The sequence below is a fragment of the Asterias rubens genome, chromosome 5 (assembly GCF_902459465.1).
Source record: "Asterias rubens chromosome 5, eAstRub1.3, whole genome shotgun sequence".
Lineage (NCBI taxonomy): Eukaryota > Metazoa > Echinodermata > Asteroidea > Forcipulatida > Asteriidae > Asterias > Asterias rubens.
In genome coordinates this window covers 13013332-13147347 of record NC_047066.1, presented here as the reverse complement: position 1 = coordinate 13147347, position 134016 = coordinate 13013332, and the positions used below count along the sequence as shown (strand labels likewise).

General features: G+C 38.8%; 6 protein-coding genes across 6 annotated transcripts; 4 read left to right on the top strand and 2 right to left on the bottom strand.

Moving 5' to 3' along the window:
- Positions 1-64999: 64999 nt before the first annotated feature.
- LOC117290994 (bolA-like protein 2) lies at positions 65000-69928 on the top strand. Its single transcript, XM_033772592.1, has 3 exons — positions 65000-65185; positions 67702-67796; positions 68980-69928. The coding sequence occupies exons 1-3, from the start codon at positions 65120-65122 to the stop codon at positions 69077-69079; spliced, it is 261 nt and encodes an 86-aa protein (XP_033628483.1). The 5' UTR covers positions 65000-65119; the 3' UTR covers positions 69080-69928.
- Positions 69929-77782: 7854 nt separating this feature from the next.
- On the bottom strand, positions 77783-87651 carry LOC117290409 (septin-2B-like). Its single transcript, XM_033771797.1, has 13 exons — positions 87464-87651; positions 86583-86691; positions 86030-86116; positions 85162-85285; positions 84245-84379; positions 83600-83717; positions 83274-83375; positions 82957-83053; positions 82138-82186; positions 81716-81856; positions 80943-80994; positions 80229-80341; positions 77783-79361 (listed from the first exon to the last, which is right to left on the bottom strand). The coding sequence occupies exons 1-12, from the start codon at positions 87488-87490 to the stop codon at positions 80261-80263; spliced, it is 1122 nt and encodes a 373-aa protein (XP_033627688.1). The 5' UTR covers positions 87491-87651; the 3' UTR covers positions 77783-79361; positions 80229-80260.
- Positions 87652-88869: 1218 nt separating this feature from the next.
- On the top strand, positions 88870-108613 carry LOC117290616 (coiled-coil domain-containing protein 157-like). Its single transcript, XM_033772079.1, has 13 exons — positions 88870-88946; positions 91225-91362; positions 96756-96865; positions 97622-97802; positions 98288-99086; positions 100122-100312; positions 100799-100975; positions 101764-101941; positions 102320-102465; positions 103673-103803; positions 104589-104767; positions 106541-106693; positions 108332-108613. The coding sequence occupies exons 2-13, from the start codon at positions 91228-91230 to the stop codon at positions 108523-108525; spliced, it is 2574 nt and encodes an 857-aa protein (XP_033627970.1). The 5' UTR covers positions 88870-88946; positions 91225-91227; the 3' UTR covers positions 108526-108613.
- A 5922-nt stretch (positions 108614-114535) lies between these two features.
- Positions 114536-121238, top strand: LOC117289993 (thioredoxin-related transmembrane protein 2-like). The gene is made up of 7 exons (XM_033771197.1): positions 114536-114762; positions 115895-116069; positions 117053-117129; positions 117961-118067; positions 118479-118544; positions 119308-119437; positions 120753-121238. The coding sequence occupies exons 1-7, from the start codon at positions 114598-114600 to the stop codon at positions 120861-120863; spliced, it is 831 nt and encodes a 276-aa protein (XP_033627088.1). The 5' UTR covers positions 114536-114597; the 3' UTR covers positions 120864-121238.
- Positions 121239-122537: 1299 nt separating this feature from the next.
- Positions 122538-130782, bottom strand: LOC117290190. The gene is made up of 2 exons (XM_033771447.1): positions 130654-130782; positions 122538-123038 (listed from the first exon to the last, which is right to left on the bottom strand). The coding sequence occupies exons 1-2, from the start codon at positions 130780-130782 to the stop codon at positions 122538-122540; spliced, it is 630 nt and encodes a 209-aa protein (XP_033627338.1).
- On the top strand, positions 130369-133815 carry LOC117289992. Its single transcript, XM_033771196.1, has 4 exons — positions 130369-130496; positions 131223-131315; positions 132012-132160; positions 133005-133815. The coding sequence occupies exons 2-4, from the start codon at positions 131276-131278 to the stop codon at positions 133212-133214; spliced, it is 399 nt and encodes a 132-aa protein (XP_033627087.1). The 5' UTR covers positions 130369-130496; positions 131223-131275; the 3' UTR covers positions 133215-133815.
- The last annotated feature ends 201 nt before the right edge of the window (positions 133816-134016 follow it).

The window sequence follows — 134016 nt, the reverse complement described above, 5'->3', positions numbered from 1 at the left end:
GTCCTCATTATCTTAATAATGTACATTATATGTGTCTTTTAATCGACAATCTTGTGTAAAGAATTGCTCTTTAAGCTGGAAACCAAGGTATATTTCCCTTTTTTAACTGTTGATGGTGTAATTATTATCATGTATTTTACTAATGCCAGTACTGGTCCATGGAAAGCAGTGTGCGGCGCTGATGATCGGAGTTTACCCTCATTTAAAGATGACGTAAATAAATAAATACTTTGAGATGTTTATTATTCATATTAAAGTAGGTCATGCTAAACCACCAGGGAGCAGCTACTAATAAGTGTTTGGCACCTAGACGCCAACGTAAGAAAGGGTAATTCAATACCCAATTGCACTGTGCCATTGAATAAAAAAACTCCCCACGGGGTTTTAACACCAGACTGGTTCTCAAGTCTTCAAACTGTTGCATTAAACTAAAAAGCCCGTAGATTTTTGTCAGTGATTGCCAATAACCATGACGACTGTATTTAATGTTGGAGTGCAAATAATAAGCAGTGGTATGTTCAGTTGGAATACAACTTGAGTGTACTTTTCACGAACCAATAAAGGACGAAATCACCTTTGGGTTTGCAAGTGTTTTAGGGTGACCGTACTGTCAAGCTTTGGTTTTTAAAACAAGAGCAGAAGGTTGGAATTGTATTCTGTGAGCCGATTGTTTTTTCGCCAGTGCTTTCAGATTGTGAATTTGAGGTAAAAAAAAAACAAGAAACAAAAACCAACTATATGCTTAAAAGGTTAAAGGGACAAAACAATGAAATCACACTCACGGCTTGTAGTCTGATTTAAATTACAAATAGTTATATACATTTTAAAAATTACATCATTAATTATCTCTCCACGATAGCCTGTTCGATAAAAAGTTAAGAAAAAGTACAACTGATTCAGTAAAATTAATTTGCCTCTGCCTTTTAATTAAAATCAAAGCCTTATGACAAGAAGGTGCATGAAAACACCAGTTGAAAAATAAACTACAACCCCCCCACCCCCCCCCCCCCAAGAAAAAAAAATGGGCCCAAAACCCCCATTATCCCCTTAAGCCAAGTTAAAAAATAAATTCGAAAACAAAATGGTGATTAAAGGGTATGTACTTTGTGTAAGACAAAAAACACGATGTCCACAGATTTACACTAAACATACACAGTTTGAAGATAAAGATAGTAGAAACCTTCCCTGAAAATATAACTTGCTGAGGTGTTGGTGTTTTTGAGAAATGAGTAAAACAATGTCATGAAAGAAGTGTCGTATCAGTGATCATGAGACGAAAATTATTTTGGCATGTAAAAACGTATTTTCATGACATTGTTTTGCTCCTTTCACAAAAACTACAGCACCTTAGTAACTAACATTTTAAGGCACGCTTTCTTCAAACTGTGTAGGTTCAATGTCAATCTGTGGACATTGTGTTTTGTGTTACAAAAAGTTTCCAAATCCTTTAAACATTCAACATGTGGATATGAAACAGTAAAATGCAGGGACGGGATAAATGTGAGCAAGATTCGATATGCTGTTTAAATAAGTAAAATATCATATTAGTTTTCGATGAACTCTCGAACTCTCGAAGCTGACCAAAGCTGACACCACTTATAGAGACAGGCGCCGCGATGCAATCTGTCCGTGGAGTTTGTAACGATTGGCTTTGCAAACCTGTACGTATTATACGTTATGAATGGAAGAGATGGGCAGCGTTAAGTGTCGTTTTCATGCCATGTGTCACCCCCCCCCCCCCCCACCCAACACAGCTTGCTAAAAAGTTCATATGTGGATATTTAAAGGCAATATATGAACGTGTTTCGCCCCTTTTGTACACACACAGGGTTGACGTGCAAGAGTGCATGTAAGTTATGTGTAAACCTAACCTAACCTAAACCGATTTTTCACATGTTGTGCAAGCTCTTTAATTGGTCTTCATAATGTAAACTGAAACCAACCTTCCGTGCCCTGAAATGTCAAAATTCAGAATATGATAAGGAAAGTTAGGTTTGCCGCAAACCTTTCCATATAGGACGCAACACAGACATAAACAGACAGATAGGTTGTTGAACAGAAAGAAATGAAGAAAGATAATTCAAACTCTTAAACCTGGATATGCGTCATTGTCTTTGATTTATGGATGATTCTCCTTCAACAGTTAACTTTTTGTATTGTGAGTAATTTCTATATTCATATTGTAGTACCAACATTCCCGCAAAAATCTCACAGTCGAGTTAAAATCCATCACAGGATCAGGGGGGGGGGGTACCGTATGTCAGCGTGGTAACCTAATCCCGGTAACCACTTAACACGATTATGGGCAGAGCCATTTACTCTCTTCAACTTAATTCTAATTTCCAAGATGGTGATTGATGAAGCACATGAAATGTGACGTATGAATACTTAAAAAGATAGGATTGAGAAGGGCAAACTGTTTTACTTTTTTCCCCCAATTGGCTAGCACTTCAGTAGTTGGTGCTGCTAGCACACAGGTTAAGTTATGTAAAGTGGGATTTCACAGCTTTTCATGTGTAAATGGCTGTATGCTACCACATTGAATCCCACGTTATTTCACACTGAGCAACCTGTTTTACTTTTTTCCTAAGTTGGCTGGCACTTCATAGTTGGCTAGCAAAGGAAGTTATGTGAGAGCAATTTAACAATTTGTCATGGTCTTGACAAGTGACATCATTAAGGCCCGGGCAACACTTAGGACCGGGCAACACTTGGGACCGGGCTGCACTTAGGCCCGGGCTTCACGTGTACGCTCAGGCTACATTTAATACAGGTATACACGGGGTCCGATATACAATTTACGCCCGGGCTACGTTTAGGCCTGGACTAAGTACATAGTCTGTCTGTATTTAGGCCCGGGCTACATCTAAGTACCACACAAACTGCCGTTATGTTCTACGTTTAACAGTACAGCGAAGAGCGGCGACAATTAAGTTAACATTGAAAGGACTTGTATCCCCGTCCCACGCATTAAACACATACACGTCCCCTATGGCTCAAGTTTCAATCAGTTTCCGGAATACGTGGAACCCCTCCAATTAATTCATCAATCACAATGTTATTAGATAAACAAAATAAATGGCACACCTAGCAACCGAGTGACGTTATGATGACGTCAGCCTTTAAAGGGAAGGTATACAATCGGTGATTACTCTTAAATTTCATGGCAATTGAAACTTACTTGGTTAAAAGTACGCAGCATTATAGGTAGTATCAAGCGTTTTGAGAAACATTTCACTTTGAAGTAAAATGGTAATTTCAGAAGTTAAAAGTATATATAGGTTTTCTCGGTCAAATTCGGCAAACTAGCAGTCAATTTCATTGTCATGCGTTCGAATTTAAGCTGTTGTGCCTCTCCAGTTGTTACTGCGTTTCAAATTCAGAATTCGGCCATTCAATTTTGTTTTGAGTCGAGACAAATTCCTTTAGCACTCAGTTCAATTTAGCGTATCGACATTCTTTTTCGTGACACACACGCATCAAGAAGCGTCTGCGAATTTGAATGCTGCTTTGATGAATTGCTAAATTGAATGATTATTTTGTTAAATCGAATGACGCAACATTATATTTGACTAATCGTAAAACGAAATCGAATTACCCTTTCAGTAGCATTCGATTTCGCGCGAAATAGAATAGGTTGATGGTTAAATTGGCTGCTCATTTTCCGAAATTGGCCGAGAAAACCTATACTAAGCGCATTGAGTACCTTGTTGGTAGATACGTGCGTTATATAATACCTCGATATTATTATTATTATTAACAAAAAAGTGGACATAGCACAGCACAGTTACCATATTTGGAATTGCATTAAATTCAAATTACACCTAAGCACTGGATGGAATAGCACCAACATATGTATCCTTTTCTTAAACGCGCCCACCTTTTGAAGTTAAATTTCCACAGGTTTGTTTTATGGCATGTATCTATATTTAAATAGGATTACAATGTAAACAAAAAAATTCATGTTTTTGAAAAACACGCTTCCATAAACCAAAAGTATACTTTCCCTGACACTCTGCTGACAATTCAACGCTACATAAACGAATAACGAGAGGACACAAGGAAATGTATAGTTTGGCTAAGAGTACCAAACATTATTGATTCTAAAAATTATTTATTTTTTGTGAAATTCAGAGTTAGGGCCACTAATTGACTTCGTAGCTGCAGTTGAAGTGGTGGCTTCCGAATAAACAAACATCTTCCATTGAATTGTGTCCGGTCTACTCGAAAGCTCCTTTTTTTTCGATTGCTTAGGCTATGCCATTAAACAAAGGTCAGCTTGTGAAAACATTTTTTCCAATGATTTTATTATTTTAATCATGTTGAATTATTATAGTTTTTTTAATTATTGATTTATAAAATCAGTAGGATTGAGTGTAACAGCCGGTGGTATTACAGGTTAGGTTAGTGCTCTGTGATTATAAGAGTACACACACCCCAGCATATGGCAGTTACGGGTTACTTCCATTGTTGTTCTATTGTTCGCTTTTCTGAAGACATTCTCTGTGGGGTACCACTAAAACAAAGAAAAGCTTGTGGGGTAGCATTGTTGCATTGCGTTGTTAAAAGTATATCCTTGAAGTTGGCGTCACGCAGTCACACACACAAATCTGTGTTACAGTCACTGTGTGGAAATTCCTTTGTTCTATACCTTTAAGAAAAAATCCTGCACTTCAGCTCTGTAAAAACACTCTGTGGACAAGTCCAGAAAGTTTTTCAAATTATGCGGACCTCTTTTTGTTTAACACTTTGTGTAGCGTTAAAGGATTTGGGTACTTTTTAAAAATGTCCATAGATTTACATTAAACTTACAGGATTTGAAGATAATGATAGTGGAAAGCTTCCCTTCAAATATTACTTACTGAGGTGCTGTAGTTTTTGAGAAATGAGTAAAAAAATGTCATGAAAATACGTTTGTAAATGATTAAAATAATTTTCGTCTCATGAGACGAAAATTATTTTCATGACATTGTTTACTCATTTCCCAAACACTACAGCACCTCAGCACGTAATATTTTCAGGGAAGCTTTCTACTATCATTATCTTTCAAACGGTGTGAGTTTAGTGTAAATCTGTGGACATTGTGTTTTTTGTCCTACAAAAGTTGCATAGACCCTTTAAGACACCCACACACGATGATTGGATAAACCACATGTTTCCTCCAATTGGTTCCCGTTACTTTCTTCCGCATCGCCCGGCCGATTCGTGAAAATATACAAACAATATTTAATTGAAGTGATGAAATGCTGGCAACAAAAAATGAACAGCCTAAAGAAAGGCCCTTAGACATAGAGTGAACATTTCTAAAAAATATTGAACGAACAAATAGTCATTTAAATCTGATGTTTTTCGTTGAATGCATATTGATATGAACGCATATGTACTAACAGTGCCAATAACCGGTCTTCATTGCGTAGTAATGACCTTGGTTGGGGGCTGGCCGCTGTTAATGGACCTAGCCTTCGGTCATTAACACAGTGGAGACTGAGTCCTCACACTGTTCGTGCCCAATTAAATTACAAAGTCTGGCCCATCAAAAACAAAACCATGCTAACCTAGTTTACTTGTGAATACAATATTTATAGCAGTTTGAATCAATGTGCTACGATTATGGTGAATTTTGGCATGCAAACGGAAGCACGCACGTATAGTGGTGAAACATCTTGCTTTTAGGCCTAGCCATAGAGTAAAAAATATTACAGTATAACCCGCCCCCGCGCCCCTCCCACCAATCTACAGCAAGGAATGCAAATTTAGGAGAAGATTTTAGAAATTGAGCTGAATGCACGTATTTGGTTTGAATTTAAATTTTGTTTAATTTCTGAACTGAATCTTTTGTAAATAATTTATAGTTTAATAATTTCTTTTTACTAAATACTTTTAAGCAGTTAAGTAACGAAATGTACTAAAATGTATAATACAAAGAAACTTATTGGCATAATATCCATGGTGGACTCTTTTGTGACGCGACTATAATACCAAAAATGCATCCATTAAATTATTGGTCACAGTTGAAACCAACTGCCATTTTAGATGTCAGATTTACACATATTTTTGGGAATAGGGATACAGGCTCTAGGAACAGAATAAAAATGTTAAAGATATGTGTACATGTCAGGCACTATACCAGGAGCTTAGAATTTGATGCCCATTTATAGAGAGCGTCGGTTGTATTTAAGATATAAATTGAAAATGGTAATCAGCAAGATCTTTGTACTTAATAATAAGACAGATTTTGGACAGGTTATACTAGAACGTGATGCTTATTTATTAGAGATGTCGGTTATCCTTCAGATATAAATTAAAATGACAATCAGCAGGATCTTTATACTAATAAGAATACTTTTAGACAAAATGCACCCGGAATAAAAACGAGCCTGCAGCGCATGTGAAAGTACACGTTGCCCATAGATTAGGGCGCACCTTTGGTTATCAAACGTGCTTCTTATAAACGGAATAATGGTTGGAAAAAAGGTTTTGAAGCTGAAATATATAAGGATCCAAACAAATTAACTTCGATAGATGTGTGGTTTTCCTTTACGTCGTAAATTAATATGGTCCTGTTTGTATAAAGAACCAAAGTTGTGACTTCACAAAATTGCGGTCCGGTTCTGACCGTTTCTGTCTGTTTCGCACACCCTGCAAATCTTCAAACACCACAAAACTCCGCCTGGTATCAACAACACAAACTGCATCTTTTGAATCAGAAAGGTAAGCACAATACCAATTACTGAATAAAATGATTTGTGTCAAGAAATTTTCAAAGTAGTGGAAATTACCACTGATTTGGAACTCATACTTCGCTCTCATTTTGCATATAATTTCCGAATCCACCCGGGAAGTTTCAATGTATCTTGCCTACCGACACGGTCCTTTGGTCCATGAGGCAGACACACAAATTGTTTAAACCTCGGGGTTACCACGGGGTTATTTAATACAACCCCTCTTCGTGATATGAGTAGATCTGATGAACCACGTGGAGACAAAAATAACAGAAATCGGGGGAGTAGCTTTCGCGATCTCTGTGGGCAGTGAGCAGAGGTTTGGGAGTAATGATAAACATGAGAATAACTTAGTTCATGATAATTATGAAGGGGCAATATACGCCATGATATTTAGCTTCGTCTGAGGTTCGTTCCCTAGGGAGTGGTACTGCACTTAGATGAGCTTAGAAAATAAAATGCTTTGGTGAAAACAAAAAGTACAGGTAATAAATTACCGGGGGAAAATTAAGCTTTTTTTTCTTCTTCTTCTTGTTCAATTTGAGAGCGATTCCACCTATCCTTGTCGTTGTACTTATTGCTTTTAAATGTTACCATTGGGACCAACTATAGCCGCAACATCTTGCTTTTTTTATTTTTTATTTTTTTATTTTATTTGTATGTATCCCTACAAAGATTCGTCGGTAAACTCGAGTTATTGATTATCGGTCGCTGGTAATAGATTTCAATCAAGGTGAACAATTCTTTTTTTTTATATATATATAGTTTTATTTGAATGTGAAAGAATTTCTTTGAGATATGGATGAGCCCTACCATTCATAGCTTTCCAGGCATGCAAAATGATTTTGAGTTTAATTTTTTGACAGACTTATAGAGTCAGTTGTTTCGATACAGGTGTGATGTTTAATATCACCCCTCAACGTGATATAAATGTAAATGCTTATTGTACCGTGGTGCTTAATACCCTTTTTGTCAATAAGGCTCTTGATTCCTATTTTACTTAATTTTTACTCGTGCACCCTTTCCTACACATTTTCTTTGTAATTTTTTTATGGTATTGTTACCGTTATGCGCCCTCGATATAATATTATTATTACTATTTTGTTAACAATTATTTTGTAAATCGATCTGTCGCTGCTCGGTGATTACGAGGTTGCAAACAGTGTCTTACCCACATCTCTTCTGACACCGTCTGTACAAACAAGTAACACTAAAACACCCCGGCAGCATGTTACTTGATTGCATTCTCACGCGCAACATGCTCGCAGGTAGTTAAGAGCCGATACCTTAACTAACAACCACGAAGTGTCAAGAAAGTGAAATGGCTCCCGGAAAAAAAAAATTCAACACAATATTGGCGAAATTGAGATTGCGGTCAGTTGGGCAAGATTAATTGAAAACGGGCATTGCGCTGGTCAGAAAAATCGCCAATGGCCACCGCACGGTTAAACTAGATGTTACCTTTTTAGGCCTGTACAAGCTTTCATCATCTAAACACACCATAACCGAGTCAATAGTTTACTTTAAAGGAAATGGGCACGTTTGGTAATGTCAAAGTCCAGCAATCTCACTTGGTGTTTCCTAACATATATGCATAAAATACCAAACCTGTGAAAATTTGGGCTCATTTGGTCATCGAACTTGCAAGAGAATAATGAAGGAAAAAAAAACACCCTTGTGGCATTACTTTGTGTGCTTTCAGATGCATTAATAAAATGCTTCAGCTGAAGTATTTTCATATTTGAGTGAGTAATTACCTCTTTCTCGTTCCAGTGCCTTTAAGAAATATCCTATAATTTCAGTTCTCCAAAGACTTGGGGCTAATAAGGAAATGTCATTTTCTGGCCTGCAATAATTATTTTTCATTTTTACTTTTCCCATGGTAACGGGGTGTCACGGGCAGCCAGTGGGTGATAGAACCCGCAATGTATATAATTAATGATCTAAAAAACACACTAAAACCGAGTCAACATTTTACTCTGAGACATATCCTATAATTTCAGTTCGCCAAAGACTTGGGGGGTAACAAGGAAAGGTCATATTCTAGCTTGGCAATCTAGCAACTTTTTATAATTATATTTCTCCTTTCTACCCTTCACATGGTAACGGGGGTGTCACGGCAGCCAGTGGGTGTTTTACAACCCGCAATGTCTATAATTAATGACAACTACTAAGTGCAAACAGTACTCGGTTTAGGTCAAAACCATTTTTGGAATAGGGGGACACACTTCGTGGAAATTGAGATTGGTTACCCTTCCCCAAAAGTTCGCCTGTATTTTTTTAGGCGTTTTACGGTTGATTGATGAGCTATTTATACACGCGTTCCAGTTAAAGACAGTGGACACTATTGGTTATTACTAAAAAATAATTGTTAGCATAAAACCTTACTTGGTAACAAGTAATGGGGAGCTGTTGGTAGTGTAAAACATTGTGAGAAACGGCTCCCTCTGAAGTGGAGTAGTTTTCGAGAAAGAAGTCATTTTCCTCGAATTTGATTTCGAGACCTTAGACTTTGAGGTCTTGAAATCAAGCTTCTGAAAGCACACAACTTCGTGTGAATGGGTGTTATTTTCTTTCATTGTTATCCCGCAACTTCGATGACCGATTGAGCTCAAATTTTCACAGGTTTGTTATTGTAGGCATATGTTGAGATACACCAAGTGAAAAGACTAGTCTTTGACATTATTACCAATAGTGTCCAGTGTCTTTAACGTACCGGTTTATATGCATACTCCAAAAGGAGGTAAACGGTTTCAGAAATGCAATGAATTTGTAATCATAGTCTGAAATCACGTTCAAATTACTTACGCAAAAGCCTCTATGAGCACATAAAGATAACAATTGAATATACATCTGCGGTGAATTGTACATTTACCAGTTACGTAATAAAGCACTAGGGCGTGACCGCTGGCGGGGCAGCCTCGTGTAGCCCTGTAGTTGGCGGTAGTCCGAATCCAGCCATCAGCAAGTCAACATCATGTGTGCCGCTTTGTACTGATTCAGCTCCGGGACTGGACTACAGGTAAACATATACACCGTAATGGTATCACACAACATTGGCGACGAAGATAAATCGTTGCGTGAGATTTTATTTATAGTATTCAAAGTTATCTTGTTCAGTTTTTAGACCCTGTGAGGAATTCACGGGACAATAGAAAAGATTACAAATGAATAGCTTTAAACAAATGAGTTTTTAAGAGACTTAAAACAGTGTTGAGATCTAGCCGGGCGAATATTCACACGAAGACTATCCGAAAAGAAATGATCTTGGATCATAACAAAACAAGGAAGAAGCTCTTGTATAGTTATGGTAATCACCACAGAGTGAACGTTTCACTTAGCAAAAAAATAACCGGCACAAACTAAGTCTTGATTCGTGAAAATGACACACAAAACGCATGTAGGTTTTAACTCAGCTTCTGCCTTTCCTTGAACTTTTTATGGGTCATTTTGACACTGATTATTGAGCCACACTAACCCCCAAAGGAGTCATGCCCTTTGGACCCGGAACTGGAAATTTAAAAAATCATCAAAATATTTACAGAAAACAAAACAACACAAAGCAATATTTACAAATATTAAATATTAATAATAATATTTGTGGCTTCTTATTGAGTGACGCTCAAGTTTTTTTTAAAACAAATTTACCGGAAAGATATTTGGGACTATACCTGTGAATTATGAGACCTACTCGTTTTACATAGCACCATGTAATGGTGTATAGGCCTACACGGTGCTGTGGCGCAAAATGCAGCCAATCATAACGATTTACGGTTTACTTTCATTTCACATGACAACTTTAACAAACATACAATATTATTTTGTCTTTCCTTTTTTAAAGTGCAAGCCCTTTTTTTTTTTTTATTTCATACATAATATGCACTCACAACATACCACAAACATACAAACCAAAATTAGAGGACACAACATAAAAAACCATATCAAGAAACAATACATAATTAATTAAACCGTAAACCTCCACTTTGTGTTAAACTTATACATTGTGTATCAATTCAATTATTTGCAGTATCCATCTCTCTGACTACTCACAACCCACCACAACCTCTGATATTAATCAAAAACATCGACCCCGCAAGAACGTGAAATATTATGCAAATATGGAATGTAATCCAAGAGCTTGCAGGAGCCGCCTCCTTTAGTCGTTATTTCCGCTTCCTCGTTCCCATTAAATAAAAACAAATCCCTGGAAAACCCTTCAGGAATCGAGGAGGAAATAAGAGTCTACCTGGAATCATCTGAATCATTGAGCATTTCTGATTTCATATTAATTTGTTTTAAAGAGACCCTTCATTCGCTATACGACATTAAATGGTTCTGGGTACTTTTTGTAGGTCACAAAACACACACGGTCCACAGATTTAAATTAAACTTTAAAGACTTAAAGATAATGATGGTAGGAAGCTTTAATAGGAGACTTTCCAACACTAGGTGGCAGCAGACATACCGGGTAAATTTCCATTGTTTACGTAGTTCTGAACATGCGCATAATTCTGAGAACAATGGATTTACCCGGTAAGTCTGCTGCCCTCTATCGTCCCAGAAAGTCCCCATTGCTGAGGTGCTATAGCTTTTGAGAAATTAGTAAAACAATCACGACAATATAATGTACCCAAAGAATCTTCATTTGCTACGGTTTGCGACATTAAAGTGATAATACGGAAGTGATTTTTTGGAAGAGTAAATTCACTGCCATCATGCCGCGTTTTTCAATCCGATTGTTGACAATATCAACAAATTGAGAGTCACTGTATTCAGTGAAACCACCCAAAAAATTGTAACGGTTAAAGTTTAAAGTGGGCTTTTAAATGAACAAAAACACTGTTGGTTTAAACGATTTTGTTTATAGCTGTCATAGGGCGTATAGGGTAAAGTTATTTTGTGTTATTACTGTAATAGATATTGTCATTAGGGCTTATGGTATAGTCATTTGGTGTAATTTCCGTGCAAGATGGCATCAAACGTAGAAAATTAAATTAATTTTGTCCTTTTTGAAACTTTAGGAGGAAACTCAATAATTTGTTTCAAATGGTGGCATTTGGTAATTTCCCTTGGTCACAGTAAACCCATTTGTGGTCATCCTTTATATCCAATAATAGTCTGTCCCCTTGATGAATATCTGTGTTCATTAGTACTACTGGTATACAGGGATCAATACTAAAGATGACTGCATGCACATGTACATGACTCTTTAAATTGAGCTAATAGTATCTCTTTCAAGCCCTTCATTTACCAACCAACGAAGTCTTTCCACCACCTTCTTGCCTCTATACTCTCTCATCCCAACACCGGGTAAAAACCACAAGAGATACGGGCTGAGCTTTTGCCTCCTCCCTCCCTTCCCCAATGCGGCTCGCTCGGTACATCTCCCCCATTATCACAGAATCAGCAATTAAGATACCGGCTGAGTGGTACATGACTCTTTAAGTTGAGCTGATAGTCTCGCTTCCAAGCCCTTCAGCTACCAATGAGCGAAGTCTTTCCACCACCTCCTAGCCTCAAATCTTCTCGACACCGGGTAAAAACCACAGAGATACCGGCTGAGTGTTACATGCCTCTTTAAGTTGGGTTGATAGTCTCTCTTTCAAGCCCTTCAGCTATCAATGTGCGAAGTCTTTCCACCACCTCCTAGCCTCAAATCTTCTCGACACCGGGTAAAAACCACAGAGATACCGGCTGAGTGTTACATGCCTCTTTAAGTTGGGTTGATAGTCTCTCTTTCAAGCCCTTCAGCTATCAATGTGCGAAGTCTTTCCACCACCTTTTTGCCTCTCCTCATACTCTCTCATCTCAACACCGGGTAAAAACCACAAGAGATACCGGCTGAGCTTTTGCCTCCTTCTCCCTTTCCCGAATGCGGCTCGCTCGGTACATCTCCCCCATTATCACAGAAGCAGCAAAAGAACCGGGATAACTCAATTATGGCCCAATATTATGTATGGATGCGCGGTGCGAACGCCTTGTCTTCCCCCCAGGGCGACTTTGATGGGCTTAGATGACAAATTGGTTTCTCTGGCGCATACCATGTGTACATGCTGGGCAGTGTTGTGTTGTCTCAATCGATCTATGGTATACCGGGAACCCGGATTCCTTTAAAGGGGTAGTAAATTTGTGTGGATGGGATGGGGTCTTTTTGATTGTTTGTTTGTTTGTCTATTTGTCTCTCTGTTTTTTTTCTGTGTTTTTTGTGTGTTTTTTTTTTTTTTTTTTTTTTTTTGGGGGGGGGGGTGTTTGTTCGGGGTTATGTGTTTAACGCTTCATACGAAGTCTGGACCTAAGAACACAAGAAGACCACGTAATACATGGTCTATAAATGTAAATAACACACTGTTATTTACAGTGTTAAAGAATAGGGTTGTTCTTGGTACGTAACAAAGAAATGTCAACATAATGTAGTGACTGCAACCACATAGTTATGAGTGTCTGTTTGTTTGTTTGTTGGAGTATTGGTATTTTAACGCTACATACGAAGTGTGGACCTAAGAACAAAAGAAGTCCACATTATGCAGGGACTTGCTGTATACACGTACATACAGTATTGTTGAAGAAAAGGGTTTTCCTTGATACAGAACAAAGGGTGACTGCAGCACGAAGTATGTGTGCTTTGTTTGTTGAAGGGGACCAAATTCAATCCATACCACCTTGTATTCATGACACATTATCAACCAACTATCATGTGAAGGTTTCATTTAGAAGAAAAAAAACTCAACTTGTTTAATGGAAAAAGGTGCACAAAATGCCTGTAGTTTTTGTTGAGTTTTTGTTTGTTTGTTTGTTAATGCGCATCCATGCAATATGTATTTTAATTTGGATATAACATTATTTCATACTCAATGTCCAAAAGAATTTGATTATGATTATTGGTACCAATATTTATTTGTCATCACACACGTGCAATACACACACGTGCAATACAATGCATAACCAAACCAACTGGTCAAGAAAAAGACAGAAAAACAGGGAACCAAATTATGTTTGCCCTCTGGCGTTTAGCTCTGGATAACATCAAGGTAATGAAATTTGATTAGATTTGGACTGAAATCATGACAAACTCGAGGTAAAATACATAATAAAGGATTTAGAGCAAATTTTCAATGCAAATTTGTACAAAAAGCACGCAAACGGTAGATACAAACATAATAACGTTCAGTATATTTATGATTGTGTGTTATATTTAATTGTGTGTTGCATGTGATGCACAGACATTTTCCTCCATTGTAGGACCCATAAACTGAATTGAAGTAAATTGAACTGATGGAACATACAAATTAAAAACAATTCATATACAGCTCTAGAAATACGGGGAAAAAAGTCTTTTTAAAATATAAGAAAAAAGTATGTCTCAGGGTATCAATTCATTTAAAATTGTTTCAACCAATAAGAAAATTGAGTTCAAAAAATATTAAACAGATTTTAGTTGAGTAAAACAAAATATCGTTTTCTCCGGTGCTTTGAGAAAGATTCGCGAAAAGCCATTTTACTTCATCACTTACGTTACGTCAATGTGGGAGTTCTGTTTTGTATAGACGCTTTGTTGCAGCATGGATGAATAAAAACCAAGCAACATCTTATTTCTTATACAAATTACCTAAAAGTATTGTCAATTTTGAGCATGCCGTTTACGGCAGAAAGGTAGGTCGTTGTTCAAAATGTTTGATCCTAATTTTTGGATCAAATACCAAGTGTACAAATATCAAAATTACGTTTAAATTAGTAAACAAACACTGCGTAATGAGTTTAAAGGCATTGGACACTATTGGTAATTATACTAAAAATAATGGTTGGCATAAAACTTACTTGAAAAGGCCATGGAGAGCTGTTGATAGTATAAAACATTGTTAGAAAGGGCTCCCTCTGAAGTTACGTAGTTTTTGAGAAAAAAGGGTAATTTCCCACTCTAGTATTAAAAGACTTCCGGCCTGAAGCCTTTTAGGTATCTGAAAGCACACATATTCTTATGTGCAAACAAGGGTGTTTTTCTTTCTTTCATTATATTCTCAGCAACTTCGATGACCAAGAGTCCAAATTTTCACCGATTTGTTGTTTTATGCACATGTTGAGATACACCAAGAGATAATACTGGTCTTTGATAATTACCAAAGGTGTCCAGTGCCTTTAAATAGTATTCCCGTTATTTTTTTTCCCCGGCCCAAGTAGCTGTTTAAGACGTTGCAGCCGGATCGAGCCCCAAAACGATCCTGCTGTTATGTAGGTCTGTGCGTATTGACTTAACTCCGTTACTGTGTGCACGGTTTGTGTAGAGACAGGAACTGTGTACACAACACACATATAGCTTTATGCGACCAACTCGATAACGATCCGGAAAATAAAAACCCACAGGGAAAAAAAAAAAGTTTTCAGAGGCAAATGTGATGAATGTCACTTAAGTTGATTTCAGATCTGGAATGTCAGGGAAAAGTTTGTGTAAACTTGTAGGAAATGGTGTAATTTATACAAGAACAATGCTTGTAAAAACACGGTGTATGTAAATGCTGCGTTTTTGGCATAAAATCTCACAGGTCAAAGTGAATTGAAATTTTTGCTGGACATAAGTGAGGTAAAGTTGTATTGCAATACTTCAGAAATGAGTTTATAATGTGAAAGCTTTGCGATCCTTGGTTTACCGTAATAATGTTGCGTTGTCAGGGTGTGGGTTCGGTTCCTGGTCGTCTCATTTGTCCTTGGGCAAGGCAATTAACCAGTTGCTTGTTCTTTGGTTTGTGCTGTCAGAGTGTGGGTTCGGTTCCTGATCGTCTCATTTGTCCTTGGGCAAGGCAATTAACCAGTTGCTTGGCCTTTGGGCTGTGTTGTCAGAGTCTGGGTTCGGTTCCTGGTCGTCTCATTTGTCCTTGGGTAAGGCATTTAACCAGTTGCTTGTCCTTTGGGCTGTGTTGTCAGAGTGTGGGTTCGATTCCTGATGGGCTGTGTTGTCAGAGTGTGGGTTCGATTCCTGGTCGTCTCATTTGTCCTTGGGCAAGGCAATTAACCAGTTGCTTGTCCTTTGGGTTGTGTTGTCAGAGTGTGGGTTCGGTTCCTGGTCGTCTCATTTGTCCTTGGGCAAGGTAATTAATCAATTGGGCCATGTTGTCAGAGTGTGTGGGTTCGATTCCTGGTCGTCTCATTTGTCCTTGGGCAAGGCAATTAACCAGTTGCTTGTCCTTTGGGCTGTATAGTGTGGGTTCAATTCCTTGTCGTGTCATTTGCCCTCGGGCAAGGCACTTAACCATTTGCTTGTACAGCTGTGTGTTGTGTACTGAACGTAACAGAACCCTGTACTCGTCGTTTAGGAGCAAGCCCTGGTGTGCTTTTATGCATGGTTGACTGCAGATTGCACTGCATCATCGTCTTCAAGGTGATGTATAAGTGGCTCTCATAATTCGCTCCCCCCCCCCTCTCTCTCTCTCTCTCTCTCGCTCTGTAGTCGACCAAGGTCAGAATCATGATGAGATTTGCCCATTCTTGTCTACCCCTATCTGTCTTGAGTTTCTATTCATGGTTTACCTTCTTGTTCCCTTTCCTATCTCGTTAGAGGCTTGACACCTTTGATAATTGTTAAATACTATTATTCTCATTTGGTGTATTTGATGTACTTGATGTATGACCCCAACGTATGCATACAGTAAAAGATCTATGAAAGTTGTGACTAAAAATTGGTCATCGAAGTTACAAGGAAAAATGATGAAAAACACTCTTGTTGCACAAATAATGCGCGTGCTTTAATCTGCAAAGCAAGGCTTCATGCCTGATATTTTTATTTTATTTGAGTGAAACATTACTCCTTTTTCAAGAACTACGTTCAGAGGAAGCCGTTTCCCACAATGTTTTATACTATCAACTGCTCTCTGATGCTCGATACCAAGTCAGTTTGTATGCCAACAATTATTTTGAGTAGTTACCAATAGTGTCCCGTGCATTTAAACACTGTGACTGCATAGCATTGAGCTAATAACCTGTGTTTTTTATCAGCAGCCAGAATGAATCTCTGGTCCTCCGTTGTTTACACAAGAAACAAAAAAAATACATTGTAAGAAAACGGAGATTATTTCAAGAGGGCGCCTGTGAATGAAGCACTTTTTATTTATCTTCTCTCCCCTCCCCCCCCCCCCCCCCTAAGGCTTAAACATTTGTTCGTTTAGCTCTCGGATCGAGAGTTGAAGGCATCAGATTCACTCAGTTATTCAAATCGCTAGAATTGATGGCTTCACGGTGAAACATGAGTCACATTAACTATGTATGAATTCAACCACGTTATCGAACCAGTTGTTTGTTCATGTCGCAGCCCCGCCTCTAGTTATAACATACTGGAATTATAATAGTGCGGGAGCAGTCTCCAAAATCAACCTCGTACCCATGAACGATTAAACGTCTTTGGTGCGTCTATAAAAAGGTCCCAACCACGGGGATGAGGGTGTTTTTAGGGTGTGGACTCTTTTCAGACAGTCCCCAGAGGATGGGAGCCTGGTTATGTGGGGACAATGAGCAACGCGGGGCAGTCTTAACACTTGTTCGACCCCTCATGCCATGAAGTCTGGTAGGGATGCTCAACAGGGGTTCGAGAATGAACTCGTGCAGACTTTGACTTTATCAGGTTCAAAAAGTAGCTAAGCAAATTAATGATGCTTACTAGAACAAGGCTACCAGCCACAATGACTGGTATCCCGCCTCTTTTTGCTTAGCAGTAAATTGTTAAAACAATATTTTGAAATTGAGCCGTGACCTCTTAGTGGAACCGAACCAGTTCTCTGAAGCCATGGCAGTCTGCCATCGAAACAAATTGTTTACAATATTATGACATATGCATGTGTTTGAACGCATCACAAAACAAATTATTTACAATTATGACATATGCATGTGTTTGAATACATCACGGCAAATTAAAAGTGATTGTTCGTTCAGGGTTAATGATGCTAGAGGTATGTTTACACAGTCGCGTATCACAATCGCATTACCTTAATTGGTTGTAAGTCTAGTTGTATAAACTTAATTGCAACAAAACGGCTCCCTTTCTTTTCTTAGATGGGACAAAAACTACAACACAAGAGAGTGGACATTACCTATGAAAAAAAAATGTATACTTCATGAAAAAATGTGTTCGTAATGTATCGAGCCGTACATTGCCTTGATTCAAATAAAGTAAGCATACTGACAAAACAAACATATTTTTTGGGGAAGCTCGGAATGTAACTTATCTTGGTTCAAAAAAAGTTAAATAACCATACCCATTGATACCCATTGATACCCATTAACCATACTGCCAGAAGAACCGGATTTTTCCTGGAACTAACTAAGATTGTACCTTGTCTTGATTCAAAGAAAGTAAACACAGGCCTACCAGTATATGAACAGTTCTACAAAAACAATGCTCTATCCCCAATATTGACGCATATAGAGCGCAAGCATATTTGCTAGAAGAAGTAGATTTTTCTTCGGAACTAACTAAGAATGTACTTTTGCCTTGATTAACAAAAAGTAGGCATATGCATTGTATACCAGTATGACAAATTATACTAAACATATTGTTAATGATGTGACCTAGCTTGATACAAAGAGAGTATAAAGCACGATTCTTGCCAGAAGAAGCAGATTTTTCCTTCAGAAATAACTACGATTGTGCCTTATCTTGATTCAAAGAAAACCACTCCAGTACGACATTTCTGCAAACAATTGCTAATACTGTGTTTTATCTTGATTCGAAGACAAGATAAGCTAATGAAACCAGTAGTTCTGTTATATAGAGTAATACAAAATACTGCATTTTATCTTGAAGATAAAATATTCGTTTTATTGGCTTTGGGGAAAATAGTAGTGATACACTGTGCACTTTTTAGAGATGTATGCGAAGCAGTGGAGCCGACAATTTCACAGATTTTAGAGAGATAAATTGATCTACTTTAAATGTATGAACTAATAAAAAAGGTCTTAGGCAAAGGGTATGCAAGTTCTTAGGCAAAGGGTATGTTTTTGAACCAGATATATAGGGCGAGTGTTAACAGAGTGATGGACGTTTCAATTTTCCAATGGTTGTACGTGGTGTTAAATTAACACCCATGGTGTTCATTATGTAGGTCGCGACGCCCGCGGAGAGAGTCAGTGTGTCACCTGCTTGCACTTACTGTGAACTTTGGGGTATCCTATTTTTGTTTAGTCCGGGGGTTCGAGGTGGGTTTCTCGTATAGTTTGAACAGGTAGTGTTACTCATGGCATTACGTGTTAGCAAACTATGTCAGATTTGCCAGTTGAAAAGACATGCACGTCTCGATTTCAAAAAGCAATAAAAGCCATCTCAACTGATACCTGGTCCTCGCGTAAAAACACGTTACGATGTTCTGTCGATGCTCCAAAATTATGGAACACTCTCTCTCCCAAAATAAAAAATGCTTCTTTTTTTACAAACAATTGAAACTATGTTGAAGACTCACTTGTTCTGCATTCTGCAGCTTGTTAGTTTCTGTTAATTTGGCTACCTTTCTCATGTTTATTTCTGTTTATGTGATTGCATTATTTTCGTAGATCTGTTTTTTGGTACTGTTGCCCTGGTTTTACTAATCATTCTTTAACGACACCAGCACCATAGCGCTTAGAAACGTTTATTAAGCGCGGTAAAAATATATTTTATTATTATCTTAACAATAAGTTGTCAGTATTGCCACAGTTATTTGTAGTGTGACGTCAAACTTTGCTTAGCAATTAGGATTGATAGACAGTTAAGATCAAAAGGACCGATTTGTAAAAGAGTTGTAACTGAATGTCAATTGAGTCTGTTTACTGAAAATTTGTAAAATTCATACTCAAAGTAGACCTACTAGTAAGACCCTATTTCTTATAAAAAAAAAATAATAAAAAACTGCTTAGCGAAAATATGCAGGACATCAGTCGCAGACGGTACATGTGACATGGTATTAATTTGGCTGTTACCTTTAATATTCTGGTAAGCACATTTGCTTTGTGTGATTCTGTGAATAGGGAACCTGATCGGTATAACTGTCTAAAAAGAACAAGTACCTGGTAAGCGAAAATATGCAGGAAACCAGTCGCAGACAGGACTTGTGACATTTTGGCTCGTCACCTTTAACAATATTATGGTGCTAGCAAAACTGCTTTGTGATAAGCTGTATTGTGGAACTCAGTGAATAGGGGACCCCGATCGGTATCACATTCTGAAAAGAGTGGAAGTACGCTACCCTGGCTAAACAGCACAAGGATATTTAAACACGAAAGGTGTCATTTTAATGTCAAAGGTTAAATTGTTTCTTCTATAGTAGTAATATTTATTTTCAATCCATGAGCGCCTTTACGAATGATATCCTAATAATCAGAAACACAGACACTAACGTGACCAAGTGGCTAATTTAGAGACCAACTGCGATTATGGTATGAAACGCTTCACTAGAGTTTATATTATTGCATTGGATGCCTGTGGCGATTGATATTTATATTTTTTAAAGCTAACGTGGTCACCAGATAGAAGTGGGGATTTCCGATGCGAGAGATTTGATATTTTTTTTGGTGGGTGGATAGAAGAGTCAGTGAGTTGTAATGTTGTTGGGGACTGAGCGTGAACTATTATGGAGTGGAGAGATATGGGGGGGTCAATGGTCGAGTTGTATAGTGAGCTATCTGAGCCGACTCTTATGATCTGAGGACTGAGTTCTGATGGAGTTTTAGTGAGTTTATTTTAGTGAGAAGTGAAAAAGCTAAGTGGGCCATCTGATTCAAATTGAGTACTTTAGGACTGAGTTTTGATGAGTTATTTTGAGTCACCTGTATCGTTTACGAGTCAAGAGTGAACCTGAGATGTTAATCGTGTTATGACCAAAATGTGTGTGTATATTTAAAACTTAATCTTACATCCTTAAACAAAACAACTCATACCTTATGTCAGAGGTCACAATGTACTTCTTATGACCAGATTAGACTGGCCAGAGTCTTAAAATTGAATTCAGTTTAGAAATTTCTTCCAATATTTGAAACAACAAACAAATGTATGAAATGTAATTCAAGCATTACATACAGACTACAGCAACAATTGAGACATCGTTATTTCATTATTACGAATGTGTAGGAAAAGTGTGAAGCATAGTGCTTCTTAACATTTTCCCTGTGACAGACAGATTTGGACTGGATAAAGGACAAACTGACAGATGAGACCAGCAAGATAAACAAATAGTTATAGAATCTTTCATTCTCGACTCTTTTTTAAAAGAGCTAAATAATGTTTAAATTGTTTAGACAACTCGTGAAGTTATCGAGCACAAATCGATGACGACGTCTCACTACAAACCCTTTTTTAACAGGATAAGTTCATTTCTCTGTTAATTAGCAAAATTCCTCTCGACACATCAACATAACACAAATGAAATTCAACCCACCATCTGGCGATCTAACATGTAACAGAAGACATCCCAAGCCGAGCTGGCTCAGATAAATTGTGTTTTTTTCATTAATTCACTTATGACATTTAAGAGCTTTTTTATAATTTGCGTTGTTGACACTACCCCCCCCCACCCCCTACCCCCACGGGACAATAATCCACAAACACCCCACGGGTTACAACCCCCTCCATCCTCGGGGGTTCCCCACTACGGGTTACCAAAAAGAAACACCGTCATCGCAGTATCAAGTTCAAAGAAACAGACATGGGGAGTTTCTGAATAACTGTAACTAAACAGACACTCTTCTCTAACCCTATGTGTGCATAGAGTAACAAGAGACGTACAGCTCTGAGCATCAAATAAAAAAATTTAAAAAAAAAATAGAGGGGAAAAAAAAGGACAATATTTTTGAAGATCGGCTGATGCTTAAAGGATGAAAAATTCAAATGTTCTCCAGGGCTAGGCTTTATTAGATTTTGTCACGGCTCAGGTGGCAAACCTGAAGCATTTTTTGTTTGCGTTTGTATTTATTTTAGGATTTGATTCACCGGTGTGGAGTGTCAGTTACTGCCTCGTCTGATGCATTTAAAAGGAAATATGATTTGGCCACTTGTAGTCTCTGACGCGCCTGAGAAACAGTTCTAGATATAGAGAGATTCATAAAGTATCGAAATGTCATATTCGAAGAATATGGGTGGTTCAATACAATCATATCCAATCCAATCTATCTCAAATCTGACAGGACTAAAAGATCGCTTCGTATCTCATAGTATGTGAATTAAGGTGGTTCAATTCTTTCCAATCCCGTCCAGTCTATCTCAAATCTAGTACACGTTCGCTTTTGATAAATTATCATGGAAGTCTGCGAGTTTTGTGTTGTTAAAGCCATGGTATTTCCGGCTGTTGATCTACCTTTATTCCTCTTAATCCTTTTACAAATCTGTGGTTTGAGGTGATTTAATTCAATCCATGTCCAATCCAGTCCAATTTTTCTCAAATCTAGTACAACTTCACTTTGTATCTCATGGAAGTCTGTGAGTTTTTGTGTTAAAGCCCTCGTATTTCCGGCTGTTGATCTATCTCATTCCCTTGGTAATGTGTTTTGTGATGAGTTCAAGCGTTAATTGGAGCATAGAGAAAGTATCAAAGAAATTTGAGCTTCTCAGAGCGAGGCGTTGAAGGCATTGACCTAAACTTACCTTTTCATGCTTAGCGATAACCAGTAGTGTTCTGAACCCATTTCGTTCAAGATGATGATCATATTATACCATTCGCTTTACCTATCATGGAGGACGTAGAGCAACCTCTAGCCCGTTCCGATCTGTGTCAAATTTTATGGTTTTGCTTACCGTAAGCAAAGAAAATGCGCTTCAGGGAGTTTTTGCTTGTGCTCGCGCGATATTCCTCGCTTACACAGCTAGCGCAGAAATTAGGCGCTTGCACAGTTAACTATGGTGTTATATCGCAAACCAAATAAATATTTTTCACCATCCCACATAAAAACACAAAACAAGAAACATATACATTAACAACAGACACAAAATTGATGATAGGAATGCACTCAGGCATTAAGCTTTCGATAAAGTACAAGGTAATAAAGTTCATCAAAAGAATATCAATACAATTCTGACCCGCTGTGTAGCTCAACATGTGATGTCATATCGGTTACACAGTATCAGTTTGTGATCCGGGCGAGGCACAATTCCCCACTAAACCACGAATATGCGTTCCATCAAAGTTAACACAAAAACAACTGTCTTCTTGGTTTAATAAATAAAAGAAATAAAAAAATAAAGAAACAAAAATTGCTATGACTTCCTTCTATTTTATGGTGTTTTAAAGGCACCTGGAAATAGGATTTTTGTTCTTTTAAACATAAGAGTATATGTTTATTAACAATAAAGTAATTTTTTGAGTAATTGTTTGTCACGATTTATATGTAAAAAAAAATTATTAAGTGCTTGGGGGGTTGACTCCGCCTACCCCTTTTGTACCGCAATGCCGACCAGGTGTATTGCTGCTGGATGCAGCAAAGCAACTAAAGATGGGGTCAGTCTTAGCTACGGCTAGCTTCAGCTTTGGCTATGGCTGTAGCTTTGGCTATGGCTGTAGCTTAGACTACGGCTAGCTTCGGCTGTGGCTAGCTTCAGCTACGGCTAGCATTGGCTAAGGCTATGGCTAGCTTTGGCTACGGCTAGCTTTGGCTACGGCTAGCTTCGGCTACGGCTAGCTTCGGCTACGGCTAGCTTTGGCTACGGCTAGCTTTGGCTACGGCTAGCTTTGGCTACGGCTAGCTTTGGCTATGGCTAGCTTTGGCTACGGCTTGCTTTGGCTACGGCTAGCTTTGGCTACGGCTAGCTTTGGCTACGGCTAGCTTTGGCTACGGCTAGCTTTGGCTACGGCTAGCTTTGGCTACGGCTGGCTTTGGCTACTCTGGCTTTGGCTACGGCTGGCTTTGGCTACGGCTGGCTTTGGCTACGGCTGGCTTTGGCTACGGCTGGCTTTGGCTACGGCTGGCTTTGGCTACGGCTGGCTTTGGCTACGGCTGGCTTTGGCTACGGCTGGCTTTGGCTACGGCTGGCTTTGGCTACGGCTGGCATTGGCTACGGCTGGCATTGGCTACGGCTACCTTTGGCTAAGGCTAGCTTTGGCTACGGCTAGTTTTGGCTACGGCTAGCTTTGGCTACGGCTAACTTTGGCTATGGCTAGCTTTGGCTATGGCTGGCTTTGACTATGGCTAGCTTTGGCTACAGCTAGCTTTGGCTATGGCTAGCTCTCGGATAACTTTGAGGGTATGTTTTTAGCTTTTGCCAAGTGACACGATTTTGTATTGATACCGCATGCGACTCACCGTGCGTGCAGGTCCTATGTGACCGTCCACACATTATACAGCAGCCATAGTGCGTGCGTGCAGTCTGCTCTGTGGCCGTATTTCTATAATAATACGTAAATTTAACATGTTAAAGTTCCAATGTACGTATGTGTGTAAAATCGTGTCTAAATTAGTTTTGATGTGCCATGTTCCCAGACGTAATGTACGGGGGCCTGACTACAAAGTTTCTCTTCAAATATCGCGCCTTGAATTACGTCACGAACAGTGCCCTCTCGGGTCGGGGCCTACTCGTAAATTTGTAAACACAATCAAAACTAATATTTTTAAACCTTAGTTAATTTTTTATTCACATTCCTCTCATAAAAACACATATTTTAGTACAAAAGCTTTATTAAAAAAAAAAAAAACACTTCCAGGTGACTTTAAGGGTGTGGTTTTTGCAAAGTTTTGGATTTGCATTGTTTTATTGTTCACTGTTGTGTGATTTTATTAGCGTTTGGGTGCAATCTCCTTTTTATAATTAAATAATTATATTTTAACGTTGGCAGGGTGTTCAACTTGTAATTAATGTGTATTATGTCTACAGTTTTAAAATACATAAAATAAAGTAAAAAATAAGTGTATTATACATTGAATGGTAGTTAAAGGGGAGGAATGTACGGTTGGTAATCACTCTAAATTAATATATACGGCAGTTTCGATCGTAAACATGTTTTTAAGAAATATTTCACTTCAATGAAATGTGGTTGTGTAAAAAAAACAATTGTTAGCCTTAGAGCCATAGAATTTGAATCCCAGAAACGTTTATTTCAGATAACGTTTCTCAGATGATACTCCTGGTACAGATTAAGCCTCCTTCGTGAACATTTCGCTCCGGTTTTCGGCCATACCTCAAAAACGCAAACACCTACTGAATTGAAATGAACTTTTTCACGTGTTAGATTATTGCATCTATATTTAAATAGGAATAAAACAATCCAACGGCTTAACAAATTACACTATTTGCCTTCAAACCAGCTGGTAGCACCCAATGAGAGCGCAACCATTAGGGTATAATGCTCTGCATGAACGCCAAGTCAGGTTCGACTTGATAGCGATCATGGTCACCACTTATTGCAAAATCCCTTAGTGAATTCTAGAGCCTAGGACAAACATATAATTCCCGGCTGAAAGGACTTCCGTCTCTGTCCACAACTCCATAATAAAACCTAACCAGATGTGAAATCAGCCTGTCACACGAAAACATCGAGCCCCTCAGCACATCTTCAACTCACTCTTTGCTCTAAACATCACTAAATAACTCGCTCTATACATACCCAGAGGCTTTCTTTCTCTATCATTTCAATGGATTTTCTTATAGAAGAGGCATGCTTTTTTTTGCAGCAGCTTGCGCCGTGTGCTCATGTTTACCCCCTTCTTCGGTAATTATGTTCGGGAGAGATATAGATGCCGTGAACAGTGCAATTAAGTGAAATTTATCATCCCTAGTTCCCGGTGTAGATGCATTCAGGGGGTGGTCGACTGTTCTTCGAGTTCAATGAACCCGTCTACCGTTGAGTTATTAGTACATCATCTTGTGGCGTGCATGGTCTAGCAATTAACCAGCAGAGTGTGGGTTCGAGTCCAAGTCGTGACACCTGTGTGCTTAAGCAAGACACATAACCATGATGCTGCGTCCTTCGGATGGGACGTAAGCTGGTTGGTCCCGTGTGTTGTGTAACGCACGTAAAAGAACCCTGGTTTTATTGGCTTCGTAATGTGTCTCAACAAAAAAGACAGACAAAATTGTCTATATGTTATCACCTGCCGGCTAAAACTTGCTCTTGTAGCTAAAGCTTTATGATGACACCAACGTCCGCATAACCAACAGTATATCAATCACAGCGGTAACCGTTATTTTGTATTTTTTTTAGAATCCGTAAACGGACGAGTTAAACAGATACCGTCATAAACGAAGGGACTGCGGATTGCAACGGCCTTAATAAACCCGGCTCTCGCCACGGCAACAGGCATTATAACATTTCTGACATTATTTCATTTCGCCCACGTCTCTCCCAGTGCGCTTAATTAGTACCCATTGAAAGCAGCAGAGTACAGTATTTTCAAAAGTCAGTAACAATGTGTCCCCCTTAAAAACACTCTAACCACGCCGGGGAATAAAAACATAAAAATACAGTCGAGACAACTTTCAACAACAGCTCATTTGCCCTGCCGGTGATTGACAGTAATTTCATAGTTTCCTATCACACCTTGTCGCTGTCCTTGATTAACAACCGTCACCTCTCTTCTTTACATCCATCGTCCCATATGGTATCCAAGCAACTCAGCAATATTCAGTAATTGTTGTGTTGTGATATTGCCGTGTTGTGGGTGACTCGTTGGTGACACAGTCAATCACTTAGACTGTTTGCAGAAACTACATTGGACGCTAATTTGTTTTTCTGTATATCAAATTTTGCCACTGTCGTAGTGTTTTCCAATGGGGAATTGTGTAATTGTGTTCTTCTAAAAAAAATCAAAAAAGGGAATCCTTGAAAAAAAAATCAGGGCATTTTTTCGAGCACGGTTATTCTATATTTAACATCTTTAATTTTATACTACGGACAGCTAAATGCATCGGGGACAAAATCAGAACTGACTCTGAATCCATACTTTAAAGGTACTATTACATGAGTAAAAAAACACACACATTAAAGACAATGGGCATTACTGGTAATTACTCACAATTATTATTAGCATAAAAACTTACTTGGTAACGAGTAATGGGGGAATGGTTGATAGTATAAAACATTGTGAGAAACGGCTCCCTGTGTAGTAACGTAGTTTTTGAGAAAGAAGTAATTTACCACGAATTTGATTTCGAGACCTCAGGTTTAGAATTTGAGGTTTCGAAATCAAGCATCTGAAAGCACACAACTTCGCGTGACAAGGGTGTTTTTTCTTTCATCTCGCAAACTTCGACGACCAATTGAGCTCAAATTTTCACAGGTTTGTTATTTTGTGCATATGTTGAGATACACCAAGAGAGAAGACAGGTCTTTGACAATTACCAATGGTGTCCCCTGCCTTTAAAGGTACTACTACATGAGTAAAAACACACACACATTAATACACGCAACTGTGTTGCCTACACTCTGTGGACATTACTTTGTTATACACAACTTCTGAGGGAAACTATACTCTTTAACATTGTAAAACACACTGTGGGGAATTGCACATTATAGTGTTTGATGTCCTTTTCAGTTTCTTGTTTTAATTGACAACTTGGGCACCGACTGTGAGTCATGTAGACTTTTTTATTTTGTTTCCAAACTTGACCACCTATTAACCATTTTCTGAGATTCCATTTGACACGCTGGTTGTATTGAAATCCACATAATGGACGTGACTATGTTTATATAAAAATAGTTTTCAATACACCTTTAAAGTCATGTGTTTACCCGTGCCTACAATCTTTTAACACTAGAAAACTCAGAGCAAATTTTGTTAACTATTTCCTTTCACACTTGAATTGCTATTCCTGGAGAACTCATGGGAAATAACAATATTTCTCAAGAAAAATCAACCATTGCTTGGGAAAACGGTTGAGTGAGACAACCCCGGGTTGAGCACACCGAGTGTTCATTTTTACAAGGATAATTGCATTCCGTGTGAAACGAACATGACGGCGGGGTTAAAATTACCCGGGAGTTTCCTGGGAATGCGCTCTGTAGTGTGAAGTGGGCTTATGTGGGTCCCAGCTTGTTTAGCTCGTAATGGAGCAGCGTCATGAGCAATCTTAGAAGGTTCAATCAATTGGGATGCACTAAATACTAAACTCCACAGCGGTTCGGCCCATCGGAGAATACCCGAGCGAGAACGACCTTATGACGTCATTTTACATATGCTTGCATCTTTTAGAAATGAAAATATTAACAACCAAGTCCTAGTGGTTAGTCCACTCTTATGTAACAACTCCCCAAACCTGCTGCTACAAATGTACTTGAATAAAGAGGTCTGAAGCAGTGCTTGCATCTTTTAAACATGAAAATATAAACAACCAGGTCCCAGTGGTTCTTATGTAACAACTCCCCAAACCTGCTGCTACAAATGTACTTGAATAAAGAGGTCTGAAGCAGTACTTGCATCTTTTAGACATGAAATCATTAACAACCAGGTCCTAGTGGTTAGTCCACTCTTATGTAACAATTCCCCAAACCTGCTGCGTGGGGGATCGTCGCGAACCGTGCCGGAATGTTCCGAGAGCACACGAAAAGTTCCGAACCGCTGTAGAGGTTAGTTTTCAATTTGACTTCCAAACTGGCACACAAGCCGCCTGAAACGCCAATGCAAGATAAGTCTGTCCATTCATCAATTTATAACGGTACACAATAACCTGTAGATGAACTTTTACAAAGCATCTTCAGCCACATCAACCTTCTATTTGTGGCCTCCTGTTCTTCACTTTAGTCTTTTCACCCTCATCACCCCCCCCCCCCTCACAACCCGTAATTTGTCCTTGGTAATGAAAGGGTGTCACGTCTACGTGAATGGATTTGTATATGAGCGTGTTCTGGCCATCTTGAGTGGGAGGTGGTATTATTAACGAAGGGATGAGCATCTCCCGAGGTCACCCCGAGTACTCTCCGAGGTATAGGTGCAAATCCCATCCATTAGAAATCAGGGTTTTAAGATCGATTTGCTAAACTGCATTTGACCCCTTTACCATTATTATTAGTGTAAATTAAAAATCTGAGTCGTGTTCCCTGCTTGTTTGTAAGCACTGCAATGGATACTGATATTTATCACACATTGCACAGGGGCCAGACTATCCAGACGTCTAAGATGCAGCTTAATCCAGACACTTCGTGCATGACATCACACTTGTTGTCTCCATGCACATTTTGTTGCAGATTCAACGTCTACGGTATAGAATTGCACAAATCAACAAATTGATGTGAATCAGTATTTGGACGACAATTACTTATTCTAGAGTCATTGTGAAGTTAGCGGGTAGCTTGGTAGGATTCGAACCCATACCATCGTGTTTGTAAGTCCTGCAGTCCAACCAATGGGCCACTGTTTCAACGACAACGTTGGAGAATAGAACTTGCCGGTGTTCTGATAGTATAGTCGGTGAGGAAGCCATAAATTCGGACAAGGTCAAACGTTGTGACGCGTCTATATTTGTAGTGAATGGGTAATCACCCCCCATCCCTTTGGCTGCCTTGAAACGGGGGAGACACACAAATAATTGGCACTGCTTTAAGATATGTCTTCCTGCTACCATGTAATGTCACACTTTAACGAGCAATGTTTGTAGATTGGAAAAAAAATTGTACCGTGTAGTATTTCCCTCAAACCAATGTTTGTGCATTCCAGTTTTAATATCAAACTCGTTTCACAGTCTGACGAGCCTCGCGGTAGAACCAACTCGACCGAAATGGCATCTAAAAAAAAAAAGGCGGCATCTTCGCCTTGGTTTACCGACCGTGCTCGGAATTGTCATCTGGATCCGCTTTGTTGTCATTCATACATATCAAGTGTGTTGTCGTAGTCCAGTTGCTCTCATATTGCTGTTTGTGATTTTGTTTCCCTCTTTCGGCATCATGTCGGCATCATGTCGGCATCATGTCGGCTGGAGGAGTTTTCTCATGTCTTTCATTTCGGGAACACTGGTCTGAATCCAACCTAAGACTGGAGTTTTGCACAATCTTAAAGGCAGTGGACACTATTGATAATTACTCAAAATATTTATTAGCATAAAACCTTTCTTGGTGACGAGTAATGGGGAGAGGTTGATGGTATAAAACATTGTGAGAAACGGCTCCCTCTGAAGTGCCAATAGTTTTCGAGAAAGAAGTAATTTTTCACGAATTTGATTTCGAGACCTCAGATTTAGAACTTGAGGTCTCGAAGTCAACCATCTAAACGCACACAACTTCGTGTGACAAGGGTGGTTTTTTTTCTTTCATTAGTATCTCGCAAGTTCGATGACCAATTGAGCTTAATTTTTTCACAGGTTTGTTATTTTATGCATATGTTGAGATACACCAAGTGAGAGGACTGGTCTTTGACAATTACCAATAGTGTCCACTGACTTTAAACATCTGTGCATTCACGCTACGCCCGATATGCGAACTGGTATTCAACTGGTGATCGTCCAGAGTGTCAGATGAAACCATGCTCAAACAAATTCAAATCTCCCCTCCTTCCTCGCATTTCTCGTCCGTTTTGTTCATGTATGTTTGGATTTCGTCTCAGTCTCTATCTTCGCTTCTATCCTCTTCTTCTTTTTAAACCTCCATTCGGTTAGTCTCTAGTTGGTTTAGTCGATTTTGTCATATGTCACATATCGTGCATCAAATACCGACATGGCAACATGCTTAAGACTCTTCAAACCAATGTGTTTCTAATCGTCATCTTTACAAACTGACTCAAAACTTTCTTCATCGTTGAATCTTTTGACCTACCGATTATCATGCAAGCCTAGGTGATGAAGGCATCTCTAAGAAGTGACTTAATAAGTTAGTTTATATTGGATATTTGTGATATGTTTGTACATCGAATATCGATGTTGCTTTTGAGGTATTGGATGATTTGACGTCTACAATGAATGGTCTCCTTATAAACATCGATACTTCATATTGGACAACATTCGTGAATGTCCAATATCCAATATCTTAAACTTACTTTACTGTCATTAAATTATCACTTAAAGGCAGTGGACACTTTTGGTAATTGTCAAAGACTAGCCTTCACAGTTGGTGTATCACAACATATGCATAAAATAACAAACCTGTGAAAAGTTGAGCTCAATCGGTCATCGAACTTATTAATGAAAGAAAAAAACACCCTTGTCACACAAGGTTGTGTGGGTTTAGATGGTTGATTTCAAGACCTCAAGTTCTAAATCTGAGGTCTCGAAATCAAATTCATGGAAAATTACTCGAAAACTACATTACTTCAGAGGGAGCCGTTTCTCACAATGTTTTATACCATCAACCTCTCCCTATTACTCGTTACCAAGTGAGGTTTTATGCTAATAATTTTTTTTGAGTAACTACCAATAGTGTCCACTGCCTTTAATGTATTAATAACACGTGTTTTTTGAGCATCATTTTCACATTGAAGTGCAAGTAGCCCCCACACACACTTGGGGGTTCTGGTGTACCTTTTCAACCGAAACTTTCGCGCCAAATTGCAAGTTCGATGCAATGTGTATCGTACGTCAACATTTATTGCAGATCAGCTGTTAGGGGTGGAGTGACTATGGGGAGGGGAAGGTAAGGGGTAGACGATTGTCAGTTCTAATTGACGGTATTGAAGTCATTTTACACCCTGCTTCCCTGCCGTGGGAACCGACGACCTATCTGATACTAAAATGACGGCGTCTTTGCAACGCCCACCGAGCGTGAGGCCCGAAATCTGTTTACAATTACTACACAGTTCATGCAGAACATTTTGGGTATTATTCTCTGAAGGCTATAGCGTATCAATTTTGTTTTTTAATAAGATGGCTGTACTTTCTGATAAGCAGATCAATAATCACCTTGAAGCAGCGTTTTTAAGGGGAAATCAGCACAGTGAACAAAAGCTACACTCTAAATTAGAGGGATTTAAAAGTTAATTCAAGGACTGTAGTTAGGGACAAATCCATTTTTCGATATAAAATTAAATCTTAAAAATTTGAGTTTTTAATGCTTAGGATCTATTTTTAAATCTAGAAATGGATTGGTCTTTAACTACAAATCTGTTGATTTACTTTTAAATCCCTTTCATTAAGAGTGTAATGAGGGCCGTCTAGACACTGTTTTGGTTTCCCTTACAGAACAAAAGAGTGTCCACCGGGTGAACGCCGCACAGATCGGTGTGCTTATGTACCGACCCTTGTGGGGTCTTTTACACAATGTACCCCACAAAGGTCTTTTGTTCAATTGGACCCCTGATAGAGGAATTCTTCAATCACTATGTCACGACTTCACGAACCCAGCTGTGCGTTGCTTTGTTGTTGGGGCTTTTTGAAACAAAATACTTTATAATAGTATTGTCTCCCTATTTTACAATCATCTTCTAAAAACTTGTTTCCACGCGGGTTTGCAGAGATACTTTTGTGTGTGGGTACGTATCCACATTCAAACCGGGGACCTATAACAAAAGGGACAATGGGTCCACGGTTGCTATCACAAAGGAAATCATTGTGGTCCCCGGTTGCTATCACAAAGAGTTGAACAAAGGAGGGTCCCCGATTGCAGGTGTGTCTGTGTGAGTGTGTATTTGATGTTGTTGTTAATGTATTTCTTAATTTTGTAAATTTAAAAAGTGTTTTGGATGTTTTTGATTCAAATGAATAAACAATACGTGAAGAAAATAACAATGATAGTCAGTCGAGGACGTCCTCGATTAGTAAAGAAAACAAAAATCGAAAATCCACATTTCCGGATATGGGATTCCACTCCCTTTTCCCTTAACAAAATTCGAGTTCCTAAACAAGATTACAAGTTAAAAAAAATTTAAAAAAAATCGGATTGAAAACTCGCCCACTCTTGGTAGACACAAATATACAAAGAAAGAGATACTCTTTGTAAGTCCATTTAAATAAATAAAGGTTCATAATCAAGAGAACTCGTTTTCGAATTCCAATAAATATTTTGTGTGTTTTCGTTTACTTCAGAGAGACAACTCAATACATTTGACTCACTTTAGGTGATTTAATTTAGAGAAAGGTTCCGAAACGTGAAAAATCGCTCTAGAATTCGTTGAACATTTATTGCGCTTTCTTTCTATCTTCAGAAACGAAACTACTGCATTGTTTGAGTTGGTAGATTTAGCATAAACAACCGAAGAATTTAAACAAATCATTTTAAAATTTGTGTGCATGAAACTATATGGTTGAAATAATGTATGTACATTGTATTTGGTTTAAAGTAACACCAGGGCCCAATTTCATGGCTCTGCTTACCGCCGAATTCTGCGCTTACGATCGCGATTCCCCGCTTACGTGCAAGCGCCGAATTTCTGCGCTAGCCTTGTAAGCGTAGAATGCCTAGTAACGTGGAGTACGCACGCGCAGAAGCCCAAATTCGCCGCTAACCCGTGAAATACGCTTGCCGTTAGCATATAATTCCCTGCTTCCGTAAGCGCCGATTCTTTGCTTACGGTAAGCAGAGCCATGAAATTGGGCCCATGTGGGTTTGCCAGGTAGGTTTTGTTCTTTAGAGAACTGTCTTGCTGCTATCCGCTGAGTATAAAATGAACTGTCCTTCTGATGATGTTATTTCGAAGACTTTCTGTAATTTTCAATAATTTATTCTATATCATCCACTGTGTATGATTTGATAAATATATGGTTTCCAAGCCGATTGCAAAATATAAAACCTCTCTTTGCAATGCTATAATCATATTTCATTTCTAGGTGGGTGGCCTTTCGAGCTTCTTCAATCTATTCTCGTCGTGTTGTAATTACTGTGTCAATAGTGGGAATTGGACTATTAAAGTAGAAGTTCAATGCCGATCGAATTAAATATTTATTAAAAGAATTATTGGGAATATGCCTACGCCGGGACACCTTTGTCTGCATTTGATTTCCTGCATTCATAACGGTAGGGTTATTGGCCGTGAAATCACATTATCTGACCATGTTAAATAACAAAAACTATATGTAAATATGCAAGTAGCAATGTTTTGTATTTCGGAATCGAAATTCATTTTGTTGGCTTTGCTTTGAGACGTTTGTGAATGGTTAACATGGTTGACTTATGTGAGGTTTTGAGTCAAGTGAAAGTTAAAACAAAGGAAGGCATAGCAATGTAAATGATGTGTGCTTTGCATTCAAGTAAATGTACACTACGATATATTTATCAATATCTAGATACTGGTATACACAGTTTCTTTGAATCGAGATATAAGGTATGTTGATGATAATGTTGGCAAACTGCCTTTGGTAACGTGTTTGCACACTACTCTCAAAATGCAAAAGAGTGAAAAGGCACTCTTTGAAGTGCCATATGAGGGACAACTCTTTTTCGATTTGGTTTTCTACTCTTTTAGATTGAAGTCTTTTAGACTGATTTTTCACTCTGTCCTGTAGTAAAACCCCTTTAAAGGACAACTCCTTTAAAGGAGCAACTCGAAATGAAAACAGCGGTGTTTACATTTAGAGAGTACGAATCAAGATAATGTACGACACTGACCCTTTTAATAAATCAGTTTCTTGGATTACTCTTATCTCTGTGAAAAAATATGAAGTTGCAGCAATGCTTCCAAATGTAGGCTACATGGTCCACAAAATAGGACAAAAACATACTCAACATCATATAAATGTATAAGGCTTATAAAAAAAATATAAAAAATTAAAACGTGCAACTGATGGAATGGTCTACTCTTTCGAAAGCCAATATTGTTCAATGCGTTTAACCAAAGGTGGTAATTTAATTACTTAAAGCCATGGACACTTTCGGTTAACAGTATTGTCCAAAGGCCTACACTTCATGTATCACAACTGATATAAAACAATACCAACCTATGAAAGTTTAGGCTCAATCGGTCATCGGAGTCGGGAGAAAATATCGGGGAAAACCCACCCTTGATTCCGCACGTTTTGCCGTGTCATGACATGTGTTTAAAATAAATCCGTAATTCTCGACAACAAGAATTGATAATTGTTTTAATGTTTTCTCGAAAAGTAAAGCGTTTCATGGAATAATATTTCAAGAGAAGTTTTTCACCATTACCTTCTGTAAACCCTGTAAGTTATTTGTAAATCTGTGAAATTTTGTTTTTCTGTGCCGAAAGTGTATAATGGCTTTAAGCGGCACTACATAATATTACAACGACGGTGTGAGAACATACCCGCATGCTGTTTGTTTAGTATTTCAATAATCACCACTAGAAATGGTCGGTATTTAATAACATCCTGGGGGAAGGGGGGGGGGGGTCTTCTATGCGCTAGTCAGAACTTGTGTTTGTGTTTTGCCTGTCCATATGGGCAGGGAGGAAGCTTTCAAATCGCCGTTAGAGTTTGCTTAATAGAGAGGCACTGGAATCTTTGACTGCTTAAAAGACGCACTTATTTAAAGGCAGTGGACACTATTGGTAATTGTTGGGTGTATCTCAACATATGCATAAAATAACAAACCTGTGAAAATTTTAGCTCAATCGGTCGTCGAATTTGCGAGATAATAATGAAAGAAGAAAACACCCTTGTCACACGAAGTTGTGTGCGTTTAGATGGTTGATTTCAAGACCTCAAGTTCTAAATCTGAGGTCTCGAAATCGAATTCGTGGAAAATTACTTCTTTCTCGAAAACTATGGCACTTCGGAGGGAGCCGTTTCTCACAATATTTTATACCATCAACCTCTCCCCATTTCTCGTCACCAACAAAGGTTTTATGCTAATAATTATTTTGGGTAATTACCAATAGTGTCCACTGCCTTTAACATTTAATTCACATCCATTTGTGTGTGTTACCGAGTAGCCTACATCTTGTATTTGTATTCTGTTGTGTTTTTATCTAGAGCGTATATATAAGGACATGTTTAATTACTATGTGTTAATTGCGCTCTACAGGAACGGTTAATTATTTTTAATTATTTGAAAATTGGGATTATATTTTATAGAAAGAGGTAAATTCTTACTGAAATATTTAAAGACTTCAAGCCTGAAGCCTTTTCGTGCAACTGAAGGCACACAGCTAAAAAGCAAGAATGGTGTTTTTCTATATTAATCACTTGCAACTTTGACCACCAATTATTTGTATTCGTTTAATATTGGTTCATTAGTAATATTTCAAAGGTCACAGCAAAACGCCGAATTGTATTTGAATTAAGGACATTACAATGAATATGTAATTAAGTAAAAGTTTTCACATAATATTTATTAAGATACACCTAATCGCGAATACTTGTCTTTGACAATTACCATAGGTCCACAGTGCCTTTAAAAATCCCCACCTCTCATCACATGAAGGTGAAATTAGTTCGCTAATTCCCTTTCTCGAGCCAACAAAGTCTCGAGCGTTAATTCCTCCCCGTGTATGCCGGCCCGAGTTTTGTACTTTCCTTCAGCGAGCTGATCAAATACTGATGTGTCAGCGATATCACGGAGGCAGATCGAGCTCACGGCAAATTGGCGGGTTATTAGTGGGGCCCAAATAGTGCACTAGCTCCCCCTTCTCTCTCCCAAGGTATAGCAACCCAGAAACCGATTGCTGATGGTTCTTCCATGGTCACTATTACTTCCCGCGAAGCATTTTTCTCTACTGTACATTAAAATTGCCACTGTCGTAGTGCTTTTCATTGGGTATTTTGTTCCTTCTCTAAAATCGATTTAAAAAAGGGAGTCCTTAAGGATTAATCCTAACTCGAGTTAGGACGAGTAACCCGTCCTAACTTAGGATGGGTTCAATGCGTCCTACGTATTTGGATACGGAACTGAACCCGTCCCAGTCCTAAGATTAATCCTAAGTAACGAAAGAGTTTGGTCAACTTCGACGGCTGGCCCATTAAGGGTCAGTGCGACTTGAATACTTGGTCCAACTGACCTCAGAATGGGTCAAACTTAGTAAATATTTCTCTTAAAATGTTCGTTGTTCGAATGCACAACTTCAGTTTACCCTTGAAAAGTTGGAGTGTTGTGTCGCACGCTGTTGAGTTATTAACAACACGCTGTGTAAAACGCATTCAGTGTTTGACTATCGACAAATTTAACACGTACGTGAAGCAAAGTGATTCAGTTCAAAACCAAAGTTACGAAACAAATTTGCACAGTTCTAGGTTGTTATTAAAGCCAAAACTAGCAGCCTACCATGTATTTTGAAGAGCGCTATACGATTTTTATTTTGGGAAGAGTACCTTTCATTAAAATCTGAAGAATGTTCTTTTTTTTCTTTTTTTTTTAACAAACGTCACACCTTAATGTTACCAATTCTAATGTTCTTATTAATAAAGCATTGACAACATTGGCTATTAACTATGTTTTGCAATACTTAAAGACAATGGACACTATTGGTAATTGTCAAAGACAAGTCTTCTCACTTGGTGTATCTCAAGTGTATCTCAACATATATGCATGGAATAACATACCTGTGAAAATTTGATCTCAAGTGGTCGTCGAAGTTGCGAGTTAATAATGGAAGAAAAACAATTTGTCAAACGAAGTTGTGTGCTTTCAGATGCTTGATTCCCGGTACCTCAAAATCTAATTCTGAGGTCTCGAAATCAAATTCTTTGAAAATTACTCCTTTCTCGAAAACTATCACTTCAGAGCGAGCTGTTTCTCACAATCTTTTATACCATCAACCTCTCCCCTAGTTACCAAGTAAGGTTTTATGCTGCTCATTATTTTGAGTAATTACCAATTTATTGTGTCCACTGCCTTTAAGCAACACTTACTACTTTGCCTTTGTTCTCACACTTTGACTTCTCATCAATACCTACTTTCTCTTTTTGCTGATAGTACAGACAAAAAAATTAAGTAGTGAGACAGAAGTTCAAACTTTCTGCAAAATTTTGAGGTTGGGCATGGTCGAGATAAATCAAAGAACTCTTTCAAATAATATGCATACGTCTTCCCATAGTAAGATGGAGAGGTGCTGAATAGAGACTGTTTGTTTGTTCGCAGTGATTGTTATTTCTCAAAATCAGATTAAAATTCAATTTTCTCCTCGAAAAACAGCATCTCGGTTGCAAATAGTTCTCGTATCGAGATTAATTGGCACTGGGTCTTAACCTTGTATTATGATTAATAACTAATATGTACAAAATATTTGTGTAGTCCGATATGATATTCACACAAAAACCAGCCCCTTGATTTCTGATGTGATATTGGATTTTTAAAGACTACATTCCGTACGTTGAGCCTTTTCGTATTTTGAATATCTCTCGGAAAGGCTTGTGCCATTATGAGCTATATTGCCAAAATCGCTCTTTACATTTAAGTAAAAACGTCTACTCGTCGAAACGCTTTCACAATGCTAAACAAGAAGTAACTTATCTTGTTTTAAGTAGAGGCTTGAACTGTACATTATCTTGACTCAAACAGAGTTGGAAAATAGGACAAATACTTTGGCAATGACTTAATGTACTTTAGGAGAATGATAGTATAATTAGAAACGCTTTCAAAATCTAATAAAACCGTACCTTAGCTTGATTCAAAGAGAGTAAGAACTTCATTAGAAACACTTTCACAGTGTGAGCACATCGTACCTCATCTTGATTCAAAGAGAGTAAGAACTCATTTCGAAATGATTTCACAATGTGACTAATCGTTCTTTATCTTGATTCAAAGACAGTACGTACTTAACAAGAAACACTTTCACAAAATAACCACATCGTACCTCATCTTGGGTTAAAGAGAACACGTACATTTACTTTGACTGTTTGACCAGCCGTACCTTATCTTGATTTAAAGAGAGTAAGGCCACCATTAGAAACACTTTCCCAATCTGACCCAACCAATACCTTACCACAATTCAAAGAGCGTAAGCACGGACACTCCAATACATAACCATTTTAATGGACGAACAAATGATAAATAATGACGACGGACCCTCGGTGTTTCGGCACCTACCCGACCCGCCCTTCTCGTCTCTTCGCACGGCAGCAATTTATCATGATATCTAACACCGGCAAGACAAACACGCACATTAGTGGATGCTACGTGGACGCATTATGAGATACAATTACAGTTGCTTGGCGAATGTAAGTGATACTTGGGTGTCTATCTAGAACAATCATGAAAAACTGCGTGAGTGCGGGACTGTCCAGCAGAGATAGGGCCAAGGCCAAGCAATTGGTATAATTGCTCGAGAGATAGACTTCAAGGTCTTACACATCAATGGTCTCGGACGAGTAAATTTATTCCAAGCCTCTATATACCCCTTTGGTAAGACATCTCGTCCCTGCGTGCATACCTGCTCCAATTTAACTATTTCCTGCTTCAAAGTTGGCGACAAAATATCTTAGTGATGAGGTGAATACATTTAGGTAGGGCCTAGGCCGAGCAATTGGTATTATTACTCAAAAGATATACCTAAAGGTCTGACACTTCGCTGGTAAAGTTATGCCCAGCCTCATACCCGTTGGTAAGACATCTCGTCCCTGCGTGCATACCTGCTCCGATTTCGCTATTTCCTGCTTCCTGGCAAACATTTCTAAGTGATGATGGTGGATAGGGGACTAGGTAGGCCCAAGGCTAAGCAATTGGTATAATAACTAAAGGTCTGGCACATCCCGCTGAGAAAGTTGTGCCCAGCCTCATACCCGTTGGAAATTGGTAAGACATCTCGTCCCTGCGTGCATACCTGCTCCAATTTCAATATTTCCTGATTCAAAGCTGGCAAACATTTCTAAGTGATGGGGTGGATAGGGGACATCCATTGAGGTAGGACCAAGGCTCAGCAATTTGGTTTAATGCTCAAGAGATAGACTTCAAGGTCTAACACATCGTTGGTTCTTGTACGAGTAATTCCAAGCCTCTCTTTCTCCCGTTGGTAAGACATCTCGTCCCTGCGTGCATACCTGCTCCAATTTCACTATTTCCTGCTTCACGCCTGGCAAACCTTTCTAAGTGATGATGGTGGATAGGGGACTAGGTAGGCCCAAGGCTAAGCAATTGGTATAATAACTCAAGAGATATACCTAAAGGTCTGGCACATCCCGCTTGTAAATTTGTGCCCAGCCTCATACCCGTTGGTAAGACATCTCGTCCCTGTGTGTTTACCTGCTCCGATTTCGCTATTTCCTGATTCAAAGCTGGCAAACATTTCTAAGTGATGGGATCGATAGGGGACATTATATTTAGCTGGGACCAAGTCCAAGCAATTGGTATAATTGCTCAAAAGATAGACTTCAAGTTCTGACACATCAATGGTTCGTAGACGAGTAAATTTATTCCAAGCCTCTATATTTATCCCGTTGGTAAGACATCTCGTCCATGCGTGCTCCGATTTCGCTATAATGTGCTTCAAAACGGACAAACATTTCTAAGTGATGGAATGGATATGGACGGGACTGTAGGACCAATGCCAAGCAATTGGTATAATTACTCAAGAGATGGACTTTTTATTTTATTCCAAGTCTCTATCCCATTACTGAGACATCCCGTCCCTACGTGCGTTTCTTTTTCAAGCCAAAATATTTCACCATATCCCACGTCAAAGCTGTGCTTTCGCTGTACCTTTTTAAAGTAATGTTCAATTCCTCAGTAGTTTTATGAAGTTTTTGATAGTATCCCCTTGCTATTGCTTGTATTTAACGTGTTACCGTACTTTTTACAAGTATAACGGTAAATTCGTCAGTGGTTATATTTATCCGTTGTGCATTTCTCACTTTTACTGCTTGTGTGAATGACCTTTTTGGGGCCTTCTTTAGGCGGAGTCGGTGCTACATAAGACTATGAAGGATTTGAAACTTTCCATGGTGGAAATACGATGTAGAAAGCCTTGCGGTAACACCATGTAATGACTATCTCTATAAATAAGTTGGGGTGGTTGTGAAAAGAACTGTTGGTTTCAACTCGACGTTTGGATCAGTATGCTCTGATCGTCTTGAGAAATGATTATGTTCTTATTTTAATTATTAATGCCAAAGTCATGTAATTTAGCACACGGTGGGAGTAAGTCTTGTCAAAAATATGGGTCAGAACACCCCCCCCCCTACCACCCTGAGAGCCGGAATCTAGGTCAGTTTTGACCTGGGAATGTTTTGATGAATGTTGCCACTGGTCTTAATTTATTTAACAGGAATCAAATTGATCAATTATTTATAAATTGTTCTTTTATACGCATAGCATTTCTCGACGTGTTGTATAAGCAGTACAAGTCACAATCTATACAGGGCAGTTACCATTGTTACGATATTGCTTCTAAAATCTAATTACAAATAAATAACGCATCAACAAATCACGGGTAAAAGGGGCATGCTGTTTCATAACCTACATACCAATTAAAGGCACTAGACACGTTTTGTAATTATTGACCAGTACATTGTGTTCTCACTTTGTGTATCCAAACATAATTATGCATACATGAAAAAAAAACTGTAAAAATTTGGACTCACTTGGTCATTGAAGTTGCAAGAGAATAATGAAAGAAAAACACCCTTGGTGCACAAATTTGTGTGCTTTCAGATGCATAATAAAAGGCTTCAGCTGAAGTATTATTATTTGAATGAGAAATTACCTCTTTCTCAAAAACTACGTTGGAGGGAGCCGTTTCTCACAATGTTTTATACTACCAAAACACTGGCTCTCAATATCTCGTTACCAAGTAAGTTTTTATGCTAACAAATATTTTGAGTAATTACCAATAGTGTCTAGTGCCTTTGATCAAGATTTTAATTGATGGAGGTTTGGAATGCTTCCAGGCGAACAGTACCATACATTTTGATATGTGAGCGTAATTATGTGCTTCTTGCAACGTGTTCACTAGTCTTGAATTTTAGATTTTATGATTGCACAATGCAGCCAAGCTACAGCCGACGGCAGATAACCTTTATGTCTCTCTCGCAACACAGCAAAGTAATGTTTTTAAAAAATGATTAGAAATCGTGAGATCGCTCTTGGGAGTGCGTATTATAAAGGAAGTCTTTTGGAGAAAGCTCGTTTCTTCAGAGCTATTGGGTAAAACAGTGTGTTTATATCAGGTATAGAAATGCGAAGTTATATTATTGTGCAGTCACTTTGCGTTGGTGTGGATATATTGGCATACTATGTCCACATGTCAAATGGCAAATAAGAGGAACATTTAAAAAGGGTAATTTATGGTGAAATGTATACTAATTGTTGTTGATGATTTGTGTAAGACTTTATTTTGTTGTTTTATCAGTTTTAATAGTTTGACATAAAGACAACTATTAAGACACATGGTCAACTATTAACCAAAGATATTGAAATTACGTAAATTAGCTGGTAGCATGGTTTACAAAAAAATGACCGTAAAATGTGTCACGGTCATAAACTTTCCGTCAAATTTATGGTACTCAGCCTATATATAGTCAGAAAGTTTTTAATACATTGTATTCGATATAGGCCTATATGTATACAAGATATGTACTTTCCATTCAAGCTGTTAATGCAGGGCAATATTAACGTTTGATTTCCGTATACACAAAAACTAATGCCACCCGTTAATTTGGCAGTGAATGATTGGCACCGTTGCTGCCTATAGTTCACCACCATTGAAATCGTACCGAGAACTTTGATACAGTGGAGTGTCAACACACCCCCATACTGATGACGTCAAAGTTTGTTTACAAAAAAAAAAATTGCTTAAGTGCTGTAACTGGGTCTGCATTTCCGATAGTAAGCATGCGGAGACACGCTGTGGTAAACAAACTGTGACGTCATCAGTACTATGTGCAAACAAACTGTGACGTCGTCAGTAGTGTGGGTCTATTGGAAAGCCAAAGATAGACATTTTGTCGCGAGGTACAAGTTAACTTTTTATCAATGTGACAATTGAAATGTCATCGAAATGTTCAGTCTGTTATTATTAGCCTACAGATGTTAGATTGGTTTTACCTCTGTCAGAAAATCATTTTTGAGAGTGGAACGAACTAATTTAGAACCAAGAAGAAACTGACAACCAGAAAGAACACTAGAACCAAAAGATTGGCAAATTGTTTTAAAACATAAAACACTCAGATTCCTGGGTCAAAATGACAAATAAATTTGTCAAGCTTACGTAGAATCTGTCTTAAAAATACCCGTTTAGGGTCAGTCTGACCCATAAATAGGTCAGGAACCCCAGGACCATGACCCGCTTCAGTTGACCTATAGTTTTTCAAGAGTGTGCCGGTAATCGTACAAGCTATATACTCTTACCCTTAACGTTTACCAATAACCACAGCCAGAAAACTACTAATACAATAAAACAATAACACTAATAAGACCTTCTGATTGTCCTCACACACAATATTTGTAATGGAGTTGTTTTTGTCTTGCCTAAAGAAAAAAAAAGACAGCATTACTAAAAATAATTTTTGGTAGAAAAAAAAGGGGAAAGAGGATGTAGACCTAAAATGTCTATCAATTTTTTCCCCATCAAAATGCTTGTTTTGTGTGTCTATATTAGCTTGTCGCCAAGATGGCCTTGTGTACCGCGCTTGCAATAGGTGGAAATTACCCACGCATGCACTCAAGGGCCTAGACATAAGTATAGTCTAGTACCGCCTTGAATAAAAATCCATTTGATAGAATCTGGCTGGAACATCTGTGGCACTCTAATATTTCATCATGTTCCCCCAGAAAAAAAAATGTATACAATACAATGATGGCTCATTATAAATAATATTTGGTTATACACTTATGTGGTGTGCTCATATATAGCTCTATGGGTGTGCTAGAGTTTTTGTAAATGTTTCTTTGAAATTTATGCTGTACTGTTATTTCTAGCAGTGCTAAAAATCAATGAGTTATAATAGTTGGTTGGTTCAATATGCAAATCAGAAAGTATCATGTTGCTATACTCTTAATCAATACATTCATTGCCCATTATACTAAAACAATATTTGGTTATAGAACAATGTAGTGCGCTAGTGTTTGTAAATGCTCCTTGGGAAGTTATGCCATACTGTTATTTGTTGCAGTACTAAAAATCAATGAGTTATACTAGTTGGTTCAATATGCAAATCAGAAAGTATCATGTTGCTATACTCTATATACTAAATATTGACAAGTTATATAATCACTTAGTTACCTGTTCATGTTTGTTGTGTTGTTATTCGAGTTATGTCGAGAAAGACTCTGCTAGGGTCGAAACGTCAGGCCATTAACTATTTTGTGTGTGTTATACAATAAATCGTTAGAATTAGTTTGTATCAATGTTCATGGTTTTGTTTTCATAGGACTCTGGAAAGTACTCAGTATATAGTGCTAACACACATCGGTGTATGGAAAAAAAAAAAATCAAAATTGATATTCTTTATCCCGGATGCAAATTTAACATCTCTTATAATCGTTGCGGTACCCGCTGCCAAAACCTAGGATTCGAACTGCCTCTAGCTACCAGGCAACCTCGGTAGTCTAGTTGGTAAGACACTGCTCTAGAATTGCAAGGGTCGTGGGTTCGAATTGAACCCGAGTCACATGCCTGTGATATATTTGTTTCACAGGACTCTGGAAAGTACTGAGTATACAGTGCTAACACACATCGGTGTATGGGTAAAAACCAAAATTAATATAGAAATAGTCATCTTGTTGCACTCTCAAACAACAACTGCCCATTATACTAAATGTCATACAGTAATAGCAGTGTGCATGCCCCAGTTTTTCATAAGTCTTCTGGGTATATAATATCACCTAGCTTTATGAGTACGCCAACATCTGGTCCAGAAAGTTACTAGAAACATGAGTGTTATGTTAAATTATTTGTTATATTTTATACACTGAAGGTACTTATTTCTGGTTTGCTTTCCTCTTAGCACAATCATTTTCGGGTGTAAAATTGTACTGCGTTGGTTTCTGAATATGAAAAATTTTCACCTTTTTTTCTTCTCAAGTACGAATTAATTAACGCAACATTCATCTACTGTATGTGCGTGTTCGTATGCCTTTGGCAAATCCCGGTCGGGTTAAAATGTTCAAACATAAAAGGTTGAGTTAACCTTCCTCTTGTCAGAACTCACAATAGTGTCCACTTTGCGTCTTTCCAAATCAGAAAGGAGCAAAGGCAACAGTATAAAAAAAACCTGCCCTTTTGAATTCTTTTTCTTTTATGATTTTTGACTGATGTTAATTCTAGGTCACCATACCCCAGCCAGTGTTCCAATGGAGGACACGTTTTTGTACACAAACTGGAACAACCTTTTGTAAAGGACGCGTTGCAAGCCTGTAACTACACGACTGCGTGGAGAGCACTAAAGGGCGGCCATTTTGAAAAACACCACACGACGCTAAAACCAGATTTCGTTTTGCGTAGTCTTCCACAGCTGTGGCTCATTGCTCCAAATTTCCGACTTAGTAACACCTCAATACTTTTAACTATCAAAATAGACTCATGTCGACGCTATGCCATGCCAAAAATATTGCTTAGTCAGACGATATTAGGAAATTTTTTAATAACGTTTGTGGGATTGACACTACTAAGAAATCAAGCAACGAGACTGTGAAACTAGCCTGAGGTTTTTGTACTTTTTTTTGAGAGAGAGAGAGGGGGAAAGGGGGGGGGTCCTCTTTCGTTTTCGTGTGGTGAAATTCGTTTGTGTCTCGGGGTTTTTTACTCACTAAGCTAAAGAAGTTGCATTCTAGGATTAGAATGCTGAAAATGTGTCCGTATAACTGTGAAGTTAAAAAGAAGTTAAAAACAGCTACCTCTGAAGTAACGCTGTTTTTGAGAAAGAGGTCATTTCTCACTCATCAAAATACTTCAGGCCTGAAGCCTTTTTAGGTATCTGAAAGCACCCTTTTCTTTTTAGAACGTGGGTGTTTTTTCTCTTGCAACTTCGATACACAATTGAGTCTTTACAATAAAGACACAATTAGGGTGTATAGATGCCCTATTTTAGACACCTCTTGAGAACATTTTCCAAATTTAATATATATTTTGATTAGTGTGCAAAATGCATGAACAAAGTTGTTATTATCTTTGGTTTGCTGGAATTTCCACATATTGGTCACGGCTGATGTGTTTAACAACAAATATGGTGGTCAAAAAGAAATTAAACGAGTTGCAATCCCGTGCTGGAAATGGGTAAACAATTTTCGTCCATAAAAACTGCCCCTGGCACTTTCTTTTGCGACATAACAGACGCGAGTGCTGCCAACCAGTGGTTGGTCAAAAGTACGGGCGGCAAAGTACAGCAAAACACCCAAACCCCAATAATTTATAATAATTACAAATTCTACGCAATTAGCCAAATCACTGATGAATCCATGGTTGCCACTTCAAACAAATCGAAGTACTTATAAAGGGAAGTGCACGTATGGTAATCACTCTAAAAAATTAATGGCAATAAAACGTGTTGGTTAGAATTACAGAAGCTTTCGATACTGTTGCTTCCTACATAGTGTGCCCATCCGTCAGTGACGCTCCTGGCGCTTTAAAGGCACTGGAAATTATTGGTAATTGTCAAAGACCAGTCTTCTCACTTGGTGTATCTCAACGTATGCAGAAAATAACAAACCTGTGAACATTATTGGTAATTGTCAAAGACCAGTCTTCTCACTTGGTGTATCTCAACGTATATGCAGAAAATAACAAACCTGTGAACATTATTGGTAATTGTCAAAGACCAGTCTTCTCACTTGGTGTATCTCAACGTATGCAGAAAATAACAAACCTGTGAACATTTGAGCTCAATTGGTCGTCGAAGATGCGAGATAATAATGAAAGAAAAAATAGGCTTGTCACACGAAGTTGTGTGCGTTTAGATGGTTGATTTCGAGACCTCACATTCTAAATCTGACGTCTCGAAATTAAGTTCGTGGAAAATTACTTCTCTCTCGAAAACTACGTTACTTCAGAGGGAGCCGTTTCTCACAATGTTTTATACTCTCAACCTATTTCCATTACTCGTCACCAAGAATAAGGTTTTATGCCATTAATTATTTTACGTAATCACCAATAGTGTCCAGTGTCTTTAACAAACAAGGTATTTGGGACTACGTTTGAATTATGAGACCTATACTCCTTTTACATAAAGCGTCTTGAGTAACATTTCACTTCGATGTAGGCCTAATGCGGTTATTAAAAAAGATATCAGTTTTTATGGCCCCAAAATGTGAATCAGAGAAGCTACTCATGTCAGTAACGTTTCGGATTACGGATTGTTCTTCCTGCGTGGACATAACCGCTCCAGATTTTTTTGGTAGACTTGTGGACAAGTCGTTTATGGTCCCACGCGGTGAGATAGTCGGCAACCAGCAGCTCGCGCAAGAGCGGTGACAACTCGACTATCTCACCGCGTGGGACAATTAACGACTTGTCCACAAGTCTAGATTTTTGGTGATTATCTCAAAAATGTGAACACCTTTTGAAACGAAATACTCACAGGTTGTTTTTACTGTATTGTATATGAATCTACACACAATCGAACGAATACAACAATCGAACGGTTCCAACAACCAAAGATAAAATATTCCCTTAAAAAATCGAAAATGCTAAATATTATTTACAGTAAGGGAAGGAATTGGAAGGTGATTCTTTTAAAGTGAACTTTAATTTGTGTCGACCCAGTTGTTAAAAAACTGTACTACTCACGGCTGCCCATTTAAAACTGGTGTTCGATGTAATTTTGTTAATAAACAAAATATTTTCCTATAATATTGACGCCTCTGCAATCAAAACGTGTACAATTTCCTTCACGAATCAAGTTGAGCCCATTGTCATTATTAACAACTCTAAGCAGTGAAAACCAAGGAGCGTGGTTAGAGCTGGGAGAAGTAGGTTTTAGAATTGCCATAAGTGAAGCTTGGGTTGGAGTTGGATATCGCAGCCTGGAAATACCTGACTAAGATCTGATATTTTAATAATTCCCTTAATAAATCTAGTAGCCGAGTTCAGAGTCAGGACTGTGGTATGAACAACTGAGCTGAGAAGTTTTGTACAGTTTTATTTAACATCGCCCGACGGTACCGTGCTCAATTTCGCAAAGCTGTTTAGCTGAAAATACTGCTTGACAAATTTCTCTGCTAAGCACAAAATGAGTGGAGCACCAGTCGCAACAGTGTAAACTTTACGGAATGTTGCGCTGGTAACCTGTTATTGCTGAGCAAGATTTTCCTGTGCTAAGCAGGTTTTTGTGCTTACATGCTTTATGAAATTTGGCCCTTATAATATTGAACGTTTTGAGTCAGCTTTTCATGTAGTGTACTGATAACCTAAATCTTGCCGGTTTGACGGTTACTGCTGTATTTGTCTATATTGTTTTAAAGTCACCTTAGCTCTTATATATTTGCCTCTCTTTGAGCTTACTTAACTGTTCCGTTGATGCATCTTCTTCAACACAAGTATCCCACCGAAGTGGTTTGACATTTACACTACACAAATTGACTAGAAGGTGTCACTTTGTTTCTTAAATGCCGACTCGGTAAAAACCGTTGGTTTTGTTCGGACCGAGTTGACGTTTTAAAGAGACCGTATTTGTTGTGTCGAGGCGTAGATATTTACATTCTCTACATTGTGGGCACGCAGCATCCATCATGATCGACGCAGCTCGAGTTGTTGCCAACCAAGGTTGAACAACTTTAGAAATCCATAAAAGCAAATCAAAAACAGACAGCCAGCGTTTGTAGACATGTTACACAATATTCAAAAATAATTATGTTGATTATGTTGGAAACAAAATCAACAAATCAAAAAGAGATATTTCAAATTCTGAATCCTTACAGACAATGTTGTAATTTGTCACAATTTTGTTTAACACGATTGATTGTTTTGCTCACATTCGGCCGGCCATACTAACTGACGCACTTTGTTTATCAACAATGGAAAGTTGTATTGTCTCACCGAGGGTGTAAGGAAATAGTCTGGCCCCTGAAGTATTTGTATGAAAACTGTATACTTGATTGTTGCTCATCGTACAAGAACACCACAAAATGGATGCATGTTAGACTGCCATTCATAGTGCACTGAAAAGCCTGGGTGTTAAAATTTAAACCATTGGTGTTGTTACTTATAGATACCGAAAAGAGAATCATAAACGACATAGGGTGTTAAAATAACACCATGGTAATTGTTGTTGATGGAAATTGTGTTATTTTAAAGGAACGTGTTAGTTCGCGACGTAAAATGAAATCCGTGCAATTTCGAGTGATACTTGTGTGGATCATTATATTCTACTTTTAAATTATCTATCTAACCATTTGCATTTCATAACAAACGGTTTCAAACGCCTTTCTAAGACAGCAACTTCACCGATCCAAGGCAACGTGTTCCTTTAACACCCAAGGTGTCAATTTAACACCGAGGTTTTCGCAGTGTGCTGACGCGAATCCGGTGTCAACCTGCAATAATTATCGATCTCCTATAGACCTCCCATTTCGGAAATATTGTGGGAAAAAACAAAAAACTCATTTTCTACTGGTTCGCATTCAGATCACGATCTAATGATAAATTACATTAAAACAGTGTAATTTGTAACACCTGGTGTCGATTTCACAAAGGTGGTCCTAACTTAGGACTAGTCCTAAGTTAGGATGAGTTACTGGTCCTAACTTAGGACAAGTCCTAATTCTTAGCATTGCTTAGGACTAGTTAGGACTACCTTTGTAAAATCGACCCCTGGGTTAAAAAATAGATAAATGATTACGAATAATGGTGTATCAAAAAATTAACACACACTAAAACAAATCAATAGAGAGAACACAAAGAAAGCTGTTTTTTGTCAAGGGTTCAATTCTGCTGTTAAACTGAGTGCATTTTCTCTGTGCATGACGCACAGTGCTTTATGATGGTAACTTAACTTGAAGGCACTGATTCGAATTCCTCGGCCTACTTCCAGCGGGAAAAGCATTTCCACCATTATAATCAGATATAATACACAAGGTTGTATTAAATGTACCTTTATATTCTAACAAATACAATTAAGTATGTTTTGGCTCAGGACTTAAACTTAGCTGTTGAAAATATGGCATTTGGATCGCCTGTAAATTGCTGTAGGTTCAAGGTGGCTTAAATAGAAAGAAAGAGAAAAACAGAATTGCCGAAGGCAAACATTTGTTTTTGTCAGGCATTATGTGTGTTCATAGACAGTGTCAATCAGTTGGTTAGTAAAGAGTGGAATGGATGTTTTGGGAATTGTTTTCTGGCTAACTGCCATTTTGTTGTTAAAGTGGTATTTTTGCTGAGTTCTTGCTCAGTCTGCAGTTGTTGTTGATGTTGTTGTTTGTGCGCTTGTTTTTATTGTTGTTGATATTGTTGTATCAATGTTGCATTCCGTCGGAAACATCGTCGTTGTCGTTGTTGTTGCTGTTGGTGTTTCTGCAGCTTCAGTTTGCAGTAGATGTTGCTGTTTCTGTTGTTGCTGTTGATGATTCTGCTGCTGTTGTCATGGTTTAAAGGCACTGGACACTATTGGTAATTACTCAATATAATTATTAGCATAAAACCTTTCTTGGTGACGAGTAATGGGGAGAGGTTGATGGTATAAAACATTGTGAGAAACGGCTCCCTCTGAAGCGAAGTAGTTTTCGAGAAAGAAGTAATTTCCCACGAATTTGATTTCGAGACCTCAGATTTAGAATTTGAGGTCTCGTAATCAAGCATCTGAAAGCACACAGCTTAGTGTGACAAGTGTGTTCTTTTCTTGTATAGTTATCTCGCAACTTGGACAACCAATTGAGCTGAAACTTTCACAGGTTGGTTATTTTATGCATATGTTGAGATACACCAAGTGAGAACACTGGTCTTTGACAATTACCAATAGTGTCCAGTGTCTTTAATGTTTCTTTGTTTCTGCTGCCATTTTTGCTGTTGCTGCTGCTGATGTTGTCCTTGTAGCCGGCGTTTTTGTCTGATGCTGTTGTGGTAATGCTGTATCTGCTGTTGTTGCTGCTGTAATTGTTACGGTTGCTGTTTCTGCTGCTGTAACTGTTGCTTTTACAACTGTTGCTATGCTGTTCTAGCTGCTGTTGATGTTTCTGTTACTGCAGTTTGTGCTGGTTTTCCAGTTATTGACGCTGCTGTTGTTGTTTGTATGTTTGTTTGTGTGTTGTGCTTGTTGCTACCGTAAATGTTGTTTTATTTCTAATAACTGGGATTCATTATAACTTATAAAATGACAGCATCTAAAGTACACGGCGACCGAGTCAAGTCCAGACTGAGCGCACATTTCTCAGGATTATGGAATACAGAAGAAAAAGTATTAACAAATTTATATACTAAGAAAAATAAGCCCACTGGCTACAGTCATTCGCTGCAGATTTTACGCGGGCAACTCGCTCATGATTCCTCAGCTGCCCGTCGACAAACATAGCTCACTGCGTGTGCATATTGACTGCTCAAAGGCACAGCACACTAGTGGTAATTACTCAAAATAATTGTTAGCACAAAAACTTACTTGGTAATGAGCAATGGGGGGGGGGGGGGGGCTTGGGCTTGTGGTAATATAAAACATTGTGAGAAACGGCCTGAAGTAACGTAGTTTTGAGAAATATGTAATTCGTCGCTCATATAATAAAATAAAAACTTCAGCTAAAGCCATGATGTTATGCACCTAAAAGCACTCTAAGTAATTATTCTCTTGCAAATTCGGTGACCAATTGAGTCCAATTTTTCACAGGTTTGTTATTTTATGCAAATGTTGTGATACATCAAGTTCTGGGAACAGGCCTACTGGTCTTTGACAATATTACCAAACGTGTCCACAGCCTTTAAACACAGGACCACGAACATCCCCCTTCATTGCGGTGGATTCAGAGGGTAGATTCACGGGGCTGGGGGAGTTGAAGACGGGTAAGATGTTTGGCGAACGATCGGTGAACTTTCCCATTTCTCGGGGGGAAAAGCTACTGTGGCTGCACTTCACTCTGAACACTTGAGGTATTCATTTGCTCAATTAAAAAATGATGTTGCGCTGCACACCTTTCCGCCACTCCACAATTTCTCTCATCAATATGATTGGGAACTTGGTGATGTAAAAACTGTAAGTGCGTATAATTATATTATTTGGGTAACCATTGAAAGAAAATTACAGTATGCCATTGGTCAAAAAGCTAATAGTTTATAGATACTTTTTAAACAGTTCCCCCATATAGAGTAATGCATAAACCGCGTTGTGTTGTTTTTGCTATTGACGTGAACACCGATGATATTTTTGAAATTTGTTGAAAACTGGAGAATCCAAAGGAGTCTGGTATTCCCGAAACCAATGACGTCAACTTGACCCACTTTTGGGTCAGGCTGACGACACACTGACGTCACACTTACCCTGAATTAATATGGGTAACACCCCATTAATTTTCTTTAGACTGTTTAATTGAAAGACTTTTCAATCAGTGCTGCACAATTTCCCCCTTCGAGACAAAGGTAATACTCTATAAAAATGTAATAACACCCGGGTCATAAATGACCCTGTTCCTGGTCGAGGGTCTGACCCATTTCGGGGTCAGCCACAAATGGGTCAAACTAAGGTATTATAAATATAAAGTAGAATCCTATTAGCTAAAACAATTTTTTTTAAACCATTTTCCAAGCAGCCTGACCACAAATGGGTCAACTTGACCCCAAATGGGTCATCCCTCCTGGAACCCGTGATCGGGTCAATTCTGACACGGGAGTTTCGTAGAGAGTTCCAATAAATCAATCACATAATTCGATCAGTGTGTTATAAAGTTGAATGAATATTCAAAAGTCATGTGTTTGTGTACTTACCGACTCGAATTACTGGTGGCACCACCCTCCTTTCCGTCGTGACCACGCCCACAAGAAAATATCCCATCACGAACCCAAGTAATGTAATCCACAGTGTTATATCCATGGTTGCGGGTTTGGCAATGTGTATAGATGCTCCAAGACTACCTCAATCCTCAGCTCCTTGGATCTCAAAAAGTTTGTTTTTTTCGATTGCAATTCTCCGTTTTCCAGGCGTTCGATAGTGCTGTGGTTTTAGTGGGTTTCCGGTGATCCCCCTCAAATTAGCCTATGATCAATGATATTGAATTTGTGGGTGGGCTTTGAGGAACGCCAACTCGGTTCACTATATCATATCTGTTGCTGAAGCACTTCAGTTTAGACCACTTCTTTGTCAACCTCTTTCCTGTCCTGAGAAAAAGTGGAAACTTACTACAAGGAGCCTATTTCCACACTGTTGTAAATCATGTTCTTCTAATAGTTACCGCATACGCTCTGTTTTTCCTAAATCGCTTTTTGGTAAATCCGAAACGCGTTCTGATATGCTGTACATCAGCTGTAAATAGCTGAAGAAGTTCAATTTTTCAATGAGCTAGTCTGTACTCCGATGAGCTAAGTTAGTTCTATGTTTACACGGTTGAGTTTTTCCCCTAATGTAATAGTTACCGCATACATGTACGCTCCGTTCTTCCTAAAATCGCTTTTGGTAAATCCGGAACGCGCTCTAGTCAGCTAGCTGTGCATCCGCGTGAGCTGAAGCAGTACAATAATTTTCAAGGAGAGATCTCTTCTCCAATGAGCCGAGTTGTAGTTCTGTGTTCACACGGTTGAGTTTTCTCCTGGCTAGTTTCAATACGATCCGTTGGAGATCCAGTTGTGAATGCTATCAAGATAAGCCAGACGGACGAACGTTACGGCGATCACTGGCATGGGTTGGGACGCGATGCATTCAACGAAGGGGGGCCACACCCATTATGGGCCCGTCAGTGTCGATTGTTGAACGGCGAGTGACGATGCCGTTTTTCCTGGTTGTGGCGAATTGAAGACACAATAAAACTTGAAGGCAAACCCCAGCTGGCCCCCATCAATAGCTAATGAGCAACACACCTGATTCTAAATTTCACGCGATCATAAAAAGAATAAGAAGAAGAAGAAGAACAACTAGATCAAAAAACCAACGTCCTCACTCGTGATTTCTGGTTAAAGTAATACATCCCGACTATATCAATCCGAAGTGAAAACAGAGTTCCGGTCTGGCGCTGTCTTCACTTAATACACACACCGCTCACTGACGACGAAAGAGAAAAAAGCGGGAAAACATCATCACTTTTTCAGTAGCTGCAGCTATAACCTCACCGCGGGCTAACTCCTGACACACCGCCTCATTCCGCGGTAATTAGTACCTCAAGTTAATTAAGCCGTACTAGAAACACCCCAACCGCTATCTTCCCATTGCCACACACACATTATAATTAGTCATGAAGTATCATTGCCGTATGTTGGAATCTTCATCAATTTCTTGTCAAAGTCACAGCTGGTAGCTATCCAGACGCCGACGACAAACTAGAAACACTTTTTTGTTTAGTTGTCTCCTTCTCTAAGATTGCTATAAAGGCGATCGCACGCTGTGAGATGCAAGCTGTACTCGCTATAGCGGTGACTGTATAGGCCTATACCCGTCATATCGTATGCCGCGGTTACGTGTGGAGCGAAGTTCTCGACGGCGAAATCCAACCTGGCGATTTAGTGAGCTCGTCTTGATGAGACGAGAGCGCTGATTGGCTGCAGATGTACACAGACATGCGCAGTGGGGGTTGCTATCGTATTAATAATAGCCTTACCGCCTTTGGATGTTTTACCTAATTATACCATGGAGGCAGAAACTACCACAATGTTTATACAGATGACCATTGACAAATAATTTCAGTAATAAATTTAAGGCACTGTCACCTTTGGTAATTATCAAAGACCAGTATTCTCACTGGGTGTATCGCAACGATGCATAAAATAACAATCTGTCATGACTCAATTGGACATCGAAGTGCCAGAGAATGATACAACAACAAAACATCCTCGTGGCACAAATTTGTGTGGTTTTGGATGCCTGAAAACATTACAGGGCTGAATTTTTTTAAACATTATTTGTAATTGAAAAATTACCTCTTTCCCGAAAATTACGTATTTAAGAGGGAGCCGTTTCTCACAATGTTTTATACTATCAACACCTCTCCATTGTCAGGTACATGTAGATGTTTATGCTACCACGTATTTTGAGTAGGCCTACTTACTGGTACTATATCCGGTGTCTTTAAGTAATTTATGAAAGTATTATCACAATTTATGAACACAAAATTTGATTCAAGTTTATTTTGGCGTTTCCCTCATCTATAATTTCTTGATATCTTTTATGCTGTCAAGCAAAGACTTACTTTACGACATTGTGATTGCTTGCGACTGCTTTTCCACGAATGTTTAGACTATCGATGAGATTGTTCACGAATATTCTTTCCTGCTACAGCTTTTACGAAACACTGCCTAGCCTCCCTTCTCAAGCATGATGTTAACTAACTCAGCTAGTCTCCACCTCAAGTGATATTGATTTGATAATCCTCTGGGAGTCAACTGAGGGCGCTGTCGGAGTAAACAAGGTTATCACCGTCAGTAGAGCGCGAGTATCGAAATGGACCTAATTATAAATCACGTTCTGAACTAATATTGGAGCGGAAACAAAATGTTAATCAATTCAAGGATGTTTTTCTGCGCAAAATAATAAAATCCTCGTGAGTTCACTCGTAAAAAAAAAGTGGTCAAGAGGTGACAGATGGCAGTTGCTACAGTACAGGTTTCTTCTAAAAAATAATGATGATTATTAAAGATGCTATGTCAGATTTTTTGCCCAAAACATTAGAAAATAGATTTTTTTGAGTGAATTGTATTTCAAAGAGTATCACCCGCTCTAACGAAAAAAAGTTCAACTTTTACTTTTAAAGGGTATATGTACTTTTTCCTAACAAAAAACACAATGTCCACAGATTTACATTAAACTTACACAGTTTGAAGATTATGATAGTAGAAAGCTTCCCTTGAAATTTTATATACTGAGGTGCTGTAGTTTTAGAGAAATGAGTAAAAGTAATAATTTTCGTCTCAGTTTTAGCATGTAAAAACGTATTAACCAGTTATGCTATGGTTTTGGTATAATATCATAACTGGTTAAGGGGATTTTACATGCTAAAATAGTTTTGGTCTCATGAGACCAAAATTATTTTGTGACTTGTTTTACTCATTTCTCAAAAACTACACAACCTTAGTTAGTAATATTTGAAGGGAAGCTTTCCACTTTCATTATCTTCAAACCCTGTAAGTTTAATGTTAATCTGTGAACATTTTGAAAAAGTATCCGAATCTTTTAATGGTCAGGAACCATGACAAAAATTTAAAACGTTTCTTATAAAACACATAAGAATTGGTCACGTGATATATTGTCGGGATCCCGACAAAAACTAATTTTAAGCACTTGATTTCACTGCTACTAATAATTGGCGGACTTTTTCGAGCAATGGCTCAAAATGAAAGCTTGTAATTTTCTCGACCCCCATCAAAATACCTGTTGAATTTTAAATCAAATTTTGGGGTCAAATCGGCAAAAAATCTGACATAGCATCTTTAAAACATTTCCTTATGAGGATACTCTGGCGGAAGCATTAATGAGTGGTCACCTTGGTCCAGTGATGGGACTTCAGGACTTGAAATCAAAATTAGTTGTTGGTTCTAATCGTACAAAGCTAACCACTGATTAGTTGTTTTTAAGTGTGATTACGAATTGCACAAAATCAATATATTGTTGCTCAGTTAACTAATCAGTGGTTAGCTTTGTACGATTAGAACCAACAACTAATTGTGATTGCAAGACCTGAAGTCTCATCACTGGACTAAGGTGACTACTCATTGATGCTTGAAAGAGTTGGATTGGTTAATGCCAGCTTTGTGCACCCCCCCCCCCCCCTTGTGGTGTAGTTGGCCTACATACCATATCATACGTAGCCGTTTGTAGTGACCCTAGTATAAACCTATTGCAGCTTGTTGTTTGTATCCCCATCGTTTGGGAGTTGGCCGAGTTCCATTGACGGGAAGATCATCTCAACAAAACAAAACAAAACAAGACAAGCAAAACAAAAACAGACATTGGTGTTTCATGGCAATACCATGTGCCCGTTTAGTGACCCTTAAACAGCTACCTGAGCAGAAGGTTTTTAACGGAAATGGTATTTAGACTTGTTTATAATGCACTTGTTGACCATTTTAATGTAATTTTGATATGTTTACACTTCTGAGTTTTTCGTAATTATCGATTAAAAAATCAGACCCCAACCTAAAGGTTTTGAAAAACTAAAAACACTTCTGCCGTTGAGAGCGCGCGCCAAAGGACAATGCCGCTGACGTCATTTGTGGGAGTTTGCTTTGTTATACCTCCACGCTGCAACAAAGCGGCTTTACAAATTGGAGCTCCCAACTATGACGTTTTAAGAGTGATAACGTAACGGGGCTTTTCGCAAATCTCTCCGAAAAGCACTGGATAAGGGTATTCAAAATGATTGTTTTTTTACACAATCAAAATCTATTTATAATCATATGACTCGATTTCCTTATTCATTGAAAACATTTTAAATGGAATTCAGCAAAGTTCACGACTTGACATTTTCGTTCAAGCAGGTCTTTAAAATGTACTTCCCCTGTGCAGTGGGGAAGATCATTCTTAACAAAAAGGCAAACAAACAAATGTGTCACATGGCGATACCATTATCTCCCCGTTGTTGTAATACCCTAATTAGCTCCCCACCTATACTGCAGTGGGGAAGACTACGGACAGACAAACAAGCAAACAGACAAACATGCGTCACACGGCGATACCATGTGCCCATTGGTCAGTGAGCGGGGCTACATTTAAGGGCCGATCACAACCACAGTGAAACAACATACAGCATTCGCTTGTGTACAAAAAGGTGGCCGGATCGATCGGCTAATGGCTACCGGGCATATTTATTAGGCGGGAAAAGAAAAACTAATCTTATGCCTGGTGTTGACGCGTCCCGTGAGGGGTGAGTCTCCGGGGGAAACTTGATCGATTGAACGGTCAAGCGAAGATGGTTGAGGACCTCTAATTGACTCCGTATTTCTTAAAGATAAAGTGTGTAGCAACGGTGTGTGTTGACAAGTGCGTATAGGGGTGGTGTGGTTAGCAGACTCTCTTTGAATCAAGATAAGATACAACAAATCTTAAGATATTTATTTCAAAGTTACATTACAAATTGTTGACAAAATGAATACAGGTTTGTTTTCTTTGAACTAAAAGAACTAAAAAACAGTTGTGCGTTTCTAGTTAAAATTTCGTACCTTATCTTGATTCAATGACCTTGAATCAAGATATCAAGGTACGATATTGGTAGTGGTTAACATTTCCCTGCTTCAGGTTGGCTTGCTTCTTTTTAATGATTAAACGCAGCCTCAAGTTTGGTTATCCTCTCAAAGTACATTAACCATTTTTTGACAACATGAGTACTTGTTGTTTATTTTGTTTTCAATAAAACACATCACTACATTTCTGTTTGACATACTCTCTTTGAATCAAGACAAGGTATGAAACTGGTAGTGGTTAACATTTTTGCTGCTTTGGGTTGGCTTGCTTCTTGTGAAACAAGATACGGTACGATAAATCTGTAGCTTTTCAAATTTTCCCTCTCATAGTACATCACAAATGAGGAGAATAATGAGCACAGTTTGCAGAAAACGCCTGATTCTCAGTTTGGAGTGTTAAAGGCAGTGGACACTATTGGTAACTACTCAAAATAATTGTTAGCATCAAAACTTACTTTGTAAAATCAATGGAGAGTTGTTGATAGTACAAAACATTGTGAGAAACGGCTTCCTCTGAAGTAACAAAGAGGTAATTTCTCACTAAAATGTTTTATTGAATTTGATACATCAGCTGAGGTCTCGAATTCAAGCATCTGAAGGCACAGAAGTTGTGCACCATTGGTGTTTTTTCTTCCATATCCACTGACAAGATCGATGACCAATGAGTTCAAATTTTTAAAGGTTTATCATTTCATGCATAATGTTGATATACACCAAGTGAGAAGAATGGTCTTTGATATTTTATCAAAGGTGTCCAGTGGCTTTCAGATGGAAACTATCTATATACTGGGTTGGATAAATGAAAAGATAATAACGGTTTATTCGCTGTGAATTAAGTATGGACGTGAGGTAAGATGGAAACTGTACGGTTAGGGTGAAGAGGTGAAAAATGTCAAGAAGACGAAACGTACGTACTCAATATGTCGGGGCCGTTATACTATTGAATAAATTCGTTAATAATTTGCTCCTGATCCGTCCAATTATAGTATCTTTCTCACCGTCGAAATCAGTTTGAACTTTGGCTTGTGAAATGTCTCGAGACTTATCGACTCAGAAATGGATTACAGCGCATAACGAGATTAGGGTTCTGCTATAGCTGCGTGGAGAGAAAAAAAAAACTATCGGCATGGACCTAAAAACTTCTTATGCATGTGTTGAGATGGACGATCGGTTTTTGTACACTGTTGTGTGTTATTGTAAGGTCTTTGCAAAAAATATAATTATATGAAAGGATTTGGGGTCGTCTTGTGGAGGTGTTGACATTTTGAATTAAGGGTGTAAGTGACATGGCTATCACTGACGTTATTGGCTACGGCTTACTGTTATGATTTGCATGCAGAGAGGATTAGGAAGCCATAATTCAAAATCTCTGGATCAGGCTGACACGGAAACTTGTTTAAAAATGGAACTTTAACTTCATCTTATTTTCGTCAGTTTACCAACTTCTGGATGTTTTGACCCATATTCCGGGCCACACTGACCCAGAAATCCGTCTGGTTCTACAAGACCCGGAATCCGGGTAAGATCGGACAAGTTTTTGCTTAACCGGAGTTTACAATCGCGTGTACCCACGGTTAGGCCGGCATCAATGTACAATAATGCGAAACACTAGACATGTCTAGTCCCACATTACCCATATTACATAAAACTCATTATAAAAGAAACTGTCATTTTACATTTCATGTGAGTTGGTGAAATGGAAGTGGTCATCAGTCAGTCCGCACGTATCTCTTTCGTTGTTCCTTAAAGGCATGCACTGAACACCCGGGTCAAAGACTACAGTGTTCTCACTTGGTGTATCCCAACATATGCATAAAATAACAGACTTGAGAAAATTTGGGCTCAACTGGTCATCGCATAGTCGTAAGAAAATAATGAAAGGACACCCATGTTGCACAAATTTGTGTGCCTTCAGAAGCGTAAAAAAGGCTTCAGGCTAGGTCTGAAATATCTTAATTCAATATGAGTGAGAAATTACTTCAGAGGGATACGTTTTTCATAAAATTGTGTTGTATTACCAACAGCTCTCCTTTGCTCATTATTAAGCTTTTATGCTAACAATTATTTTGAGTAGTTACCAATAGTTTCCAGTGCCTTTAACAAAATGCTAGTTTTTCCTCTCGTTACCCACACGCAGTTTTTTTTCTACAGACAAGCTGTCTCCACACCACATTTGAGATACAATTTTCTAGAAATAGAGGCAAATCCAATAAAAGGTTCTCCGTGCTCAAGGGCCGCTGCGCTCTTCTCGTACCCGTCTCTGTCTGCGTGTTCTAAGGGGGTCTAGAATGCCCACGGCACTTTATAATACTAACCCGCACCCCACGTATTATCAATTTAAGTGCCAATCCAGTTAAATAGAGATTATCACGGATTGGGATTATTGTGATAGACTGGCCGAGCAGGCAATCAGCATAACTTAAAAAGCCATCCGCACCGAGAATGGTAGCATCTTCCTTCCGTTATGGACAGTTTGTTAAAGACAGTGGACACTATTGGTTATTGCCAAAGACCAGTCTTATCACTTGGTGTATCTCAACATATTCATAAAATAACAAACCTGTGAAAATTTGAGCTCAATCGGTCGTCGAAGTTGCGAGAAAATAATGAAGGAAAAAAAAGTTGTGTGCGCTTAGATGGTTGATTTCGAGACCGCAAATTCTAAATCTGAGGTCTCGAAATAAAATTCGTGGAAAATTACTTCTTTCTGGAAAACTATGGCACTTCAGAGGGAGCCGTTTCTCACAATGTTTTATACTATCAACCTCTCCCCATTACTCGTTACAAAGTCAGGTTTTATGCTAATAATTATTTTGAGTAATTACCAATGGTGTCCACTGCCTTTAAAGCATGGAGTTATTCATCCATGGTTAAAGTGCACATCCACACAATTTTTGTATCAAAGGCACCAATATGAGCAACAGATATGCCTAAAATGTTAAGGGGTTAATAATGGAATTGTGTTCTTATGGAAACATCGATGTGAAAGAAAAATGGGTTGTTAATCATGTTAAAATGAATTCTTGATATTTTTACACTTCGGAAACGCTTTTTATCATCGATCACAAAGAAAATAGGCCCTTACCTCACGGTTCTGAAAAAATTACCACACTTCTGCCGTTGACGGCGTGCATCAAAATGACAATACTTTGACGTAATTTGTGGGAGGTTGCTTCGTTTTTCAATGTTGCAACAAAGTGGACGGAGTTCCCTCGAATGACGTAACATTTAGTGGTGATGTAAAAAGGAATTTTTGCAAACTTTGTTGAAAAGCACCGGAGTAGGGTACTCAAAGTGATTGTTTTGTTTTACTTTATTGATTGAACACCTTCTAAAATGAATTTCAGCAAAGATTACTTGTTGCCGTTTTCGTTCAAGCTGGTCTTTAAAACAATTTCAACAGCGAGCTTTGCGTTCGATCAAATTTTTGTTGAGATTGGTGGAGATTCATACAAAATTGTGTAGAAATAACTCAATAAAATGGCACTGTAAATGTTGACTCTATTGGCCATCGAAGTTGCAAAGAAAATATTGAACAGGAAAAAACACCCTTGTTGCATGCACAAAATAATGTGTCTATTTTCAGATGCCTTACAAAATGCTTCATGACAAACATCTTACTAAATTTTCTCAAAAATTACGTTTGCAGAGCATGTTCAGAGGGAGCCGTTTCTCACAATATTTTTATTATTATTTTTTTTTTTTACTATCAACAGCTCTCCATTGCTCGTTACCAAGTAAGTCTGTATGCTAACAATTATTTTGAGTGATTACCAAAAGTGTCCAGTGCCTTTAAAACTGGATATTCGATACTCAACATAATCCCACAGCCCCAGGGGGATTATTTCAAATCCGAACTTTGCATAGATCTATAATCTCCATAACAAAATAGGCACAAACACTTGGGGAAACTGACCGATGTTTTTGCTAACTATGGAATGATATATCTCCTAATAAATAATACCCCATACTGAAAGAGATGTTTGCCCCTTCAACAGATGGAAGTGAAAACCCCCAAGTGGCCAGAGCAATTTCCAGGTAGTTTAGTTACATATCAACTGACAAACTCGGCTCATCTTCCGTGCACCTATTGCGTTCAATGACCTCGGCCTGGCAAGGTAAAGACCATGGAGGAAGAAAATTAGACCTCCATGGTACGACAATTCGTAGGAATTAATACACATTCAGGAAACTGTAGGAGTCTGTAGGGAAAATACGGTAATCAAAGATATTGGGTGCGAAGGTGCAAGATTTAACAAAATGCGCAAAGTGCGTATAAAGACTTGGGCTGGTTGGATGCAGTGGATTTATGTGCCTCTGCAACGTGAAATGTCTCATTAATTTTACATTACATTTACATTACAATACTCTTTTATGGTGCCTTTTCAAAATCTCGGCGTTTGGCTCCAGCTCCGGGTTTGGGGTTCTCGAGGCAGTGTACATTTTGCACAGTACTGAAATGAAGCCTGGAGACGAGGCCTGAACCTAAATCGAGGTTTAGCAAAAATCCTTAGTAGAAAATGGCCACGAGTCTGAATGTGTTGATGCACACACAAAACACACACAAGTGGGAGCAGGGTGGATGCAGACAAACGAGTTTTTGTCCTTGAAATAAATGAGTTTATCGTAACTTGTAATTAGGAAAAAAAATGGCCACCGAACTTCCTTGGATTGCAGACAGGGTGCTTCATCACAAAGGTGCTCACCAAAAAATATAAGACTAACAAGGGGAAAGGTGGATCCAAAGTTCACAAGGTGTCATCATGCAGATTAGGTTTATATAATACAAGGTCTACTGAACATGGATCAATCATTTTACTGCCGGACTTTTTATATTAAAGGCACTTGACACTATTGGTAATTACTCAACATAGATGTAGTAGCATAATTGGTAACGAGCAATGGATAGTATAAAACATTATGGGAAACAGCTCCTTCTGAAGTGACGTATTTTTTTTTAGAGAAAGAAGTAAATTTCTCACTTAAATAATTGAACTGAATAAGATACCTCAGCTGAGGTCTCGAATTTAAGGCATCTGAAAGCACACAACTTTGTGTGTGAAAGGGTGTATTTTCTTACATTATTCTCTCGCAGCTTCGACAACCAGTTGACTCCAAATTTTCACAGGTTTGTTATTTTGATGTATATGTTGGGATACACCAAGTGAGAAGACTGGTTTTTGACAATTACCAAAGGTGCCATTGGACCCTTTCGGTAAACAGTATTGTCCAAGGCCCACACTTCGTGTATCACAACTTCTATATCAAGAAACTAACCTGTGAAAATTTGGGCTTAATCGGTCATCGGAGTCGGGAGAAAATAACGGGAAAACCCACCCTTGTATCCGCGCGTTTCGCCGTGTCATGACATGTGTTTAAAATAAATCCGTAATTCTCGTTAACGAGAATTGATATTGTTTTACCGTTTTCTCAAAAAGTAAAGCATTTCATGGAATAATATTTCAATAGAAGAATTTCACCACTACCTTCTGTAAACCCTGTAAGTTATTTGTAAATCTGTGAACTTTTTTTTTTCTGTCCAATGGCTTTAAACGAGCCTTTGTCCTCGAAATAAATTATTATGTTTACAATTTGTGTTGAATATTAGTGTTGTCGATCAAAATGTCTCGTCCCCGCCCCTCCCTTCAAAAGTTCGCTGAACCTAAAAATCGCCTCTTCGGTTTCTCCTGAGGGGTATATAGCAAATAAATAATTACGAATGCTAATTTTATTGCTAAATAATTCACAATCCGATTTAAAAGGAATTACACATTCAAACCGTGTGTCCTCAAAAGCCAATAAATCCATAACAACTTCCATATGGTCAATATAAACAAGGTTAATGTCTTCATGGCGTACTGGTAGTTGAGGACAGTGTTGTTTCGCCTGAGTGTTGCTGGAAACTCAGTCAATATGTTTATAAAAATCCCACTGTTGCTGAGGACTCTGTACCATTCACCTATAGTGGTCATTCGTCGTAAGGTTGTTACGATTCCCATATATACAATTGTTTTATAAGTAAGCAGTTGACCATGGTAGGCCTATACACTGTAACAAAAAAAAAAAATATATATATATATATATATATAAAAAAACACGGTACTTTACCTGGCAGCTAGGGTGCCAGGTAAAGCTGTACAAGACACGGTAGAAGTTTTGCAAACTATTCCTTTACGGCACAATTTTACAAAACTTTCACTGTACAATTTACGGCACTTTACCTGGCAGCTAGGGTGCCAGGTAAAGTGCCGTAAATTTCACGGATATTTTGTTTTTACAGCATACCCTTTGACATCCTTTGTTACGTTTACAAAAGAGCCACACAGGGCCTAGAATTCCTGCTCACTATTCCTGGTCTTTAATTTTAGAGAGATTGTAGCTTAAACGATTTTATTTTTGAATTATGGATAAAGACAGCACATCTTTCTCAGATCTTCTTCTACTATTAATCTGTAGTGAACCTGTAGGCCTCAATATTAAAATTTTACATTATTATCAGGCTGTGTAGTATTGTGGCAGACATTCTGCAGAAAGGGGGGCACGTGTCAGCTAAATTTACACTACTGATGCTCTACCCCCTATAGCTGTCTCGCTTTGGGTTGCCCCATGCCACCCCCCCCCCCCCCACATATACCCTTGCCATCTTCTTCTCTCCCTTTTTTTTAAAGCAAAATGTTGCTAGTAAACAGTTGTCCACTATTCTTCTCCGTTAGGCCTACAACCGTTTACACTTTGTGTCTGGGCCAAATTTCAAGCAGAAAGTAAACTGCAGTGAAAAAAATTTCTAAGCAAAAATGAGCCAGTCAGGCAGTACAGCCACAGCGATGCAAACTTAATGAAATTTGGGCTGGATAACCTATTTCTGCTGAGCAATTCTGTGCTAAGCAAGCAAGTTTGTGCTTGCATGCAGGCTTCATGAAATTCTGCACTGTGGCCAATTATAAATTCTAATGATATTCGTATTCCGGAAGCTTCGTGGGATTTCAGAGTCCACCTTTCCAGCTGTCACTACCTCCTCTTCATCTTACACCCCATCCCGTATTCAGCAGCAGGATGCAGGCACGGTGAGAGCAAGGCGCCCGAACACCTGCTGCATCTGTACCATGTTATTGATGTCCCAGGACACCTTAATTGGCCCTGCGGCCCCCATCACCATAAAAATTATAATACTGGATTAGTGAGGCATTGCATGGTATAGTATCAAAGGGGTGCACTCATCATTGCATGCACAAGATAATTCCATAATTGTAAGAATAGTGATGTCAAGGGGATTCTGTTCAATTCAACAGAACTTCAACAGTGATGAAACATTGCCCGCAAAAAAAGAGAGGAAATCTTCACTAACTAAACTTCCACAAGAGAGGGCGCCCTCACTATTATCGAAAACATTGCAGGCTGCAGCAGCAGAAAGAAGAAGGGTCTGGGTCTAGAAATACGCAGAATAAACCTTTCAAATTGACACCAATTTATACAAAAACGATAGGAAAGGCATGGCAGCTATTACAGCAGAGGGGTTGACATGTAAGCTGAAAGAAAATCTCCAAGCTTCACACATTGTAAGTTAAAATAGCATACCCATGTGACGATTAATGTGCACATGGCACACACTACTACACTTATTTACACTACTCTCAGGCACAATGTCAGTGCAGTATGACTTTTACCATACTGAGGCCGATTCGTGTTCCTTGCTCTGTAGGCTGAGTCATACAAACTTAATTGACATTCGACCTGAGTGTTTAATTAGCTAGTTATCAATTATTAATACCATCTTTGATACAGTTAAGAGTAATGAAAGTGCCAGACCATGGCCAGACAAACGCAATCCATTCAGTCCACACAGCACAGGCATGCATGACTTGACATTTTAAAAAGTGGCCTGTTTTATTAATTAGCTTAAAGGCAGTGGACACTATTGGTAATTACTCAAAATAATTATTAGCATAAAACCTTTCTTGGTGACAAGTAATGGGGAGAGGTTGATGGTATAAAACATTGTGAGAAACGGCTCCCTCTGAAGTGCCATAGTTTTCGAGAAAGAAGTAATTTTCCATGAATTTGTTTTCGAGACCTCAGATTTAGAACTTGAGGTCTCGAAATCAACCATCGAAACGCACACAACTTCGTTTGACAAGGGTGTTTTCTTCTTTCATTATTATCTCATAACTTCGATGACTGATTGAGCTCAAATTTTCACAGGTTTATTATTTTATGCATATGTTGAGGTACAGCAGCTGTGAAGGCTAGTCTTTGACAATTACCAATTGTGTCCACTGCCTTTAAGCTATACAAAGATAGTGTTAAAATACACAATTGAACAACAGCTGCATTCATTTACATTTTTTACTATATTTTCTCTGAGGGTATTTATAACTGTATGGATTTTAATAGTTTGCTTAATTGTTCAGCGACAAGGAACGTTCTTTGGATGGGCGCTATAAATTTCCATTATTAACCAGAAACAAAATAACCCTACCCCTAGCTTGTCAAATGTCTCATAGGTCAAGTGTCAGATCCCTTGGGTCAAGTGTAAGAGACTCCTGTGTCAGGAGGCAAGCCTCTTGGGTCAATGTCAGTTCACTAGATTGTAATGTAAAGTCTCTTGAGATGTGCTTTTGGGTCAAGTATCAAATCTTACAGGAAAATATAGATTATCTTGCGTCAAGTGTCAAGTTGGTTGAGTCAAGTGACAACTTGCTCCTCAGTCAGGAGTAAAGTCTTTTGGGTCAAGTGTCAAGTCTCTTGGGTTGCTTACAAGTGTAAAGTGGCTGAGTCAAGAGTTGCATAATTATAAGGAATGCCAGTCATCTCGCCCCCCTGGCAAAGTCGCCCCCTAAAAAGTCGCCCCCTAAAAAGTCGCCCCCCCAGCAAGCTTGCCCCCTCTGGGTACAAACTCGCCCCCTCACAATGTCGCCCCCTACAAAGTAGCCCCCCTACACAGTCGCCCCCCGAAAAATCACCCCCTAACAAAGTCGCCTCCTACGAATTTTTGCCTATTGTTTCAATGATTTTCTAAAGGGAATTTTTTATTGTTTTTAACTTGATTCAAGAAAGGGAATCCTTAAAGACTTTATACATTTTTTGCTGAGGATAACTTGTTGAAAAACCACAATTTTGGACAAAAGTTACTCCGTTGTTGAAAAAATTTTTTTTTTGCGGATCCTTTGGGTCCAATTCCAAAATTTAGTACATGTACAGGTCGATTCTCGCATTGTTTTGCTATTGTTTCCATGACATCTAAGGGGAAAGACAGGGGATCCTAGGCCTAACTTATTGAAAAACGCGAGATGACTGGTTTCCATTATAAGCCCCCTTGGGTCAAATGTCAAGTTCTTGGGGTCAAGTGCCAAGTCACTTGGGTTCACGTGCATTTGGTTGAGTTAGTTTCAAGTCTCTTGAATGAAGAGTCACCTGGATACATGTAAGCCCCTTGGATCAAATGTCAAGTATTAAGGTGGGGAAGTGCCAAGTCTCTTGGGTCAAGTGTCAAGTCTCTTGGGTCAAGTAAGTGTCATGTCTCTTAGCACCAAATGTCAAAGATGCTGTTTTGTTCACAAAATCGAAAATGATAGGCGGGCTTGTACAAAATATTTAGTGTCAGGTCACTTGTCAAGTCTTTGGGTCTCTAGGGTCAAGTCGGTGCCATGTCTTTTCTCCCTTGGGTCAAAATGTAAAGTCTTTGGGGTCAAGTGTCTTGTCCCAAGTGTCAAGTATGTTCCAAAGGGTCAAGTGTCCAGTTTTCAGTTTCAAGGCTGTTTGACTATTCAAAGTCAAACTCCTAAATTCCAAAATGTTAGGATCAAGTGCAATAATATGCCTATGGTACCCATACTACTATATTAGTGCACTTCAATTTGAAATAATCAACTCGAATCACTGTACAGCCAAAGCCAATGAGTTTGACTTGGTTAATTTGTTTGTTTGTTTGTTTGTTTAGTGATCTTCCCATCAAGGGAACTCGGCAAACAACCAATTTCTCTCATACAAACATTGGTTATGAACTGCACAAATCAAGAAATTGTGATTCAGTAACTAGACGACAATATTTATTCTTGTTATTGTTTTTTTGCAGGAGGTGGTTGATGAGTCGAGTGGGTGTGGAGCCAAGTTCAATGTTGTCATCGTATCAGATGTCTTCACTGGTAAACCACTACTACAGAGACACAGGTGAGTGTTGAAGCATTTGAGCCAGTGTGGGCAATTTCAAACAGAAGTACATGCAATTCTTCATTGTACCATTCCCTGATGCGAATGAAGGATTGCTCTAAGCTTTTGACCACCAAATTTGATGATAAACAATGGAAAAGTGCATGCGTGTACAGTTGTGGCAACAACTCTCAGCCGATGAAAGCCTTGCACGCGTGCACATTTCATCAAACAGTCGATGACACTTGGTGCAATCCATCTGTTGGTGCCAGTTCACAAGCTCTGCTTTAAATCGAGCTGGGCATTTGAAGCCTTATTCGCATAAACTGGTACCTAAGTCATTTCTTGCTTAATAGCCAAAGCAATTTTCTTAGCAGAAATTTGTGTGTACTAATTTTTAGCTTTATGAAATTGGGCCCTGGTCACTTGTGGGTATGCTCAGTGTTTTTAAACTGGTAGCTTGTTGGGTCGCTTTCCACAGGACGCACAAGCTTTGAATTTGATTTCTGATAAGGGCAAGGCTAATTACAATTTGCAAAATGGCTTACCCATTGGAAAATCTTAAATCAATGGTTAATGGGAAGCTTTTGAAGAGGCACCAGGTAAGCTTGGGCGATACCACGATATTATCGAATATCGCGATACTAATTTGGAAACGATTTCGATATCAGATCGATTTGGTTTCAATCGAAATATCGATATATCGCGATATATCGCAATATATCGTGATATGTCGCGATATATCGCGATATCGATTAAGTATCGCAATATCGCGATGTTTTTCCTAGCTGAGACATCTTGCACCCCATTGGTTTGGAGTAAAACCAGAAGAATAGGTCATTAGAACACCTCTCTTATGCTATGACTGTCTCTTCTACAACTTTCACTTGGAGTTTGAAGACTGATGATGCCAAATTTAATTAATCGCGATTGTATCGAATATCGCCGTATATTGTCAGCGATATATCGTGAATAAAATAAATGGATAGCGCCCAAGCTTAGCGCCAAGGCCAAGACCAGGGGCAACAGAGACCATGGCCTCCAAGGCCTCTGTGTATTTTCAGGTCTTGATTCTGTGAGCTCCGTATGGGTATACAGTACAGTGGGAAATTTGAGCCTGTAAGGGGGCGCGGGGTTGACAAAGTGGAATCAAAAATCGCCCTTCTTAAAATTTGCGTTGTTTTTTCTTTTTTTGAAACTGCAGAATGGTAAACGATTGTATAGCAGAAGAAATGAAGACCATCCACGCATTCTCAATGAAGACATTAACGCCAGAGCAGTGGGAGAAACAACAGAGTAAATGACACCGAGAACGAGGTCAATAACCTCTCGTTATGAATGAGCAAAGGAAACAATTATTTGGACATGACTGTGATGCGGTGCTAGAGTCGTCTGAGACTGTTGGAAGTTTGTTGGGCTGGAAATGTCTATGGATCATCAGCCTGATTGCCAATTCCTGTGCTGGACTTTTTAACTCACATCTGAACAGGTGATCTGCAGGTTTTGGTGGGTTTTATTTTTCAATGCACTGCAAACTAAGCACTGCAATTTTGATTTGACATCAAGAAATGTTCATATCATTCCACTTCATCATCATCATCCCCTTCCACCACAACCACAGCACCCCTAGCACCACGGATATACATGTATGTCTTCCACTTTGAGGTCTGCTAAGACCAGGGCCAAATTTCATGGCACTACAAATCGGCTCTTACATTTAAAGCATAACATTCAACGCTTACATCAATAGTATTTTACGGGAATAGCAGGGAATTTTGTATTGGGTGGGTGTGTACTCCACGCTACTACATGGACTAGGACATTCTTGGCTTTTACAGCTAGTGCTGTTTCAATTCAGCATGCTTTCCAGCCAAATCACAAAGGGTTGAACAATCCTAGGGAGAACCCATGTGGTCCATATATGGGTATAATAGAATTGAAGCATAATTTTATATTATTGTCTGGTATTGTAGGCCTTCTGACTTGTTTGGCGCTTGCACAGTAAGCCGAAAATGGTGATCGTGAGCACCTAATGTATTAACTAAAACAAGAAAGACTCGTGGGTCAAACGGCAGGCCATTAAGGGCAGTGGACACTATTGGTAATTACTCAAAATAATTATTAGCATAAAACCTTACTTGGTAACCAGTAATGGGGAGCTGTTGATAGTATCATTGTGAGAAACAGCTCCCTTTGAATTGGTAGTAATTTTCCAAGGATTTGATTTTGAGACCTCAGAATTAGATTTTCGTGTAGGGTTCTCGAACTGAAGGCTCCATCTCGTGTGACAGGCTTGTTTTTTCTTTTGTTATAATCTCACAACTTCGATGACCAATTGAGCTCAAATTTTCACATGTTTGTTATTTAATGCATACGTCATGAGATACACCAAGTGAGAAGACTGGTCTTTGACAATTACCGATAGTGTCCCGTGTCTTTAACTATTTTTCGGGTTATTTGGAAGGATGTTGATTAGCTTTAGTTTGGTTAAAAAATGCAGGCATTGCAGCTTCCAGTTTCACAAAGCCGGTAGGCAAATCATTTCGCTTACAGAATGGAGGAGAGGTGGGGGGCACCATTTCAGAATCACTTTTCAGAATTACTCCAGAATCATTTTATGCGATAAGTAGAGCCGAGAAATTCGCCCCTGGATTCGCACCCACATTTCAATGAATCGGCCACAAGAACTTGCTTCTTTTTCCCCCCCCCCCCAGATATTTTTGCAGATATATTTTTTCTTGAAAGCCATGATCATGATTACACTATCTTAAAACCAATGAATTGCATCTTTCAGAGATATTTGTCTGAAAATTTGACCACTTCAATGAAAGTATACAAAAACCCAGTGATATTCCTGTTGTTGTACCTAGTTCTATAAATATTAGGTTAGAGTGTTTTTTTGCTCTAGTCATCGTAGGCAGGGCTCGACATGGTAGATACACACATGGTGTCACCGCAAACCTATTTTTATTGATACCTCAACATGCAATGCCCAAAGTCCCATATAATGTATAATTCTAAAACTTTGTAGATGAATTTAATGCATATTTTTTGGCGTCTCAAAATACCAAGTACTGTGATCCATACAGTTGCAGAGATAAGTGTCCTCTTCGGCGTTATTTACCTGCAAGTAATGTTTAATATTGATTTTGTGTTTCTTTTGATAAAACATGGTAATCTCCTAGGTACATTTAGCTTTCTGATTCAATACAAGGTTATGAAATAAAGTTTAATATTTAAAGAAAAAGCACCACTCTTTGACTGGAGGTTTTCTTTCTTGTTGATTTGTGTCCGACAATGCCAAGGGTTCTTAGTCACTATTTACCCTTGTTGTCCGACGTTGGCTCCTCTCAAGGTCACTCTTTCTCAACACTGATTTATATGCCTCTCCATAAATGATGCATTCAATTATACGCTCAACCAAACCACAAACTAACACCTTTTTACTGTTGCGATGTTGTTACACATTCATAAATACCTAAGACAGTTTCGCTATTCCTATTGGTGGAGAGCGCGTCATGTGGGGGTGTTTAAACTTTTGATATTGACCAGTCAAAAATATTGAAACATGGGCGTGACATGCGAGCTTGCACCTGTGCTTATAAGACAGTTTTTTTCATTCCTATTGGGCGATAGCAATGGCCGTTACAGTTGTGCCACATCACGCTTACAATACGCGGGACGCGCACAGCAATCTCCTCATAAGGAGGTGTTTACCCGAGGGCCTTGCCATTTTATAGCTGGAGGGGTTTTGTGTTGAAAGAAATCATTGAACAATTATAATTTTGCATTTTTTTTTCTTTTTTGACTAAAAAGCACAAATTATTTACCCTCAAATTGTAGGAAGGCAAGGTCTTACATTGTACGTGTGTCAAGACACCCTTTACTATTTCAAAGACGTTTAAGGAACTTGACACTATTGATAATTATTTGAAATTATTATTGTTATTATTTATTATTATTTCTTTGCATTTTTAAATATTATTAGTTGTTTGCATAACAACTTACTTGGTATTGAGCAATGGAGAGCTGTTGAGAGTATAAAACATGGTGAGAAATGGCTCCCCCTGAAGTAGCGTAGTTTTTTAGAAAAAAGGCTATTATTTACTCAAAGTATTAAAAGACTTTAGGCCTAAAGTTTTGCAACATCGATGACTTGAGTCAATTGACTAATTTCACAGATTTGTTACTTTTGCATATGTTGAGATACACCAAATGAGAAGACAAGTCTTTGACAACTACCAAAGGTGTCCAGTGCCTTTAAAAGTTATGACAGTAGACAAGATTGGGTCAAACTGGGGCAGTTTTGAAAGCTGTATGTCAGGGCAAACTTCTGTTTTACACATCCATGTACTTGTAGCTGCCACTCTCCAAACTTAGTGTACACGTAGGCATCAACCAAACCAAACAAAATAGTCCAAACTTGGGCAGCAGGTTTCTATAAGCTTTATGTCTTTGCAACTTACATTTAGCTCCTGTACACCTACATGTACATGTAGTTGCTTCTCGCAACCTACATCAAACTGATCCCTATCAAGAGCTGGGAAAGTCTTTTTCCATGTCTTGGAAAATTGATTATTTTACAACATAGTTGCTTCTCTCCACCCAGAATGACAGTTTGCATCTATCAGATCACTGGCACTTATATTTGCAGATCAAACTAATCCGAAGCAAAAACTGTTGATTTTTTTTTATGTGTTGGCCAGTTATTTCTTTTAGATCATAGTTGCTTCTCTCCACCCAGAAAGACATTGGCATCTATCAGATCACTGGCACTTATTGCAGATCAAACTGATCACAATCAAGACTTCAGAAAGTCTTTGTCTAGGTGTTAGCCATACCTCTTTTACAAAATGTGTGCTTCTCTCCACCTGGAAAGACATTGGCATATATTGGATCTCTGCCACACATTGCATTACACACCATAGTTGCTTCTCTCTGCCCATAAAGACAATGGCATTTATCAAACCACTGTAGACTAAAGGGTTGAAACTTGGGCTGCAAGTTTCTAAGCTTGTGTCTTCACAAATAATTTCTTGTACACCATAGTTTCTTCTCTCCACCCAGAGAGACAGTAGCATCAATCAGATCACTGCCATGAATTGCAGATCAAACTAATCACAATAAAGTGCTGGACAGACTTATTCTATGTCTGGGACAATTTCTTCTTTTTACCATAGTTGCTTCTCTTCAGCCAGAAATACATCAATTGGCATATATCAGAACACTGCCTCACCTTGCAGACCAAACTGCTCCCAAGCAAGAACTATAGAAAGATTTTTGTTCTATTTCTTGGACATTTACTTCTTTTTACCAGAGTTGTTTCTCTCCACCCACAATAACATTGGCATTCAGATCACTGCCACTTGTTGCAGATCAAACTGATTCCAAACAAGAGCTGGAAACTACTTTGTCTATGTGTTAGACAGTTATTTTTATTATACCATAGTTTCTTCTCTCCATCCGGAAAGACATTGGCATCTATTACAAGTAGATCACATCCATGCATTGCAGATCAAACTGATCCCAAGCATGAACTGTGGACTGGAAAGATTGTTTGTATACTATTAGCCAATATTTTCTTATACACCATACAGTTGTTCTCTCCACCCAGAAATACGTAAGCATCTGTCAGATCACTGCAAAATTGTGCAGATCAAACTGACCCCTAGCAAGAACTGTGAACAGATTTGGTTTATGTATTGGGCATTCATTTCTTACACTTCATACATGTAGTTGCTTCTCTCCACTCGGAAAGACAGTCACTGCGACATACTGTAGATCAAACTGATTCAAAACAAGAGGTGGAAAATAATTTGTCTATGTGTTAGACAGTTATTTCTTTCACACCATAGCTGCTTCTCTCCACCCAGAAAAAACATTGCATCTTTCCGATCATTGCCTCATTGCAGATCAAGCAAGATCCCAAGCAAGAACTATGGAAAGATTTTTTTATGTATTTGCCAGTTATTTCTTATTCACCATAGTTGCTTCTCTCCACCAAGATACATTATCTATCAGATACTGATACTACACAGAGGCAACAAGGGCGATTGCCTCCATGCCTTGGAATCCTCCAGCAGAAATTGACAATTTCCTCATAGGGTGCCCTTAACTAAAGGAGAAAATGCTTTGGTCCCCTAGCCCTTTCAAAAACGAAGCATACAGGCCTGCACTGACCACAATAAAGAATTTGGTGGAAAAGTTTTGTCGTAAAAATCGTACAGCATAAAATTAGCAACACTGTACATTTACATCACCTGCTGCTAAACAAATTAAACAATGATGCACTCAGATCAAAACCACAGCACCAAAAAAGGTGCTATATAAATTAATTAAGCTTCTCCGTCATATACCAAGCTATCAAAAAAAAAAAAAATGAGCGGGGAAAAAAAAAGTATGGGGGGTCACAGTGTTCAATCATCCCATACTAACAGCTTCCTTGAAAGAGAAATGACTTCATTAGGAATTAATGAGATCTGTGGACCGTAAAGTGGTACATTCTTCTTGTTTGATTATATGCAAGGTTGATGCACGAGAGATGTAATCGGCTGTATCTAGGAGACCCCCTAGATGACTCGTATAATCTAATAATCTTTATTAATTGTGAGGATGCTTGATTGCTTGAGGATGATTTTCAGGTGTGTATGATATGTCCAAGGCCTGAAGGCGATGATTTACTGTTGGGTTTTAATTTGAGGATTGTTGATGGACGTAATTTCTTGATCTTTTGCAGATTTTTGTTTTTATTTTTTGTTTGAGGGGTTGGAATGTGAAGGATTCTTCTTTGTCGGGTGATTATTGTGAGACTTTATTGAGCTTTCCCAATTTGGTGTGGAATTTTGCTGTCAAGGGAGAGTTCTTTCTGTGAAGCAGAATGGGGGAAATGTATCTGAATTTGTTTGCCATGTTTGCTGGGACTGATGAGTGTGTTTATAAAAGCAGTAGGTTGGGTTCAACTTACAGGGCATGTACAAATGTACATGTATGTACATAGTCCTAATGGAACTGACACGACTCTGGGGGTTTTCCTCTAACACATGTTCTTTCATTGTATTGTCATCTCTCGATGGGGTTCTTGGCTCAATACATGTTATTTTATAGAGAATTTATGAAAAAAAAAAAAAATCCAGATAGATATTTTATATTTTACATCCCTGTGGAGAATAATTGTAGCCTTTCCCTTGTCCATGTTGTCACTGAGGTATGTAGTTATGAACATACCTTGCATAGACTTTGTGAAGAGTCTTTTGCTTTTTTTGTCCATTTTCTATTTCTTGGAGTTTCAGGCTATTTAGTCTCAGTTTTCTGCATTTGTCCCATGGGCAAAACATCGAAAACCAGACTTAAGTTATTAAAACACAAAATAGAAGATTTCAAGCCACTATTTTGTTTGTTCCTTTTTAATTTTTCCATTATAGCCAGCATGATGAGTTTTTATAAATCAGTTTACGAGACAGATAAAATACCCTGGTTTGTGCTTTAAAAAATGAGAGATAAATAACTACCAACTAAAAACATAGCACCTTGTAATAGAAATATATGGTAGAATGATGTTATTTTTAAGGCTAGAAGATAGTTTACACTTGATTTGGTTTAAAGACAGTGGACGCTGTCGTCAATTGTCGAAATTGTCCTCTCACTTGGTATCTAAACATTTGCATAAAATAACAATTTTGAGGTCTCGAAATCAAATTCGTGGAAAATTACTTCTTTCTCGAAAACTACGTCACTTCAGAGGGAGCTGTTTCTTACAATGTTTTATACTATCAACCTCTCCCCATTACTCATTACCAAGTAAGGTTTTATGCTAATAATTATTTTGAGTAATTACCAAAAGTGTCCACTGCCTTTAACACACAAATGCATTATGCATAAATATCATTGTGTAGCTCGCAGGAGTTTTATCAAATTCCTTGCCTGAATTATCAATGAACTGCTTAGCTGCTGAACAAGTTTGAAGCACTAGATGCAGCATAATGCCAAAAACCCTAGTTGCCCGTAAAGATGGCGTCATTTTGGAACTACGCTGGGCCCAATTTCATAGCGCTGCTTAGCCGCTGATTTTGTGCTACTGCGCGATTTCCTTTTCACGCATTATTTTTCCCAACGGGTAAGGTACATGTGAATTTGGTTTCAAAAAAAAGATTCAACTATTATATCTTGAATCTTGTGGTACATAAATTTACAGTAAGTAGATTTTAAATAATGTTAGTAGTTACAATCGACTTAAGTTATTGTGCGACTTAGAAGTAAACCTAGGCCTTGTTTCATAGAGTTGCTTAAGCACATAAATCAGCTCAGCACGATAAAATTATGCTTACCAGAATAAGGTTACCAGCCAGAATACCATGTCACATGCATCACTTCTGACTGGTATCCTGCTTATTTTTGCTAAGCAGAATAACTGTCTGCATAAGCAGCTCCATGAAATCGAGTAAAACAAAAATTCCTGTTAGCTGACCATCCATTCAACTACATGGGTTGTGTGTTTGGTTGCACAACTACATGTATGCACACACAATTTGTATATCTAATTTGTACCTATACATTCAGCACAAGGTATTGCAGGCTGGCATACGTATTAAATGGTCATACAGTAGGAGGGTTGACTGTGTACTGTGTAGATGCGCTTATCGCAAGAATCATATTTCAAGTGTAATACCATAGTGGATGATATTGGATGGTCAATACTGGAGAGTTAATAATCGGTCAAATAAACATCAATAACTTAATAAGTTCACTACAACACAAACTCGTGGCATATCGTCCTTGGGTGGGAAGCATGTCTCTAGGTGGGTGAAAAAATTTGTTGGGAGGGTTGCTGAGAGTGGCTGCTATAGGCCCCTTGACACATGCCTTATTTGACCACGTTGTAGCTGGGTCCTTCACAATTCAGCTTCTCAGCTGCGAATGAGGATGCATGATTCGCGGTACACGTTTGGTAATAGTGAAAGACCAGTCTTCTCACTTTGTGTATCCCAACATAAGCATAAAATAACAAACCTGTGAAAATTTGAGCTCAATTGGTCATCGAAGTTGATTGATAAGGATGAGAGAAAAAACACCTTGTCACACGAAGTTGTGTGCTCTCAGATGCTTAATTTCGAGACCGCAAATTCTAAATCTGAGGTCTCGAAATAAAATTCGTTGAAAAATACTTCTTTCTCGATTATCAAAAACTATGTCACTTCAGAGGGAGCCGTTTCTCACCATGTTTTTTACTATCAACCTCTCCCCATGTAAGACTTTAGTGTCCACTGCCTTTAATTTGACCACTTTGTTGTTGGACGATTCGCCTCCAAAATTATATTAATAATTAATTATTATTACATAGATTTATAAGTTTTTGCAAGTGAGCGATTATTTTGGACATCTCTTTTCAAAATAGTTGATCCTTTTGTCCAGTTTCTGTGAAAATTAGTGAAATACTATCGCGTTAGATTGAACACTGTGAATGCCTGAGGTTTTTTGTGGGAATAATAACAGAGTTTTATAGCTGGAGGAAGAAAAGTCCACAACAACCCCCTTCAAAAAGTTACTTGAAAACCAGCGTTAACTCTGTAAATGTAATTTGAATATTAATAAAATAAACATGTTAGGATTACAACATTTCAGAATGAAACAAAAAAAAGGGTATAAAATATTATTACAGAATACGAAAAGTTGTGATTAAATAGTTTTGAACATAAATTAGTTAAGACAGTACTGCACACAAACGTAGTTAAACTCTAAGCTAACTTGTACTTGTAATTACCAAACAAATTAGACCATCGTTACAGTAATTGGTTTCAACATTTGTATGTATCACTATGCACAGATTTTACTACATAAAGAGGCACAATAAGGTTGCAGACAAAAGACCTTTATCACCATAAAGTTATATATAAGAACTAGAGGGCACACTGGCTTATATACGCGCCCCGGCACGCGCCCCTGCATGCGCGCAGGCGGCCATTTTCTAAGTTGAACAAACGGGCATTGCTTAGCGTGTGTTTGTGCAGCCATTTTGTAAGTTGACAAAACAGGATGGCGTCAGTGTTCAATAAACACAAACTCGAACGTGTACTTCATATTCAACGTGCGTGCAGAATGGTGCGCGTGTTTTCTCGCGGTCCCGTCGCGTTTGTGCAAGAGGCATCACCAGTTCGCCCTCTAGTTCTTATATATAACTCTATGTATGTTTATCACACAGCAGCCATCTTGTCTAATTTATCCCACAGCAGCCATCTTGTCTAATTTCCCTTCCAGTCTCATTCTGGTTTACATTGGTTTGAATGGATAAAAACAAGATGGTTGCACCATGAAAAAAGTCTACACAGGTCTTTAACTTGATACAGTACTTCGGTCAAACACCCTGTTTCTACTATGACAATGATATGTCTAATTCTCAATATCTAACGAGAGGCCGGACTATCTTTTACCAACAAGCCTCCATTTGAGTTTTATTGGACACAAAATGATGGACGCACTTTAAAGGTCCACACATGTACATATAGCATAGTAAATTCAATGGTTGCCCAATTCTAACCCCAGCTTAATTTTTTTCATTCATTCAGTTTTACAATACTCTACCAATGAAACTATATGAAGGCTGGGAGGGAAAAAAATAGGCTGGTCTCTATTTAAGAGATTGCGATTACAACATGCATTGTCATCTTGTATAGAGGGAACCTGACAAAGACAGCTATTTCCTTTTTCATACTGTTGATACCATGGGTTCCCCCAATTTGGAATAATGGTTCCCAGTTAGGAACCATTCTCAATGGGGAAAGAGGTTCCAATCAAGGCAACAGTACATTCTGATTCCCAACTGGGTTAGTTTAGTGACAACCTTGTAAAATAATTATGATTATTACTCACAAAACTGAATAATGCAAATTATTATAAGTATAAGAAAGTCGACAATATTTTCCCAGTCTTGGTCCAAAAACCAATAGGTCTATGACAATAATAACCCTACATTTTGTAACAATATTATTTGTTTTACTAAAGATTTCTGTTGAATAAGTTACATAGCACTTTAATCAGAACCTGCACAACACGGGGCCAACAGAGGGCGGTATTTCATTTTGAAGGTGAGTACCTTGGCACACAATTTAAAGTCACTTCTTGTTTTCATGTGAGCATGACTGCTGAGAGAGAGGTGCTCAAGAAAATCAAAATCAGAAAGATTTACTGTGAAACATTTTGCCGCGTCAGAGAACACTATCCTCTTTGGACGTTGGAGAAAAACCAAGCTGTTTGAAGAACATTGCGATGTGGGAAAACGATGTTTACTGTATGGAAAGGTTTGCGGTAACACCATGTAATGACTATCTCTATTGAGTTGGGGTGGTTCTGAGAACGACCATTGGTTTCAACAAGACGTTTCAATCAGTATGCTCTGATCGTCTTCTGGAGTACGATTACTGTATCAGAACTAGAGGAAGCTGTTTGGATGAAGAAACGGTAAGGATCGTAAAACTTTCTTAGGTATTTATGTCTTGGGAGTTTGTCTTGTACTGGTGTTTGTTCTTTGCCGACCAAAAGTCTGCACTGCTCTTTGTACACTTGCATAATGAATATCAGGGTTGCATTGTAAGCCTGCAAGAAAGAAAAGAAAGTACGTTAAATAAAGTCACTGCTGGACACTATTTGTAACTACTCATAGTAATCGTTCGCATACAAACTTATTTGGTAACCAGCAACGGAGAGCTGTTGATAGTATAACAAAAATTGTGAGAAACGGCTCCCACAGAAGTAAACTAGAAAGAGGTAATTTCTTTCTCAATTATTAAGGCCATTGGACCCTTTCGGTACAGAAAAAACAAAAAAAGTTCACAGATTTACAAATAATTTACAGGGTTTACAGAAGGTAATGGTGAAAGACTTCTCTTGAAATATTAGTCCATGAAATGCTTTACTTTTTGAGAAAACGGTAAAACAATATAAATTCTCGTTAGCGAGAATTACGGATTTATTTTAAACACATGTCATGACACGGCGAAACGCGCGGAAACAAGAGTGGGTTTTCCCGTTGTTTTTCTCCCTGACCGATTGAGCCTAAATTTTCACAGGTTTATTGTTTTATATATAAGTTGTGATGCACGAAGTGTGGGACTTGGACAATACTGTTTACCGAAAGTGTATAATGGCTTTAAAAGACCAGGCCTGATTGTTGTAAATGCTAAAATATTTGTTGTCACACTGAGACGAAAATTGTTTCTGCTAATTTTTTAATTTTTTTTAAAACTAATTTCTCAAAAAGTACAGCACCTCAGCAAGTAATGATTTAGGAAAGCTTGCTAACATCGTTATCGTTAATCCGTGTAACTGTAAGTTAAATGTAAATATATGTGGACGTTTGTGTTCTGTTTCGTACAAGAAGATACCCAAACCCTTTAAGTAAACCCTGGGAAAGTGAGATCAAAAACGAGCATTGTAGTCTTCAATGGACTCAAGTATACGAACCTGTCCATGTTGGGATGAGTCGTCTACTTGAATCAGACGTCGGCATTAGAAGCTCCTTGCTGGGCTTGCATCTGGGCCTGCATCTTAGCCAGCATCTCTTGCATACGCCTCAACTATTAAACAAGACATGAACAAAGTTAAAGGCACTGGACACGTTTGTTAATTACTGAAAATAGTTGTTAGCATAAAAACTTACTTGGTGACGAGCAATGGAGAGAGCTGTTGATAGTATAACACATTGTGAGAAACGACTCTCTTGAAGTAACAGAGTTTTTGAAAAAAAGGGAATTTCTCACTAAAATATCTCAATCTGAGAAAGACTTCAAGCCTGAAGCCTTTCTCAGGCATCTGAAAGCACCCAAATTTGTGCAACGTTTTTTTGCAAATTAATGATGGTCCAGTAGAAAATATTGAGTTACAAAGCCCTGCTGTCTTGTGGATTTTCCTCCAAAATTTGAACCCTGTTAAATTATATTCTCCTATTTTGTATTTATATCATTATTACTATTTAAAGGCAGTGGACACTATTGGTAATTACTCAAAATAATTGTTAGCATAAAATATTGTGAGAAACGGTTCCCTCTGAAGTAACGTTGTTTTCTAGAAAGAAGTAATTTTCCACGATGTTTTATGCACATGTTGAGATACACCAACTGTGAAGACTAGTCTTTGAGAATTACCAATAGTGTGTAGTGTCCCCAAGTATTTACTTGCCTCATTTTCCTTTTCCTGTAGCATCTGGTCCTTATCGCTACCATCCTCCCTCCTAGAGAAGAAGGAAACAAAGTCACGATTTTGTTGTTAACATTGGCAAGTTGTCTGCACCACACTTACATCCAGTTGTTTAACACTACGCTCAATGTTTGATAGAATTAAGGTACATGTATTTCCCCACTTTTAAAAAAAAATCAAACTGTTAGGCATTCCGACCAAAAGTGCTTCTGTGCAATCTGGATTATTTTAAATCGTTCTATTATAGATTTTGTGAATTTCTTCTTAAATTTTTATTTCTATCTTTTATTTTAATTACTTGAACATTTTGTTTTAACAGTTGGGATCGAGGGGATCGGCAAATTACCCTGGGGTGAACTTTAGGACTAAGCCAAATGCCACGGCAATGCTCATTACGGAAGTCAGGGCATACATTACACCCCCAATTTTTTTTTTACACCAAGTAGTCATTGTGTGCTGTGCTGCCAGGCACACACTCGAGGAAAGATACAATGCTGTACCTTTTTCGAATTTGACTGTTCAGTCAAATTGTCATAAACAGTTCTTAAGAAGGGATCGTGGAAGAGATATGGGAGCTGCAGCCGATTTCACAAAACGCTAGGATTAATCTTACCACGAGTTAGGACGAGTAACCCGTCCTAACTTTAGGATGGGTTCAATGCATCCAACATCTTCGGATACAGAACTTAACTCGTCCTGAGTCCTAAGATTAATCCTAAGTTAGGAAGAGTTTGGTGAAATCGACGGCAGGTTACCTTGGGGGTGGGGGTGCACGCTGAGAGGGGCGACCTGCTCTCATCTCTTTCTCGCCGCCTCCACTCCTCGCGAGCTTCTCAGAGCGGAAGTTCTCATAGTGGACCTCGTGAGTAACTTCCTGTAGATCTTGCATGTGAGTACTAGATAAAAGAGAAGGGAGGAACCAATGCTGTTAAGATCAATGCTTTACTGAAAATAAAAACCATGTGAAATAGGTTCAATTTCATTTCATGAAGTCTGTAAGCACAAAAGTATTGCTGAACAGAAATAGGTTACCAGCCAAATTACAAACTACATTAGGTTTACATTGTTGTGACTGGTTTTGGAGTTTCACTGCAGAACACCACCAACCAAAATATTGCAATGCGAATTTTCTTCAATTCCAAATTTCCAACCCAATATTATGGCTAGAGAAACTTACATCAGCATACTGCGCAGTTTGATGAAGTCACAGTGCTCTGGATTCTCAACTGTTGACAAAAATAAAATAAATATTCAATCAAAATCTAACAAATCATCAGTTCATTAGCATTTTTAAAACAATAGCAATAGAAGCTTTTTATAATCTGTATAGCGCTCATTTCCGTCACACGCTTAAAGACACTATGAAAATTTGAGCTCAATCGGTCGTCGACGTTGCGAGATAATAATGAAAGAAAAAACACCATTGTCACACAAAGTTGTGTGCTTTCAGATGCTTGATTTCGAGACCACGAATTCTAAATCTGAGGTCTCGAAATCAAATTCGTGGAAAATAACTTCTTTCTCGAAAACTGCGTTACTTCAGAGGGACCCGTTTCTCGCAATGTTTAACACTACCAAAAGCTCCCCATTACTCGTTAACCAAGTAAGGTTTTACGCTAGTAATTATTTTGAGTAATACCAATAGTGTCCACTGCCTTTAAACATAGACATGTACAGTATTTTCCTGCAAGGTATATTGGACTACGTTTTAATTTTGAGACCAACATGTACACGTTTTTACATAGCATCATGTAATGGTTTACAGCTCTCCAGTGCTCTTGACCAAGTAAGTTTGTGTAGTCATAAATTGTGTAATTAATTAACATAGGTTTACCCTCCCTATAATTTTTAGCCCTTTAAAATGTATGCTACTTTTACGATGACACAGACGTGTAGTATATAAATCTACATGTTGCATCAGCGAAACTATACCGCATTTTCCCCTCAACTGAGAAAAAAAAAATGGATGCCTTATCCGTTTGAGGCTTGTACTTACCTTCCACTACTCCCCATGGGTAGAGTCTGCCGCGAACTTTGCGACCTTTGACCTCGATCATCTGGCTTGATCCACACACTGCAAACGGTACTCCAGCCTAGAGTTGCAAAAGTACAAAAGAAGAAGCAACATGATCAGCTTTGTGAAGATGTGTTGTGCAGTACTTTAAAAAGTGAATGTTTTTCTTTGTACTCTTTTTGCAAGTGGAATAAGATGAGAAAAAACTGCACATCAGGCCTTGAACTTCCGCTCTCTTGAAGGGACGCAGCAGTTTTCCTCTGGTTGGGGGCAATTTTTGTTCAGAAATGTGAACTTACCTTGAGTTGTTTATTCTGCTCTTTGAAATCTTCATCCTCATCGGAGTCAGAGTCCGGCATCTGGTAGATTCTGATCCGATTCTCCTCGATCTCACTCATAATCTAAATAATAACAATAAAAATGCAGAACATTTACATGTAAAATGCAAGTATGGCAGTCCAACCACTAGACTGCGGTGACCATCAATCAAACTTTTCTTAAGTACATGTCGTAGTGAAGAATTTGCACATTGAATCATATTGGAGGCTGGCTTTGTGCATTCTACACTTCAAAACCATGCATGATATTGAATGGTCAGCTAGTGGGAGGGTTAGGAGTAATTTACCTTTGATTTCAGGGCTACAATCTCTCTCTTGGTCAGAGTATCAGCCTTGGCTATGACGGGCACGATGTTGACTTTGTTGTGCAGTGCTTTCATGAACTGGGCGTCCAATGGTTTCAAACTTGTACAAGAAACAAAAAATATTGATGAGAAAAAGTGAGAACAGCTTGTATTTCTTAGGAAGTTGTTACCACCAAGACCTTTCTTCTATTCTTGTTTTGTCCAGGCATGTTGATTTAAATATATTTAACACTATAATGTTTATGTCCTATTTACCGTATTACTTTATTAAGGGGCATCTCAAAGCACCTATTATTTTAATGACAGGAGTGATAGCGTTTAAGTTGTGACCAAAATCAAGTTTGGGAAGTTGGCTCTAACTCATGTACACATTTGCAATTTCAAAAAAGGTAGTTATTTACATATGAGACTAATGGTGGAGGTACTAAGTAAATAAGGTATGCGGTGACACCATGTAAACAAATCTCTTTTGTGAGGAACAATAATGGTCAAGAGTCTTGCTTCATGACACAGTGTCACAAATGTGACTCAAACCCACACTCTGCTGATCAGAAACACCAGAGCTTGAGTCAGGAGCTCTTATTCGCCATTACGGTTTGGTACAGTTCAGGAGTATTGAACACCTACCCGTGTCCCGTCGGTGAAATGAAATAGAAACAACAATGGACTCTATTGTCTATGATGTTACGTCGGTTCAAGCCGCTCTCATCGTTCAAGTAACGCTCGTACTGGTCATCAATGTAATGCAAGATGGGATCAAAACTAGAAAGAAAACGAGAAAGCAAACAAGTTTATGAAAAATCATTGACATTGAAGGTGTTCAGTGGTACGCATCATTGCTGACAAAAAGGTCTGAAACTACAATCCCGGCCAAAATGCTTGGGCCACCTATTACTAACGTTACATAAAACCATTCCCTGTCCACTTCCCATTGACAATAAACAATTTCTCCCCCGCAACCCCCCCCCCCCCCCCCATTGACTGTAATGCAGAAAAAGCCAGGCAATTGAAACGAACATTGGAAGGGGGCAGGGGGGCCCAACGAGATATGGCTGGGATTGTAGGATCAAATTTGAGAAGGAATGTTGAAATGATGGCATTTCCACCTTTTGGTAACCACTGGTGTTTAAATTTCGCAGAGTTGTTAGGAATAATGTTCCTATCACTTTGTTACTAGGCATTTTTCCCCTACATTACACAACTAGTGCAGAAATTCAGCTCTTGCACAGTAGGCGGAGAATGGTGATAGTAAGCGCAGAATTTGGCGGTAAGCAGAGCCATGAAATTGGGCCATGGTCCCCTCGCATTCTTCTTTGATCTTGTGACATGTCATAATGTATGCAGTTTAGAGTGACCCACCAAAAATGATTCATTTGAAGTGGTTTGTGTCCAATTACTTGTACTCTGATACATGTACTTGAGTTTTTAACAAGCATGCGCGCAGAGCAGTCAATTGGTTAAGCCAATCAGTAATGCTATTTCAGTGCTTCCTTTCGAGGGGTTAGTGGTGGGAGATATCAGTTCTACGCGCTACATTTACCCACCAATCATTGTTATTAATGGCGTCTCCATATCCCGGGGTGTCGACCACAGTAAGCCGCAGTTTGACGCCGCGTTCCTCGATCTCAACTGTAGACGCATCAATGCTGACAGTCTTGTCAATTTTCTCTGCAGAGACAAAACAAAATTTAATTTAATTGCAATAAATTGTTTGGAAAATTCCATCTGATGGCAAACAAAGGACATGGTTTGGCCTAAAAACTCATTATTGTTTGCTCCAACAAAATTTGCTTTTTATTCTGTATTTTGTTTGGTGAAGTATAAACCTGGGTTTGGGTACTTTTTTTTTACAAAACAAAACACAAACATCCACAGATTTACATTAAACTTACAAGGTTTAAAGATAATGATGGTAGAAAGCTTCCCTTAAAATATTACTTGCGCTGAGTTGCTGTAGTTTGGGAGAAAATTTTTGTTTCAGTGAGCCGAAAATCCTTTAAAGCCATCATACACTTTCGGTAAACAGTATTGTCCAAGTCCCACATTCGTGTATCACAACTTACATTATATATAAAATAACAAACCTGTGAAAATGTAGGCTCAATCGGTCATGGGAGTCGGGATAAAATAACGGGAAAACCCACTCTTGTTTCTGCACGTTTCTCCGTGTCATGACATGTGTTTAAAATAAATCTGTAATTCACGCTAACGAGAATTGATATTGTTTTAATGTCTTCTCAAAAAGTAAAGCATTTCATGGAACAATATTTCAAGAGAAGTCTTTCACCATTACCTTCTGTTAACCCTGTAAATTATTTGTAAATCTGTGAACTTTGGTTTTGTTTTTCTGTACCGAAAGTGTATAATGGCTTTTAGAACAGACTTAAAAGGGGGGGGGGGGGTAGTACTTACCTGCTGCACTTGGTATATGTCTCTCTGGGTAGAGGTCTGTGAGAAACAGACTGTTGATAAGGGTAGACTTCCCAAGACCAGACTCGCCTGAAAAACAAGAGCAAGGCAAATAGAAGAAAGATTATGACTTTTACTTTCATGAGATTTCTTCATAAGATCAATAATTTGGTTTCTAATCTAGTAGATTATAAAACTTCTACTAGGTGCCTACACGAAGATGTTTGAAAAAACTCTCATGGGCTGGGCACATGATGGTGAAGGAATCCGTGCCAAGGGTGCGTTCCACTTGTGCAAATGTTGCCGTCAAATTCAAGTGAAACAAGTGGTTTGCAACCATCAGACCATACATGTAGGCGAACGTACGTCTCATGTGTTGGCGGGCGATTTTAAAATGGACGACCAAAAAACATTGAGCAGACGCCATTATTTTCTGGTCGAGAACATAATTATTGTGTTTTCAGTGGCTGACAACGCAGTCATGTGGAGTTGAAATCATTAATAACTTAATTAGTTGATGTCTTGTACAAATGTCACAAATCCAATTCTGTCTCACCAACGACCATCAAGGTGAACTCGAATCCTTTCTTGACGGACTTTCGATGGACCTGGTTCGGCAGATTGGCAAAGCCAACGTAACCGGGCGTCTCCGGGTTGGAAAATTGCTGGAAAGAAGAAATGCATAAGGTTACATAAGAATCCCAAGAATTGTTAACTTCATTTTCATAAATTCTATAAGATGGTATTTAAACTCAGGCATGTTTTCTACGAATAGGATTTAGGAAAATAGAATCAAAACAGAAAGCATGAACTTTTCAACTGATTCTATGAGTTTAAGGCAACATTTTTATCAAGCAACCCAGCTTCAGAAACAACGTCTTTAAAGAAAGGCTTTTTCTGCGATCCAGCCATAGTTGCTTTTGATTTAAGCCAATGATTGGCGCAACATGGCATTGAAACGAAAATACAGTATCCCGTAAGAACAGGATTTTACAATACAATACAACAACAAGCCTTGACCATTTTTTACCTGTTAATAAAAGGCTGAAAATGTTCACATATAAATAATTAAAAACAAAGTTACAAAGACTGATTTTTGCTGCTGAACAACTTTACCAAAAACCAAAAATGTGATTCAATTTTTTTTAATATAAAAATCAGCATCATTCATAGCATGTCCAGGGAATTCCCCTCTTTTCAACGTAATTGATTGTGCATCTCAGAAGTGAAAACAGGTACTGCCAATGTCAACTCTGAGCTCACTGACTTCTCGTTAAATACACATAAAATGCACAAAATTAATTTTCGAACAAAAATAATTAACTGGCTCAAAATTAAGATTAGTCACAGTGACAGTGCAATGGCTGAACTAAAAAAAAATAATGGCAAAAAAATGATCACTGCTACTGAATTTCAGTAAAGAAATCCCTCGCTTACCTGCGACCTAGACTCCTTTCCAGACATTTTCTACAGCTTTGCGGTACCCTTATTAACCTAGCAGACAAACACTTTCAACACTTCCTCCTGGAAATTTGTTAAAACAACAAAAGATGAATATTTTCGTAAGTTGTTTCGTAGACAGAGCGATCATTGACAGTAGTAGTACCACACCACACACACAGACACAAGACCTTGTGGATTGTCAACCTTTTACTCATGGATTGTGTCACGGGCGTGCAGTAGATATGATATGCTGCGGTCGACGAAGTGCTATGTGCTTAACACGAGGTTGTAGTAAAACCGCAAGACGATAAATATCCCAGACGTCCCATGTATTGAGCGAATCAAGAATAAGTTGATTAGTTTAGTTACCAGACGAGGTGATAATCATCGCATACCGATGATTCAAAACAATAAACATCAATCATTCAAAACCAACTCACATGGGCGGGGCCGGGGTTCGGAAAGGGGGAGCACTTTTCTAATATAAAATAAAAGATAAAACACAAATAAGACTGAAAAAGCAAAATAGAAAAAAAAACACTTGATGTTTAGGTCTTAAAAATATAGGCGTGTTTACCTCGTGGTATGGTGGGCGGGGCAATCAGTTGCATGCAGACGTGCACCGGGGGGGGGGGGGGGGCACTACTGGTTATTTATAACACATTGAAATGAACAGCCTTGAAATGTAACCGGAGGTAGCTGTCATCTGCAAAACTTGTCAAATTAGTCAATGATATTCAGGCCTGATAATTGATAGCTTTCGAGCGTTTTATTTTGTTTTGCAGGGGCGGGTTATGGTTCTGCAGCAGTTTGTTTCATTAATTTTTAAATTGAGCGAGATCTAGTATAATAAATCTCCGCCCACTTTTGACTTGTGGCAGGAGATCATCTCTGCTCCCACGCCGCCCCCCGGCGCCCGAAGATTCCCCACAAAACGGCGAACGGTGTAATAATGCCTGTGATAATTTTGTTTTTCACAGGGAAGTATACCGAGTATACAGTGCTGACACACATCGGTGTAGGGGTAAAAAAAAAAAAATTAATCATTATGCGAAATTTAACACCTATTATCACCTCCTCCTCCTTCATCATAGGAGGGCGCCGCCGGGGCCGGGGCAGATGGGCCCGATTAAACCCCCGTGTGGGATCGACATCACAGGCCCGCCCCCTTCCATCAATTATATTTTAGGGGTGGCCTCAGCTTTCAATCGAAACCGGATTTTCCATTATTAATTAAGAAAGGCAAATTCTGTCAATCTCCCCCGATCGCTGACAAGCCGAAAAATGCACACATCCACACCATTCTCCATGATCACCCGGCTCCCGATTTATTATTTTTTGACAACCGTAAAAGTGACATAGCGCCCTCTTTTGACATGTTGTAAAGATCTCAGTAATTCCTTAGCGATCATGGCGATGGGGGCGAAGCGTCAGTAGTTTCAGACCTTTTTGACAACTCGTCCTGATGTAAAAAGTCGTGAGTTTTACGCATTAATTTTGTTTAATCACATTACACATAAATGTTGTAGATGGTCAAGGGAATGGGGAATATCATTGACTTGTAAATTGAGCCTCAGAGTCTCCCGTCTTTATTTATTAATTTTCTTTTTGGCATCACTTTTGTTGTGACTTTTTGTGTGGTTACACCGTTTACACTGAATCTGATTAGTTTGCATGCTATGCAATGCTTAGCCGCCACAGTTAAGACCATAAAAAAACATCTGCTAATTTACTTGCACTCAACCCCAAGTAAATCATGGAAAATGTACTCTAATGATGCATAAAAGATGACCAGTACGCAGTTAGTAGCATTATATATTAATACTTGGCAATTGATTTAGTCGATCAATTCAAAAGTGGTGACTAGTACTAAGTAGTAGTACTAGTTACTAAGTAGTAGTAGTACGTAGGTGCGGAAAACTATCCATGCATTTCCTTTTTGCTGAAAACAAAGTATTTAGGGGCAGGGCTCAATTTCAGTTTTAACAATACAAAATTTGGCAACAACAGCAAGCCAAGACGAGAGGTTTCACTTTCATTCAAAGAATGTTCAATTTGAGTGAGTATTGAGCATGATGAGTGGCCACCAGTGCCCAGTGCAGTGCGACACCGCCCAGTCACCCAGTCACTTTTGTCTTGGCTGGCGGCTGGTCATGCTGGTAAACTGTTTATGCTAAAGCAAGACTATGCTTAGCTTAGCAAGTTTGTGTGATAACAATTTAGCAACAGGTTTTATATTAAATACATTTCTTTCATACAAAGTTGTTAATTAAATCAGAAAGTTCTGCGGAGCAAATTTCTTTGCTACGCAATGAGTGAGCTTCCCTTAAACGATAATGTCATGACTCAATAGTACTTGTGCATTCTGGCTGCTGGTACATGTAATTGTAACCTATTTTTGCTGAGCAATACTTTTTTGTGCTTAGCATATTGCTTACAGGCTTTATGAAATTGGGCCCTGGTCTGCAGTGCTTGTGGACGACGGAAGAAAAAGATGGAAATGCAGCTCAAAAATTCAAACAATCAAAAGTTGCTTATTTTTCTTTATGGAGATCAAAATACTGATAAATATTCTTTATTTTGTACAATAAAGTGAACAGTTTGTGCTGTGTTATTTACATTATGTTACATGCAAATTTTCAAGTGCAATTTGAATCGTGCTCAAAATATCCCCTGACAGTTGGGAGTAATAATAGTAATAAAATGTCAAATATTAAACCATACATGCCATAAGGGAAACTGACTGGGTAAATTTGAATTGATTCAGGGTTCAGAAAATTTACTATAGTACAATGTAGTACAGAGCAGTAGATGAACCAACACCTTCCAGATTAATGTGTCGGTGCTCTATTAACTGAGCTACATGTATCTAGCCAAATGTTGGTGGTCTGCCTATTTTCATATGGCTAGAGCTCACTTGGTAGAGTGCCGGCACATGAATCCACTCTTTGCTTCAAGTCCCGCTTTAGGGGACTCAGGTTGCCTAGGTTTCCACCTCTGGGACCCGGTTCGAATCCCACTGGGGCACTATGTGCATTGGGTATTCAGTCCCTGGATGTATATCTTGACCGCATGGTTTTTTCCGTTAATTCTCTTGGGGTTTTTCCTCCCACATCTAAAACTGTAATTTCTTCATCATCTTCTCTTCTCGTTTTGCTCTAATTCATGTCATTGGAGCATCAAGAATATTTATCCAGATCCAGTAAATGTTTCTTTGTTCACCCCCAAATCATTTAACAATAAAAATATTGAATGTTTTATAGATAAATTTGTAAATCGCAAATTGCAATATCAGCTTCGCCTCAAGGCACTGGATATAAATATTTATAATATATAAATTAACAATGGATCAATAAAATAAGAGAGTTAGGGCCTACGTTATTACAAAAATTTCATCTGAACCAGCAAAATTTACACAGTTGGCTAGAATGCTGAGCACAGTTGTACAGTTCTACATGTTTGTGTTGGGCTCGATCAGTCAATCTGCGCGATCAGTCGATCGCGCTGTGCTATGAAAGATCTATTGGTCGCGCAGCAATCTATCGATCGCGCAGCAATCAGTCGATCAGGCAACAATCGGTCGATCGCGCAATGAACATCTTTGCGCGATCGACCGTGCACAGTTAGTTGTATTGTACCACCACACACATCTGATAGTTAAATGGTTTCAAAACATTGGTAAACTTGCCAGTGTTTTCAAGTGTTTACATGAGAGATTTTTAATGAAACATGTATTTAACATTTGTTTTTTATAGGTTATGGCGCATCTGCTTGGCAGTAAATACTGCCTGGAGAGTTTGGAGAGTGATGTAACAGATCTGCAGTCAGCTGTCATCGATGTCTCCTCCAGAGTTGGACCAGTCCGCTACCCTTCTTGGAAATTTCCTGACAAGGTACAGAAAACTAAATAGAAACTATTGATTACCAGTTGATTGGGTAATCTTAGTCAAGGACGACGCTTCATTGAACATGTTGAACTGTACTACAGATTGAAGCACTTTGCATTTTCTCATTAAAGGGAAGGTACACGTTTGGTAATTACTCAAAACAAATATTAACTTAAAAACTGACTTGGTAACGAGCATTGGAGAGCTGTTGATAGTATAAAACATTGTTGGAAATGACTCCCTCTGAAGTAACATGGTTTTTGAGAAAGAGGTAATTTCTCACTAAAATAATAAAAGACTTCTGGCTAGAAGTCTTTTATTCTGATCTGAAAGCACACAAATTCGTCCAGCAAGGGTGTTTTTTCTTTCATCATTCTCTCGCAACTTCGATGACCAATTGAGCCAAAATTTTCACAGGCTTGTTATTTTATTGTTAGTATGGGATACATTAAGTGAGAAGACCAGTCTTTGACAAGTACCAAACAGGTACCTTCCCTTTAAATCTAATATAGCAGCTAATGTTTTGTATAGAAAGAGTAATAAATCCATGTACAGCTAATGAGCTTGATTCTGCTCAGTCATAGTTCAGTTGTTTTTTGAAGATCAATTTCAGTTGCACTTCCTTGATTTTATACAAATTAAAATGTCCCTTTGCCCTGCATCATTTCACAATGTTTCATAAACAAAATTATTACGCTGATGACGCGAGGCACAATTGTCTCTCGAAAGAAATGTTTTAAAGCCATTATACACTTTCGGTACAAAAAAAAAAAAAAAAGAGTTAACAGATTTACAAATAATTTACAGGGTTTACAGAAGGTAATGGTGAAAGACTTATCTAGAAATATTATTTCATGAAATGCTTTACTTTTTGAGAAAACATTAAAAAAAATATCAATTCTCGATAGCGAGAATTACAGATTTATGTTAAACACATGTCATGACACGTCGAAACGTGGGGAAACAAGGGTGGGTTTTCCCGTTATTTTCTCCCGACTCCGATGACCGATTGAGCCTAAATTTTCACAGGTTTGTTATTTTATATTTAAGTTGTGGTACACAAAGTGTGAGCCTTGGACAATATTGTTTACTGAAAGTGTCCAATGGCTTTTAAAGAAAAGAAAATAAGTGCAGATATTGCTGTTCTTCAATGTTTTTTTTTTCCTGAAGGGAAATAGATATATCACAGTCGGAATACTGGTATTCTATTCAATGTGATTCCTGGTTGTTTTAAACCTTCATAGTCGCTGCACTGCCCAAAGCTGCCAAAAAGTATAGCTTGCGCGACACTTCCAGTAAAAAATTAATAGCGACCTCTTATAGACATGATAGAGCACTCAGGTCCGTCAGGCATGACGCTCATGGCGCTGTACAACAGTGTACAAGCAAAATATTAAGTAAAAATGAATACAAAAGAAAGTACATGTACATCCATGATCCAGTATACAACATTGACAAAGGTCCGGTTTGGATTGCAGCTACATGTAAGGCCATCTCCCCTTCTCATTATATACAACAATGACATTATATATATTGACTAACTTAGGCAGACTATAAGTTAAATGAACTTGTACATGAGATACAGGACAAAGCCTTAAAATTTTAACAGCTAGGGGAAAATGGATGTCAGTCAGAGTAGTGCCATTTCATTCTATGTAACGAATGTGATTCCTGATTGTTTTTAACCTTCATAGGCGCTGCACTGCCCGAAGCTGCTGAATAGTTAAATACATGTAGCTTGCAAGACACTTCCAGTAAATGAACTAAATCTTTGTACACGAGACACATATTTTTCAAAGTTTCAACCTCTCGACTATTATCATTAAAGGAACATGCGTACGTTGCCTTGGATAGGTCGAGTTGGTCTTTGGAAAGCGTTCTCTAACCGCTTGTTATAAAATGCATATGGGTACAAAGATGTTGCAAAAGTAGAATACAATGATCTACACAAATATGCCTTGAAATTGCGTGGTTGTCTTTTTACCTTGCCGACTAACACGGTCGGCCATTTATTGGAGTCAAATTGTTTTCTCCCGTAAAAGGAAAACCGTGCAATTTTGATAATACTTGTGTGAATCATTAAATTCTACTTTTAATACATCTTTCTAACCATTAAATGCATTTCATAACAAACAGTTTATAACGCTTTTTATAGACCAACTCGTTCGATCCAAGGCAACGTTTTCCTTTAACATTTTCACACTAACTTCCCAGAGAACAGCAATCATAGCAAAACTGAATGCACACTGAAGACAATTGTGTCATTCTGACGAGGAAAATGATGAGAAAAAAGTTTGCTACATACGCTCCTGATGTTTGTGTAGCGCGTTTTGTTCATTCATAGCAATCAGATCACCAATTCGGTTCGGCCTTAGAGGTCGACCAATGCAACGACACAGCATGTCTTGAAGACCTTTCCGAAACTTCTTGTATGTGAAGATGTAAATGATAGGATTGATCACAGGGTTCATATTGTACCAGGAACTGAATATATCAGAAAATGTGCCTGAAGAATTGGTGTAGCACAAATCTCTCATTGAATATACTGTGCAGAAAATCATTTTGCAAGTAACTGGTGTCCACAGAACAACCGCTGCACCCATGACAATCTTAAGCATGCGGATCACATTCTGTCTGGCCTGTAAAAGCTCAAGGGCTGCTCCTTGTACATTCTGTTGTTGGAATCGTTGAGCACTTCTCTTGAGAGTGGCTTGGATCTTGTAGTAAGCCCAGCTCATAAAAAGGATGGGCGACAGGTAGGCAACTAAAATGAGGAGCACGAATTGTAACACCTTCAGAAAGGAGTACATGTAAGTCCGTCCACAACCAAGACTGCTGGTATCATTGTTAGCATTCAATTTCAACAAATTTGGGCTTGAAAGAAGAAACAAAATCCCTAATGCTATGAAAATGATCATGATAACTTTTTTAGCAGACATCATTCTGGGATAGTGCAATGGATGCACTATTCCTATATATCGTTCATAGGTCACCAGACACAGAGCACAAGTTGATGAGTAGGCTATAAACGTCAATAAAAAGCCACTCTTGACAATTCGACAATAGATCTCTTTACCAATGAAACTCTGTGGTAGTTGATTCTCCAATGTGGCAAAGAACGCGATTAAGTAACAGCAAAAAATGCTGTCAACAACAGCAAGATATGCCAGCAAGTAGTTTGTCATATTATGTAGGCTTTTGGTGCGAAGGATGACCAGCCAAGCTAGCGTGTTGAGAACCAATCCAGAAGTCCCTTGTAGAATTGAAACGATAATAACCCATTCATACATTTTCAGTCTTTTGAACACCGTTGTTTATCTCAAAAATCCCATCTACAATTCTGAACTGATGCTGGTAGTGATTGATCGTAGTAGTTGTCAACTTTCATCAGTGAACTTACTGTACTTGTGCACGTAATGCGATCTTTTCTCACTTCATGTTGATCCGGGAGTTTTATTGGAGTTATTCTTCAGTCTGATGGGCGAATGCAAACAGTCTTTGAATTTTCTACATCAAGTGACGTTGCTTCCAATCGTGCTACTTTTTGCTGCTGAAATGTTTACATAGTTTTCTAAATGCTGGAGAACTTTGGTAGCCTGTGACATAAACTGAGAACAAGTCCAATGTTGACAGCAATCATAGATAAGTGGCAAAGTCCAAGATAGTAAGCCACAGATCTCCCAGTCTGCTCTCTGCTGTTGTTCCTCGAAACTCTGATATATCATTTCTGAGTTTTCATCACTTTGCATTGCAGTTTGGGTGGAAATTTCATCTTGATGAGTGTGGTATTTTCTAGGTCTTGTAGGGTTTTCTATTAGACATGTTAGATTGAATCATTAATAGTACATGTCCCTGTCGCGGACTTAATTAGATGTATCAGGTTTGTCATTTTTTAAACCTGATACCTTGTAACATTGATTTATTACTAATTGCACTTTTTTGTGAACTGCACTTACATGATTACACTCGGTATCAGGGCCAGGCCCGATACTTCACGGAGGCAACGGAGGCGATTGCCCTCGTTGCCCCTTGCCATTGCCTTGGTGCCCTTGAAATGCTCACAGTAGAAATTCACAATTTCCTCATTGGGTGCCCTTTGCCAAAGAGAAAATGCCTTGGTGCCCTTGTCCTTTCAAAAACGAAGCATACAGCCCTGCAGGCCTTTATGCTTCGTTTTTGAAAGGGCAAGGGCACCAAGGCATTTTCTTCTTGGTACATGTACAATGTAATGGGCACCCTAAGAGAAAATTGTAAATTTCTACTTGAGCATTTCAAGGGCACCAAGGCATAACCAGGGGGCATCGAGGCAATTGCCTTCGATGTTTCCGTAAAGTATTAAAGACACTGGACACTATTGGCATTTGTCAAAGACCAGTCTTCCTACTTGGTGTATCTCAACATATGCATAAAATAACAAACCTGTGAAAATTTGAGCTTGATTGATTGGTCGTCGAAAATGCCAGATAATAAAACACCCTCAAAATCTAAACTTGAGGTCTCAAAATCAAATTCGGGGAAAATTACTTCTCTCTCGAAAACTAATGTACGTTACTTCAGAGGGAGCCGTTTCTCACAATGCTTTATACCATCAACAGCTCCCTAATACTCGTTACCAAGTAAGGTTTTATGCTAATAATTATTTTAAGTAATTACCAATAGTGTCCACTGCCTTTGAGGCCTGCAGTGTAATTGTTTGTTATTTCATCAATGAGAAACACACTTTTGTACATTGAATACATGTTATGGGACAAGTGAAATGTGTGTGTCGAAATGTCAATGTTTGAGTTACCTCACAAGCAGTAGAGAAGAGAGTTCAATTTAAGTCTTGCCACCATGCAGGGCCTAATTTTATAAAGCCTGTAAGCACAAACAATAGACCGATCCATTAAGCTCCACCCCGTTGCGTATTGACCAATCACAACCCATTGCACAACCAAAAGTCTGACACTATAAAGTCTGACATGCGTGCGCGTATGCTTGGCGCGCGCGGCAGAGTTGTGCAGAATGGCATGGGAGAGGCTCACGTGTTCTTGCTCACATGTGCGCTGTGGGCGGAGCCTAATGGATCGGTGCATTGCTAAGCAAAGAAATTAAGGTATAGCTACCATCGTTACTGAAGTGGGGCCAGGTGAACGGAAAATGTTCATGTTAAGTTGAATGGCATTTTGACTGTTTGTCTTTCTCTGTGACATTTAATACTCATCAATTTTAGCTGTGTCTCAGATCAATGCACAGTGCCAATACTGTCCGAGACAATAATATTTTGAAGTCTGTTCTGATCGGCACTATGTATTGTGCTCAGAGTCCGAAGGCAGGCCCGCCCAGCACCGCCCACCCTGGACACTACACTGATAAGAACCCACGTTTATTAGTATTATTAACTTTGGTATCTTGAACAGATTTCCAGTGATCTTGACATCCCATCTCTACTTGAGGAGCACACCTTCTCAGATGACAATGAGGATAATCAAGTCTCCCACATCGTCCTCTTTGAGCTTGTTATCGACAGGTAAAGCTAACAAAAAGTTTATGGCCAAACAAAGTCTATCAGCTCACGAGTCCAAGCTCATAGAGCTCATTTAAGTGTCCTGCATGTCCTGGGGTGGATTTCACAAAGAGTTAGGACTAGTCTTATCTCAAGTTAGGACCAGTTACTCGCCCTAACTTAGGATTATCCTTGCAATGTGTATATCTCCTAGGACTAGTCCTAAGTTAGGACTAGTCCTAACTCTTTGTGAAATCGACCCCTGGACACATTTGGAAATGTCTCAAAACATATTTAAATTGTAGCAGGACTCATTTTCACTGTTGAATGAGGCATTTATTTTTAAACGAAATATTTTTTGTGTGTGCAAGTTGGCAATGAAAACCTTTTTTTTAAAAATGAACACGCACATGCGTCACAACGAACATCAAGAGTCCATCTCATTGCTTCCAGGTGGTGGTGAGATTGGTGGTGAGATGTTGTTTGTCATGGTGAAACATTATTTGTTGGTGTTTAAAGGCACTACACACTTTTGGTAACTACTCAAGATGTATATTAGCATAAAAACATACTTGGTATAACGAGAACAGAGAGCTGTTGATAGTATAAAACATTTTGAGACACGACTCAATCTGAAGTTAGGTAGTTTTTGAGAAAGAAGTAGTTTTTTTACTAAAGTTTTTTATCTGAGAAAGCCTTTTTTTTATCTGTTCTGACCGTGCAGGAAAGCTTTCCTCTTATTCCTCTCACCCCCTTTAATTCTTCTTCTTCTTTCTCCAGGATGATGCTTCTTCTCCAGAGCTTTTCTCGCTTCGTTGAGCTTCTCCTCTCAGGCACCCAAGGTCGCCCCCCGACTGCGGGTCACATCGTTGGCTCTCAAATGTCCATCGGTCTGGTCGTCAAGAAGTTTTGGAACAAGATGGTCCAGCTGCATAACTTGTGCCAACAGCTTAACACTGAGGTACAATTAATTTTGGTTTAACCCTTACAAACCTTTACAACGATGTGTGTAAGCACTGTATACTCAGTACTTTCCCAAGTCCTGTGAAAGAATTCAGGCACATTAATACACGGATGGGATTCAAACCCTTGACTTGGCTCATGCGTAGTCTATGTTTACTCAGAGGCATTCTACGCTTACACAGCTAGAATGGATCGTAAGCACAGAATTCGCTGGTAAGCAGCGAGCCATGAAATTTGTCTCCAGTTGGGACTGAAAACCAAGTCCTAATGCCAGGCTGTGGTCCCGAATTCAAATCAAGGTTACAGGTGAAAGGCGGGGAAAAACCACTAAGCCAATCTACTGGGGTTTAAGGTTCTACCTCATTCCAAGTCTTTTCTTCATCATGTACACTTTATGGGTTATCATGTTTCAAATTTCTCTGATGTTATTTAGTTATGAGCCTTTGTGTTATAATGATTTTCTGTCTCTTCTTCTCTCTGCAGAATAAGTCAAAGAGCAAAACTGTCCAGAAATTGGAAGCAATCAACGCAGAGCTTCAACTCCAAACTTTGGAGACCTCCAAGAAGTTAAATCTGAGTGATACACTCAATGCTGCCAACAGAACTGCCACAAGGACTTCACCTCTAAAGGAGGCACTCAGTCCTGAGTTGGGCGTCCTTCTGCCTCCTAAGTCCAATCAGGTGGTGATACCTTACAGCGGCGGCGAAGCCCAGAGTGGAATAGCGAAGGACACGAGAACGGTGGCCTCTCAGACGCTGGAGACTTCATTCGTGCCGTGCGAAGCATGCGCCTGTGTCCAGCTGAGTCTGAAGTCCGTTACAGATATGATAGTAGAGGTTTGCGAGTCGCAGGGGCTGCCCTCTGCGATGGCGAGACATCGCTCACAGGAGGTCGTCGCGACGATGACGGCTTCTGATGTCTCAAGGTGGACCAAGGAGCAGGGAAAGGATCTAGATCGGATCAGGAAGCACCTCCAAGACCTTCTCGCCCAGATCGATCCCCTGAAGTTGAATTTCTCGGCGTCGGAGACGGAATGCTCTCAACTGAAACAAGGAATAAACGAGAAGTCCCAGGAACTGAAGAGAGAGAAAGCTCAACGGGAGACACAGCTTAAGCAACATCAGAGCAGACTGAAGGAAGTTGAGAGGCAGCATGCTGAGTCCGTCCTGGTGGTTCATCGGAGTCTGGAGGAGACGACGAAAGGAAAGAGGCGTGCTGACGAGGAGATCTCTGCTCTGAAGAGAGAGCTGCAGAAGCAATGTGAAACCCTTCAAGCCTTGGGTGAGCCTTGGAAATATTCGCAGGCCTGGAATTATGTATCAGATGGCCTATCAGGCCTGATACTTCATGGGGGCAACAAAGGCGAATGTCTCCATGCCCCCTAGTCATTGCCTTGGTGCCCTTGAAATGCTCCAGTAGAAATTTACTATTTCCTCATAGGGTGCCCTGAAGGAAAAAATGTCTTGGTGCCCTTGCCATTTCAAAAACCAAGCATACAGGCCTGTGTAAGTCTTGGAAATATTTGCAGGCCTACAGTTAAACAGAAGCCATGGCCTCTGTTACACTTGGTCTTGGCCGTTGTGCCCCTTCAAAAGTTTCTCATATACTAAAAGATTTTCCAATAGAAGTGCCCTTTACAAAGTAAAAATTGGCATTGCCCTCTAAAAGTTAGAACTCCAGGCCTGCATTTGTAAATAATGTATGTTGAAGGGATAAGATAACAGGTTTTTGGCTGGGTAAAAAAACAACACCACTCAACTAATCTGTCAAAACTTTAACTCATTGGTGGTAAACGGTTAGTGAAGACGATTAGTTTATGTTTTGTTCAGAATTGTTGTGCAGGTATTAGATCTTATTTTGATTTGCAGCTTTTATTTCAGAAGATTTCACTGATTTTTGTTTTTTGTGTTTAAATGTTTTCAGAAATGCCTAAATCTGTGAACATTCATATTTTTCAATCTTATATATAATGTATTGCTTTTAAAGGCACTGGACTGTTGGTATTGTCAAAGACCAGTCTTCTCACTTGGTGTATCTCAACATGCATAAAATAACAAACCTGTGAAAATTTGAGCTCAATTGGTCGTTGAAGTTGCGAGATAATAATGAAAGAAAAAACACCCTTTTCACACAAAGTTGTGTGCTTTCAGATGCTTGATTTCGCTACCTCAAAATCTAATTCTGAGGTCTTGAAATCAAATTCGTGGAAAATTACTTCTTTCTTGAAGACAACGTTACTTCAGAGGGAGCCGTTTCTCACAATGTTAAGACATTTGCGTAAATCTGTGATCATTTATACTTTCAATCTTATAACAGAAGACATAAAGTCTCGGTTAACACTGGAGGCCGAGGGGAACACATCCAACATGGCCACTATCGCCAGACTGGAGAGCCGTGTACAGCAGTTGAGTAACCAGCTACAGAGTACCAGTGAGGAACTTCAGGAGACGAGTAAACAGCTCGGAAAAGAGCAGGCTAGAAATCGGAGCATTGACAAGCATGGCCAGGTAAGGGTATAACAAGCTGTCAGTGTTTCTTATCAGCCGAGTGTGGTTCGAGTCCCTGCCATGACACTTGGATCAATGTAAGGCACTGGACACTATTGGTAATTACTCAAAATAATTAATAGCATAAAAACTTTACTTGGTAACGAGCAATGGGGAGCTGCTGGGGAGAGATAGTATATATAACACATTGTGAGAAACGGCTCCCTCTGACATGTCTGAAGTTACATATTTTTTGAGAAAAAGGTAATTTCTCACTCAAATATTAAAATACTTCAGGCCTGAAGCCCTTTTAAGGCATCTGAAAGCACACATTTTTGTGCAATAAACAAATTACTGTAACACTTTTTTTCTTCAGTATAGTGTTATTTATGCATTGTGCTTGAAGTGCCTGCAGCCTAAAGGTACCTTTTTAGACAGATTCTGCGCTATATACCTATAAGATCTTTTGTTAATATTATTATTATTTTATTTCCTGTCGTTCTACAGTCAATGCAGGGTAAACACGATGCCCTGGCCAGGCGTGTCGATGACTTGGACCAAGCCTGCTGCAACCTCCGCGACGAGCTGGCCGAATCAGAGGATGCCCAGGAGCAGTTAATGGAACAGCTCAAAGAAGCCCAGGGGGAGGTTAAGCAATTGAAGGAACAGTTGCAACAAGAGAAGGTAACTTCTGAACTTTGTTATTGTCCTGTGGTTGAGGGATTGGTCCACCTTTAAAATGTGTGGTTTCTTGAACCAAACCTAGACAAACCAAAAAACCTAGTTTTTAATGAATGACTAAATTAATGTTTTATTATACAATAATGACTGTTTATAGTACAATGGTGCGAATAACTTTATGAGTTGAAAGGTGGAATGTTCTTTTCAACGAAGCAGAGCTGACTTGGATGGAACATTCCATCTTCCACCAAATACAAATATTCTCACTGTTGCGCGAATAAAAAACATTCATTATTTTGTTTTATATACATGTATCACATCCAAGTCGATTTTGATTGGAGGATGCAACTTTCAAAACAAACAAAGCGTACAATATTTAATTGTGACATTACACCCAGTTCTTTTGGTTTGGCTCATTTGGAATTCAACAGTGACTAAGTGCGTTCTGTTCTACTGCTAATTTGAGACATGTGGGCGCCCTAATATTATAGTATGTGCCTTGCAATAACTGTACTGCTGTATCTTCATTGGCTGTATCCGAATTGGGGGCTACAGCTACGGCTACGGCTGGATCGCCGCGTCATCGTGCGTTGAAGTATAGGACGTCCTTTATAGCAACACCCCTGGCAACGGTTGTAGCCGCAGCCTAAGCCGCCAATTCGGATACAGCCATTCTTGGTTTCACTGTTTTGTAAACTTCTCTTGTTGCAATATATAATGAGATTTGATTCAATCACAGATTTCCTCCAAAGCTACAATATCCGTTCAATAATTGTGGTCTTTTTCCTTAGGACTTGGCGTCATCGATCCGAGAAGAGAGAGAGTTCTTAGAGAGTTCTATATTGGATCTTCAGACAATGATCGTGACATTAGAGGGTCAGCTAGAAGACGCCCAGAGCAGAGAGAGAATGCTGGTCCAATATCCAGATATGAACCCAGGCATCGTACCCCAAGGCCCCATGCCAACAGGTGCGTAAAGCTAAACATCCTTAGGTGTATGGTTTATCTTTTTTTTACAGGCAAAGATTTGCAGTCAAACTGCTGAATTGCGTTTTCAATTTACAATTTATTTAAAAACATAAACACGAAAAAAGGTTTAAGCATATTATTAAGACCATCTGGGTATTTTGTTTTCTTCTTTTCTTTTTTGTTTAACTCAATTTAGTTTTTCAGTTATTTATTTTGACCCACCCACCCACAAACTTGAGGGAAAAAAGGTATATATTTTAAACTTTAATTTCTGAATAGCCTTTTTTGTAAATCTGCTGCCACCTAGAGTTCCAAAGTCGCGCATTGAATTTGACATGTTTAACCTGTTTTATTTATTATTTTCTCTTTGGCTTGTAGGGGAGGGTGATAACCCCAGTGATATGAGACAGCAGGTCCAATCTAACAATATCCGAATCCAAATACTGGAAGAGCAGAATAACCAGCTGCGTAAGAATATCACCAAGATGCTGGACGGTCAGGGACACAAACACCAGGGAGCTAAGGTACACTTAAAGGGTCAAACGGCAGATATCATTTTATATCCGCCTAAATATCCCTTGACCCTTTACCTTATTTTCTTTTTTTTCATATTGAAAGTCAAACAGCAAACTTGAGAGTTTCCTGCCTATTTTTTTCCCTAGCAGAACATGTTTAAGCATTATTATTGAGCAGCTGTATCAATTTGGATCCATTTGAGGGCTGCACATGTACATGTCTACAAAAGAAAGAATAAGTGGTATTGATCATTCAGCTTCTCTGTTTAGTCAATATACCGATTTAATTTCTTGAAAAGTGTCTGCAGAGAACAACCCCCCCCCCCAAGACAAACTATTGGATTTGCCCCTTTTGTGGTCCCATGTTGAACACCTTGTAGCATTGTAGTGTGGGGCAGAGCTGTGTATTGAGACAGTTGCGACATGGTGGACCATTTTTTTTTGGGGGGGGGGGGTTGCTGGAAGCCTTTTTAGGTCCAATTGTAGCACGTAACGCAACAGGTTGTCTAGTCTAGCAACATTTTTTAACACGGGTGTTTTAGGACCTAAATAAACTTCTAATTGCAATGTCACAGCTTTCTCAATAAGACAGCTCTGGCGTAGGCCATAAACCTGCTCTCACATTGGTTAGGTTTACTAGCACATGTACAATCACTACATCCTTCCTTTCCTGTGGAAGTGTCGTGGCCGAGCGGTTAAGAGCACCGAATTCAAAACTCTGGTGTTTCTGATCAGCAGAGTGTGGGTTCGAATCCCCAACCGTAACACTTGTGTCCTTAAGCAAGACACTTAACCATTACTTCGTCCTTCGGATGGGACGTTAAGCCGTTGGTCCCATGTGTTATGTAACGCATGTAAAAGAACCCAGTGCACTTATCAAAAAGAGAAAGGGTTCGCCCCGGTGTTCCTGGACCGATCGGCAGCAAATTGCGCCACAGCATCTTGTAAAGCATTACATGCTGGTGCTATCAGAATTAGGTCTCGTAATTCAAACGTAGTCCCACAATCTGGCAGGAAATACTGTATGTTACAGCGCCAGGAGCGTCACTGGGTGACGGACATGTGTGCTTTATAAGAAGCCACAATTATTATTATTATTATTATTCCTAAAACCTGATTAATATCTGATTTTAGTTCTTCCAACGTGACCACGTCCTTTCCATTATTCCAAGACAGTTTACACTCAATGTCATTTACCCCAATTTCTTTTCAACAGGTGTCTGGTCCGGCCATTCCACTATGGCAGTCATCAGGTTCATTAGCAAGAGATCTTCCAAACAACTCCAGCAGTAAGGCTCCTACTGCACCACAACCACGAGACCACCAGCCAAACATCTACACACACAAGTAAGTTTTCCTAGAAGGGCCCTAGCTGTTGTTGTTGTTGTAGTTGTTTTGGGTCTTTCACAATTTTTTTTAGGAACAATCATTGCAGTCAATGCATAAAAAAGTACCGCGTCTCATAAACTGTTTGTAAACTTGTAGCCTTCTGTTGGTCCGGCGCCGGCTAGGCATTGACCGATTTATTGGTGATCAGTTTGTGATGCGAATTACCACACCAGGTTTAAAGTCTTAATAAGCAGCCGGCAACTGCAAGAAGTCCTGTGGGGCTCCAGCCGAAAAATACCCAGAAATCCATCGCATGCTAATCATGCTAATTGTGACTGGGGTTTTAGCACTAAGACTAATTCCTATGCTTATTGTGACTGGGGTTTTAGTACTAAGACTAATTCCTATGCTAATTGTGACTGGGGTTTTAGTACTAAGACTAATTCCTATGCTAATTGTGACTGGGGTTTTAGCACTAACACTAATTCCTATGCTAATTGTGACTGGGGTTTTAGTACTAAGACTAATTCCTATGCTAATTGTGACTGGGGTTTTAGTACTAAGACTAATTCCTATGCTAATTGTGACTGGGGTTTTAGTACTAAGACTAATTCCTATGCTAATTGTGACTGGGGTTTTAGTACTAAGACTAATTCCTGTGCTAATTGTGACTGGGGTTTTGGTACTAAGACTAATTCCTATGCTAATTGTGACTGGGGTTTTAGTACTAAGACTAATTCCTATGCTAATTGTGACTGGGGTTTTAGTGCTAAGACTAATTCCTGTTCTCAATCATCCGCCAGAGTTCCGTATCCAGAAGTTGACGACAGCTGTTCACAAAGCAAGAGTATTCACTCTCCGGACAAAGTGGCAACGACAAACTACAACTCCAGGACCTCTCCATCAAAGGGTGACCCCTACAGCTCTGCTATCCCACCGAGACCTGCGCAAAGAGAGGTCAAAGACAGGAGTAAAGTAGTGGGTGAGTAGCAGGGGGTTTATTTCAAAAGGATAGTCCTAGCTTAATAATAATAATCGTAATAAGACTTGTACTGCGTCGTATCCACCCTGCTGGGTGTTCAAGGCGCAGTAAAAGCTAACAACAAATAAAACAAAACAAAACAAAGAATAAAACAGACACAACAAAATTAGTCTTTGAAAACCTGTGACATAAGATAAGTTTTGAGAAGAGATTTGAATCTAAGATTAAGTGGTAGAGAGTTCTAGATGCGTGGCACAGCTGAAGAAAAAGAGAAGTCTTTGAGCACTTCAATGTTACTCTAGGAGGAATTCAAAATTATACAAACAGTAACTCGGCGTTGAACCTCTTGCATGTAGCCCCCAGGGTGTTCCAAGGTACATTATGGTTACTGGAGGTTCGAGCCCAAGTTACCTCTGAATTAATTTTGCATTCTTATGTCTAATTGGCTGAGAGGAGGTCATGTGGCCATGTTTAATGGGCCTGTGAAATCTCCGCTTTTAAGCGGATATCCGAATTTTCATTGACCATGCCGATCAGTATTTCCGCTTAAAAAAAGGAAGAAAAAAAGAATGTGCACCCAATCCACCTTTAAAGCCATTGGACACTTTCGGTAAACAGTATTATCCAAGGCCCACACTTTGTGTATCACAACTTATATATAAAATAACAAACCTGTAGAAATTTAGGCTCAATCGGACATCAGAGTCGGGAGAAAATAACGGGAAAACCCTACCTTGTTTTCGCACGTTTCGCCGCGTCATGACATGTGTTTACTACAAATCCGTAGTTCTCTCTTAGTCAAGAATTGATAATTGTTTTAATGTTTTCTCAAGAAGTAAAGCATTTCATGGAATAATATTTCAAGAGAAGTCTTTTACCATTACCTTCTGTAAACCCTATAATGTATTTGTAAATCTGTAAATCTGTTTTTTTTTCTGTTCCGAAAGTGTATAATGGCTTTAAAAGTTCTTCGTCTTCATCTGGAGGCAAGCAGAGTATACTATTTAAAATTCTTGAGCAGTGTCTTACCAGACCACCGAGATTGCCAGGTAGCTCGAGGCAGTTTGAATCCTATATTTTAGCAGCGGGTACCACAGCGATTTAATAGATGAAAATTTGCATCGGGGGGGAAACCAAAATTAATATTTATTTATAGTTACTTCTTATTTTTCACACAGTACAAAGCTTCGAACAAAGAATACATTAATAAGGGAATCAATGTGTGGTGAAGAGGTTTTCAACTAGTGGTTTAATCCTAACGAGGCCTGGTTGTTGATAATTTTACCGAGACGAAGTCGAGGTAAATTATCAAGAACCAGGCCTCGGCGGGTTTAAACCACCTATGGTCATAAAGTAAAATAAATGCAAAAATTATAATTTTTCAATGATTTCTTTCAACACAACACAACACCCTTCCAGCTATGAAATGGTAAGGCCCAGTCAAGGCCCTTGGGTAAACAACTCCTTATAAGGGAATGCTGTGCGCGTCAAAGAATGAAGAAACTGTCTTATAAGCACAGGTGCAAACTCACGTGTCACGCCCTTGTTTCAACACTTTTACTGGTCATAAACAAAGGTTTATACACACCCACGTGACGCGCTCTCCACCAATAGGAATAGCGAAACTGTCTGAGGTATTTATGAATGTGCTTTGATTTGAATCAGGGAAGAAATTAAAACTAGCCATATTACATGTATAAAGTCAATTCTTTGTTCAACCCTAAAAATCATTTCAATATTATAAAGAAATACATCATATTTATCAATGCCCAGGTGGGAAGCGAACCACTAGCAATACTGGTGTGAATTTATCCAAGTCTGGTGCAGCCCTGGGTAGCAGCAGCTTGAGTGCCTACATGAAACTCAAACAGAGTGGTGCAATCAATGTACATGGTGAGAGTAGAAACAAGAGCAGCAACATTCAAGGTATTTTTCTTATTCAATTTTTCTTATTATTCTTTTACTCGAGTTTATACCCTGTGCACTTGACACATTGGTAATTGTCAAAGACCAAGGTATTGGTGCATCCACACACATGCATAAAATAACTAATCTGTGAAAGTTTGAACTCAATTGGTCATCAAAGTTCCAAGAGAATAATAGAGAGGTTTCACAGAGTCGCGATTATCGAGAATACGCATACAGATGTCGAACCGTACGCGTTCGCGTCAAGTGAGCTGTGTAGTTTTGTTACGCAAAATTCTAACAAATACCCTCAACTTGAGGCTCAAGAGGGCGCTATTAACCAAATGGCTGCACCCATGGACAATCGCCATTTCTCTTTTTCTGAAGCATGGTGGTGAACAAATGTCCAACTACATCCATGTATGATACCTCTAATAGACATGATGAAAACCTGGTACATTAAAAAATAACAATCCGCTACAAAAACATGAACAAAATGTACTTGTTGTTTACTTACGTGTATGACGACAGATTCCCGTTTTGAGCGACTATTCTAACTTGTGTACAACGGTTATATGTCACATGGACCTCAAAAAGTGATGACGTATTATGACGTATCCGTTTACGTAAGAGTATCGGTGACTCTGCAAAACCTCTATAATGAAAGAAAAAACACCCTTGTTGCGATATTTTGTTTGCTTTCAAATGCACAATGAAAAGGCTTCAGCTGAAGTCTTTTATTATTTGAGTGAGAAATTACCTTTATCTCAAAACACCATGTTACTTCAGAGGGAACCGTTTCTTACAATATACTATCAACAGCTCTTCTTTTCTCGTTTACCAAGTATGTTTTTATGCTAACAATTATTGTGAGTAGTTTCCATTAGCGTCCAGCGGATAGTCTGATTTCTGATTATTGTGCCCTTGGAAAAATCAGCAAAATTGAAATTAACATGAACATACCATGGCCCAATTTCATAAAGCCTAAAGCACCAAAATTGCTATTTAGCAAACAACAGCTGAATACCAGTATCAAGCAATATGCAACAAATGAAAATTTGGTTGGTAGTCTCGTTTTTACCAAGAAAGAATTCAAATTTTGGGAGGCAAAAACTTATATGTTTTCCTATTTATAACCACATTACTTTGAAGTGAAACGATTCTCAAAATGCTGTGTAAAACCAAGTCAGATTTTATTGCCATTAATATTTAGAAAATTACCAAGCATAAATAAAGGCACTGGGCACCTTATATTTTTGAGTGAGTTCCTAAATAACCTATTTCTCAAAAACTATGTTACTTCAAACGGAGCCGTTTCCCACAATGTTTTGTACTAACAATTAGTTTTGAGTAACTACCAATAGTGTCCAGTGCCTTTAAAAGAACCGAGAACACTTATCATTGAAGACTAAGGGTTTAATATCTTTGTTTATGACTCATTACGGCCTTTTCAACAGCTTTGCTCAGCCTTCCGAGTTACAGTGATTAAGTTTTAAGAAGTCGATAAAGTTCAAAACAATGCAACAAAAGTGTTAGTTTGTCAAATTCTCAGACTCGAGTCCCCAACTCTCTATCATTTTGTGTGGAACCCAGTCGTGGTGTTTTGAACTTCAGAACTGCAATCGATTTTAACTCATAATTGCTATTTTGCTTTTACAGGTAAAGTATCGTCCAATGGGAAGCCTCCTCCCAAAGCTAAACAAGGCTGGATCCACAGTGCCTATAACGAGAGCTCACATAGGTCGACCAAAGAGCAATACAGCCCTCTCAACACATTCGTGTGCCAGTCGTGTGACAAGATGTACACATCGGAGCAAGACCTGGAGATCCACCAGTCATACTGTTATGGATAGGTACCTCAGTCTGGTTCATCTTAAAGGAACATTATATAATTGGTTTTCCTAACAAAACAGTTGCTGAGAGTGTAAACACTTTATGTAATCCACCGTAAACATAAACTGACAAACCTGTAGAAGTTTGAGATCGATCGGCCATCTCGGTCACAAGAAAATAGTGAAAAAACGATTACACATTTTGCATGACATTGATGCAAAAAACGCACTAGCCACCCATGCCAATATGATCTATTTTGAGTTTAGTGCATCCATGGCTCTTGCTTTCAATAAACACATAACACAATGAACCTGAGGTAATTTTATACTGTTTGTATTTATTTTAATTTAACCACTCATTATTTCACTCATCTTTCAAAAAGGACTAAAACAATCAAACAGTTCTGGGAACACTTTTTTTATCACTTGTCGAAGGGGCTGGTCGATTTCACTCAAGTTAGGGATGGATTTGGCTAGGTACTGGGATGCAGCCAAGAAAACTCCTGATTTCCTCTTTTGAATTTGGTGCAGGCATCTCTCTCATTGCCCTAACTTTGTTTGGATCAGGCTTCAAGCCTTTGTCGGTCACCAAATGGCCAACGTAGTTGACTTGTCGTTGCGTGATTTGGCATTTGTCAAAGTTGAGCTTGAGGTTCCATTGTGTTGCTCTAGCGACCACTTCTGTTCCCTCTTTGCCTTCTGGCATGTTATCCATTATTCTCTGGTCGATTTTTGGGGCACTCTTGATTCCAAATGGTAGTCTCAACCATCTGTAACGGCCTGAGGGTGTGTCCAAAACCCATGGACCCCAATTACAGCGTGCAACAATTGTTTTGTTATACCTTGGTAACATTGGTTATTCCTCTGCTCGAAGTTCTGTAGTCATCTTCAAACATTATTATGCGTAGTTTAATAAGCAGAGAAACAATTCTTCACTTTTCCGGCTAACCCGCAGATGTTTCCTTCTAAGCACTGGAAATCGATCAATGGTGGGAATGATCAAGGTAATGAACACCGGCTAACATCATTCGTGTTACCCGCCGCGCTGTGCAGCCGTGGTACACCGGTTTAACATCACTCGTGTTACCCGCCGCGCTGTGCAGCCGTCGTACTTGCGTTTTTGTTGCATGGTACGTGATTGGTTCTCGACCAATCAAACTTCACAGTTTGTTACCTAGGTATAACAACGATCTTTGTTCGCAGTGCATGTGGCTGTCTTCTGGGACCGTGGACAACAGGTTTCACTGAAGGGTCAATGTTCAGGGAGTACTTTCCTGGAAGTGTGCCGCCTGTTGTTTTGAGTTCTGTGTATTGCTCAATCTCGAAGATTCTTTCAATGAGGCCCAGCTGTTTAGAGACAGCTCCACCCAAGAGTGTTGGTTTCTGCTCCGCTTGTACAACATAGTAATGTACATCAATACACTTGTTTTTGTGCTGTGTATGTAGCGTTATGGAGCCTACTACTTTCAGCTGGTTGGGAGAATATGACTCAAACTTGCGGTTCGTTTGACCTAGATCTTCTTATTAAATGAATTTTCTCTGAAACACAGCCAATCATCATCATCATCATTCTCTGTGGTCCATCAAGGGGGACATAGAGCCGCCCAAACCAATTGATTGGTTGCAGACTGCCACAGCTGCTGTGCCGGTGTGTCATGGTCCACTTCTAGCTGGCGCAACCAGGTGTTGCGTGGTCGCCCTCTGAGTCTCTTCCTGGCTGGGCCGGGACGGAGTCCCCCTCGAGCCTTGACGCTCAGCTTGAGGGCGGCATGTGCTGGAGTGTCTTCTGGAAGTCGGCGGACATCGCCAAAGAGGGAGTGGCAACGCCATGAGATGGTCACACAAATGTCCTCAAGACCGGTGGTTTGTTGGAGACGAAGTATGACCAACGGACACCGAGTATCCGCCGTTGGCATCTGGTGTTAAATGCTTGAGCCAATACTCACGTAATTTTGTTTACGTTTCGACTAGTATCACTAGTCATCATTTAGAACGAGGCACCACCAGTCGGTTGGTGGCGTTGTTTCCTGCTACGGCCACTGGATGGTGGTTTGGCCGATTGTGTCCTCCCCCGGGGTGGAACTTTGGGTATGAGGGTGTCCTATAGGTGTGAAAGTTCGTACCCTCCCTCGTCTCAGTTGAGAGTTGATCATCGTCTCCTTATCCATAGACTTTCCCGAATCCACCGTCTAAATTTGTCGCCCTCTCTGTGTAAAACTGCACTGTCCGCCCAATTCATCACATAAATTCACAAATTCATTTAATAAGTTGATATTTTACCAGCCTGATGAACTTCTTTCATGATACCTAGCTCTTGGTCACATCCCAGTCGTTTGTAGATGTGTAGTGGCATTATGGACTGCGCCGCTCCGGTATCTATCTGTGCTTGCAGCTTTTTGCCATTGACAGTGACAGCCTCGTGCCACTCACTCTTTGCCTCATCCTCGCCAGCACTGATAAGGTGGGTGTACATGTACTCTTCTTCTGAAGAAAAGTCATCTGTGACTGTATTGTCTAAATCAGTATCATCCTTGACCACATGGTGTGTTGCATGCCGTTTTTTGCACATCGGTGCAAAGTGGTTCAGTTTGTGACAAAAATCACATTTTTGGGCCCGGGTCGGGCATTTCTTGTGTGTTGCCTCACCCCCATTTGGGACATGTTCTTGCTTTAGACTTCCTGGATGTGGTTTCTTCTTTGCTTGACTTTGACCATTCACCACTGTGGTATTGTCGTTGAGCATTTGGGTCACGTGGCTTGACTTGTTCTCACTTGTAGGGTGGACGTGATTTTATGGCATTGACTTTGTGATCCTCATCTCTGTTCTTTTAGGCTGTCTTGTGAGGTCTCGTAGTACTGACCAATCTTTATCGTTCTCTCTAAAGTCAAGTCGTCCCCTTTGTCTAGACGTAATACAATTGCGTCCCTGATCATTCGCTCTTCATCTTGATAGCCACAGTCTTTGACTTGACTAGGAGTTTGAGGACAGTAACAAAGGTGTCAAGTTTCTCTCCTTTGTTCTGTTTTCTGCGGTTGAAGTTTACTTCTTTCTCGAAAACTACGTTACTTCAGAGGGAGATGTTTCTCATAATGTTCTATCAACATCTCCCCATACTTGTTACCAAGTAAGGTTTTATGCTTATAATTATTTTGAGTAATTACCAATAGTGTCCACTCTCTTTAAAGCATGTATCAAATTCATTTGCTTCCCTCCGTAGGTAGTAATTCACAGCTTTTGTTTGTCTCCTATATGCACTATTTAATCTTTCGGGAGCGCTGGTGTTTATGCAAATTACTCGGCATGTACTCTGAGGAATTCAAATTTAGCATTCAGTTGCGATCAAATGAGGCCAGCAGGCATATGTTCTTTCCTTAATACTTTAGTCTGATATCCAATTTTCTTTGCCCTTGGGAAAAATCATAAAAATTGTGATTTTATAACCTTAAAAGTCTGTTATAGCCTATGTGCACCTTGTGTAAATGTAGGCCCTTTACTTGATAAAATGTTTCTGTTTTGCTCCAAGGGCAGATAACCACATGCCTCCAGTTATCATTTACATATGTAATACTTAAAAGTGGCTGAAAGGCAGTGGACACTATTGGTAATTACTCAAAATAATTATTAGCATAACACCTTACTTGGTAACGAGTAATGGGGAAAGGTTGATAGTATAAAACATTGTCAGAAACGGCTCCCTCTGAAGTAACGTAGTTTTCAACAAAGAAGTAATTTTCCACGAATTTGATTTCGAGACCTAAGATTTAGCATTTGAGGTGTTGAAATCAAGCATCTGAAAACACAACATTTTGTCTGACAAGGGTGTTTTTTCTTTCATTATATCTCGCAACTTCGACGACCGATTGAGCTCAAATTTTCACAAGTTTGTTATTTTATGCATAGTATGTTGAGATACACCGAGTGAGAAGACTGGTCAAGTTTTGACAATTACCAATAGGATCCAGTGTCTTTAAAGGAGAAGTAGTTATAAATATTTCAAAGTGCCTTACCTAAGAACACAAGGGTCATGACCGAGACTAGAACCAAACTAATGAGACCTTGCTATGTGTTTGACGACTCAGCCTTGACATTACAAAATGTCCTTTAGAGTCTCTTTCTACTACCATGTTTAATTTATTTTTGTACCAAAAAGCCGTCCAAAATACACCACCATACATTTGCTTTATATTGATCTAAATTTGTAAAAAATGTAATTTTAATTATATATGTTTGACAGAGTTGTTATTTATATTAGGATATATTTAATAATGAGTTTGAGTAATAGAATTGTTATTTTTGGATAGGGATAAAGAGTATAATTTGTTTTTACCCAATTTCCACCGATGTGTAAAGCACTAGTATTCTCAGTACTATTCTGAGTTCTGTGAAATAAAAACTCACTTGGTTGCGTTTCGAACCCACAACCTTTGCATATATCACATGTCTTACCACTAGACCAGGGGCTTTTCTCAAACCTCGGCTTAGGCTCCGGCTCAGGCTCCGCGTACTGGTACAAGCAGCAATACGCGCTGAAAATGCAGGTTAAATGCAAGCTGCGTACACAGCGCGCGGAGCCTAAGCCTGAGCCGGAGCCCAAGCCGTGGTTTGAGAAAGGCCCCTAGTCTGGCTGAGTAGCTAAGGCAGTTTAAATATGTTTGATTATTTTTGAAAGATGCACAACTTAATTTTCTGAATTGGATTTTGTTTGTATTTATATTATCTTTGTTTCCGTAAGAGATGTGTAGATACATCCATGATTAACAGTTAATCAAGGAATTGTTTGGGAGAAAAAAAAAGTGAAAATAAAAACAATACTTCCATGAGAAGTTCACAGAACCTCATTTACTGTGTCTTGATCTTTGTAACTGTAGGCATGGTGGGAAACCATTTAAAATTGAACAATTCATTTTAAAGTGCGACCAAAACTTGACTGTCATCTCATTTTTCAAGTGGTGTAAAGTGGTAAGTTCTTAAAGGCAGTGGACACTATTGGTAATTGTCAAAGTCTAGCCTTTACAGTTGGTGTATCTCAACATATGCATAAAATAACAAACCTGTGAAAATTGTAGCTCAATCGGTCATCGAACTTGCGAGATAATAATGAAAGAAAAAACACCATTGTCACACCAAGTTGTGTGTGTTTAGATGGTTGATTTCGAGACCTCAAGTTCTAAATCTGAGGTCTTGAAATCAAATTCATGGAAAATTAATTCTTTCTCAAAAATAATGGCACTTCAGAGGGAGCCGTTTCTCACAATGTTTTATACCATCAATATCTCCCCATAACTTGTCACCAAGAAAGGTTTTATGCCAATAATTATTTTGAGTAATTACCAATAGTGTCCACTGCCTTTAAAATATTACTTGCTGAGGTGCTGTATTTTGAGAAATGAGTAAAAAAATGTCACTAAAAAAACTTTTGCTAAAATTCGACCCCCTGTGATGACAATTATTTTGTGACTTGTTTTACTCATCTCTCAAAAAAACTACAGCACCCCAGCAAGTAATATATTAAGGCCAGCTTTCTACCCTTCAAGCTGTGTGAGTTTGAAGATAATGATGAGGACACTGTGTTTTGTGTCCTACAAAAAGTACCCAGACCCTTTTTTACATGTTTTAAAGGCAGTGGACACTATTGGTAATTTCTCTAAATAATTATTAGCAGGTTTGTTATGTTATGCATGCTGAGATTGATACTCAAAATGGGAAGACTTGTCTTTGACAATTACCAATAGTGTCCAGTGTCTTTAAGTCAACATTTAACAGAACAAAAAACTTTTTTTTAAATAAAACTAATTGTGCTCAAAACAAATGGCTCTGAATATTCTGTACTTTTCCCAATTTCGTGAAAAAAAAAGGAAAAAACACAGGTGAATCACTCGGGTTGGATTCGAACCCCCAACCTTTGTGCAAAGAAAACTACAAAAGCAAAGCGACAAAGTTTCCCGTATCTCATCAGTGTTTTTTAGTCATTACTATTTGTGTTCACAGTTGGCGACAGAACTTCCCAATCAAATAACAGGGGCCATTTAGCGAGCGTGTAAATTGTGTGAAGTCAGACTACAGCATTTCGTGCAGTTAAAAGTAACTTCAACATGTTGGACCATTTGGACTTTGGGGACTTACAGTATTACTTCAGTGCATACTACATATGCAATTTATTGCTGTCCGTCTCGTATTTATTTCTAAGGTCTTTTCGGCCGTTTTGCACAACCCTGTTTTCCAATGCAGCAAATGGAGATCCCTGTCAGCTTGATTGGGTGAGTGGACATTGTGTATTTAATTTGTCTTATCCGGCAACCGCAAGATGTCTATTTCCGACACCAAAGAAAGCGGTAACACCACATGTGTGTAGTAATACTTGCTAATAGTAAGTATAGTAAGTATGTATTTTAATACCCGGTAGAGTTTGGAGTTTGTTCTTTACAGAGAACTGTCTTCTTCTTGCTATATATTCTAGTTTGTTCTTTCGCTAAAGTGAACTGTCTTGATTCTAGAATATACTATAGCAAGATATAGACCCAGTAACTGGGTGCTGTACTGTCGAAATTTCGAAAAAAGGAGGAGTACAGGGGTACAGGTACAGCGCCCCAGTTACTGGGTCTAAGCAAGATATGTAGTTTTCTACAAAAAAATAATTACCATGAATTACCAAATTTAAAGAACAAACTCTGCGTTTGAGTCTACATACATACACAGAGTCTACATTTGTACATCCTGGCAATGGCAATGCCTTTTCAATTGGTCATGATCGGTACATGTACGTATGTTATTTTTTCCTCCGTGGTCTGGTCTGATCTCTGATGATGGTGTTACTGCAAACCAAATAGTGATACATGCACCATGCAATAGACCTTATGCATTGACGTCATCCAGCCGCCATCTTTGAGGTCAAACGGTGACGAAACAATCGAAACGCACATAGACTGGCCAATGAACAACCTCCTTTTGACCTCAATGCGGGGGCGCCGTACTGAAATGACGTCATGTGCATAAGGTCTATTGCAACAATAACAATGCAATGCCTGATATCACAATAAAAATACGTAAGAAGTAGTTTGTTTGTTTAGCATGTTCAGATGTGAAGAGAGGGAAATTTATATTACGCGGAACAATTGCGAAACAACGGAACGATTTTATATCATGAAAACAAAATAAGGTTTTTTAGGTGTCCAATTTTGTCCCGTCAATCACATTACACTACAGTCACCTTAACAGTCACAAACGTTTAAATATTTTAATACATTGCATTGTGATGAATAAGGATTAATTGGGGTTATTCAGATCCATTAAAATGTGTATATTTACTGACAGGACTCAAGTTAGGTACTGAGGTGTTTGGGTAAAATCCACAAATAAATAATCTCCATTATTGTTTTATCGTCATTTCAGAATGAGACCAACGTTCTGTTCTTCCTCGGGTGCATCCTTGTCGTCAAGAACCGCAAGCTACCATCCTTCAGACAGTACATCCAGAAGATGTTCATGTTCACCAAGGTGGCCAACGCTCTCCTCTTCTTCTACTCTGACTTCCGATATGCAATCCTTTTCGTTGCCCTTGTATTAGGTAAGTATACGTGCCTCTTCTACCATTTTCTGCTGAACCATTGAATAAAGTCACAGGCCTTGAATTTCATCTTTGAGAGGGCAAGGCCATTTTCATTTTGAAAAGGGCACTTTCATTAGAAAATCTAATAAAGTCTATGGGAAACATTTGAAGGGGCATCAAGGCCTGAAGTCAATGCAACCAAATTGATGCTGAAGGGGAAACATCCTTTTTCTCACTATTTCCCGGTGGAATACAGCAGTGGGGAGGCCCCAGGAGTTGTTTACCCCCACCCCAAGGTTACCTGGGTGCACTTTCATACTGTTCCCGCCTACATGTACATGTACAGTAGGTCTATATTCTAGAGTAGAGGGGTTCCGATTGCACATTTCTAGAACACTCCGAGTCTTACCACTTGCCCCTACTCCAGAGCAGGGGTGGCTGTAGGATATGACTATTTTCCGGGGTACATGTATATTGTGTACATTGTAAGTGTGAAAGGGCTTGTCGGTGTCCCCCGGGGTTGCCCCCGGGGAATAGAGTTGTGTGAAAATCACAAGTTTTACCTGATTTATGTTCCTATTGCACACAGGTTTATACATGTATATTGAGAGCACTGTATTGTTATTTTCAAAAATAAATTGAAAATCTGAAGGTTTTTTTAAAATTTGTCATTCAAAATATTAGCAAGTTTTCCTGAATTTTAACTATTCATGTTCCTATTGCACACGGGTTCATATTTTGAGCACTGTATTATTATTTTCAAAAATACATTGGAAATCTGAGTTTTTAAATTTATTTGTCTTTCAAAATATTAGCTTCTTTCTCTGTGCTTTAAAGGAACAAGCGCATGCGCGGAATGCATAAATATCAACGCAGAGAGCAGGCACGGTAAAGCGGCAGTTCCTTAATCTTTCAGGCATGATGCAAGTTTGCCGTATAGATTTTGTTTGCTCTGATGACTTGGCAAATAGCGTTAGTTGATTTCCTTGGTGTTTTTGCAGTTGTACTGATCGTATTCCCTGAGCCAATCTACTGTGGACGGCAAAATGTCACCTACTTCAGTGCAGATACCTTAGAAGTAAGTTGTCTGATTGTCTGATTTTGACTAAAACTTCTAATTCTAAACCCCTAGTCTTAAAGTTGTTTACTATACCTGTATAACTATATGTGTCCTTTTATCATGGACCAGGTCATATTTGTTTCTCCATGCTACATGTACTGTAGTGTACAATGTATTTCTTTATCATATACGTAGATTCATCATAACTTTGCTTTGGTCTTGAATTTCAGTTTTTGCGTTTGCCTATGATTTGTTTACTTTTGTAGTGTGTCCTTCCTAAACTCAGTATTTTGTGTTTTTCTGTATTATCGAAATGTAGTTTATTTCTCATCTTTTAATTACATTCGTGACATTTAAAAAAAGTTATTTTTGATACTTTTCCTTCTTGATTTCATGCATTCATTCCCAACTGCTCTTGTCACCATTTCATTCCTCCTCAAATGGTTATTAGTTGTATACATTGTGTACAGCATTGGTAAAGCTGACACAGATTTTTTTTTTTGCATACATGTTGTGATACACCAAGTGAGAATAATGGACTTGGACAATTACCAAAGGTGTCCAGTGCCTTTAAAGCAGCTCTATGAAACTGGGGTGGATTTCACAAACAGTTAAGACTAGTCTTATCTCGAGTTAGGGCGAGTTACTCGTCCTAACTTAGGACTAGCCACACGTTTTGTATATCTCTTAGGACATGTAGGACTAGTCCTAAGTTGTGACTAGTCCTAACTCTTTGTGAAATTGACCACTGGGCCTTGATGTAGTTACAGGTGTCTGTTAAATTCTGATGAATTGTTGTGCGAAATGAGGAATTTCAGTATTACCACAAACTATTATTTGTATTAACAGGAAGAGCTGGTCTCCTCTCCCAGAGTCACATGGCTAATTGAATTCTACACACCGTGGTCTAACAACTGCCAAATATTTGCCCCGGTATATGCAGATCTATCCCTAAAGTAAGTCTCAAGAATGTAATCTTCCTTGATTCTCTTACATGAAAGTGCTCATTTAGGTAAAGGTGATCTGTATCGGTAGAGGTAGACCTCTATCATAGTGCGGCCATGTTGATTTTCTCCCATTTGGTTCAATGTAAAACAAACTGAGGCTTGAAGGGAAAAATGTGTGGTTCATTTTTATGCAATGAATGTTATTATTCTTTGCTGGTTAAGATTGATACAAAGAACAAAGACATGAGATACATGTAGTGTTAGCATGATAAAGGTCTAGTGGTTGGGCCTAAAGATCCGACATCACACTTCGGGCATTTGAACAACGCCAGATATCTGCCTGACCAGATGCTGTCAGATGAACCATTGACCATTGATTGACGTCTTGTTAAACGTCTTGTTTTTTGTTCAACTTTGCAGATATTCTCACACGCACTTGAAGTTTGGCAAAATAGACATCGGCAGATATGCAGAAGTTGCAAAAAAGTAAGTGTATTAACCTGTGCTATGTCTTGACTTTGGTTAAACTCACTATAAACCCTCCTATTGTTGGGCTTCTCAAGACATCCAACCCATGCCTTACCATGCTTAGAGAAGAGCCGTTGCCCAAGGTGCTTCAATGAGAATGGTAGACAGGAGAAGCCATTGGGGCCCAATTTCATGGCTCTGCTTACCGCCGAATTATGCGCTTATGATGACGATTCCCCTATTACGTGCAAGCGCCGAATTTCTGCGCTAGCCTTGTAACCGTAGAATGCCTAGTAATGTGGAGTACGCACGCGCAGAATCCAAAATTCGCCGCTAACCCGTGAAATACGCTTGCGTAAGCACAGAATTCCCTGCTTCCGTAAGTGCCGATTCTGTGCTTACGGTAAGCAGGACCATGAAATTGGGCCCAGCTGTGTTCGATTGTAATACAATTTTGGTCACTGTTGGAGGAGATAATTTTCGCAACCCTGGAAGGTTAAAGGTTCAAGCCCTGCTCCAGTAAAGTTTTCCCTGTTTGACCCCAAATTATTTTCAAATTAATTGCAATTATAGATTTTCACAATCAAAAATAAGCATTCCTATTATCTCAAATGTTGTTTGTTGACTACCCTCAAATACTCACTGAACTTTAGTGACAGTTTCACAGGTAGGTTGTGTGTGTTAGTTGAAAACAGAAACAAAAATTACATACTTAATTCGAAAAATAATAACAGGCAAACATACTCTTTAATTTCTCAATACCTCTTCTTTTTTTCTGCAGATATAGAGTAGATGCATCATCATTATCACAACAGCTACCAACGCTTGTGCTCTTTGAAGGCGGGAAAGAAACATTAAGAAAACCCGGCAAGAATAGCAAGGGAGCAATTGTCAAACATAATTTCACTAAGGTGGGTTGTCATGGATTAAGACTTTTCTGAATTCCAACCGTTTTATGTCTGCATGTTAAAGGCAGTGGACACTTTTGGTAAGTTCTCAAAATAATTATTAGCATAAAACCTTACTTGGTAACGAGTAATGAGGAGAGGTTGATAATACACTGTACAAAACATTGTGAGAAACGGCTCCCATTGAAGTAACCTAGTTTTCGAGAAAGAAATAATTTTCCAAGAATTTGATTTCGCGACCTCAGAATTAGAAATTGAGGTCTCTAAATCAAGCATGTGCAAGCACACAACTTCGTGTGACAAAGGTATTTTTGTTCAATTATTATCTCAAAACTTGGACGACCAATTGAGCTCAAATTTTCACAGGTTTGTTATTTTATGCATTTATGTTGAGATACACCAAGTGAGAAGACTGGTCTTTGACAATTACCAATAGTGTCCAGTGTCTTTAACAAAATGTTAGCTGATAATTTCTTCAGATATATAATAAGAGATCGTTCTCTTTAATCTACTTCTGAATAGAACCATGATTGTCTTAAAGACACTGGACACTATTGGTACTTGTCAAAGACCAGTCTTCTCACTTAGTGAATCTCAACATATGCATAAAATAACTAGCCTGTGAAAATTTGAGCACAATCGGTCGTCGAAGTTGCGAGATAATAATGAAAGAAAAAACACCATTGTCACACGATCTTGTGCGCTTTCAGATGCTTGATTTTGAGACCTCAAATTCTAAACCTGAGGTCTCAAAATCAAATTCTTTGAAAATTATTTCTTTCTCAAAAACTACGTTACTTCAGAGGGAGCCGTTTCTCACAATGTTTTATTCTATCAACCTCTGCCCATTACTCATTAGCAAGTAAGGTTTTATGCTAATAATTATTTTGAGTAAATACCAATAGTGTCCACTGCCTTTAAGGGTGGAACTTCTGTCTGTTCGAACTCCTTCCCTACATTGTACATAATTACTCAAAATAATTATTAGCATAAAACCTTACTTTGTAACGGGTAATGGGGAGAGGTTGATAGTATAAAACATTGTGAGAAACAACTCCCTCTGATGAAGTGACTCAGTTTAATCTCGCAACTTCGACGACCGATTGAGCTCAAATTTTCTCAGGTTTGTTTTTTCATGCATATGTTGAGATACACCAAGTGAGAAGACTGGTCTTTGATAATTACCAATAGTGTCCAGTGTCTTTAACAATGATCAAAGCGCTGTACAGTAACATGAACCCTACATAGAAAGAAGAAGAAGAACGAATATATATTTTTTAAACAATCTCAAATCGATCATTTTCTTCCCCCTTTACAGGATAACATCATCGGTGATTACAACTTGAAGTCGTTGTACCAGACCACAAAGAGTAGAGCTCAGAAGAAGGCTGAGAAAGTAGAGCTGCCAAGTGACAAGAAATCCAATTAAACCCTAGACCCTTATGTGTCGGTATTAAAGCAGGACAGTTTTCAGGTGACCAGGGCACAATTCATAAAGCTGTTAAGCAAAACATACTGCTTGACAAATATCTTTGCAAAGCAGAAATTAAGTGGAGCACCAGTGACAGCAATTTAAACTTACATGTAAGGTATTTTTGGCTGGTAACCTGTTTTATGTTAAGCAATACTTTCCTGTGCGTATATAGCCAAGTTTTTTGTGCTTACAGGCTGTATAAACTCGGGCCCAGATGATCATGTCACATTTAGTGCTCAAGCTGTCTATGCAATTATAAGTAAAACGCATAGAGCTATATATATTGACTAGAGCGCTAACACCCCGTTATACACGCACTAAGGTTTTGAAGCCGTGTGGGCGCATCCATGTTTATGTACAAACCAATACAAAAGCTTGAAATTTTGTACGGCAATTGTACGGCTATTTGCATGATGGTGCGTTTGTTCTTTTTTATGTGTCATCGAAGCAAAACATTCAGCAAATGTGAACGCACAATCTGCTGATGAGCGTACAAAACTGCGAGCATCATGGCGCGTATACTTTTTTTAGAGCGTCAATCACTGAGTCGAAGTTACGGTTTTCGTAGCGCGGACATGCGCGAATGGGCAGTCGCGTACGAAAGCGCACACGCCGAATGTAAAAAATCGCGGCAATGTGTGTTCTCTTAAAATTAAAATCGTTTCGAACTCACGCAACACATCAAACATGTCTGCGCTCAGGGTGGCTTCAAAACGCAGAGCAAGTTAGCGCTCTAGTCAATATATATAGCTCTATGGTAAAACGTAATTGATTGCCACTTTCTGAGCAAACACTGCAATAGGAATAAAACACATCAAAAGTCTTTGCTAACATGTAGGATTGTTCATACAGTTGTAGGTTAAATTTCAGTTCCAGTCAATTTTTATATAGGAAAAAAAAAGTGGCCAGCTAAAATGCTGTAGATGTTACACTGTTACGACTGGTTATCTGCTTAATTTTGGCATGCATAGTACTGATTCAAACTTTCTGTGTTAAAGGGTCTGTGTACTTTTTGTAGGACAAAAACACAATTTCCATAGCTTCCCTGAAAATATTACTTACTGAGGTGCTGTAGTTTTTGAGAAATGAGTAAAACAATGTCATGTAAATAATTTGTGTCTCGGTGATCATGAGACGAAAATTATTTTAGCATGTAAAAACGTAAGTAGGATTTGAAACTTTGCATGGTGGAGATAAGATATAGAAAAGTTTGCGGTAACACCATGTAATAACAATCTCTAAATGAGTTGGGGTGGTTCTGAAAAGAACCGTTGGTTTCAACTCGACGTTTCGATCAGTATGCTCTGATCGTCTTCTGGAGAATGCTGGACTCTGATGCTGCATGCTGCTTAAGTACTGGGCGGCGGATTAGCGGTGATGCATGAAGGCGGGAAGTTGAACTCGATGATGCGTGTGAAACCTGCTGTTGAGCCTTGGGTAGTGTGTGGGGGGTGTGTGCTCACTGAACCGTGTCAGTAGGAACAAGCACAGGGGATAGTGAGGGTGTGGGGCCTAGGTGACTGAGGGTATAGATGACCCAAAGCAGTCTAATGGTGGGGGGGGGCCTAGGGGGTGACCGTGGATATAGAAGATCCAGTGGTCGGAGGTCTAATGGTTGGGGGGGGGGGCCTAGGGGGTGACCGTGGATATAGAAGTTCCATTGGTCGGGAGGAGGGGGAGCCAGATGTCGTTGATGTGGAAGCCGATGTCTTGGGGTACGGTGTCATGCTTGTGAATCTCGATGGCCTCTCTAATCCGTCTCGGGTGCCACACCTGGATTGGAGCGATGATTTCTGCTGCTTCCCAGTTCACTCGGTGGTCAGTGATGTGGGAATGCTTGACGATGGCGGATTTATCAAAGTCTCCCCTCCTTCCGTGTGCTCGGTGTTCCTTAAGTCTAGTGGGAAGGTTACGCCCGGTTTCCCCGACATAAACCTTACCACATTCGCATGGAATGCGATAGACTCCGGCACGGGTGGAGGGGTCCTTCTTGTCCTTGTGCGATTGGAGAGAGCCATGGAGTTTCTTCGGAGCGGAGTGATATACCTTGATTCCTGCTTCCTTGAAGATGCGTTGGAGGCAATGAGAGGGGGGACCTAGGTATGCGTTGGAGGCGATGAGAGGGGGGACCTAAGTATGGGACCAGAGCAGTTAAACCAAAGTTTTTTTTTTACAGAACCACCCCAACTCATTTAGAGATTATTACATGGTGTTACCGCAAACTCTTCTATATATATATATATATATATATAGAAGAGTTTGTATATATATATATATGTAAAAACGTATTTTCATGACATCGTTTTACTCATTTCTCAAAAATTACAGCACCTCAGCAACTAATATTTTAACGTATGCTTTCTACTATCATTATCTTCAAACGGTGTAAAGTTGATGTGAATCTGTGGACATTGTGTTTTGTGTTACAAAAAGTACCCAAATCCTTTAAGCAGAGAAAAGTTCACTGAGCATAGGCACATTGTTTTCGCAAAAAGAGATTACCAGGCAAAGGTTCATGCTACGTGTACAATGTATATAGATTATGCCTGGTTCTCCGTTTAATTTTGCTTAAAGGCACTGGACACGTTTGGTAAATGTCAAAGACCAGTGTTCTATGCATGCAATAACAAACCTGTGAAAATTTGAATTTGCAAGAAAATAATGAAAGAAAAAACACCCTTGTATTGGGTGCCACGAGGCCTTGTGGCATAACTTTGTGTGCTTTAGTTTTAGATCCTAATAATAAAAGGCTTCAGCTGAAGCCGTTTATTATTTGAGTGACAAAATTACTTATTTCTCAAAAACTACGTTACTTCAGAGGGAGCCGTTTTCACAATGTTTTACATGTATACCATCAACAGCTTCCCATTGCTCATTACCAAATCAGTTTTATTGCTAACAATCATTTTGAGTAATTACTATTGTTTCCAGTGCCTTTAAAATGTTAAAGACCTAATTATTCCCAGCCATCTTGGCTCGATTGGTACACACACTATAAGCAAACAACCTGAGCATGAAGGTCATGACCTTATTCCAAATAGAGGTTCAATAACTGGGTCAATCAACATGTGTTGACTCCATTTAGAAGCTCTCCCAGAGTTCATGTTCCACAATGCACAACACAAAGTTGTCCTCCATTTAAGGGCACTGGACACTTTCGGTAAACAGTAATTGCCAAAGGCCCACACTTCGTGTATCACAACTTAAACATATAAAATAACAAATCTGTGAAAATTTAGGCTCAATCGGTCATCGGAGTCGGGTGAAAAATAACGGGAAAACCCATCCTTGTTTCTGCACGTTTCGCCGTGTCATGACATGTGTTTAAAATAAATCCGTAATTCTTAATATCGAGAATTGATAATTGTTTGAATGTTTTCTCAAAAAGTAAAGTATTACATGAAGTAATATTTCAAGAGAAGTCTTTCACCATTATCTTCTGTAAACCCTGTCAGTTATTTGAAAATCTGTGAACTTTTTTTTCTTCTCTGTTCCGAAAGTGTCCAATGGCTTTGAAGGCACTGGACACTGTTGTTAATTTCTTAAAATAATTGTTAGCATAAAAACTTACTTGGTAATGAGCAATGGAGAGTTGTTGATAGTATAAAACATTGTGATAATTGGCTCCCTCTTAAAGGAGGTAATTTACCACTCAAATAATAAAAGACATCAGCCCTGAAGCCCTTTTTTGGCATCTGACATGTCTGGCAACAAAGATGTGGGTTAATAGTTCGAATCCCGGTTGTGACACTTGTGTCCTTGAGTAGGACACTTAACCAAAAGCTTCTCTCCACCCAGGTGTAAAATGGGTACCTGTGGGGGCAGAGATGGTCTATGTGAATGATTAGCTTGGAGTGCGGGTAACTCGCAGGGAGCTAAGATGGTTTAAGGAATGAAATATGGCCCAGTGACCAGGGGTAAGATTGTCAGGACCGCTTTGATACAACCTGTGGGCTGTGATAAAGCGCTTTATAAAAATGTATTATATAGCGCTTTGTCCCTTTAAAGAGAAGGTACACGTTTGGTAATTACTCAAAACAAATATTAACTTAAAAACTGACTTGGTAACAAGCATTGGAGAGCTGTTGATAGTATAAAACATTGTGGGAAACGACTCCCTCTGAAGTAACGTAGTTTTTGAGAAAGAGATAATTTCTCACTAAAATAATAAAAGACTTCTAGCTAGAAGTCTTTTATTCTTATCTGAAAGCACACAAATTTGTCCAACAAGGGTGTGTATTCTTTCATCATTTTCTCGCAACTTCGATGACCAATTGAGCCCAAATTTTCACAGGTTTGTTATTTTATGGTTATGATGGGATGCACGAAGTGAGAAGACTGGTCTTTGACAATTACCACACGTGTACCTTCCCTTTAACCCTACATGGTGAACATTTCCCCTTGTAGTTTTTCAGTTACTCTTATTTTATTGGGATATGAACCATGTCAAAGCAAACTGGATTTTATTGCCCAGATCTTATTTATAGAATTAAAAACCAAAGTATCCTTGGGTCATTGACATTTTCTTGAAAGAAAGAAAGCAGTCACCAAAAGGAAAAATGGATTATTCCATATTATGGCCAGCACCTGTAGTCTTGTATTTCTGGCGATGTGCAGAGTCTGTAAACATCCCGAGTGTTTTAAACAATTTTTGTTATGCAAGTCACCAGACACACGAGGCAAAGCCACTTTAATGTTTGGCCTCAACTATTTTGTTTCCAAAGGCCGTTGCCACCTACTCCTAGGGCTGAAACAGGGTTACCCTCCTTTACAGTCCATACGGTATTAGGCTTGGGTATCATCAGTCTGAAGCCAGCCGTCGATTTCTCAAAGAGTTAGGACTCGTCTTATCTCGAGTTAGGACGAGTAACTCGTCCTAACTTAGGATTAGTCTTAAGGTCTGCATGCTACAGTGCAGGGTTGGGACTCGTCCTTAGTCCTAAGACTAGTCTTAAGTTAGGAAGAGTTTTAATAATAATAATAATAATAACAAATTCTTATATAGCGCATTTCACAATAAACCGTATCAATGCGCTTTACAATAGTCCCCTGGTCATAGGGCGAATAAACATCCCTTTAATCTTTCTCAGCTCCCATTAGGGAGTATACATCCCCGAGCTGCCGTGGTGCGCCGAAAGCTTTTCATTCACAATATCAACCTCTACCCTCGCAGGTACCCATTTATACCCCTTGGTGAAGAGAAGCAATTATAGTATCTTGCTCAAGGACACAAGTGTCACGACCGGGATTTGAACCCACACTCCGGTGATTTAGCACCAGAACTTGAATTCGATGCTCTTAACCACTCGGCCGTGACACTCTACTAGTTTTGTGAAATCGACGGCTGGTCGGTAGAGCAGAAAGCATTACCTAAGTTGTAATGGCTGAGAGGTTATGGGTCTAGAGTAAAGGGGGATCCCAGGCCTAGAGCCTCTTTTGCTTGAATGTTCACATTTTGTCAAATGTCATCCCTGAGGGAGACGTTTTATGTTTAGCCTAGACAGGAATGTCTGTTTACCCTGTAGCCATTTTTGTCTGGTTCCTTGCGCACTAGTACAAAGAACAGTGATGATAACAAAAGTGGATCCAGACTATTTACCTTCTGACCTCGGTTTCAGCAAACTTATCTCTGTGTGTGAGAAATATGTTTTGTTTTTTACAATAAATTATGCCCAAAATGTTTGTGTTTTAGCCCACTTTAAATATCCTCATTTGAAGTAAACAGATGGAAGTATGAGGGCATTGGATTTAATATCTTGGGTTTTGTCTAAACAAAATCACTGTGTTTTCTTGAAAAAAAATCCAAAGTCGGATAGAGTTTAGGATAATGAATTGAAATTCCTTGGTATGCATGTTTGCATGAATAGAGTTTATTTTATCAACTATGCTTTGTTTGTTTATCACTGATCAGCAGAAATTGTTGTGGTCGTCATTTAAATTTGTATGTACATGCAATTATTAAGGTATGATACTTATTTGATTATCATAAAAAAAAGTAAAGTCAACAATAATTTGTTTAATCATTTTTTTAAACGTGATACAAAAACAATACTTCTGAGAAATGTATTCTCTGAAATATTGCAATGTGAGGGAAAAGAAGAGGATATGTGAGTCCTCACGCTAGCAAGAATGACTCGCATGTACAATGTTATGTAACAGTAAGGGTTTTAAATCTGTGTTAATTTCCCCCAGATTGATTGGGCGGTGTGTTATTGCATCAAAAGTTGTATATGACAACCAGTGTTGTAGTTTTTTACTTCAGAGTGGGATGAAATTAGTATGCAATGATAATTTGTTTGTAAGTTATGAGGGTGCTAGAAAAGTTTGCAATAGCACAACATTATTTTTAAAGAGAGAGACTCTAGGTCAAACTCCTTTTTGTGATGCACTCAATTTCAATAAGATAAAGTCTGTTATGAAGGTGGTCTTGAAAAAAGTGTCCAATCTCACAATAACATTTTGTGTAAAGAGTTGTTATATTTGGTACGCTTTCAGCCCAGACACTTGTACTCGTAGTGTAATTGTACTCATGTATACTTGTACTCTCTCGTAGTCAACTACTACTACTGAGCCACTTAGTCTTCGGCAGTACTTGATACTCAACTGAATAGGGCCCAATGTCATGGCACTGCTTACCGTATGCACAGAATCGGCGCTTATGGAAGCAGGGAATTCTGTGCTTACGCAAGCGTATTTCACGGGTTAGCGGCGAATTTAGGCTTCTGCGCGTGCGTACTTCACATTACTTGGTATTCTACGTTTACAAGGCTTGCGCAAAAAATCGGCGCTTGCACGTAAGCGGAGAATCGTGATCGTGAGCGCAGAATTCGGCTGTAGGCAGAGAGCCATGCAATTGGGCCCAGTGCACGAGCACAACTCTCTTTCTGGCACAAGACACAATCTAAAAACAGTGTACTATTGTCCTCAAGACGTTTTGTCTGTTGTTGGAGATTGCTTGTGAATTGCCTCACGTGACATGGCCCAAGTTGCCCAGTGTTTTGGTATGGACTGTCGGAGCATGTTAATCCAAACCCCCTTGCCAAAGGGGACAGATTCTATGAGTGCTGTCTAAACATCTTGGTGTTGTACAGGGTATTTCCACCTCTAGACATGCTAGAACATGTTGGAGTGTCAAATTACCTGATATTGAAATGAAATGATATCTAATTGTTTGTAACTTTGCACAGTGGTTGTATAATCAGGAGAGGTTTGTGATACATGTGTAAATCTCTTTGGAGTAGTGTTGGTTCTTCTGAGAAGAACCTGTGGTTGCCAAACTCAAGGTTTTGATCAGTATGCTCTGATCGACTTCAGGAAGAGTTGTCAGCCGCCAGTTCTTCTTGGAACGAACACTGCTCAAAAGAAATGTACATATTCATCATAATATGCTACCGCAACTTCACCTGATCTTGTTTGTAATTTGTAATAAACCTGCCAGATGGCATATTATTGTTATATGAAAGAGTTCTGTGTTGTGTAGGTTTTGCTGTTTAGTGTATCCTCTGATAAAGTTATCAGCTAAAGTCACTGCATTTTGTGCATGATGCGTATCCGCTGCATGGCCAAACCTTTTGCTACTTCCGGCTCCAAAGCTTACATATGTTTTTGTGTAATTTTGCCGAAAATACCCATTTTATAAAGTAAGTCTTCAAACATCAACTTTTAACTTCGAAAATAGTCTTCACAACGGTTTTTCTCATAACCAACACTTCTCCAAAAACATGGTTGCACCCGCAAGCCCGAAGTGTTTTAAACATGGTTGCACCCCAAGAGGTCATTGCCTTCGGGATGCAATAAAGTGATATAAAAGAACCTTGTGTATTTTAATATAAAATACCTTTTCTATAAGCTGTTTGATTGGCTTGAGCGAAAAATTATTCCTTTACTCTTGGGGTGGATTTTCTTTTTTTTTCGAGTTCAGGATCATGCTGAGTGACTTGCACCTGGACATTTACAGTACACGTGACCTACCCTTATATACTCACTATCAGGATTTATTTGTTGGTGTAATGTTTCCCCCCATGTGAATTTCAGTTTGACATTTCATTAAATCAACTTGCAGACAATACAACATTTAGGAAATTGATATGCATTGTATTAGCCAAGTGATACCCAACTGCCAAGAGTGTAGATTACACTTTGAGAGGTGTTCTGTTCCATGGTTTGGGGCTGAAACCAAATAATAGTGCTCTGAATTATGATCTTCTACAATTTATGTTTACATTATGTTTTCCGGAAAATTGTGAAAACTCATTCAAATTTGGATATCGATGTTGACTTTATGTATTTGTTTCTTTCTAGACCGTTATCACGGTGGGGTCATCTTGATTTTACTCCATTCCAACTCATTGTAACCAAACTGAGGCTGGACGAAATAATAGTCCGGTGCCACGTTTGCGCACTGCTTGTTAGCATTCATTACTGTTATGGAAACAGGGAACATGACCAAGATGGTGACATCGTGATAAAGGTCTATTGGCAATGAATGTTGTTTGAGAGAGAAGTTTTTGTACTAGTGGGGTTGGCTATTTGTGTGCACATTCTAGCAGAAATTTGAATAAACGATGAAGTGAGAGTGAAGCTTGATTAAACGTGAAGGGGAAAAAAAAACCACTACAAAAAGGAATAAAAATAGAATGAATAGGGGAAGTTGGTTTTTTGAAATGTTAAAATTAACAAATTTCATTTCCTTATAATACAAGCCCCAATAGTTCATTCCTTTAGTATTTTTTCTTTTAATTCTTGAATGTTAATAATGGTAGTATTAGCTTGAACCAATGTGGTATCATGATAAACTGTCTCGGGGGTTACTAGCCCGCAGGTTTTTTTTTTGCCCACAGGCCGGGCCTACGCAACAGCAGCTGTTTTTAGTTTGCTAACATCTAGAGATCAGTGACCTTGCTTAGAATGAGTTTGCTCTCACTCGACGATGGTGAAGCTTACAAGAAACAACTAAACACTATTTAGAGTTTTTTTTTTTAAACGAGGGAAAAGTAAATTCTCCGAAACCTATATTTTATTAGGCTATGGGTTTTTGAATGACAAAAACAAAATTGCTGAACTTTGGCACGAGACAAAACTGTTTGAATGAAAAATGAAATACACTTCCGAGATGATGTCTTCAATGTGTTCGTTTTATGGAGTGGGCTTAATATATCTACCGTAGTACAATTTAAATATCGAAAATAAAAAAGGACTAAATGAAATGCATTTACAAAATAATGACAAGTGTTTTTTATGTATTTATATAGTTCACCTTTATTTGCTTATACCCTACTTTTCCCCAAATGTCTTCTGAACTTTAACATCGCTCAATGTTGTCAACTTGACTGCTTCCAACTGCTTGTATTCCCAATCTTGTTCACACCCATTGCCAAGATGGTAGAACCCAAACTTTTTTCCTCAAAAGGTCATTTCTTGGAATTCTTTGGTTTCGTGTGAGGCAGCCTTTGCCTGTTTGGTATCGTGAGGGACCCAGTTTGACATTAACCCCAGTAAACTGGCGACGGGCTCTAGCGTGCATTCATGGCATATTTTGGTCCAGGAAAAGGGAGCTGGATGTACACACTATATTCTACAATTGAAAAGGTATTGTGTTGTATTGATTGCATTTTTTTTATCAACAACAAAAGATCATTAATCCTGATAACAAAGAAAATTATTCCTAGTTACAAAGTTACGTCGTTCAGTTTCACTCAAGTTCAGGATTTCTACTTAGCAGGAGGGCATGAGTTGTTACACATACAGGTGGTGGGCGGGGAAGGAAAGTGTCACCTGATCGTAGTTTGGTGGGAGGGGTTGCAAATAATATACCGTTAAGTTTTGAAGATTGGAATTGCTTCTTGAATTTATCTGTGTAGGTATATGGTCCCATCTTGACTATGCCAAACTTTCGCGACCTTCGTTTTAACATTCGTCCCATATTTGTTGTATATACTTTGCTTGGTATGTTTCTTAATAATTATATGGGTGATATTTTGATTTATCTATACGAGTGTTCAGTTTTGGTCTATTGTCATTATCTTGCCATAATGTTTGTGCCAGCTCGGTGTTTCATGTTTTTATTTTATTGGTAGTGTTTTGTAGTTTTATATGTTATTATGTAGGGGTCTGGGAGGGCACATCGCTTTGATGACAGTTTTTAAAACTTTTGCCTTACCCTGGACGGCCCCTGCCAACAAAGAATTATGTCCGAAGATTTAAAATTGAAGACCTATTGCCCAAGAGTCAAGAGATAAACTATTGTTTTCCTATTCCAGTTGGTTTTGTTTTACCGCTACAAATCAATTTGTGATTTTTGTCATGTTTCTTCAGCTAAACAGGGCTCATACTTGCTGCTGGAGAAGGTCGTTCCATCTGCATAAATAATGAAGCTGATCATCTTCACTCTTATTCTCGCGTTCCCTGGTGAGATTACAAAACAAACGTGCTATAAAGTACACAGCATGCATTGTATCAGATGCCATGAATAAAGACACTCACTGGACACTATTGGTTATTGCTTGGTTATTAGCATAAAAACTTACTTGGTAACGAACAATGGAGAGCTGTTGATAGTATAAAACATTGTCAGAAATGGCTTCCCCTGGAGTATCGTGAGCTTTTGAGAAAGAGGTATGTCATTCATATTAAACATTTAGGTCTAAAGCCCTTTGTTATGTGACTAAAAGCACACAGATTTGTGCAACAATTGTGTTTTTTCTTCTTTCATGATTATTCTCTTGCAACTTCGATGACAAGTTGAGTCAAACTGCCCACCCCACAGATTTATTATTTTATATATTATGGGATACACCAAGTGAGAATACATGGTCCTTGATAATTAGCCAACGTGTCCAGTGTCTTAAAATACAAGAGAGAAATAAGAGTGTTAACCGTTCTACTTGTTTTGTCAATTTGTTTGTTTAACTTCAACAGCCTACAATCATATTAACAACCAAACCTTTTAACATTCTTTGTTCATTCTTGTTCAATTCAATTGAATTCAATTCAAATCAATTCAATTAAATTAAATCTAATTCAATTCAATTCAACTCAATTCAGTACAATAAATTATTATTGATACTCATTCTTGGTTATTAATTTTTATATTTGTACCTTCAGGACAAGTTGAATGCTTAGACTGTTACACGTGTACGTATGGGATCGAAACGCTGCGAACAAACACCGCCGCGTGTGGCGATCCTTTCAATACTAATGGACCGCATGTTGTGAAAACTGGTTGCTACCCAACTCAAGATCCTGTATGCGCAGTAAGTAAACCTCAAGATTTGAAATTTTGGAAATACGATATGGAAAAGTTTGCGGTAACACATATAACGACTATCTCTAAATGAGCCCATGTGGTTCTAAAGAGAACCGTTGGTTTCAACTTGACGTTTCGACAACTTGACGTTTCGATCAGTATGCTCTGATCGTCATGCTCTGATCGTCTTCTGAAGATCTCAATAAGCAAACTTCAGTTTCTGAAATGATCTAGAAGGAATGAAAACAAAAAGTTTCATCATTGGCTCCAAAGCATCACCATGGAAGTCGTGATTATTATTAAGAAAACATTTTTCTAGTAGACAGTAATTGGTTATGAATTACAGTATTTTATTTGTTAAATTTTTCGTTTATTGTTTTGTTCTTGTTCTTTCTCATTTTTTCTTAATGCAATATTTAGTATTTTATAATTGTTTTGTATTATGTTAATGTATGTATTTACTGTATTATCAATATAAGCCAAAAGGGAAATTGACTGGGTAAATTTTGAAATGATTTTAGGGGTCACACGAACAACGAATTGACTAGAGTGCGATTCGAACCAACCACCTCCGGATTAACGGATTATTTTATTTTATTGTTACACTTTTTGGGCGTAGAGGCTGTAGGGCGTGGTGTTGATATACCATTATAGAGGTACCAATTGGTGACTGTTCTTGAAACAATCGTTGTTCTTGTTTAAAATCAATTTGTATGTTTTATTGAAGTTTGTAGCTCGGGAGTTTTCTAGACAGTTCTTTTGGGTGTGCTTTGTAGTGCTATAGAAAATTTCATTTATCTATTCATTTTTTCCTATCCCCCTGATGATGTTTTTTCTTTTTCTCATTTAAGAAAAGGCGTGACTATGTAAACGGCGAAGTGACGACTGTTGCCAGAGCTTGTTTCCCAAAGAATGTCTGCCCCAACCCGGAAGGCTGCGATACCACCGATGGCGTGAGCATCTGCTGCTGTAACACCGACTACTGCAATGGGATGACCTCTATGTTTGATGTCAATGTCTTCACAATTGCAGTTTCCCTTATAGTGGTGTGGAAGATTTAAAAAGCAGTATATAGAGAGAATTAAAAACATAGTTTGTGGATGATATGAAAAGACTAATGTTGGCCCTAATCACAACCGAAAGGACAATTTTCCGAGACCCCCGGCAATTTGATATTTTTGGCAAAATAGGGTATATAAACATGTCGATTTTGCAAGATCTAAAACAATACTCTAGTGCATGATGCGAAAATAGCACAAGGGGGAAATTTAAAGCATCAATTTGTTGTCTTAAGGAAAACCAAGGATGATATATACTTTGTTGTGATATTAAATTTTTTTTTTTTATTTTATAATTTTGCATTTCGGTGGGGGTGGAGCTGTAAATATGAGCTAAAAAACAGTTTTCAGACCCCACATTTTGCCTAAAATGGCCAGAAAACAAAATAGGATGTAACCATGGCAACGGGCTATATATTGAATTTAACATGCATTTTTGTTTACTTGCACCCTAAGGCCCTTCCACCCCCAAAGTATAAACAAAATTTACTTTGGCCGTGAGCACATTATGTCAAATATTTACCTGAACTTTAAAGTCACCTGGAAATAGAATTTGTTTTCTTTCAAACGTAAGAGTATATGCTTACGAACAATAAAACAATTTGTTTAGTAATTGTTTGTCACGATTTATATGTTTAAACAATATATAAAGTTGTTTGGGGGGCTGACTCTGCCTACCCCTTTTGTGACGTCATTCAAGGCAGACTTTGCCTGCAATGCGTACAGTAAACACACGTGCAAAGTACATGTACGTCCAAGTCGTGAGTTGGTACATTTCAAAAAGTGTTTTTCTGCATTCAGCAGC

Bases quoted from the DNA above. Each gene is read 5' to 3' on its own strand.
- LOC117290994 (XM_033772592.1), top strand. From the start codon at position 65,120: ATGGCAGCTATTACAGCAGAGGGGTTGACATGTAAGCTGAAAGAAAAT. The intron at 65,186-67,701 runs GTAAGTTAAAAT...GTTTTTTTGCAG, and splicing joins ATCTCCAAGCTTCACACATT to GAGGTGGTTGATGAGTCGAG. The intron at 67,797-68,979 runs GTGAGTGTTGAA...TTGAAACTGCAG, and splicing joins CCACTACTACAGAGACACAG to AATGGTAAACGATTGTATAG.
- LOC117290409 (XM_033771797.1), bottom strand. From the start codon at position 87,490: ATGTCTGGAAAGGAGTCTAGGTCGCAG. The intron at 85,286-86,029 runs GTAAGTACTACC...TTGTCTCTGCAG, and splicing joins ACATATACCAAGTGCAGCAG to AGAAAATTGACAAGACTGTC. The intron at 83,054-83,273 runs GTAAGTTCACAT...TTGCAACTCTAG, and splicing joins AGCAGAATAAACAACTCAAG to GCTGGAGTACCGTTTGCAGT.
- LOC117290616 (XM_033772079.1), top strand. From the start codon at position 91,228: ATGGCGCATCTGCTTGGCAGTAAATACTGCCTGGAGAGTTTGGAGAGT. The intron at 101,942-102,319 runs GTGCGTAAAGCT...TTTGGCTTGTAG, and splicing joins CCAAGGCCCCATGCCAACAG to GGGAGGGTGATAACCCCAGT. The intron at 104,768-106,540 runs GTGAGTAGCAGG...ATCAATGCCCAG, and splicing joins AGACAGGAGTAAAGTAGTGG to GTGGGAAGCGAACCACTAGC.
- LOC117289993 (XM_033771197.1), top strand. From the start codon at position 114,598: ATGTTGGACCATTTGGACTTTGGGGACTTACAGTATTACTTCAGTGCA. The intron at 114,763-115,894 runs GTGAGTGGACAT...TCGTCATTTCAG, and splicing joins ATCCCTGTCAGCTTGATTGG to AATGAGACCAACGTTCTGTT. The intron at 118,545-119,307 runs GTAAGTGTATTA...TTTTTTCTGCAG, and splicing joins TATGCAGAAGTTGCAAAAAA to ATATAGAGTAGATGCATCAT.
- LOC117290190 (XM_033771447.1), bottom strand. From the start codon at position 130,782: ATGGGACCATATACCTACACAGATAAATTCAAGAAGCAATTCCAATCT. The intron at 123,039-130,653 runs GTATGTGTAACA...TCCCATACTTAG, and splicing joins TCCTTCCCCGCCCACCACCT to GTCCCCCCTCTCATCGCCTC.
- LOC117289992 (XM_033771196.1), top strand. From the start codon at position 131,276: ATGAAGCTGATCATCTTCACTCTTATTCTCGCGTTCCCTG. The intron at 131,316-132,011 runs GTGAGATTACAA...TTGTACCTTCAG, and splicing joins TCTTATTCTCGCGTTCCCTG to GACAAGTTGAATGCTTAGAC. The intron at 132,161-133,004 runs GTAAGTAAACCT...TTCTCATTTAAG, and splicing joins CTCAAGATCCTGTATGCGCA to AAAAGGCGTGACTATGTAAA.